At 39.8% G+C, this 144179-nt stretch overlaps 2 protein-coding genes across 3 annotated transcripts in view; both read left to right on the top strand.

The window, feature by feature from the left end:
- Nucleotides 1-18848, top strand: part of SPTLC3 (serine palmitoyltransferase long chain base subunit 3) — a 147879-nt gene extending 129031 nt beyond the window's left edge. Inside the window, exons 10-12 of the mRNA XM_039874475.1 lie at nt 8387-8522; nt 13445-13574; nt 15938-18848. Of these exons, the coding sequence (XP_039730409.1) occupies nt 8387-8522; nt 13445-13574; nt 15938-16051 (380 nt within the window). The 3' untranslated portion in view covers nt 16052-18848. The remainder of the gene's footprint in view (nt 1-8386; nt 8523-13444; nt 13575-15937) is intronic.
- Nucleotides 18849-60871: 42023 nt separating this feature from the next.
- ISM1 (isthmin 1) lies at nt 60872-126925 on the top strand. Of its 2 annotated transcripts, none has more exons than XM_039874474.1 (6): nt 60872-61089; nt 103716-103955; nt 112330-112594; nt 120452-120595; nt 123600-123689; nt 125771-126924. In XM_039874474.1, the coding sequence occupies exons 1-6, from the start codon at nt 60952-60954 to the stop codon at nt 126286-126288; spliced, it is 1395 nt and encodes a 464-aa protein (XP_039730408.1). In that variant the 5' UTR covers nt 60872-60951; the 3' UTR covers nt 126289-126924. The 2 variants fall into 2 exon arrangements, with proteins under 2 accessions (XP_039730408.1, XP_039730407.1); XM_039874473.1 differs by lacking the exon at nt 60872-61089 and adding an exon at nt 61113-61327 and having other exon boundaries at nt 125771-126925.
- The last annotated feature ends 17254 nt before the right edge of the window (nt 126926-144179 follow it).

The raw sequence follows: 144179 nt of genomic DNA, 5'->3' as shown, positions 1-144179 counted from the left end.
TATACACAATGAGCTTTCTCTTCCTAAACCTCTTCAGTACACGGCACTTCCTGCTCATGATGCAGCCATGGCTCCCTATTACTCATCAAAAACTTCCAGCTCTTCGAGTAGCATTTGTAGCTCTCAGTGGTCTGACTTCACTGATCTTTCTCACATTCTAAGCAATTGAGTTACCCATTTCCCTGCTGCCCCTCCCCCACCTCTGAACTTACATGCACAAGATGTTAACATACCACATCTAGCTAGGTCTTTGCTCCAAATTCCCAGAGCATTCCTTTCATGGAGCAATCAACTTTCTACCTTCCTTTATAATTACATGGATTTTTCTAGTCTATACACTCCTTGAAAATAGTAGATACATTCATCTTTTAATTCTCCACTATCACAATTGTCACTAAGTAGCATCCTCACCAATATCCTGGGAAAGAAGTAGAACAGCTATTGTTATCATCCTCATTTAACAGATCAGTAAATTGAGGCTCCAGGATAATGAACAACCTGCTCATCTTCATATTAAAAAAAAAAAAGTCAGGTCGAACCTTACTCACAGGTTTGTTGACTAAAGACAAAATACTCTGAGACTAAATTGCTCTCTGTTGTCTTCAGTTAAAATCAGCCTTATTATCTTTGTAGAATCAAAAAACCACAATATTATTTATGACTTGGAGTGGTGGTTCTTAACTGGGGGTGCACACCACAGTTGCCTATGGAATTTTTCTAAAAGGTTCATGCCAGTTCTTCTGGAATAGACTCTTTACAGAGGAGGTCTTACTGTGTGTATTCTAGGGGGAAAAAAATCCAGAAAATTCTGCTGAGTTCTTCTGCTTAAGAATTACCAATTTACAAGGTTCTCAGAAGACCCCTAGCCTTCCAAATTACCCCATTTAATGTGTAAAATTTCATAATTAGTGACTTGCTAAGATACTGCTCTCTATTTAAATGCAAATTAACATTAAATCTTATTGTTCATTCTGTAAGTATTCATGAAGTACTTGTATGCGAAAAGCCTGCTAACGTCTATGTCTGTCTTAATGGCTCTTCTTCTCAACTGTATATTATCTGATATCTTCCCTGCCTGCTACTAGATCATATCTTTCCTAACAGTCTCAGAATTTTTTCATCTTCTATTCTACCTTGGCAGCTGGCCTGGCTCTTGTACATAGTGAGGGCTTTTCATTTGTGATACGTATGAATCCATGAATCATGGAATTCACACCTCATCGGGAATGAGTTTACCAGCTTCTTTCCTAAAAACAGACTTTGATAGACTCAGAGGCACAACCAGTTTCTGGGTCAGCTGGGTAACACATTAATGACCTTCCAGTCTCAGTTTCCTCACCTGCAAAGGGGGCCCCAAAACACACTTCCTGGATCATAATTGGTGCACAAGAGATGTCCATTCTCACCCCTCCTTGTAGATTAAACCTCTGATGGTGTATTTGAGCAGTGGGTGTGAAGGTGGAGTGAGTGGTGTCTTTCCAGGGTCCTTGAAATCAGGCCATGCAGATAGCCATCCACTCTTGATGTCCGATCTGCCTGCTCCTGCATGCTTTTCACGGGGTTAGGACTGAGTGGCATGGAGAGTCCTTGGAACATGTGTATGTGACTATAAACCATGCCATAACTTTGGAATCCGGACATCAAAAGGGAAAGCTTCAGTGCCTGATAAAAATGTGCATTCCTCTCAGCAAACCACTCCAAACGCTGTTTTCTCCATCCTACTGGGAAGCTTGTCACTGCTAATGTGATTCTTATGATTCTTGCTTCTTGATCTTTACTGAGATCTCTCTGCCCCTGAGTGTGTTGGAAACAAAATGTCCTGTCTGGTATCCAGAGCTTAAAATAACAGACGCTGGGTTCCTGCTGCCACGTTGAAACTTTACTCCAAGGTCTCTCCCCAACACCCCACCCCACCCCCTCCCCATGCCAGGGAAAGAAGCAAGGCTGACTGGGCAGACAAAGAAGGGGAAAGAAGCAGGGAGATTAGGCATTCTTAGAACACTGCAGGCATTCTTTAATATCAATTTGATGTTTCAGTAAAATTGACTTCTTGTGAGACATATTTAATGGAAAGATTCTTCCCATCTCTAAATAAAAGGACCACATTTTCCAAGCAATGCTTCCTAGGAGCATGCTTGAGGTCATCCAGCCTATATTCGGACAGTGGTGATGTGCTAAATAATTAAAGAAAGGAGAGCAGCATGTATTTTTGCATGAACATTTTTAAGTCCGGGAAATAATACAATAAGTCACCCAGCGGCGTCTGGGCATATTCTTGTTTCCTCTGTTCAAAAGTGAGTTGCAAAGTCTGTGGAAAATAGAGAGAGGCACTGGCGTCGGCTCACAAAATCATCAAATTCCCCTTTTTTACTTAGTCTCATAGAAGGAAATGACCTCTCTCTCTCTCTCTCTCTGTTGTTGTTGTTGTTGCTGTTGTTTTACATGCTGATGGTTCAATAGAAAAGACATTTTCCTTCAATAGCTTTTGACAGGTTCCTCTGGGAGTCGTCTCTGTCCACAATTCTTTCTGGTCCTTTGGAGATTGAGTTGTCCCAAATTTATTTTTAGAAAGGCCACAGACGATTGTTTTTATTAGGGGACTGCAAAGCTTTGTAGTGGGATGCTTTGTATTTTATTTGTTTTCCTTCCCTTGCTCCAGCTGTTTTTGTTTTAACAGCATTGGAGAGAAGGTTAAAGTATGTGTGGCCTCCATTAACCTAGCCCATCTCTCAAGTCGGCAGAGCTAGAAACCTGAATGGCTGAAACAGCACATGCAGGTCATCTGCCCAGATGGGTTCATCTCTGATTTCATCCTCCCTCATGAGAGTAGAGTGGTTGACACTGGGTTGATCTCAAGTTGAGTGAACACTTTGGAGCAGATAGCTGTCAGGGAAATAGGTCACCTCCACGATATGTATTATCAAAGCACCCTAGCACTCAGAAACTGCAGGGATGTCATCATGACATATGCTAACCTTTTACTTTCTATGTCCAGTCAGGGAGCATGACTCAGCCAGGACAATCAGGTATCTAACACTGCCATACATGGCCTTGTGGGGTGAACTGGTAATGACAGCTGTTTTGAGGCATCTTAGTCTTCTTGGCTATAACTTGTGAAAACCAAAACTCATTCCTGGTCCCATCCCCAGATATCCTTATTTGCATGGTCTTGGGTGTAGCCTGGGCACAGGATTTTGTCAAGCTCTCTAGAGAAGTCTAAGGTGGCACCCAGGCTGCTGAGAACAGCTGCCTAAAGGAAAAAGGTAACAATCTTTCAAGCACCTGTCTTATACCAGGCATAGTACTAAGCACTTTCCTTGCATTAACCCATTTATTTCTCCAAATTTTCCTGTGATATAAGCTTATTTTTCTCTAATTTTACAGGTAAAACTGAGGTTTTAAGATCTTAGGTTGTCCAGGTAGAGTTTGATGCCCAGTCCATTTAACTCCAAAGCCTATTCTTTTCCACTCAACAGCCTCCCCAGGAGACCCAGAATATAGCAAAATAAACACTTGGATAAACTCTCCAGATCCCTATTTAAGAGATCAGTCATTTATTTATTTATCTGCACAGGGACCTTCCTTGTCTTCTGTGGAATAGATGGAAGAAAGATCAGAAATTATGATGGACTTACTGTGTTGCAAAGACAATGTGGCTGCAATGCCCAGTTTCAATACCACCTGGAATGGCTATCCCTCCTTGAAAGGACAAGTGCTAAAAATTCCTTCTACTTTTACAAAACCCTCTTCAAGCAAGGATCTCAAAGCACAACATAATTAATAAAATCACCCACATCCTGTCTAGATGAGTAGCATTTTATATGTACAAATTCCTCTCTGCCCCCAGGCCCTCTAAGAGTAGGAGAATGTTTCTAATTTTAAGGAGTGAGCAATGGAGTAATTGAAAGGAGCTGTATGTTGGCCAACTCAAAAGACCTCAAAGGCACCATGAGAAAACATGGTGACCACAAAGTGTGTCATAATGGTTTGTAATCCATGCTGTGCTAAATGGTTCAAAGATAAGGAAGACAGGGTGAGAATAAAACATTCAGTTCTTAAGAGTCAGCTACCCCTAGGATTGATATTCTGATCTGTTCAGTCAACTCTCCAAAGGATCTCGAAGCAGTAAAGTGATGACTTTAGCTAATGATTCAGTTACTTGGGTTAATCAAGGCAGAGGGGACAGACGGGGCCAATTAAGTAGCGAGGCAGCCCAATGATAGATGAATCATTAGGGGCAAGTGCAAAGATAATGCCACTGGGAAAAAGCAATTTAAGTCATTCATGCACTTCCAGACCAGGAAATCCTTCTAGTCTTTGACGGAGATCATTTAGGATTCATCAGACCCAGCCTAATGAACTCATCTATTCATTGTGAAACTAACAATCAACAAAAAAAGCTAAACACACAGGAGGATAGGCCATATGGAATACATTTTGGTGGCTGGGATGTATATTTCAATCACCTTCTTTAAAACAAGTCTTATCCCTCCCCTCTTTTCTTTTATTTCCCTGTCCAACTCCCCCTACTCATGTCCTCATCTCCCTAAACACTCAGTTTCAATGTATGTATGAATTTTTTTTTGGAAAATAAAGACAAGTATTCTCCTTCCTAATTTCTAGTTCTGTCTTTCATATAGGCGGCTCTCTGTATACACGCTAGTTTCTAAGGAATGCTTTGGCGTGTTACAAAACAAATTTTCTTTAAGCACCAAGGAGGCTGAATCTATGCAAAAAAAAAAAAAAAATTATACAAAGGGTTCTATATCTCTAAATCCCTTACTTGGGAGTGTTGCAAATCTGCAATTTGAGGAGAGGCTTATCTTTTTTTTTTTTTGAAAAAGAAGAAAATGTGTGTGAAAATAAAAGCACATATAAATTAAAGTAAATCATACTTGCAACTACTTGTTTTTTTTAAAAAACCGAGTCCCAACAAGGGACCTGAAAGTAAAGGTTATCAATAACAGCCATGTTGATAAATTCAATTAATACTATTTTGTCTTCTGATTTATCTGCTCCCTCTCCAATTGCTGTTAGTCTCCTTTTAAGTTCCTCCTCCTCTTCCCAACCATTATATGTTGGATTCTTCAATCCCTGTACTTTTTTTCCCCAATCTACCCATCCTTTCAGCTTCATCATGCCCCACACTCAAACACATCTTGCCTGGTTCTCGACCACTCTGTTCTACAAACCACACGAGTGTTGCACCTGTTCTATTCCCTGTGCCTGGAACACTCTTTTCTGTTGGTTTTTTTTTTTTCCCTGCCAGATTAACATTTGTTTATCATTCAGATCTCAGCTCACTATCATTTATTGACTTCCTCAAACTCCATCCAATTTAATATGGCCTCTCATAACACCAAATTGCGTTCTTTATAACACTCATTAGAGTTGCAATTTTATATCCATTCATGTGATTATGGTTAATATTTGTCTCCTCCACTGAACTATATGCTTTTCCCTCTTTTTATTTCATCTCTTTCTGTTTTTATTGACTGACTTGCCTACGTCTCTTCTTCGTGGGTTACCATAGCTTCTACTGACCAATGGCTTCCTCTGTCTTATAGATTCTGACAGTAGGTTTTTCTCTCTATGACTCACAATATCTAGTCTTACCACTAATTGTTGGTTCCCTCTAAATTTTTCACACTCACACTTTACAGTAAGAGGATCTTATTAGTTTGGTTTAATTCATACTTATTTCTCTTTGGCAAAGTTCCTGTGATAGATCAATTCATGACTCCTCGGTCAACACCCAAATGGACTGTCTTTGAGTCAAGGTGTCCTGCATTTATTAGCTATGGCCAGCATGGTAGGAGTAAGAGGTCAATAAGTACAATAAGCCATATGCTTTTTCTATCCCAACCTGCTTTCTCAGAGCTTGCAGACTTTGGGAGGAATCTTCCTTGAGAACTTGGATTAGGTGAAAGGTAATAACAGAAAAGAAGTAGAGACAATTGGAGCATTCGACATCTTCCTCCTTGATTGGTTCCACTCAACTGAATCTCCATTTTTTGGCATATATTGTTAATACATTTATAATGTCACAGGAGTCAAGCAGTTTGGAGCCTGATGAGCAAAGAAAAAAATCTCAAAAGATATCTGAAATATTTTGAGAGTGATAGAGCCTAGTTTAAAATGTCAGATGTTTGATAAAGAAAGTGCCCTTTGGATGGCTGTCTACATCTGGTTCAGCCTTACTTCTCAGGAATAGCTTTTCAGGTTCCTCACCCCAAGTGAAGGGGATCACTAGTCTCTCTCTGTGGCAGGCTCCAGATTCTGGTCTTTGATTTCTCACCCTATCTTTCACAACATGAGTCTGTCTAAAGCTTGCTAAGTCCTCAACTTTCAATTGCCTCTACTAGAAAAATTAGTATAACAATGATCCTAACAGCTGGCAGAGGTAAATTTTATTGAGAAGGAGAGATGGCCACCATCCATTATCTGGGCAGACATCATCTATTGCTGCTATTGGGAAGAGCACAGTAATATAGGGGTTAACAACACAGAATCTAGAACCCAATTACCTGAGCTCAAATTCTGGCTCTGCTACCTACAAACAGTGTGAACTTGGGTAAATTATTTGGCTCCTTCTCATGTATAAAATGAGATTATAACATCTACATTAACACAGTAGTTATGAGAACTAAAGAAATCATTAAATGTCAAGTTAGTGGTGACAGACATTACATATTTGTAATACAAAATACAAGCTACAATTGTTATTATCGTTTATATTATTATTATCCTTTAGAGTTAACTTCATTCAATTAGTGACCACTTGTATTACTAGGACATGTTTGGTTATAGGTTATAGAGATTCAACTCAAAGTAACTTAAGTAAGAAGAAGAAATGTATTGGTTCACACAATAGGGCTAGTCCAAAGGATGGACTCACTTAGACATGGCTAGACACAAGAGTTCCAATGATGCCATCAGGACTCATGCTGTCTTGTGCCTTTGCTTTCTTCTAGGTCAACATCATGCTCAAGCAGGTTTTCTCCCTATGGTGACAAAGATGTAGCTTGAGAATGACTTCATTCTTACACTTCTTTCTCAGTAGATCTAAAAGACTGATAGACCTAGGTTGTGTTCCATCACTGAACCAATAATCAGGGGGATGGAGTATTCCAATTAGCCAGGTCTTCATCACATGCTATCCTCATAGCAAAGAGGAAAAGCTGGGTGAACTCTGCCTGAACATCATGGTCTCCTAGACGAAGGATGCTTAGGAGGGGGTGCCATTTCCTAACCCATTGTCAAGGCACAATCTGGGGCCATTTCTCCAAAAAGGAACTAGAGAACATGTTTACTGGATTTTTTACTCATTTTCCATCTGGGGAGTTGCAGACAGTGAGGAATGATGCTCAAAATATTGAATAACTGGTAGATCGAGAGCTCTAATCAGTTTGGATACCTGATCAATCAGAATGGAGGTCAGTGCATTCCTACTGAATAGTAACTTTGTATCAAATGCAAACATTGGATTTATTTCAAGGAGACTTAAATACCCAATCTTATTCAACTTTCCTTAGTGAGCAAACACTCTCTAGTTGTGGCTAATTTCCTTACTTCCCTGATTAGAGGTAGAACTGGAAAAGGCAGAGGTATTCAGAACTCTTTGTGCTCTTTAATTCCATTTTTCATCTCGCATATGTAGCATCACCACCAGGACACATGCTGAGGATGGAGGATAAGGTTTTGAGCTGAAGTGCTAATAACCTGGAAATGGACACATGTACCTTGGTTTGACCTTCTATTTGGGGTCAACCCTGTCATTTTTTTCTGCTTAGGGAAAGTAGAGGTCCCTCTCTTCCCTTCCCTCTATTACTCTACCACCATTAAACACCTCACTAAATAGTCCTAGTCTCAGTTGGGCCTATCTTGTCTGGGGATATGCTAGCTACTCTTTCAAATTCAGATTGGATGACATGTTCTTTAATTAGGACTTAGATGAGGAGCAATTTAATGAACCAGCTCAGCTTGCTAAAAAGCTTCTACCAACAACTGACATGTTTTTAAAGCAATTAGTGCAGAGTTCATATACAACAGGCACCTAGTAAATGGTAGTCCATCTCATTCCTTTTTGCTAGACACCTTCCCCTTCCCCCACCTCATTTTGGTCCTGTTGCCTAGCCTGCCTTTAGTTGCTGTCTGTACCTGGCAGTACCATCCCCCTTGGGTCCTGCCTTCCAGACTCAGAGCAGTTCCCAGGCATCAGTACCCACACCTGCTCACCAGGAGATTTTTCCCCATTCTACTGCCACACCCTCCCAGCTAATGATGCGGGCCTGCACAAAGACTTAGAAATGCTTGCCAAATCAATATGACCTTTGCCCACTCTTCCCGGTGGGAATTGACGGATTTCATGCCTGTCTTTTTTCAGGGTTGCAGAGAGTACGGCAACTTGCAAAAAACACAAGATACTTCCGACAGAGACTGAATGAAATGGGATTCATTGTCTATGGCAATGAGGAATCTCCCGTTATTCCTCTGCTTCTTTACATGCCTAGTAAAGTAGCGTGAGTATCCAATGGACTCTCAGAATAACACCTGAGCCCCCAGGTGATCTGACTATGAGGCTCTTGACACTATGAGGCTCTTTCAGCACAGACATTGATCGTGCACTTTGAACAGAGTGCCAAGTTCAGAATTCAGCTTCCCAGAAGCCCCTGCCAGCCCATCAGCCAGGCCTTTTTACAGGTCTTATAAGAAGGTAACCAGGTGCTAAGGCCCACCATTTTCTAGCTTTGTGAATTTAGAGGAGTCACTACTCTAAGCCTCAAATGCAAAGTAAGAATGGTCCTGTGCTTCCTCTTGCCCTAAGATCTTTCTCATAGAGAATTTCTGAAGACTATTTCTCCCAACATTTAAAATCAACATTACTAGGCTCTGTGCTTTCTCCCGTTAAACTCTTGTGGCCGTCCTCAGAAGAAGGCAACTTCACTTTAAGGGTGGAGAAACTGAGGCTGAGAGCAGTTAAACAGCTTGCTCAAACTCATACTTGTCAAGCAGTAGTAAACCAAGAGGCCAACTCAAACTTAGGCTTGCCCCAAAGCTCATGCCCCTAACACCAAATTTTAGTGTCTGTCCTGTGAGCTTATTTGGGATTGTTTACAACTGATCACAACTCTGAAATTGAGCATTTGTAGTAACTGCATAAAGAGGAAAAAGTGACTTTTTTCAGTATGTCATAGACAATTTTGTATATGAGTCATTCTTCAACCTGCTAGAGACTAATTACCTCCATAATTAAAAAGAAGTTAAAGTCTTTTCTAAACATAAAATATTTATTTGTGTTCCTGACCAAGTGCATGGTGGAAAGTAATATTCAACATATATTTATCAGATTCTAAAGATCCTGACTCTCTTTCAACATAAACCCATTGTTGGAACTTTCTGTTTGGCTCTGTAACAGTCTGAGTAGTCTGGCAGAGTATTGGAGGTATAGAAAAGAGGTTCCAGGGCTATTAGTTGAGGACTCATGATGGGTAAAAGCGAGTTATAAGTTCCCACAAGACTGATTCTTCAAAGTACGCTCTTGTGTCATTTCACCACAGCAAAACCTCAAGCAGTTAAAACACACATGTGAGTTGTTTATTGTGCCACAGCTTCACTGCCACTCAGAACTTTGTTCACAAATTTGAGTCAGGAGGTTAATGCCTAGAATGGCCAAGAAGACAATGTAATACGAAAACATCACATTGGATTTTGCTCTGTGCTAATGGCAAAAAGGGATGACAATGGTGGTTCAAAGTAGCAGATAACCCCAAACTCTTTACTATCTGATTTTGGAAGGCACAAAAGAAAGCCTACGTTTATTCAAAGTACTTGGGCAAATAGTGTGTTCTGGAAGAAAGACTCCATACTCAGCTCATGTCAGTCTAATATTTTATCATTGGCTCATATAAAGACACCAAATATCAACTTGTTTTATTTTTATGAGTGAGGTATACAGCACTGGTGGGTAGCAATAGGGGGTGTACTGGATATTTCTGACCTTAATAATGTAAGCTGGAATTAGAATCTCAAAAGATTGGTAAAATGAATCAATCCAATGAGAAGAGTCCATGAAGAGTAAAAACTAAAGCATTTAAATTCAAGAATTCAACTGTACAATAACAGAATGAAAGCAGGAGTTCCTCTGCTCCCTTATGTGCCAGGAGCCCAGCTAATGTGAAAAATAAAAATAGAACTGAGAGGGAACTTCATGTGAAAGTCATGCTTTACAGTGTAGTGAGATGTTTGGAATGAAAAAGAATTTTGACTCTGCCTCTTCCTAGCTGGAGATATTTGACAAGTTACCCAACCTTCTGACACCCCAGTTTTCTTATTTTAAAAATGGTATATAATAGCGATTAATTGACAAGGTCATTATGAAGATTAGACAAGATGAGGTCTACCAACATTCGATATGTTGCCTCCTATATAGGACATATGCAATGTTAGCTGTTATTACTAATAGTATTAATAATGTGTATAAAGGACTATATAGTATTTGTTGTATTATAAGCACTCAATTAGTGGTAGTCATTATTATTGCTACTACTTCTACCTCCATCATGATTATTATTATTTTCAACAAAGTGCAAGACTGAGTCACCGGGGTTGCATGGCTCTCCAAAATAATTATTGCAATCTTTAGTTACATTAGTGAAAATAGAGCTTCCGGGGAAATAATAAGTAAAGATCCTATTATACTCTGCATCAATTATGCGATTTTGGACACTGGAGGATATGTCAAACTAGTGCCTTCCAATTTAAGACTTTTTTAAGGTTCAGCTAACATTGCTGAATGCTGATTATATGATACTTAAGGCTCTTAGACCCAGTGATCATCCATTGAGGGTAGGATGCTTTGCCCTAGCTTACAAATGAGGACCCCACGACCCACAAAAGTTAAACAACTTTCTAAGAGTCACTCAGATTATAGGTAATAGAGCCAGAATTCAAAGCCAGTTCCATTTACCTCCTAAACCAGAGCTCTTTTCAGTGCTCAGCACAGCCTCTCAAGCTTTAGTCCATAGGGGGAAAAATACACATCTCATTAAAGCAACATAGGGTTTAAGTTTAACCCTCTTCTCTTTAATGTCATCTTTGATGAATTCAAAGGCATCAATCACTACAATGGAAAAAAAATGTGATTGTTTGTGTTGTCTAACGAAATTTAGAACAGGTTAGTTACAAAAGGTCAAATCATCTATTGTTGGCAGGAGCTGCCCTGACAACTGGCCTTATTTCTTTCTCTGATATTTCTTCAATGAAAAGTTGATGTGTAAAGAAGCTTTTAAGTCAGGGAGTTAATTATATAAGCCAGAGTATGAGCACTTATTTTACTTTCTCATTTAAAAATTTTTGATTTTATTAGAGAAATGTGATTTCTCCACATTTCCACCTCCCGCAGAATGATAATATAATCTCTAGCCAGTTCAACTTTTGAAAAAGAGTCCTGTTGCAACTCTACCACTGTAATCTTCTATAAAGTTTGGTATAATGTGTTTTCAAACATAAAATATGCATTTAATCGTCAAGAATATATTGTATTTACTATTTGGTACGGGGCTTATGTTTTCTTTTCATGGTCCTCTCATACACTCAGAAGATGATGGGACACAAGATGCAATAATGCTGTATGCAACACAGTGCTAATATTTATTATTATTGTTATTATTATTCATGTAGTTTAGTTTCTTTCAGCCTATGCCAGTTCTAATTTCCTTTGGGTAGTACAAACCCAGAGACTCATTATATAAAATGTTCAGGGCAATTATATGCATTAACTGAAGGAGGCTAGGTTTAGTAGTGTAAGTTTTAAGCTCAAAAGTGCTCCAGGGAGGCCTCAGATTAGCTTAATGAATCAACAGTCATATATTTTCCTCTACATTCTTTGGCAAAACTCACTTCCTCTGGTACAAAGAGAAACACGCAGACAGTGAAAACACTCCTTTGGGAGTCCCAATGACTGGCCTAAGATCATGGGTCAGGTGGTTTGTACTCTAGCCATAAAAGCACTTGCCTTGTTTCTCAGACAATTATGAGCTCTCATCCTGTGTAGTTCCGTGGGCAGCCTTCCATAGGGTGATCAAGAAAGAGAAAGAACAACCTCTATTTTCAAGCTTTCTCGATTAGAAAGCTTTACCTCCTTGTAGCATTCCCAGTACAAATCAAAGGGTGAATCTTGCCTTACTCAAGCCAGGGGGCCGGAAAGGCTGTGGGTTCAGAAGGTCTTGGCGATCTCCATCACTTCATTCGATAACCTGTGTTCTGCATGACGCAACCAAAAGGCAGACAGCTAAAGAGTGAGAGGAATGAATAAACAAGCTGGCTTGCTCTCCACGTCTGGTTCAAGAATTCTTCCCGAGTTATGACTGGAAGTTTTTTGCGGTGCTGTCAGCTTCCGGCCTAAAATAAGAAACCAGCAACCTCTTAATGCTAAGAACAGATCTGAGGCATTTACCTCACTTATGGGCAGAGACACTCAGTAATTAAAGTTTCCTGCAGAGAGCAACAGATCACAAGGAAGAAAGGTTCACTTGGGGGCACATCTTTTCGTCTGACATTGGCTCTTGGCACAAGAAATTTACAGACTTTAAAAGTTTGATATTCTAGAATTGTTACTGAGATTAGCTCTAAAACAAAAAGTGGCTAGAAGCTGTTAAGAAATAAGAATCATAGTTTACAAAGATTTACCCTGCATTAAAGAACTTTGTAGTTATATGACTATATCCCACAGGCTGCATCTACCTGCCAGCCTCCATGTATCTGCACATTTGTTTCCTTTATCCCTCCTGCCCCATTCCCCTTTCAAACAGTCAATGGATTTATTATCCCTGAACATACCTGGGTGTGTTCATTCACATAAAAAAATGAGAAGACCCTTGCTATTCTCTAGCTCTAGTTTGATGGATAATAAAATCTTTGGCTCTGGAGTGAGAATATGGCTTGGGGTTGGCTCTTACAAACTCTCTGGTCCCGGTCCTCAAATTATAGTCACTAAATATAGGCTTCTTAAAATTTCCACACTATATTATTGGTATTAAGTTTTAAAGACATATAGATTTGAATTTGATATATAGTCTTTCTTTATGTAATTGCATTGTGCTAGCTGTTTGGTTTTTATTTGTAGGAACCCTGCAGACAAAAGATTTAACATCAATGCAAACTTGTTAAGCCAGGGCCATGTACATTGCATTTTCTGCTTAAATGTCAAAGATTCAGTACTTGAAATTGTTTAATGAATATGCCAGGCCCCATAATATAAGCACTCATTTATAGGTGCCATCAGGTGACTGACTGCCTCTTTTCCTTGTCCACTGTATTTGACAGAAATTTAATAACTTTAATCATTTTCTACTTATCGTTATAAAAAAAGTCAAGTAGCCATATTCCTTTCTTTGCAGCATAATTTTGTCATCTCTCAGTTAACCTCCTTTTTTGTCTTTAGGGCTTTTGCAAGGCATCTATTAAACAGAAAAATTGGGGTAGTTGTAGTTGGATTTCCAGCTACTCCCCTCGCAGAAGCTCGGGCACGATTCTGTCTTTCAGCAGCACATACCCGGGAGATGTTAGACACAGTGAGTACAGCACAGGCCAGTGGAATCTCCAGTTCTGGTACCTTGGATTTTGAGTGCATTTTTTTTATTGAGATGGCTTGGGTTTCCCCGGGTTTTTCCTGGGAGGTTTATGAAAACAACACCGATAAAACTCACTGCTAGAATGGCTATCATCAATAAATCAAAAAACAGCAAGTGTTGGCAAGGATGTGGTGAAAAGGGAACCCTCATACATTGTTGGTGGGATTGCATATTGATACAGCTGCTATGGAAAACAATACGGAGGTTTCTCAAAAAAATAACAATGGATATACCTTTTGACCCAGCAATTGCACTTCTGGGTATTTATCCAAAGAATATCAAAACAATAATTCATAAAGATCTATGCACTCCAATATTCACAGCAGCACAATTTACAATAGCCAAGATATGGAAGCAACCTGAATGCCCATCAGCAAATGATTGGATAAAGAAATTATGGTGCATATATATAATGGAATATTACTCAGCCACAAAAAAAAAAAAAAAAAAAAATGAAATCCTACCATTTGCAACGACATGGATTGACCTAGAGGTTATTATGCTGAGTGAAATAAGTCAGACAGAGAAAGATAAATACCATATGATTTCACTTATATGTGGAATCTAAGGAACAAAAAGAACAAACTAATCAAAAACAGACTCACAAATATAGTGGACAATTTGATGACAGACAGAGGAGAGGGAGGTTGAGGAGGTGGGAGAATAGGGTGAAGGATTAAAGTACAAATTAGTAGTTGATAGTTGGGCATGAGGATGGAGAGCACAGCACAGGGAATGCAGTTAGCATTAACATGATGACTAAGTGGAGGGCCAGGGGAGGGAGGGAGCAATTGGGGGAATCATTTATGAACAATATAGATGTCTAACCAAAATAATTAATTAATTAATTTGTAAAACCTCACTGCTAAAAAACAAAAGTATGCAACACTGCCCAACAATGTGATCAAGTCAGTAGATACAAAAAAATCAGTTTAGTCAAGACTTGAATCAAGTCAGTGTCTTGATTTCATAGAAAATACTGACTGAATAGCCAAATATTGTTCTATTTACTAGCTCTTACATGCAAAGCTAATTTAATATTTTATTTCATGATCAACTGCCTGCATACTGACATTTTTGATAGCCACTTTTTATAGTCATAAAAAATATGACCAATATAGGCAATATGTTGGCAAAACCAAAAACAAAGACAGATCTATCCTATCAGCCATTTACATAAGGTGTAAATGACTTTAAAACCACATTTCATTGTCCTTTGATTTAATCTTTATGTGAATGAGTATTCTCAGAGAATTAAGCCATCTCAATCAGTTCGAGGTTGATGGAAATTTCTCATAATGTCAATACAATTTATCCAACACTATTGAGTGTCTCCTGTATGCAAAACCCTGGGGTAAAAGTCTAAGAGGGAATATTAATAAATAAGTAACTAATGATAATACCAAGCAGAATAAATTCATCTGGAAAAAGAAATATAGACAACTGCAGGAACATGAAGGTGGAAATGAATATTATATATGAAATTATTTAAGTTCACCAATTATATATGAATGAGTTATTATATATAAAAGTGGGAATGACTGAAAGGGTCATTACGCATTAGTCATTCACTCAAATGTTAACAACTCTCACTTCACCTTTTTCAAAGCTTTAGACTTTAATGTTGTCTTCCTCTTCATTTGACAGGTCAGAAAAAGAGGTCAAAAAATTATGCCCAATACCATAAGATTAGTGATATACTAGAAGTAAAAATTACACTTTGTACATTCTTGATCTCAGTTGTTTCATTTGTAAAATTGGGCATACAGTTACCTGCCTGAATTAAGAGAATTAAAACAGATGAGTTCTTGGTCTCTTGTAGTTTTAAAATCTATTATTCTATAGAACACAGAGATGAGTATTTAAAACTGAGGGAGGGAAGAGGGGTGAGGCAGGGGTGGGGGAGCAGGCATGAGAGAGAGAGGAGGATGCTAATCCTCTCCCACAATGTTTTATTTCGCTCTTAGCCAGGTTGATTTGCTGTGTCATGAAGACATAACCCAAATGTAATCCACAATCTTATCTGTTTCTTCTTCAAGGCTATCTATAAGTCATTAAATTTTAAAATAAAGCTAAAGGGTAAGCATGGGTCAGATGCTTTTATTCTTCTCCTTATACACCAAAAATAAGTTAAACATTTAGATTAGCACTAGCATCTCTCTAGCGCTGGTTTATGATTTGGATCTTTCTCTTTTTCTTTAAAATCAAAGAATCTGGCAAAAGAAGGCTGTGGCTCTCTGTACAGGAGAGCAGAGACACTTAACAAATTCAAAGATAACTGATGGAAGGCAATCTCTTTCCAGGTTTTGGAAGCCTTGGATGAGATGGGCGATCTCCTGCAACTGAAATATTCCCGGCACAGGAAGTCAGCGCGCCCTGAACTCTATGATGAAACGAGTTTTGAACTTGACGATTAAATTTCCTGATCCTGAATGGAACCTAAAGACTTTGCCAGAAAGACCTCTTTTCTTGCCTCAAAAGGAATATAAATGGATTTCTCCCCCTTTCTAAGGATAATTTTGGTTTCTGAATCAGTTTAATTTAATGTCTCCAACTCAGGACTGAAGAGACAAAAATATGATTTTAGATTTTAAGCTCTCCTCTCCCAAGTATCCCCTTACAGATATACATGCATAAACACACACTTCTTAGAATATTTTTAATAGCAAGGAGCCTGTGTTTTAGTTGCTACCATGCAGCCTCTTTGGTTCAGACTCTTTCAGGATTTCCAACCAAATGAAAGGGTTTTGATTTTTAATTCAGGGTTTTGATTTTTATTTCATCTGCAGACATGGGTAAGAGTGGTGGGCAGTAGCCGACCTTCTTGTTGCATGCATGAAAACACCTGCTAGAACCCGGTATCATGAGAAGTTCCAGGCAGGAGTGTAAAGACATGTTGCTTCTACCATTTACCACATTTGGACTTTTTCCAAGGACAAGTGTCACAAGCCATAGTTAGTGTTTCAAGGAAGAGAGCAGAATTGGCCAGCAGCAACTAGAGACATCTTTGAAGGAAACTTTCCTTTTCCTCTTGCTGGTCTCATACAGTTTTACAGCTGAGCTTTTGAGGTTTGGAAAATTTAAGACTTTCGTTTCATAAAGGGGATAGAAAGAAAGCACAAGCCAATTTTTGGCCTAGACTAAAACCATAAAGTTATAACAACTTGAATATTTTCAGTACCCTATGGAACGAATGTTCAGCATGCATAAACTTTATGACTTTAAGAAATGAATTGTCATTTTCCTATTGAATTTTAAATAAATGGTGATTCAATTTCCTCGAGTTGACTCCCAAGACTACACCTGAAAAAATGTATTGATTCAAAAACAACATGGAAAATCAAATTCTACTCAACTTTTTCAAGACTGACACCCCCATATACGCCTATTAACATTAAATAGTACTGTCATCTGCACATGCACTTCATTTTAGTGCAAAGTGGGCTTGCACACTATTGGCAATTAACTATAACTTACTTCAGTTCTGTCTGTCCGTCTCTGTATCTCTCTCCTCCCTTCTCTCTCTCTCCCTTCTCTCCCTCTGTTTCTGTCTCTCTGTCTTTCTCTGTTTTTATATCTCTTCCTTTCTCTCTCTCTCTCTCTTTCTCTCTCTGTCTCTCTCTCTGTCTCTCTCTCTCTCACTTGATGTGAACACAAACTTCCCTGGAATAGTACCCCTTTGCTAACTGGATCTAGTTGGTATGGAAAAAGCCAGAGGAAAACCTTATCTTTAACAAGCTCGCAGATGGTGCCCAGATTTGGAAACTCTAAAGAGCAGTGGTGACCTTTTAGCAAAGCTTCTGTAACAATTTGAATGAGTTACAGAACATTCCACTCCATCAAATGACACTATAAACAAATCACTTCAAGAGAGGTTTGACTTTGTGTGACACAGATGGACCCAAGCTTTCATGCTGTGCATTGAGATAGAAATGCACCCCTAAGCACCCGTATTGGGTGGAGCAATATGCCTTGATACTTAAGGCTTATTAAAAGATAAAGGTGATCTGCATGGAAAGTTTTGATGGGGAAATTATAACCCCCAGTAAGTATAACAGTTTAAGAGTGGATCATGCACATTTTTAAGTACTATAAAGTTCCTCATGAATGTTTTTAAGTACCATTAGCGGAAGAGGAGAGAAAGTGGGTTCTGAAAATGCAGGTGCCCTATCCAATGACCGATTTTGATAAGTAAATTCCAATCATTCTCAATAAACTGGTAGAGCATTAGTTATGCAAAGATAACATATGTTGTGTAAATGTGCAAAGAAAAGGAAGACAAGTAAGTCTTTTCTCTTGAAAATGTGCATTTAAATGAAATTGACCCCAATTAACTGTCCAAAATGCGTGAATGTCTTCAGTCCTGTAAAAAAAAAAAGGAGACAAAGAGGGCAGCGAACATCTGGGACTTCCATAAGGTGCAGCAGGCAATAAGATCCCCTTCCATTCTGAATGTCTGTGATCTTCACACCCACGATTTGAGTTTTAAGGCTCTAGCGGGGGTGTCTTCATGAGCAGAAATGCCTATCATTATTACATTTATGGAGGATCTTGAGTCTAGCTTACAATAGAAAACTAATTACTTAGCCATCTGTCATGGGAAGCGGAGGAAGTTACTCTCCCTTCATCAAGAACCAAGAGTTCTGAGGCAATTTATTACTTTCTCGTGTACCTGATAAAAGACTCATCTCTGTCCAAGAGCCTATGCTGAATATACATTTGTGAGAGCAACTGTAATCCAAGTGGTATGCTTCCTGAGCACATAAGAAGGGACCTAGCTCCCTTTGAGCTGATAAGATAATAATATATATGTCATGTAGAATGAGGTTGATTAAGAAGGTGATTGTTTAATCTTTTCTACCCCTTAAAAAATCTTTAATCTCTGATTATTTATTTATTCCAACAATAACTCTTGCATAGGGTGAAAGTCTTAACAGTTCTTCAAACATGCAATGCTCTTCTGTATTTTTCTTCAGTGGTAACAAATATAAGTGGTTTACTCTGACTTAAAAGCTCTGACGATGAAACTTTAATTCTTGAATATATATATTTTTTGTTTTCAGCAATGATAACAAATGCTTCTTCAACTTATCTGGTGATTTCTTGGCAATTCATCCTGGTCTCAGTGAGAAAAACGTATTTGAAGTCTGTTTTCTCAGAACACCCTATGCAATTGTGCGATGTTTAGAAATTAAAAGGAGTCTATATTTTAAATGTTTCTAAGCAATTATTGTGGGACACTGTCTTACAGTGTTGTAGTGTGTGTATGCATGTGTGTATGTGTTTCACTGAAAAGTTTGAGGTGACTAATTTCATGCTTCCTGTGAAATGTCAGTCTCTTTAATAAACAAATCACCAAAATTGATATTAAAAATAATTGGTGGTTTTGTGTTGATTTAGTTTGGGTTATCCTAAAAAACAACTGAAGTAGAGATTTGCATTTAAGAATTCTATTGAGGAAAATTGGCAATGGTGGCTGGCACTGGCTTGCAATATGTCATGAGAACCAATTGTGCTCATCTCTTCCCAATTCTGTATTCAATGACATCACATTGATAGCTTAAAATTGGCCGTACTGGAAATATTTACACCATGGAAAGTGGCAAACACTACAAATTAAGGATTTGGAGAGCCAGCTGTTACATATTTACCGGCACACTGTTGAGACCACACAATGGTACAATATCTGGGTTGGAGTGAGGGAACAGGATTGGAAAAAGAAGTTGAACTGTGATGTCGCCATAGCAAAGGACTTAGTCAATCCCATGGGGAGCTATGCAGCTGAGACTGTCCTTTAGAGTTATCCCAAAATGAGGCAAAGGAGACTTTATGTTCTCTCTGCCATCAACTAGTCACAGGATGCAAGCTACCAGGGTAGAAGTATGGGGAAGGGTGTTACCATGCCCAAAACTATTTATCTGAAGGCAATTCTTGGGGAGGAACTCAGCTTTGAGCTGACAACAGTCTAACTGCTAAAATATATATATATATATTTCTAATCCATCCTCTTTTAAAAAAGTTTTATTAAGGAAAATTTTAAAAATACAGTAAAATATAGAATAGTATAATGAACTCACATGCACCTATCACCAGCTTCAAATATTATCAATTCATGGCCAGTCTTTTTATCTAATTTCCCCACCCACTTCATTTCCACTCCCACTGGATTACTTTGAAGCAAGCCCAGAAATCATATGATTTCATCAGTAAGTATTTCACTGAACCTCTCTAAAAGGTTGAGATGTCTTAACTTATTCCTTAATTTGTCTCAACCTCATGAAATGATAAGTCTTTAGGATACCAAAGGCATTAGAATGAGTGAAACATTAACCTTTCCTTTTTCTATCTCATACCCTGCATACAAATCTCCTGGATCAAGACTAGAAATTATTTCTAAAGTAAGTATGTGGTATCTTAAAATATAATAAACCAATTAGTTTTGGACACTTATCATTTGTCAGACATTATACTAAGAACTCTAACATACTCTATCTTCTTGAGACTCTCAGAAAGATTAATATCAAAATCATCTTGGAAGATAACAGTGTTGAAGATGTCACAGAATTAGCAAAGCATAAAAAGAACTCCCAGGACTCTGACAGGACATTGCTTTTTTCTGTTAATGCCCTCTTCCTTATCAAATCAAATTTCTACAGAAATTATTTCAGGTAAACTTTATATTAACAGAGGTAATTCAAGCAAGAATAAGAGAAAAAGTGAGACCAGCTTACCAGTTGAGAAAAGGCTGATGCTTGTGACAGTTAGGGTTTAAGGTTGAACTTGTCACTCTCATTCTTGTTGCATCCCTTGGTTCAAATGAGAAGCTTAAATCTGATGGTTGCAAGTCAACTTCTCTGAAAAGTTATCACAGATACAACTCAATAAAATACCCAACATCAGGAAGTCAGAGTAGAAGCAAGACGTGATTTTTATTTTTAATGTGGCATAAAACAGTACTCTCTTTTATTCAGCCTAGATGCTAATTTTTATATCAAAAAAATATTGATTGAAGGAGCTAGTGATTTTGGCCCTCACCCAAGTTTATTCAGGATCTTTCTTAATTAGGTTTGGGTCGGCTGCAATGCCCATGGTCAGAGTTAGGTCTGGCTCCAATCACCACATCATGCTCTCTACTTCATCACTGTCCAAGGAATATAGCAAGGAAATTGCTGCTTCTTTGTTTCTCCAACCCATAAGTATGTTTTCCTTCCAGATTTGAAGCATACATGGAACAAATGTGTAAGGAAGACCAAAAGAAGTGTAATGGCTTCACTAGCCTACAACCTGACCGTGATCCCCAGCATGAATAAGGTTCTCTGTGTGAAAAATGAATGGGTAGCATGTGAGATCATGGAAAAGATCTTGGCATCTTTTGAATGAAAATTTTTCACCAGGCTGATGCACCCAATCAGTCTATGAGTTATTTAAAAGGGAAAAATAATCTCTTTTGCCAACAATACATGATTTCCCAATAATGTATCTATTTTTTAAATAATTACAGTTAAGTCAAGCAACTATTTTCATAGTATCCATATCAATTTTATATACTTTTTGCCAGTCTTTTAAAAAGTCTCTGATTACATAAGACATCAGTAAATCATGTCACATATTATAGACACCTATGACAAAATGGGTTTTCCTTTATATATAAAATAGTGTATTAATATTAAAAAATGTAATTTAGTTCCTCTAAAACATTTTCAACTAAATATTTATGAAGAGTTTTTAACTCAAAAAATTCTTAAATAAAACTTCAAAATATATATGTGTAAGATATTCTATTATTAAGACAACTTAAGAGAAATCGACAAAATGCTAAAGATTTCCTGTATAGTCAATGTTATAGGCACATTGTATAGAAAAATTAAAATATTTTATTAAAGTGGATTTATATCTAATAAGATGAACATTTATATCTAATAAGATGAACACTTATATCTAATAAGATGAGCGTAGTGGTTAGATATTTACATAACTTACAAAGTGATCCCCCTGATAAGTCTAATACCCACTGGCACCATACATAGTTATTACTCACTACGTTCCTTATGCTGTAATTTAAATCCCTGTAACTGTTTTGTAACTGCCAGTTTGTAATACTTAATCCCTTCACCTTAAAAATAGATTTTTACCTAAAAGCATCTTCATGAAATTTTGCTACACCAAAGATAAAGAGAACTAAAATGTTTCCAGCTGGGGGAAAAAAAAAAATCTCACCTACAAAGGTAAAAGTAACATTTTATTTCTGAGTATTATGAATGTGTCCTCCATCAAATTTATTCCAGTTTTCAACTTCCCCGATCTGTGCCAGTACTGAACATTATGTTTTTATAATCTATATTAATCTGATAGAGAAGAAAACAGATTTTCATTAATATCTAATTTGCACTTACTAGTGAAGCATGTTTTTATGTGGACGTTGGCTGTTCTCTTGGTCTTTTGCACATTTTTTGTTTATATCCCCTGCCACATTTTCTATCATGAATGTCTCATTAGCATTACTAGATACTAGAAGACAATTAAGCAATGCTTTTGAATTTAGAGGGAAAATAGTTTTTAATCTAAAATGTTATATCCAAAAAATCCACCTAATCAAGGAAGGATGAAATTTAGACTCTTTTTTTTTTTACATGAAAAATTTAGAAATTTTATTTCCTCAGTACTCTTTCTTTTAAAATAATTACTTGACCAATACTCCAATAAACACATCTAAACAAAAGGAAGACATGGCATCAGAAAAAGAGCAGAATTAATCCAGGAGTACAATGAAAATAAATCCCAGAATGATAATTTATTAGTTAAAGTGATTAAACTTTCATAACAAAAGGTAATGGGCTGTTTTTTTGCCATATAGAACTCAAAATTAGTGTCTGTGGTTGGCAAGCACCCTCCTCCACATGGTGTTTCAAGGACCCAGGCTCTTTTCATGCTCGGAACTCTACCAAACTGTAGAACTTTACCACTTCGTGTGTTTTCAAGGCCACAGATTTCAACCTGTAAGAAAGGAAAAGTGAGCATGGACAAGGCCCACCTCTTATTCCTGTCTGATGGTTGACTTAACTCTGACTCTTTGGACACATTCTAAGGAGGAAGCAGAATTGCTGCAGATGATACTCTGATATCTCAATTCCTAGAGATCTTCCCCCAACATGAACTACTTTTACTCTCATCAGATAGAAGAGATCTTGTTAGCTCTATCATACTCCAGTTATACAGCCCAGAGTCATGATCCCACGGCAGGCTGGTCAGCAAGTCAGACCAGTCTCTTATCCTATCTCTCATTCTCATCACCTTATCTCATGTGGAAGCATTTACCTAGTTCCTCAGAAAAGACATGTGGAAGGTGGCTGTCAGATCTGAATGCTCTCATCTAAGGCACCTTTGAAAAGGCTGAGCTGGGCCAGACTGGTTGTGGGGGTACCACAGGGGTGAGTGTCCATTCATGTGCAATTCTCAAGCAGTGGGAACTCTGTGTTGGCCAACAAGAACTTTGGACATGCTAAGTCTAGCCCATATACTCCTCAGGATATAAAAAAAAAGGTGATAGGTTTCTCACTTCTGTGATCTTCACTCTTTCTCTCAAATTGTCACACCTCACATCGAGGACCCTCCTGGGTTTCATTAATGATAGGGAAACCCGGCCAACTGGAGATTAGTATAGATTTGTTTGAGGTTGGCTCTTTTAAAATTCCACTTTCACAGGGTAATAGTTTGGAGTGAAATGCTGGAAAAAATGAAATTTGGTACACTTTATGGCTTGTTTATCCATCTGCATCTTCCCTGGTGCATGTTTCTAAAGTCTCTCCCCTCCTGGGTTATGACCTTTCAGGGTTTTGCAGCTTGTTCAAAGCTACTCTTCAGTGACTGTTTAGGGACTAGGAGAGCCACTAAAAATAACAGTATACACAGCAATTCATTCCTGCCCCATCATCATATAGTGGCTTCCTTCATTTCACCATTCAGTCTTAAACCGAATATATGTGAGTGATGTGAAAATATAATTTATATATATATATAGTGGATACTCACCTTGCTAAAGTAAGAATTTGAGGCCATGCTTTTAGAAAACTTTTGTTCATCAGAATTCCATAAACATTCATGTTCAGGTTTTTTGGATTTATACTTCCAAAGTTCATGATAAGACAGATGTTCTATTAAAAGGGAAAAGCACCAGAAACAAAAATCTACCAGTGAGCTTCACACTTTAAAACTTGCTTTTCTTTTTATATTATCTTTTTTTTTGCTTCTGAAAAAAATTAAAAGTTTTAATAAAGTAATGCTTAAAATGAAAGACAAGCAAGTTGAACCAAATTTAGTTAACCGAAGAGCTAAGAAATTTTTTAAAAGGTGTCCTGTTTTTATTATTGTGCTCTTGAATTATAAGATATTCCAACAAGTACAAACTGCTTTCAACATTGTTTATTACTTATCAAATTTGAATGTATGGATACACTAAAAATGTACATGCCTTTTAAATTTAAAATTCCTCCTCTGAGAATTTTCACTAGAGAAATACTTAAGGACTTTAATTGCTGTCAACATTATAGTCTTAATAACCAGAAACTCTCTCATTGCAAAGTGGAAATAGTAGAGAAAATATAAGATTATTTTAAATGCAGAGCTGAGCCTGCAATAAAGTTAGAGAAATTCCAGGGATAAAAAAAAATTTAAAAAAAAAAAAAGGGAATGTAAAATCTTAACCTATAAGAACTGACCTGAAACTCTGGTGGCCTGAAGGGTGTTTTCTGGTCTTAGTAACACAGAGGCTTGGATTTTAACACCCATTGGGGAACAAGGATCAAAACTTAGTCTGGTGAGAACAATCTACCCAAAGGTGAGGAGAGGTGACAATGATGTTTTCTGTCTCAATTCTAGATGAAGAAAGACAATTGGTCTACTCTGAAAATGTATAACCATAGAACTGGCCTCATGGGTTTGACATTCACATTCACACTGGAATTCCTATGTCAAGAAATTAACATAAACTGTTTTCTGAGCTGATAATACACACTCCATTCCTGGCAGAAACTATCAGAAAACTCTCTGAAAGGGCATATTCTTACACTCCCATTGAGTTTCCACAGAAGATAAGTTCAAAGTCCAAAATTACAAAATTACAAAATTACAAAACTCATGGGGAAATAATCCACTATGAGCGAGAGCAGTCGAAGTCAATATCAAAAACAATGACCATAGACATCACAAAAAATCATATTTAAGTGATTAAAGACATAAAAAATGAATAGAGAATCTGAGAAAGGGGGGACAAATTTGGAAACTAGAACCTTTAGAAATGTCAGAATGTGATCATTGAAAATAAAATCTTAAACAATGGGTTAAACAGCAGCTTAGACATAGCTTAAGAGGATATTAGTGAACCGTAAGAAAAGTATTCAGAATGCAGCTCAGAGATAAAAAGATAAGAAAAATGTAAAAAAGAGCTTCAGAGCAAATTATGAATATCACATAGTTTAAGCACCAAGGATCAGTGTATTGTTTGTAAAATTTAAATATTGGATATAATAAGATGTTTAATTTTAATGTCTTATTTTTTAAGATTTTTATTTATTTTAAGACAAGTTTAATTAACTTAGGTTATATGATATCATAAAAATGTATCCATTGGTATTCAAAGTATAAATATTTTCCTAAAACTAATTAAATATTTAAAACATATATAAATTTGTTTAAAAATCTAGGACTATAACCAATTTTCTTGGGGTAAGAAATTTTCTGTGTGTGTGTGTGTGTGTGTGTGTGTGTGTGTGTGTGTAGATATAGTAGCTGCATCAAGGAGGTGTTTGGAAGGGCTCCATTAGCTCCTCCATTATGTCCAAGAGTCTTTTCTCAATTAATGATGTGTTCTCAATCTTCTGAAAACTAGCCATCCCCTGCTTTACCTGCCACCTGGAGTACTATCTGCTCTAAGTTCCCCAATACAGAAATTCTAGAAAAGCCACTGAATATCTGTTAACTTGTTTGTTTCTTATCATAATATTTGAGTACAGCATCACTACTTTAATGTTAAAGATTAAATAGACTAAGAGCAAATAATTTGCTCATTGGAATACAGTGGCTTAAATCACCAAGCCACAAGACTCTACACAGTCTGTCCAGCCCCAGGAGCCACACTCTCTCTACTCTCCTAAATTGTCTCCCTATATCAACATATATTGAGTAACAGATGTGTCCAGCTCTGAAGTAGATACTGACAAATGAAGGTAAAACCACTTCTGTCTTTACCTGTAACGTGCTCACTCACAATAACAAGTGTGTATTGAATACCAGCTGAATTCACAGCACTATTTAATAAAAGGAATCATGACATCCTCTGGCTCATTTTAAGCTCCGCATTCTAGTACTTTCTTGTAGCAGATGCTCTGCCTATGTCCTTTCAGCTCTCCCTGGAGGTTAACTGTAGCTCAGTGGACATTTTCCAGCACACCGACAGCTTCGCAAAGCAAGCACCTGCATTCCTTTGCCTAAGTGTTTTCTCTGGACTCAGTAAACTTCAGTTCACACAAAGCAAAAGTTCATTCTCCCAGAGCACCCCTCTTCAGTGAGCAATGAGAGTTGGCAGATGAGCACTTCAACTTCTTTGCCATATGAGAGCATAATTTGAGGGTATGTTCTATACAGAGTTCCAGCTGCCCACAGTGGTTACCAACTCTTTATTGGTTATCTTTTCTTCCCTTTATTTCTTACCTACACTCTCTCTGTGCTTCTGAAATAATCCCCCAAATAAACTACTGACACAAATCCTTTTTACTGGGTCTGCTGTTGGATGAATCCAAGCAAAAAGTCAACTCTTTCCCTTCTACCCACAAACATCTCATCTTAAGACCTATGGTCTTAATGGAGTCACAAGAACTTGCTCAGCCAACTATGACATTGTAATAACTGTCTCCAAAAAAACAAACATTAACCTTTCCATAGGACCACCTTGTCAAAGAAACCACCAGGCATATAGAAAGTGCCCAGTCTAGATCAACTGAATCTTAGTTAACCAACAGACATGAGTAAGAAATAAATGCTTATAGTTATAAGCCATTGAGCTGTCACACCAACAGATGAGACGATCTGTACACTTTAAATAATTGAATGGTAATAACTAAAGTAAAAGAAAAAGAAAACATTGGAAAAGATTTTTTTCCTCAAATATAAAAGATAAAAAATATACAATATACCATGAATTTATGTAAAAAATAATATCACAAAGAAACAATAAATAAAAGACATAAGATAATAACTTTATATAAATAAATACAATAACAAATATTGAATTTGGATAGCAATAAGAAGAAATACAAAATAAATCTTTAGTAAGGCATCATTTTTAATTTTCCACTTATTAAGTATATGAATGATAGAAATCGAGTTTTGGAGAAACTAGTCCACTGCTCTTAAAACAAAGTCCAAGCGTTCCACAATGATCAATAGGCCTCCCCTCCAGCACTATCCCCCAACCCCCTACTCCTCCAGTTCCACTGCCATATTTCTTAAATGTTCTTAGCTTCTTCTTGCCTCAGGCACCTCCCATACATTGTTCCTCCTGCCTGGAACTGCCCCTTTCTCCTCCTCCTCACCCCCACGTCCCAGCTCTTTGCTGCTCCTTTCTCCTAGTTGACACAATTCTATGTACTATGCATTGACAGGCAGAATCATTCACATTATTTAAATTACTTTCTCTCCATTTATTAACTTTTGATTTGAGCACATCTCGTTGATTTCATGTAACTTGAGTGTATACATGGTTCAACTCTGCTTTGTTTCTTTATGACAATGAAATCTCCTTTAAAATTTAAGTGCAGAATGCCATTTTATTGACCACATGCTAAGGGTCTTATGTTACTTTCTCATAGATTATTATCTTATAAAATCATGGCAATAACGTTGCAGAGTAGCTGTAAATAAATTTATTTTTATAGAGGAAAAAAGTGAGACTCACAGGGGAGGTAAGGGCACTTAGGGTTGAGCTAACATGTCAAAGCATGGCAGTTGTTACTCTCATTCTTACAACAAGAAATAGCTGAACAAACTGAAAACCAATTACTTTTCTTGGACCCATCAGAGAAGTCAGGTAGCAGGGCAATGGCATCTCAGAAATCTAGACAGACAGGTGTAGAAGCTGTTGGAGCCACAAAGTAGTTGGAATTTATACATTAATCCTGATGAATTGCTGGAAGCTGAGTGTTGACTAACATGAGACTGAGAATCTTGTGAGGGCCCTAGTTTTAAAGAGTGGGGGCCAAACTTTCATGGAGTTTATCTGCAGAAACCCCACCTAGTTCTCACAATGAAGACCCAAGAAAGATTCTCTCCTGGCTCTAACTAGAGAGGGGAAGAATAATCCTTGTAAAAATATGTCCATAACATTTTCATAACAAAAACCTACTCTCTAGGAAACAAACAAACAAACAAACATTGCCAAAACCTATATCATCTGAGGAAGGAGCATTTCTTCCATGCCAGTTCCCTCTAGCCTTCTTGTTGCATTTAATGGGGTAGGGGAAACATAGTCAACAGGGGACAGGGTTCCAAGGAGATAGATTGAGAATGCTGCAGCCAGGGAAGGAAGCAGAGGCCAGAGAGAAAATAGCTATGCTACCAACAAAACACTTGTGAAGGTCACATCCCAAAAATACAGGCTAACTAACACACTGAGATTTAACTGAAGACTATAAAACATTCCTCATCCTCAACATAATATCACCACACTAATAGGAATCTAGCATAATAACAGTGGGTTACAGCTAAAAGCCAAAATAGACTCTCCCTGAGAAGGAATATTTAGGGAAGCACTAAGTCAAGAAAAAAACAAAGACAACAGAGGAATCCTAAACTTCTTGCAAACCATAATGAAAGTCAAACTCCTAACTGGACAAACATACGACGTCACACTAAAGGCTTATTTACCTTAGTTCCTATTACCCAATAAAACATTCAAAATAAAGAACACAATCTAAAGAAACAACTATTATAACTAGACTCAGATATGACATAGATATTTTTGTTTAGAAATAAAAAAACACTGTAGCATAAATAAAGAATGACTTTAATGGGCTCATCAGTAGACTTGACATAACTGAGTAAAGAATCAGTGAGCTCGAAGATAAGTCAATAGAAACTTCCTAGAGCAGAACATACAAAAACTATAGGACAATTTTGAAAGGTATAACATATGAGTAATTGGACTACCAGAAGAAGAAAAATGATGAAGCAGAAGAAATACTTGAAGTAATAATGGCTGAGAAATTTCCAAAAATAATGATGGAGACTAAAACACCACACATCCAGGAAGCTCATAGAATATTAAAAGAATTTTAAAAATAAAAAGCTTAGGCATATTATATTAAAACTGAAGAAAAATGCAATGAGAAAATATTAAAAGAAGCTGGAGTTGGGGGGTGGGGAAACACCTTACCTATAGAAGAACAAGAAAAAGAATCAAACTGGACTTCTGATTAGAAACCATGCAAGCAAAAGAAGATGAAGTGAAATATTACAACCATTGAAAGAAACAAAAATACCATAAACCTAGAATTCTATGTCCAGTGAAATTATCTTTCAAAAAGTAAAGAAAAATAAAGATAACAAAAACTGAGAGAATTCATTGCCAATAGGCCTGCTCTGTAAAAAAATATTTTAAAAAGGTCTTCAGGCGAAAGGAAAATAGTATAGGTCAGAAACTTGGATCTACATAAAGATCAGAGAAGTGTCAAAGAAGAAATAAGTAGAGGTAAAATAACATATTTTATTTCTATTGTTCTTATATTGGTTTAAATAACTTTTTAAAAGTAATAATAGTAACAATGTATTGCAGTGAGTATAGCATATGAATAAATGGTATAAATGACAGCAATATCACAAGTATGGAAGAGATGAATTAGTAATATTCTGCCAAAGGTATCTGGACTTTATGTGAAGTGTTATGTGTTATTTGAAGGTGTACTTGGATTAGCTTAAATTTTTTTTTAATAAAAAGCAAATTAAATGTGTACATTACACTCTAGAGAAAACACTAAAAAGTTTTTAAGTATATTTGATATGCTGAGAGGAGATAAATGAAATCAATTCTATAAGATGCTCAGTTAAAACCAGAGAATGAAGAAAAAGAGAAGAAAAGAGGCAAAGAACAATACAACAAAAAGAAAACAATTACAAACATGACAGATATTAATCCAAAAATATAAATAACCACTTTATTTTTCATTAGTTTTTATTTTTCAATTACAGGTGATATTTAGTATTATTTTATATTCATTTCAGGTATACAGTATAATGTTTAGACATTTATGTAATTTATAAAGTGCTTCCCTGATAAATCTAGTACCTACCTATTATAATATTATTAATTATATTTCCTATGCTGTATTTTACATCCCCATGAGTATTTTGTAACTACCAATGTGTACATTTTAATTCCTTTACCTTTGTCACCCAGCCCCTTCACCTCTCTCCCATCTGGCAATTATCACTTTGTTCTCTGTATCTATGAGTCTGTTTCTATTTTGTTTGTTCATTTATTTTGTTCTTTAGATTCCACATATAAATGAAATTATATATTATTCTTTTTATTCTGTCTGACTTATTTTTCCTAACATTAATACCCTCTCGATCCATCCACAAATGGTAAGATTTTATTATTTTTTATGGCCAAATGATATTCCATTGTATATATGTACCACCTATTCTTTATCTAATCATCTACTGATGGACAATTAGGTTGATTCCATATCTTGGCTGTTGTAGATAGCACTGCAGTGAACATAGACGTGCATATGTCTTTTCAAATTACTATTTTGGATTTCTTCAGATAAATATCCAGAAGTGGAATTTGTGGGTCATATTTTTAATTTTTTCAGGAAACTCCACATTGTTTTCCACAGTGGATGCACCAATTTGCAATTCCTTTTTTTCCACATCCTCCCCACAATTTTTCGTTTGTTGATTTATTGATGGTAGCCATTCTGACAAGTGTGAAGTGATATCTCATTGTGGTTTTAATTTATGTTTTTCTGATGACTAGTGACTTTGAGCATATTTTCATATATCTATTGGCTATCTGTATGTCCTCTTTGGTGAAATGTCTATTCAGGTACTCTGCCCATTTTTGAATTGGACTGTTTGGGTTTTTTTTGTTTGTTTGATTATTTGTTTGTTTGTTTGGTGTTAAGTTGTATAAGTTCTTTATAAATTTTGGGCATTAACTCCTTATCAGATGTATCATTGTCAAATATTTTCTCCCATTCAGTAGATTGTCTTTTCATTTTGTTGACGATTTCCTTTGCTGTACAAAACCTTTTTAGTTTGGTTTATTTTTTGTTTATTTTTTCTTTTGTTTTTATTGCCTGAGGAGATATGTTCAAAAAATGTATTACTAAGAGCACTGTCAGAGAGTTTACTGCCTATGTTTTCTTCTAGGAGTGTTATGGTTTCTGGTCTTACATTTAAGTCTTTAGTCCATCTGAGTTTATTCTTGTATGAAATATAAGAAGTTTATCTAGTTTCATTTTTTTTGAACACCACCATTTATTGAATAGACTATCTTTACCCCATTGTATATTCTTGCATCCTTTGTCATAGATTAATCGACCATATAAGCCTATGCTTATTTCTGGGCTCTCTATTCTGCTCCATTGATCTATGTGTCTGTTTCTGTGCCAGTATCATGCTATTTTGATTACTATAGCCTTGTAGTTTAGTTTGATTTTGGGTAGCATGATACCCCCAATTTTGTTCTTTTTTCCCAAGATCTCCCTGGCTATTCGGAATCTTTTATGGTTCCATATAAATTTTAGGATTATTTGTTCTAGTTCTGTGAAAAACGTCATTGGTATTTTGATAGGAATTGCATTGAATCTATAGATTGCTTTGGGTAGTATGGATATTTTAACATTGTTAGTTCTTCCTATCCATGAGCCTGGTATATGTTTCTATTTGTTCATATCTCCTTCAATATCTCTCTTCAGTGAGTTATAATTTTTCGAGGACAGGTCTTTTACTTCTTTGGTTAAATTTATTTCTAGGTATTTTTTCAAAACAATTGTAAATGAGATTGTTTTCTTAATTTCTCTTTCTGATAGTTCATTATTGGTATATAAAAATGCAGCCTGAGTATTAATTTTGTATTCTGCTCCTTTATTGAATTCATTCATCAGTTTTAATAGATTTTTGATGGAATCTTTAGGGTTCTCTATTTGTAATATCATGTCATCCGCAAACAATGACATTTTTACTTCTTCTTTTCCAATTTGGATGCCTTTTATTTCTTTTTTTCTTGTCCGATTGCGGTGGCTAGGACTTCCAACACTATGTTGAATAAGAGTGATGAAAATAGAAAGAAATCTTTGTCTTGTTCCTGATCTTAAGGAAATGCTTTTATCTTTTCACCATTGATTATGATGTTAGCTGTGGGTTTGTCATATATGGCCTTTATTATGTTTAGGTATGTTTGCTTTATTCCCATTTAGCTGAAATGTTTTTTTCATAAATCAATGCTGGATTTTGTCAAACACTTTTTCTGCATTTATTGATACGATCATATGATTTTTATCCTTCATTTTGTTTATGTGGTATATCATGTTAATTGATTTATGAATATCAAACAAACCTTGCATCTCAGGAATAAATGGTGTATGAACTTCTTAATATATTGCTGAATTTGGTTTGCTAATATTTTGTTTAGGATTTATGCATCTATATTCATCAGGAATATTGGCCTATAATTTTTTTGTAATGTCTTTGGTTTTGGAGTTAAGGTGTTTCTGGCCTTATAAAATGAGCTTGGGAGCCTTCCCTTCTCTTGAATTTTTTAGAATAGTTTGAGAATAAGTGAATTCTTCTTTAATGTTTGGTGAAATTCACCTCTGGAGCCATCCAATCCAGTACTTTTTTTTTGTTAGAAGTTTTTCATTTACTGATTTGATTTCATTAGTAGTCCGATACGATTTTCTGTTTCTTCCTAATTCAGTTTTAGAAGTTTGTATATTTCTAGGAATGCATCCAGTTCTTCCAGATTATCCCACTTGTTTGTGGTATTTTCTTATAATCCTTTATATTTTTGTGGTGTCAGTTGCCAATCCTCCTTTTTCATTTCTAATTTTATTTATTTGAGTTCTCTCTCTTTTTTCTTGATGACTCTCGTTAAATGTTTGTCAATTTTGTTTATCTTTTCAAAGAACCAGCTCTTGATTTTGTTGTTGTTGCTGATGTTTGTATTTTTTTAGACTCTTGTTTATTTCTGCTCTGATCTTTATTATTTCCTTCCTTCTACTCACTTTGTGCTTTTCTTGTTCTTTTTCTAGAACTTTTAGATGTAAAGTTAGATTGTTTATTTGAGATATTTTTGTTTATTTGTTTGTTTTGAGGTAATCCTGCATCGTTCTGAATTTCCCTCTTAGGACTGCTTTTACTGTATCCTATAGATTTGGGGTCATTTTTTTTTTACTTTCATGCATCCCAAGATCTCTTTTAATTTCTTCCTTGATATCATTGTTAACCCATTTATTATTTAGTAAAGTGTTATTTAGCTTGCATGTGTTCGATTTTTATGTTTTTATTTTTCATGATTGATTTCTAGCATCATACCACTGTAGTCAGAGAAGATTCTTGATATGATTTCAATCTTCTTAAATTTATTGAGACTTGTTTTATAGCCTAACATGATCTATCCTAAAACATATTTTATGTACACTTGAAAAGAATGTATATTCTTCTGCTTTGGGGTGAAATGCTTTAAAAATATCAATTAAATCCATCTGGTCTTGTGTGTCAATTAAGGCTGCTGTTTTCTTATTGATTTTCGGTCTGGAAGATTTATCCATTGGTGCAATGGGGTGTTAAAGTTCCCTGCTATGACTGTATTACTGTCAAGCTCTCCCTTTTGTTGGTAAATATCTGCTTTATATGTTTAGGTGCTCCTATGATGGGTGCATAAATATTTACTAAGGTTATATCCCCTCGTTGGATTGATCCCTTTATCCTTATGTAATGTCTTTGTCTCTTATTTTAAAATTTATTTCTTTTAAAATTTCTTTCTTCTAAGTATTGCTACACCAGCTTTTCTTTTCATTTTTATTTATACAAAATATATTTTTTTTATCCCTTTACTTTCAGCCTGTATGTGTCTTTTGATCTGAAGTGTGTCTCTTGCAGACACCATATATATAGGTCCTGTTTTCTTATACATTTTGCTACCATATGTCTTTTGATTGGAGCACTTAATTCATTTACATTTAAAGTGATTATTGATAGGTACAAAATTATCGCCATTTTATTATTCATATTTATGTTATTTTCTCTCCATTCTTCTTCTTAAAGAAGTCCCTTTAACATTTGTTGTAATACTGGCTTGGTGGTAATGAATTCCTTTAGCTTTTTCCTGTCTGAGAAAAATCTTTATATTTAATTGATGGCCTTGCTGAGCAGAGTAGTCTTGGTTGTAGGTTCTTATTTTTCATCAATTTGACTATTTCAAAATGTCAACCCCTCTGGCCTGCAAAGTTTGTGTTGAGAAATTAGTTGACAGTCTTATGGGAGCTCCCTTGTAAGTAACTAGCTGTCTTTCTTTTGCTGCTTTTAGGATTCTTTCTTTGTCTTTAACTTTTTTTATTTTAATTGTGATGTGTCTTGGTGCGGGCCTGTTTGGGTTCATCTTCTTTTGGTACTCTCTGTGCTTCAACTTCTTCTTCTCTAGGAAATAATTACTTTAAATGCGAATGGCCTAAATACAACAGTTAAGTAGAAGAGCCCAGTTATGCTTCCAAGATGATCTGAGTCCACAATAGAGGCTCTTTCTGCTTAACTTCAGTGTTCTGCTTAACTCAGTTGAGTGTTTATTTTTTAAAAAGGACTCAGTCACTGATGTGTTTGATATATGAATACCTGCTGGTTAAGTTACATCCATCAGAACATTTAAAAAAAAAGGATAAAAATATGAAATTACCCTGGATTTCAAAGTTATTAAAGTGCATATACCATTTAGGAATGCATTAGGCTTCAAGTCAGATAACACTCAATAAATACTCGTTTAAACAAATAGAAGCTTAGATTTCTCACCTAAGAGAAAGGCCAGAGACAGTAGTTGCTAGCATGAGTTCTGCTCTTCTACAGTGCTATCAGGGGGCTAAACTATTTCTGCCTTTTCATTCCACTTCTCTTAGCTTTCATCCTCATATCTGTTGCCTTAGTATCACAAAATGGCCACCATATTTCTGGACTTCATATCATCATCCAAGGTAAGGAAAAGGGAGGTAGTATATGTCTACTTTATCAAGAAAGCAAATGTTTTCCTTGAAATTCCCTCAGAAGACACCAGTTTACATTTCTTCAGCTAAAACTGTATTGGATAACCACTTGTAGCTGTAAGATCGGCTAGGAAAATGAGTATTTTACTTTTTCAGTCTATAAAATTGAGGTACGTGAGAGAAAAGAAGGTACATCAACCCTTTATAGTGGCTACTACTGTATAACCAAATAATAAGAGATATTATAGTTTTCCAGCTATCATTCGTTTTGCTTTTTCTTCTTTTGTGCCTGGAACTTATGATTTCTTCGAAAAGTTTTTTCTGAATATTCTTCATATGAGCCACAAATTCACTTAAAACAAATCTTTCTTCTTCATTTACTTAACATTTTTGCTCTTTGATCCCTAACACAGAACTGGTCTCCAAACTATAACCTGGACCATATTTATGCTTCCAAAGATTATGAATACACTTGAAGTGAAAACGAAAAACTTCAAAGTTGGGTGAACATGTTGTACAAATGACATGTAAATTCCTTCTAGATTGTGCATATATAACAGGATATTGAGTTATTTTATTCTAGGAAGTCATGGTGTACAGCAGCAAGCCAGGATACAGACAGAACGTTCTCAACTGCAAGTGTTTGAAATCTAACTCCAAATAGCTTTTTTAAACAATAAAAGGAGTTTCTTGGTTTTAGCAGTATACTATTCAGTGGGTCAATAATGTCACCAAAGACCCGGTTTTTGTTTTTTGCTTTTTTAAATGTCTTTTCTTCCATCTATGACATCATTTTCATATGATGGCTGCCAACAACTAAAAGGCTACATATTTTCTCATATACATGTAAAATTTTAAAAAAGAGATAAAGAGATCTCTTTCTCTTACCCCAGACATTTAATGTGTAGTCCTTCCCTTTACTCTGACTAACCTGAAGCAGTCACTGTGTCGATAAGAACACAAAAATCTGATTGGCTTTGGCCAACCAAGGCCCATTTCTATAGCTGGAATTGGGATCAATTTCATGCAAAGTACAAAGTGCATAGTTGCATGGTAGGAGATAGAGAATATGTGCAGGTACTAAATAGAAAATCACAATTTCCACTAGAACCAGATCTCCAAATTGCTTCTTTTGTGAGCATGGTCCCTCATGAATCTCAAATCCCTTCTCTGCAACATACGAATAGGAAAACCTGCTCAACCCATTCCTCATGGTCCTTGAATTAAGATCCATAAATTAAGGTCTTTTGTAAACAGTGATGTGCTAAACAATGTAAGGTACACTTATTAAATGCTGCGGGTAAGCTTCTGGATAAATTTCTATTGTACACATTGAGCAGCTACTGTCAGTGACTTGCCCACATTCATTTGATCTTTCCCATTCTTGTTAACACCATCCCACTTCCAACTGCCAACACCTATATCCCTTTGCCTGAAAATTTCCTCAGGACTCTGGAGCCCTCTCCTCCCATGTGGAAGTCATGTCACAAGTGCTAGGTTATTAACATTCTTCTCCCCAGACCAGGAGCAGCCCAACTTGTGACCAACAGAATTAAGGAATAAATTCCTTGCTCCTGAGGTGGAATAATTCTGAAGCAGTTTCTATTCAAATCCCAGAGTGTGGTAACTACAGTCAGAGTAGCCTCCATTTGTCCACTCCAGTGACTGCCTTGCTAATGCACCTTATATTGGATTCCTTTCCTCCCTGTCTCATTTCCTGCAATCACCTCCCAAATAAACTTCTTACACTCATATACTTTTCTGAGTGGGCTTCTGGAGGAATCCAAATGAAGACATACATCAAACTAGTATCATATGAATATCAGAATGCTTATTTGGCATGAAAAGTATATTCCAGACGTTTTATTTTAAAATGTATTTAATGATTCTTTTTAAGTGTTTTCTGTGCGAGTTTTCATTTTCTATGTATAGCATACCTTTGTTTCTAATTAATTCATTATGTTGCTAGGCTAACCGAGGGGTCAAACATGGCCTGCCTCCAGACAAAGATGAAACATGAGCAATGGTACCCAGATGTATTTTTCACAAAGTCATGTCCTGAAGATAGATAATGCTATTAGAACCTAGAATCTACAATTAGTATACTTTTCAGTAAAATACACACCAGACTGGGATGAATTTGCATGTTTGAAGGCAAAAGAAAAGAAATATGTTCAAGATGCATTCACTTAGCTATTATAAAAAAAAAGTTTCATTTTGCACTGAGTGCATTTCTATTGTGACCAAGCTATTAAACTGAGCTGAACAGATCATTTCAGTTAGACACATAAAAAATGATGGCCTGTTGTATTACATGAACATTTTGAAAGAATAGTTTGGTTTTAAACCATTTAGCAGAGCTGCATATGAGTATTATAAATTGAACGTCTAGCTATATTTGTCTTCTTATTTTCAATTAAATTCAAATTTGTTTAAAAACTTAAACCTGCCTCAGGGCCCTTGCACTTGACATATCTCTTTCTCATTATTTGGGTGGTAGAAAGTTCCTCTTCATCTACTATCTAAAACTATCCTGTCCAAGATAACCATATGTAGATGCTGAGTACTTCAGAGGTGCCATGTAGATATAATATACACTGGATTTTGAAGACTTAGTATGAAAAAAAAAAAGAATGTAAAACATCTCAATAATTTTTATATCGACTACATGTTGAAATTTTATTTTGTATATATTGAGCTAAAATGAATGTTATTAAAATTAATTTTGCTTGTTTCTCTTTGCTTTTTTAAATGTGACTACCAGGAAACTTAAAATGACATATGCAGCATATTTGGGCCTTCATAATATTTCTATTGTTCAGTGCTGGCCTACTGTAATGCCTACACCAACCTGAGCACCCTGCTTTATTGTCATCATAGAACTTTATCACTCTTATGTGAGTAAATTCTAAACCATTTACTTATAAACTGAAATTATACAAGAGAATTCTATATTGCTTACTTGCATACTATAAACTCCAAGGATCTTGTTGACCAAACTCATTCTACACCAGTGTCTGATATATAGTAGAGTTGAAAACCTACTTTATGAAATAAATAGATGAAGAAATAAAGAAATGAGTGGACCACATGCTCTGTTTTTCTGAAAGCTCTCCCTGTCAATAGTGACTCAACCTCACTGAGTGTTCACCAGGCTAATGAGCTGGATTAGATCCTCCTGGAGGGAGAAGGGATAATCACACAAAAGAAACATAACTTTCTTCCTGACCATTTTTTAAATTATATTTTGTGATTTTCTTTATGAAGTCACAATCAGAAACGCAAGGCTATTGGATTCATCTGGTAAGAATGACCAACACCTAAGACAGATCTATCTGGGTAGAGGATTTGCTGGTTATTAGGAAGCTAATAGCTCAGTAACTAAGGTGACTGACTGGGATCAAAAAGACTTTAACTGACCTTCTGCTTAGTGAACAATCATTACAACAATCAAGAAACTGGAGGCACTTTATTGGGCTAGAAGTCACCACTAATTGCTGGCCTCTGAGTCCCATAACTGCCATCAAATGGCTACCAGTGATATAATTAAATGTCATAGTTGACAACCCCATTAAAATGAATGGGAAAGTTCGCACTTTACTCACTACCATTATTTTTAGATTTGCCTGTCTGAAGACTCAAAGACTTTGTCCAGACCAAGTCAAAACCTACTTACACTTTGCTCACTGAACTGGCTCTGTCTTGTACAGGAAAGTCATGAGTCTGGGGTTAGGCAATATAATTTTGTGACAAATTGTATATTGTCTCTTTATTATCCTAGTATAGAGATTTCTGTATTCAAAGAGTAGAGATGGTATATGGTTTTCAACCCATATCCAGGGAGCCTAGGGGTTAAATTCTACCCTGGTCAATGATTTACAGAAAGATTTTAAGCAATCTTTTAACCTCTTTCTGTTCCTATTTCTTAGTTTTAGATATGCCCACCGAAAAATACTTTAGTTGCTATAAAAAAAAGTTTGATTTTGTGTACATACTAGCTATGTCTTTCCTAAGACACAAATTACTTCAAAAAATTAATTAAAGACTCATCTTGCATGAATACATAACTAGAAATTCTTTCTGGAATTCTCTACCAGTCTTTAGCAAAAGCTTAGAAAATTTTAGCTTAATTAATTTTTCAATATCGTTCTCCATATATATCACAAAAATTCAGTTATTTGGGAATGTCTGGGTTTTATTTTTTTTTTAATTTTGGTTAGATTCTCATTATTATGTGGACATGACCTAATAAAGAGCAATTCTATTTTTCTACTTTATGCCTAAATGCCTATAAGTTGGCCACACTCTCTGTTCATCTTTTTTTTTTTTTTTTGCTATTAATTCCCACCTCATCTCACAAACCTACAAATTCACTTTCATCCTTATTCTTGTTATTTCCCTCCACTAGAATGTCCTTCTTATTCTCATCTGTTTCTCCAAATTCATCTTACCATTAGATGCCTGTTCATTGTCTTCATCCTCCCTGAAACCCGCCCATAGTAATTGGTTTCTATTTGAATAACAACAACATGAATAGTTTATTTCATTTTCTTTCTGTCATCCTTTCTTTTTCTTTCTTTCTCTTTCTTTCCTTCTTTCTTTTTTCTTCTTTCTTTCTTTTTGCTTCCTTCTTTCCTTTTCCCTCCCTCCCTCTATGCATTCAAAAAATATGTATTGTACTTTGTTATTCTCTAAGACCCAAGCAGTGAGTGAAACAAACCCAGCTCCTTCTCTCATAATGCTCCTCTTGTGGAAGACACAAATGTGAACCTGTTAACCTTAACTCTATAGCTAACTCACAAGCCCCTTGAGGGCAAAGAACACTTTTCATTCTGCAGGACAAAAAAGGTTCTCAGGAATGCCTCTTAAATTGACCAGTGCCCTATAAGTGAATTTGATATTTATGTTCATAATTGACTTGATATATTTGCCTCTAGGACTCTGGTTCTGGATTTTAGTGAACAGTTGCTCACCATCCCCAAGGCAGGGTCCTAAACATTTCTGAGAGATACAAGGGAAGTTAAGAGGTAGAGCCTGTCTTCAATAAGCTGTCAAGACAGTGCCCAAATCTAAGGATATAAGAGTCAAGACATTACTTTCACTTCATTTCAGTAATTCTTCATCTTCCCAGGGTGGCCTGTGCTATAGAATAACTCCTTCATCCAATGATGTTAACTTCACTCTTTGTGCACAGACCAGTATAGAGGCCAGATTCAAAAACTCTTACACTTAGGTAGCTTTATCTTGCAATGATAATACCCAGTTAACAACGTGAATTTATCCTTAAAAGATCCTTTCAAACTGAAGTGTCTCTCTTCAAAGTGATTCCAAATAGATAAAGTAGCAAGTTTCTCCTGGTACCCATAAATGCGAGTTGAGTTCTCAAAACTCAAATATTAGATCACTTTAAAATAAATTCTCAAAGGTGCTGTGGCTATTTCATTGTGGCTCTCTGCATCTGCTTCTTTCATGACCTCCAAAATCAAGCTAAAGTGACAAGCTGAGACATAAACTGTAGAAATTAATAAAGAGTAATTTTGCTGAATGTTATTTGCAACATAATCTGTGTTAAGTAAATAGATTTCCCTTTAACACTGTCAGTTGTTGAGTTTGTTGAGCCATCTGTTTGGAGAGGCATCTGTTCCTTTAAACTGTAGTGTTCCCAGAGCAGAGAACCTATTGAGAATGTCTTCTCTACCGCAAATAGCACTAAATATGATCTTGGAAGTTGGTCAACCCCAAGACTAAATAACCTCAGCATCATGAGAGCCGGCACTAAGTCACTTCTAGTAACGCTTCTCCTCTTTCTCTCTCTGTCTCCCCCGACCCCTTCCTTACTCCCTCCCTCCCTCTCTCTCTCTCTCTGAGGCTAATTTGGACCTCACTTCCCAACCAAGGAAACAGTAGAAGTACAGTGTCTAAGGCTAGCTTTGCTTATTTTACCATAAACTCACTTAATTTAAAGCATCTACATCCAGTTTATAGAAAACAAAACAAAACAAAAATAACAAATCTGAAAACATCAAGAGTGACCAAAGAAGGAAAATGACATTTGAGTTAAATTTCCACCTTCTCTGGATAGTATTATGGAGGGCAGCTCCCTGACCCGCAGTGAAGGGGAGGGGCTAGCAGCGAGTTTCGTTAGCCATAATGATAATTGCACTCACTTTCAAAGAAGCTTTTATCCCCAAGCTTGAAGTGCTCTATAAACATTAATTAATTTAAACTCTGGGTAGCCCAGTGCCACTTTGTATTTTGTAAGGAAGAGTAAACAGAAGTGCACAGCGGTTAAGAAGTTTCACTAGGCTTGTTTAGTACATAACTATTAACGAAACTATTAACATAACTATTAAGGAAATTGAGTCTGAATGATAGTTTATAACGCCAGTCACAAGCCCAGAAAGCTACGAGGGTGAGAGAGAGGGGAGATAACTGCAAAGAAAGGGCAAGTGAGGAAATGGCTACATTTTAACCCCCTCAAAAAACAAACAAACAAACAAACAAACAAACAAAACAAAACAGGTAAACTGCAGCACAGTTGATGAGATGGACTTCAGCATGTAAATAACTGTGGTCCCTAATTTTTTTAGGACAGCACTTCTCAGACTTTAATATGTAGACAAATCACCTGGGCACCTTGCTAAATTACGGACCCTGAGTCATCAGGTAACTAGGAGGCCTGAGGGTCTTCATGGTTAAGCAAGATCTCAATGATGCTGATGGATGCCACTGGCCATGGACCACATTGTGTGATAATTTCCTGTGTAATTTTTTATTGTTAACTGCTTTCTTTATGTAATTCTGTGCTGTTTGACTTTTTCAGTACTCAGGTTATCTTCTTTTTTCTTTTAAAATTGTTCTATGATTTTATGGGTGGGGAAACACAGGTTTTAAGTGTTTGGTTCTATGAGTTCTAACAAAGGTACGCACCTGGGCTATCCAGAACTCTACAAGATAGAGATCATTGTCATCACCCTAGAAAGTTCGCAACCCCCATTTTATGTATCTAGGTTATATAAGATATATGTACAAGGTCAAAATAAAAACAGGATATTGGTTAACTTCTAAAATAAGAGGCATATTATTTCTGTAAGCCTTTTAAGTTAGTAAAATGGCACCCACTCATTTCACTGTGACCTTCTTTGGAATTTGGAGGCAGAGTTGCAAACACATTATGTTGCAAACATCAGGCTGGAATCTAGGTCATCTGCCCTTTGATCCTGGTATAGACTGCCAGTTCTTTGAGTGGGTCTGCCTCAGCTCTTCCTACAAAGTACACAAAACAAATTCCATCTCATGATATTTATTATTCATTATTAGTATTTGTAATGTTTCTCAGCCTTTCCTTAAAGACGAAACACTATATTTTTATTTTTTTAAAGAGGAAACACTGAATAGAGGTAAATTTGTACTGTCTGAGTGAGAGAGAAAACATGGTTAAGATGATAAGAAACAAACCATGGGATCGTGTTTAAAAAATTCTAAACCACAAAGATGAAAAGGAAGACATTTGATCAGTCATTCAGCTTTCTTTTTTTCCTACATGAAGCTAACCATCTGGACATTTGGAAACACTTGGGTAATTAACTCATTTTTTCAGTTTTTCTCATAAACAAATTAATTGAGTGACTTTTACAGAGGGTAGGGTTATCCATAAAGCATGATACTAGGTTTCTCAGGGATGAGGGTTGTATGGGCTCTGGAAAAGTTTATAGTCAAGCAAGGTAAGAGCCTTTAGGAAGGCACAAAAGAGAAGTAGAAAGGCTCAGTAAAGAAAATGTTCATTTGGGAAGACCAGAGGAAAGTTCATGGAGGGGCAGGTGGTAGTGGAGCAGCAGGTCTGCTAGGCTAAAGGAAATGAACAAGTAAAGGCATAAAAGTGAAAAAAAAAATGCATGAGCGTTGGGAAACAAACTCTTATTATTCTAAAAAGCAAAGATAAAGGGCAAAATGAGTATTATTTTTATTTCCATTTCATAGCAAAATATAACTCTGAGCATGACCACACTTCCATCTTTTATTCGGTAATTGTTACTGAGTGCCCACCAGCACTGTGCTAGGTGTTGGGCATGCTCTGATGAAACAAGACAGATATGGCCCCCGAATCATGGATCATACAATTTAGTTGAGGAACCAGACAAAAGACAAGTAAATAAATAATATAATTTACAGAAAAATGAAATAAATAAAGAGTTACAGATCTGTGATTGAAACAAATATAAGAGAAGAGCTCTATTTTATACAGAATGATCAAGGAAGATCTTTCTGAGTAAGTTACATTTCAGCTAAAATCTGAAGGACAAAAGCAGCTACGCTTTGGGGAATGGGGAAGCACAAGGATGATCCATACAACCGAATTTTTGTGCAAAGGCCCTGAAATAGAAAAGAATGAATGTGTTCCAGGAACTGTCAGAACAATGAGCCTGGAGTTTAGGAAGTAAAGGTGGAGAATGGTCCATGATAAGGTGGGGCAAATGGACAAAGACCAGATCTTGTAGAGTCTTATGGGCCATGGCAAGGAATTTGCATTTTATTCTAAACACGATGCATAACTCTGGATAGATTTTAAGATGCGAGCAACATGACTCCATTTGCTGTTTAAAAGATCATTCCTATGGATAAGTATCAGAGATTCACTGTACAATAGAATGCCTATAGTTAATAGTACTGTAGTACAAAATTTAAAATTTGCTAAGAAGGTAAATCTTATAAATGCTTTTATTACAAAAATAATAACAAATAGCAAAGGTAGAAGGAAATTTTTGGAGAGGTTAGATATGTTTATGGCATAAATTGTGGTGATGATTTCATAAATATATACTTATCTTTAAACTCACTAAATTGTATATATTAAATATGTGCAGGTTTTGTATGTCAATCATACCTTAATAATGTAGTTTTTAAAAAAGAATGGGAGAAAATAAAGTTAATGTATTCTGGAAAAAAAGATCATTCCCACTACTATGGGAGAAAGGAATTGGAAAAGAGCAAGAGTGAAAATGAGATGGTCAAGACTGCAAGAAGAGCCTTGATGAGAACTGATGGAAGTCTGGCTGAGGGGCTGGTGCTGGGGATGAGAAGTTGGTGAATTTCAGATGTATTTTCGAGGTAGAGAATCAGTAGGGTTTGCTGACGAACAGGATGTGGAAAGTGAGAGAAAGGAGAAATTTGCGTGATTAGATGGATGATGTTGCTAAAGTGAACGCCATTTTGGATTTTCTATGCCATAGCTTCTTGTATTAGTATGCATCTTTAAATGTTGTCAATCAATTAAAAAGAAAGAATTCCTAACATACTACTTATATGCTACAAAAGTAGCATTTCTTATCATTCAAATTCTAGAAAAGGTCTATCTTACCAGAATATTCATTAAGAAGCAATTGCTAAGCATTAGCTATGTGCTCAATAACTGAATGCTGGGGGTTGGGGAATATAAATAACATCAATTGAATGCCAGTCACTGTTCTATATTTTTATTAATTGAATTAATACTTGCAACAACTCTACAAGTAGCTATTATTATTTTATGAGGAAAATTGGAGCACAGAGAAGGTTGGTAGGTTGATAACATGACAATTTGAACCCTTTCTCTAAAGTTAAGATAAATAAATAAAAATGAAGTAAAATTCTTCAACAATCCCTTGAAGATACATATGCATGTATGTATCTATTTCATGTGCAAACGCTCATCTTAATATTCATAGATCAAACTTTTGTATATTGTTTATATACTAGAAGGGTTTTGCATTTTCAACTGTTTCAATGTACTTGAAATAATGTTCTGTTTTAATAAAATGTACCTTTATTGATTAAAAGAGAATTAAGTTAAATGACATAGAAAAGCAATTATTTGATTCAGTTAAAATGGCCAATATTTGCATTTTTATTAGCAGTGATTTATCATACATTTTTATAGCAATTGATTATTCCTCTCGATGCTAAAACTTGTAGAGATTTAGTTATAAAAAGTTTATACACCTATAAAAACCTCAAGCTCTGTTAAATGGGAAGCAAAGAAAGTAATTTGTACTGTCAGACCATCTTTTTAAACTTCAGATGAGGGCTGGGAGCTTCAGACTAAGAAATGCAAAACCTGCAAGGATAAATTCACCTTTTAAAACACTTTCTGACCCAACTATTTAAATCCATTTTGAAACTACAATAAATGTGCCTCTCAACGGAAAAACAGTGTTTATCCAAGTGCTTGTCACATTGACTCACACAGAAAACAGCTTTGCGAAATCGTTTCGCATAAAACTTTAATAATACCATAAGACTTCTCAGAATCCTCATGAATCTAATAACTCAAATAATATTACTCAAACATCTATACATTTAAAGACAGAATTAATCAGTCTTTTGAGTACTGATTGGTTTTGGATTTCCATAGTTTTATTTTAATTTTGAGATGTCTTAATTCCAAGTCTCAAACAACCTAATTGCTTTCACAACAGAACCCCCTACCTTTGAAGAGAATGAAGTGACAGAGACTCTCTTCAGGAGGTTGAACTGTTGGGCTTGTCTGAACCACTTACTGTCAGTTATTTTACATCCATAGCTCACAGTTTCCTGTGACATTTCCAAGATGGCCTGTTGGAGTTTTCAAGAGCCCATTTTATCCACCTTTGTAATAGAATTCTTCCCCTGGGCACAGAAATATAGCTAGAGCCTCCTTTAATAATTTTAATGGGGTGTGGTGCAAAAAGATATTTATTTTGTGTAGGGCAAATAGTGGGGGAATTGCCTTTTAAATCATGGCTAATATTTTCTTCCCAGTTGAATTAACTCCACTTTGGATTTGGTATGAGGTAGCTGACAATTTAAGGGTTTTAAGACAGAATAGGGCCCAACATATCAGTTTAGAAAGCAACGGGGGGAGGTGCCTTCACCGATCCAGGGCCACCTCCACCAACCCTTTGTGATTAGAAGAAGGAAAAACAGACTGTGGTAAAAATAGAAGGCAGAATGCAGGGGCTTTGTCACCGCACAGGAAGGCACTGGACACCACCTCACCCCACTTACCCTTACAATGAGCTCACAAGTGGACTTGTTAGGCACCTATGCTGTCTCCTGCTTGAAAGGTCCAAAGCATTTCCTGCATTTTCTGAAAAGGTCTGTTATTCAACTCCAGAAACACAAATCAGATTAAATGGCTCCTCTGCCTAAAACCATTTGCTGGCTTCTCATCTTTCTTAGGATAAGATCAAACCTCTTTTGGAGATCTGACCCATGCTTCTCTCTCTAGGAGCTCCCCACCACCATTCACTCCCTTGTTGTAGCCACACAGGTCTCATTTTTATGCCTTAGGCATACCAACCCCTTTCTCATCTCCACAACTGTTTTAAGGGGTGAATCTTTTGCCTGAAACTCTCTTTTAGTATGTCTCTCCTTGAATTCAGGTCTCTGTTAAAGGTCACCTTCTCCTTGGAGACGCCTTCTCTCAAGCTCTCTGCCTGTCATGTAGGGGAAGGGGTGGAAGTGAGAGTGAGAGACAAGGAGACAAGAAAGGGGGTGTTAAGAGGCAAGTTATCACTGTGAGCAATGAGGCCTCAGTCCCTCTAAAGACCCGCTGGGATACTGTAGAACAGGCACTGAAGGATGGAAATCAGGGTATTTGCCCACCAACTCCTGTGTGTGCATTGGTGGAGGACAGTTCCCAGAACATCTATGCCTGCATTCAGGTTGGATGCACTCCTGTGGCCAGAGAACACCCTCAAGCAGAGTCACAGGTGATCAAAGTGAGGAGTCCTTGCCATCTATCAGTGGTTCCAAGGCAATATGAGACATTGGCAGTGTCAGTTACAAACTATTGCATAATCCTGACAGGACTAAATACATGTAGAGCATTCCTGAAGTGTGGCTAGTCTGGGACTTGGGCATCTTTGATTCTAGCCCCAGTTCCTGTTCCAACTCATTGTGCACACTTGGTGGCACCTTCCCACTTCTGGGCCTCAGTTTCTTTGACTGTAAAATGGGGATTTGGATCATAGCTGTGTTTTCAAAGTGTGACATATGAATCACAGGTGTTTCAGAGGCAAGCTTAGGTAATACATGCATGGATATGTCCTAATTTTAAGGATTGTGCATTTATATTAAACAGGTAACTCTGCTGAAACAAATACCTCCTGAATTCTCAGTAGCTGAACACAGTAAGCATTGATTTCTCACTCGTGGACAGTACAGTGCCAGTTGGTGAGGTAGAGAAAGGGCAGAAAGGAGAGGAGGGAGCAAAAGGGAGAGGGGGAGGTGGTTTAAAAATCAAGATTCATTCCTTCTCTCTACAGACTGCCATTCTCAAGGACCCTGGAGTCCTAAACTGTATCCTTTGCATTCAGCCAATAGATAAGGAAAGAGAGAGTTAGTGCAGGAGATTTCAGGAACCAAATCTAGAAATGAGTAAACCAGTATCACTGATTCTGATTATCCTTGATCTAACCATTCTTGGCTTAGAAATGTAATCTTTCTATATATCCAGGAAAATAACAAATGAGGTTTTGAGATGTGATGAATACACACATAGAATGATCACTGCCACAGTATGTGTGCATACATGTACATACAGATATGAGTATAGCTACAGGCACAGATATAGATATAGATACAGATACAGATGTGAAAATTTAACAATACATCAAACTTTTAATTTCATGAATATTATTGCTGAAATATAGATAAGTGGAAATGTTGATCTAAATGAATGGATTGAAATTAAGTCAAAAAAGATTAGGTTAATAATAGTGGAGAAATTATGTAGATGTGGCAAATTGTAAAGATGGGATATGAATGTCTCCCAACTATATAATTTTATATAAAATTTGTTGATTCAAGTTTAGTGTCTGTAAATATAAAGCTGAGTCATAGGAAAACAATTCAGGACATATTTCTGGAAGTTGTAGAAATCGGTTAGCAATAATGCTACATAACAATCATCCTAAAACTCAGTAACTCAAAACAATAATCATTTATTCAGGGCTGCAGAGCAGGTGGGGGTCGACTGACCCGGTTTGAGTCCAGCTGGCCTTGGCTCCAAGCCGCAGATTAGGTCCACATCTGCTCCACATGTCTCTCATCCTCCTTAAAGCAGTAGCTGCCCAGGGCAGAAGCACAACAGGGTGAGAGGAAACACACAATGTCTCTTAAAACCTAGCCTAAAAACAGACAAATCATCGCTTACTCACATGTCATGAGCCAGAGCAAGTTACATGGATAAGCCTAATATCAACAGGGTAGGAAGATATACTCCACTGAAGAACTGGGAAAAATAATGCAATCCAACACAGGTCCCCTCAAAGAAATCCAAGAGATGAAAGAAAGATCCGAGGGAGGAAAAAAATGGGAGGAAATGACACTAAAACTCACTCCCTATTTAGACAATTTTATTTATTACCAAAACTTATTCTACTACCAGTTTCTCTGATCATGCCGTTTCTCACTACAGTTAGTTGAATGATGAACACTCAAAATATAGAAAGACAAATTAGACCAAGTATTGCGTGTCATCTTCCACTGCTGTCATGAGGGGCGCTAGTGAACAACTTCTTCAAGATCTCAGTATGAGCCTAAGGTCTTAAGTGGACAAAAACCTATCTGATGACGGCTTAATGGTTCTGGGCAGCACACAGTAGGATCCTAAGAAGAGATAAGTAACACAGTATAGTTTTTTTCCTTTGTGTGACATCTCTGTTAGAGGAAAACTAAGTTGAAACTGAATTAAAAGTTGAAATTTTCTTTCTGCTTTTTAAAATCCAGGTGTTCCTCTTTTCTTTCCACCCTTACAAATGTCACCATAGTCAATACGGTAGATTACAAAGCCAGCCACAAATCTCTGCTCTTTCCTTTATCCACACTCTCTGCAATGTGCCTTTGCAGCACTTCCCATCAAGTTATGGAGACTATTTGCTCACGCTTTGAATCTGGACCAGTCTTGTGACCATTTAGATAACGGAATACAGCAGAAGTGACACTGTACATGTCTGAGCCTAGGCTCAAGAGCCTTGTAAGCTTCTATCTCCTTTGGACCCTGCCACCATTATGAGAACGAGTCCAAGCTAACCAGCTGGGGAATGAGACATCATGTAGAACAGAGCTGTGTTGTCCTAGCTGAGGTGACCCTGGATAAACCAGTCCGCAGCTCACCTGCCACATGACCACAGATGCATGAGTAAGACCAGCCTAGATTAGCAAAGCCACCCAAAGCAACTCATAGACTTGTGAGAAATAATAAATTTGTATTGTTTTAAGACACTGAGTTTTAGGGGTTTTTGTTATGCAGCAGTAGTTATTGATACAGGTGAAGTATATTCACCCCAGTCTTCCCTATGTCCAATGCACTGATGTTAGGCTTGGCCATGGTGCTTTGGCTAATAGCATATAAGTGGATGTGACATGAGCTGAACCTTTAAATGTGCCTATATGGCTGGCCTAGGCCTCTTGGAGCTTCCGTTCACCACTGTGACGCTCCTCATATTTCCTCCTTTAGCTTCGGTCTTGGAATATAGACATAGGGAACAGACTTGAAACTGACCTGAAACCTGTAGTCCATTCTGGACCAGCCAAGATCAGTCAAACCATAGCTGACCTACAGATTTGTGAGTGTGGATTCAAATGTTTCTTACAGTGGTCACTGAAATTTTGGTGTTTTTGTGAAAGCACTATCATAACAGAAACCTGACTAATATATAGAGTATTCACGTATAAAGTTATTGTACTGTGAGATGCATTATATGTTACTCCATAATCTAGCAACATCCTCGAAAACATAAAACAATTGTTTATTAATTATAACATAATTCAGTTGTACTAGAAAACTTATACCAGATAAAGAATTCTATTATAAATCCATTTTGTAAACTGCAGTTCACACTGACTTTTGAATTCCAATTCTATGTCTTCAATACTGGATTAAATTGAAACTTATATGAAGTCCAAAGAAGAGTATAAGAGTTCTAGTCCCAACTCCCCTATTGATTTATTATCCTTTAACAAATCTAGCATTATCTGAAAAAAAATCTGCCCTTTATCTTATGAGATAACAGGAAAAAAATCTGTAACAGATAAAGAGATAATACTTTTAGAAAAAAATATGCTCTTTAGTTCAGAATAGGATTTCTTGGAACGTATGAGATTATACTAAGGAATTTATAAGAAATGTAGTCAAAACCTATCTTCAAAGACATATCACAAAATATTTTTAATCTTATTTCAGTTTATTGAGGTACAAGTGCTTAAGTCTTACTAGAAGTGTACAGCTCAATTAATTTTTACATTCATATGCACCAGCACCCAGATCAAAATATAGAATACTTCAAGAACTCTGAAGATTTCTTTGTGCCCCATCCCAGTCTATATCCCCAAGGCACTATTCTGATCTCTTATCATCTTAGATTAGTTGTGCCTGTTCATATGAATGGAATGATATAGAATGTATTCTTTTGTATGTATTTTTTTATATTAAACATTATATCTGTGAGAATCATCCATATTGTTACATGCAGTAGCCAGCCATTAGTTCTTGTCCACTGATGATTAGTATTCCAGTGTATGGATATATCAAAATTTGTTTATCCATTCTAAAATTAATATACATTCAGATTGTTTCCAGCTGTGGATTGCTGAAAATAAAGCTGCTATGAATATTCTTATACATGTCTTTTTGTTGACGTAAGTACCGATTTTGTTGGGTATACCACTCTATTTTAATTAAGGAAATTTTGTACAATATAAGTGTCCAAAAATAGAGGTTTGGCTAAGTAAACTGTGATATATTCATACAAAATCATATGCTACAGCCATTAAAAATATTATCGTAGAAGTTTTTTAATCACCATATATAATATGGTTTCTATTATGTCCCTAAATTATGTAAAAATATCTAAATAGATATGTATATTTGTGTGTGTGGTCATCTGTGTGTATCTAAATAGGAAAGAACTATTCTAGAAGGCTAACAGTGATCATCTTCAGATGATAGATGTAAGTAATTTTTCATATTTTCAACAGTGAAAACACACTACTTTTTCTCTTTTTATTTATTTATTTATTTTTATGATGACATTGGTTAACTAAATCCAATAAGTTTCAGCTGTACACTTTAACAGTAAGGTATATATATATTTACACTGTGTGTTCACCTCCTATAGTTAGATTTCTTGCTGTCACAACATATTTGACCCCCTTTATCCCATCTACCTGCCCCCTCCCCACTTCCCCTTCCCTTATGGTAACCACTGGTCTATAGTTCATGTCCATGAGTCTCTGTTTGTTTGTCCTGTTCATTTGTTGCTTTTAGGTTTATATCCCACATATAAGTGATATCATGTGATTTTCAACTTTTTCTGTCTGGCTTACTTTTCTTAGCATGATTATCTCGAGATCCATCTATGTTGTCGCAAATGGCAGCATTTCATCTCTTCTTATGGCTGAGTAATATCCCATTGTATATTTGTGCCACAGCTTCATTAACCAATCGTCTCTTGTAGGACACTTCAGTTGCTTCCGTGACCTGGCCACTGTGAATAATGCTGCTATAAATATTGATGTGAAAATATCTTTCAGATATGGGTTTTCAAGTCTTTGGGGTAAATACCCAGTAGACGGATTGCTGGATCATATGGTAGATCAATTCTTAATTTTTTGAGGAACCTCCATACTGTTCTCCATAGTAGCTGTACCAATTTGCAGTCCCACCAGCAGTGTATGAGGGTTCCTTTTTCTCCGCATCCTCTCCAACATTTGTTTTTACTTGTCCTATTGATTATAGCTATTCTAACAGGTATGAGATGGTATCTCATTGTGGTTTTGATTTGTATTTCCCTAATAGCTAGCGATATTGAGCATCTTCTCATATATTTGTTGGCCATTAAAACATACTACTTTTACAATCACAAAAATCCTTAATAAAAAAGATCAAAAGCTACAACAGAAATCTTCTATTGATTAGTAAACTCTTATATTATAAGCCACATTTTTACAATCTACTTATATTTTATTTATTATATCTACTTAATATAAATGATATATAAAATCTTATCCCTCACCATACCATGAGTCGAGATTGTTATGATTAGGCCAAACAGATTTCCTTCTGTGTGGCTCTGCCTGGGCTCTTTCATGATCCCAGTTCCTGCGTAGTATTATTGCTTAGTTGTACAATATCCAGGAAAAGAGTGAAGAAGGAACAAGGAGAAAGGCAACATCTGAGTGTTTAATTGAGATAACTGAAGTCCTAGAGGAATCTCATTAAATAAAGTTGTTACAAATAAAGTACCTAGAAAATATTAGCAGGTTACTGTAGATTATGTTGCAGAAATGAACCCTTTTAGAATGACGTATTGGTCTACTATATTTTGAAATATATCCTATTTTCTATTTACTGTTCACTTTATAATAAATGTTTTCAAGTGCTATATCCTAAGAATGTAACTATTGTTTTATTTTGTATAATCTTCATAACCTCAATTAAGTCTATATACTCATATAATTTGACACAAATGGTCATTTGAAAACCCTCAACCAAAGTCACAATCAGCTTGGGAAAAAAATCTGAGAAACAGAAAATCCTGCGTCACCAAACTTTTTCTTTTAGAGTTTCTCTTCTCCAGGAGTCAGTAAACTACGGCCTCCAGACCACCTCCTGCACTGTCTCCTTTTGTACGGTCTCTGAGCTAAGAATGGTTTTTACATCTAAAACACTTATATAGCTATAAAAGTACATATATGATATCCTTAATTTTTCTTCTTGTCAAAGCTGAAAATGTTTGCTGTCTTGCCCTTTATAGAAAAAACTTGGTCCCTGTTCTAGTCCATCAGTGATGTTATACAGTTTTGTTCAGATACTGGTGAAAATGAGTGATGTTTTAGCAGAGGTAATTCAATGTGGGGCGGGGGGGGCGGGGAACATGTGCATTCAACATACTCATTTTACTTTCCTCCTAAACATATAGGAATTCCATATTTCCCATCCATTCTTACAGTTGGCTGGAGCCATGTCACTGAGTTCTGGCCAATGGCATATGGTCTAGCCTTAAAGCTTCCTGAGCAAGTATCCATATACTCTCCTCTCTACCTTTGTCTGCTAGATGAAGGTTCTAGAAAATGCATGGCAAATAGATAGAAGGATCCTGGACTCTTTAATCAAAGGAAGACTGCCCTTTGAATACCAAGGTACTCAAAATGTTGTGGCATCAGCAAGAAATAAATTTTTATTGTGTTAAGCCACTAAGCTTTGGGGGATTATTTGTTATGGCAGCCAATGTTACTTTCCCTGAATAATGTATATACACAAAATTTTTGATATTGTTATGCCTCAAATTACCATCACATGTTGTTTATTCATATATACACCAAAAAAAAAAGTGTGAGAACAGTTTATTCTTAAATCTTTGTGAGTTACCAAAATATCCTTTTAAAGTATTATTTGGCATTCATATCCCCAACAAATGAAATCTTTATTCCAAAACACTATTTTTTGTTTGTCACTTATGGATAAAACCAAACTACAATTTCAGAAGTAAGTTAGACACCAGGTAAATAAAGGAAAACTTCAACCTTTGTAAAATAAAATAACAACCAACTCAAATTTGAGGTCCAAAGATGTGTAAATAACTCCTTCATGCTTATTCTTTTACAAGGTTATTTCTCATCTAACTTTCATCATCCTGTTTAGAGTTTATCATTGAGACTCTTCAGATTTCAGTTTAGACACATCTGGCTCACAAATGAGGCACTCCACCCCCCAATCATTGTGAGATCCTGCCACAAGCATTAGTGATGAGATCTTGTGTTTATGAGTAAAGATGTGAGAACCAGTCAGTCGCTAAACTATTTTGAGTGGAGACATCTCTGATGTGGCATCTTAAAGTTGTTAGTTTGATCTTTCTCTGCTGAGGAACTGCTGTCATTAAATTCACTTCTGAATGATGCAAATTTACCAGTTTTAGCTTTCTTTCCAATATAACCTCACCTGGAACTATTGAAAAAATTATTTCAACTACTCTTTAGTTGTGAAAAAAAGAGCTAACATTTCTAACCTGTTGGGGTTTTTTTTAATTTGACTGAGATCTTTTAAACTTCCAAAGGTATATTTAGATTTCTTGTATTTAAAAAAGTGCACCATAAAGCTGTTTTTTATTATTTTTAAATCACTGAAGATTATTGTGATTAATAACAAATTTATTTCTCCATTGTCTTACAAGTCTAGCTTGCTAACAAAAAGACAAAAAATGAATTTAAGGTTAAACTAATAAGAATGAATTGATAATGACGTTGGGTGAGAGCAAACAAAAAGTGACTGATTCATAGAGGAAAGTCACCCACTATTATAGTCACAGTCCATTGACCTAAAGGTGCTGAACAAGGTTCACAAACAGCTTACAACAAAGTGGAGTGGATTCTTGGGAATGAGATAAACTCATGTTTTCCCTTTCCACATATGGAAACTATAACACACCAACATATTCTCAATCAAGACCTCTTCTCATTTAATCTCATAAGAATGGCTCAAGAGTTCTGCATCTTAAAAGAGAGTCCTCAAAAACTGGGCAAAATGGCATCGTGAATCCTATGATGTGATGCACTGAGAACACATTATCCAGTAGTATCCGCCCAAAGTGCACAATCCGAAGTTAATCTTGGAGAAGCAATCACACAAGTATAAACCGAAGGCTATTCTGCAAAATCAACTGGTCGAGACTTTTAAAAAATGTTAATGACACAAAAGACTAACAGAAAAAGTTGGGGAGGAAATGGGGACTGTTTAGGACAGACATAAAGAGACACGACAATGACAAATAAATGTAATAAATAAGGTGGTCAAAAGGTATACACTTTCAGTTATAAAATAAATAAGTCATGGAGACATAATGGTGACTATAGTTAGTAAAACCGTACTGTATACTTGAAAGTTCTTAAGGGAGTAAATCCTAAAAGTTCTCATCACAAGAAAAAAAAATGAAGGAAAAACTGGTGTTCATTTGTACAGTCTACCACAAAAATATATGGATTTTCATTTAATTATACTTGTAACTTTTCTATAGGTCTGAAATTTTTCAAACCGAAAATTTGGAGAGAGGGATAGAAGATAGCATAAGAAGCCAGATATGAAAAAGGATATACTATAAAATTCAAATTATATTAATTTTTCTAAAGTCAAATCAAATGTATGATAATAGAAGTTAGAATGTTGATAACATTTGGGTAGTTGGCTTCTGTGGTGCTAGTAATATACTATTTCTTGATCTGGGTAGTGAAAATTCATCGAGCTATAAACTTAGGACAGGTACTCTTTCCTATATGTATTTATACTTTAATTTCTAAAACTTTACTTTTAAAAATAGAAAGAGCTTTGGTCTTGGAGCTGGAAAACCTGATGCTTCCACCAAGTCCCTCTGTGATATTGGAAATGTGTCTATTTAATTTTCTGGCCCTCAGTTTCCACATCTGTAAAAGGAAGCTGGATGAACTCTATGGGCCCTTCCAGTATATAGACTCTGAAATTCAATTCAGGGGGCATAGATTGTACTCTTCCTGCCTAGCAGTTATTTGTCAGAGTTTGAAAAAAAAAAAAAACTTACATGATATATAACATATAACCTTGTAATTTATGAAGTACTTTTCTCCTCCAACAATCACATATCCCTGAGGTTTTATTTTGCTTTCCAGAATTTGCCCAGAAAAAGTATAGCAAAGCCAAAGCAATAGAGAAATCTCTTTGCAACAGATGAGATCTACAAGGGCCAGCTATTTGCAGAAGAGGTCAGGGGACTATCAGGACATCATATTGTAATATCCCGCTAGACATGCAGTAAAGCGGTGGTCCCCAATCTTTTTGGCACCAGGAACCAGTGCTCTTATGAGAATCTAATGCCTGATGATCCGAGGTGGAGCTGAGGTGATGACTCTAGTGCTGGGGAGCAGCTGCAAATAGAGATGAAGCTTCACTTGCTCACCTGCCACTCATCTCCTGCTGTGTGGCCCAGTTCCTAACAGGTCACCAAGTCTGTGGCCTGGGGATTGGAGACCCTTGCAGTAAAGGACCCTGCTACATACAGAAGAACCATCATGAACCCTTTCAAAAAGCCATCACTCTCGAATGCAGTTTCTTGACCTCCTCGGTCTCTTAGGTTTTTGTACATTTAGGGGCTTTCAGAGCAAAGTGGAGAGCTACAAGCAACCCCGCTATCTTCACAAGTCTTGTGTATGTGTTGGAGCTGCAATTTTCGGCAGTTTTCTAAAAGGTGTATCTACTGAACAAATATTTATGGGGCATCTACTATGTGAATTTTGAAGTGAACGTGACAGGCAAGCTCCCTGTCCTCATGGACACAATATGGAGTCCTTCATCTGTTAGAGAGAACTGGAACTACTCACATGTCCTGCTGTGGGAGTAATATTGAACTTCACACCAGCCCTAGAAAAGGCATTCTTAGCTCCAAGTTACAGATGAGGAAACTCAGACTCAGAGAGGTAAAACTACTTGCTCAAGAGGTTACATGACTAGTAGCTAGAATCCATCCAACCCCATTTTGCTATAATTCCTTATTCATGGCACCAGAGGTGGTGTCTTGTGTCAGTTTCAGAACAGGGATTGACAAACTAAGTCATGTGGTCCGGCTGCCTGTTTGTATACAAAAAGTTCTATTAAAGCACAGCCACACCCATTCGTTCACATATTTTCTTTGACTGCTTTTCCACTGTAACGGCAGAATTTAATAGTTGTGGCAGTGACTTCATAGCCCACAAAGACAGAAAGATTTGCTATCAGACCCTCTAAAGAAAAGATTTGCCACCCTTCCCAGAACATTACTCCCTATATTAGTGAGGATAATATAAGCTCCTGTAACAAACCCCAGAATTTTGGTGGTTTAACACATTTTAAAAGGGTTATTTCTCAATCACACGATAACCCAGCCAAGGTTTTCTGGGCAGAGGTAGGGTGGGGTAAAGGCTCTGCTTCAGGGATCCAGGATGATCATTGCTCAGAGTTCACCCTGGGCAGAATCATCCAGCCAGCAGACAAGAGAAAAAAGAGACATCATGCACAAGAGATCCATATGGGCTAGATATGAAAGTGGCACACTTTACCTCCACCTACATTCTATTGGCCATAACTCAGTCAAATGGCTGTACCGAAATGCATAGGACATTGGGAAATGTAGTTTACTGTTATGTCCAGGAAGAAGAGGAAACAGGCTTTGGTGAGCACATAACAGGCTTCACCACAATCCCTAAATGCTAATCATTCTTATACCTCCCAAAAAATCTCTAGTTTTGACTTCTTGAATCTATTTTAAAGCTCACATACAGTATCCATGCGTTTAATTTTTTATAATGTGTTTAAATTTGTTTTAATTGAAATGAGATAAATTTACCCTTACCTTTTTGAGATGAGTAATATTAGCTACTGCAGCAAACATCCTACAATTACAGTGGCTTTGAACAACAAAGTTGTATTTCTCACTGAGCAAGGTTAAATGAAGATATTCCTGGTCCAATAATCTCTTCTGAGTAAGCAACTCAGAGGATAGGGCTCCTTCCACCCCAGAGTCCTTTGCCATGTGGAAAGAGTGTGTACATACACTATAACTCAGGATGTTTTGTGGCCAGAAGTAGAAGTAACAGAGCAATTCACAGTCTCACCTAGACCTAGGTGTTGGTGGAAAAGGTTTCTCTAGCTGTGAACCCAGGAAGAAAACTAAATACTGGAGGGATGGAGGGTGGAGGATGGCTGTGGGGTGGGAATTATGCTCTAGAATATTCTACCACAAAGATGATCCAGGTCTTGTGGGAAGACAGACATGCAAATAGGCATTTTACTAGGCCATAGTTAGATCGACAATAAGATATGAGGAAGGTGCTGTGAGAACTCTGAAGAAGGAGATAGGATTTTTAAAACCTTCCTCAGCTATTGGTAAGAATTCATAAATGTGCCTGAAACTTAATTTGTTTAGGCTGCCAATCTTATAATTCTTATTTCACAAAAATTGTAAGCCCATGTTCCCTAATTCCTCAAATGCGGAGCACTGCTGGCAGCCTTGTTTGACAGCTTAGAGAGCTAGGACATTTGTCCATGTGTGCTTACTAAAACATAAGCTCACCTGGAATTTGGATCTCACAGCGTGAAAGGATTTTAATAGGATTCATTCATACATTTGTTCAACATTTTATAAAGACTTCTGTCCCCAAAATTCAATTTACAATTTTTACAACATCTTACAAAGACTTTGATCTTCAACTCTCCCTTTACAAATTTACAAGAATTTACACTCACTGCAAGCGTTTCTTTCCAGAGTTTTTTAAAAGTCATTTTTCCTTAGGATTCAAAAATGTTAATTTTAGATGAGAGGAGAGGCAGTTGAGGCTCACATGTGGGGACTGTGTGTGATGAAACTGCAGGACACGGCAGCGCCCGGATTCTAATTTAGAACAGCCTGCCTCAGGCAATAGGAAAGTCATTTGTCCCTGTGCGCCCACATCACAATCTGGCACAACTGGGGGTTAGAGCCAGCCTCAAACTCTGTCTGGCTACAGGATTCTAGTTTGCCATCGTAATTTATATATTCCATCCATGTGCTGACTCTCCCGCCCTCTCACCCCCTTTCGAAGTGATTCTAATTAGAAAACACACAGGAGGATCCTTGTGGGATCTGAAAGCTGCTGGGATCCCTTCTTTGATCTCCCATCTGAACCCGGGCTGTCTATTGTTTCAAATTCTCCTCCAGAGCTCCAGTTGACAATTATTGGCATTTTAGAGCCTGGAGATTGCAATAAGATGCCTGCCAGTACCAGCCGCCTAAAAATCCAGAGGAAGCAAGCACTCCCTCCAAGCATCTCCCTCCGCCAAAACAAACAAGCAAAAAAGAAAAGAAAAAAGAAAAAAACCACACATACATACATATACATGCATACATACATACACAAATACTGAAAAGGAAAAGATAGCACGTGTTTTATAAACAGCTGCCAATTTATTAAGATGCTAGGGCTGGTTAGAATTTTAAAGATGCTCAAGGCATCTTTAAAGCGGCAACTACCCCGGACACAAATAAACCTAACCAGCACCCCATAACTTAACCACCGCTGTTTAAATTCCACAAAATGTGCCACAGTGACCTGTGGAATTTTCGGAGTGATTAAAGGTTTCTTGTCTTAATTTGGGGAAGACTTGGCTAAGGTACCTTGCGTAAAGCTGTGAAATCAGAAGGTAGGTGTTTTAAGAATCTTTCCTCAGTTTGTAGGACAGAGAGGAGGAAGGAAGAAACTGGACAAGGGGGAGAGGGGAGTGCCGGCGAGAAAGACTTGTTTATTTATTTAATATCAGTCACCAAGGGAGCATTGGGAGGGCTCATCCCAGGGCACTGGATTGCCTTGGAAATTTACGAAATGAATGTGTGCGAACGCCTGGACTGAAGGCTCCGCACGCGGCGAGGGAAGGGCTGGGCGGGCACAGGGGAGGAGGGAATGAGAAAACGGAGTGGGAGGCGGGGGGAGGGCAGTATAAAAGTCCCCAGTCATGCGGCGTGCCCGCCACTCCTAGCTACTTCGGGAAGGCGGGAGCCACAGCAACACCCCGAGGGAGGGAAACGCGCATGGTGCCACTTCAGTGATCTGAGCCCACAATCGCCTCAGTTCGCTCCTGCATCGGAGGCAAGGACCGTGCGGCCTCTGCTCCACCCGAGCCCTTCTACTCGCCAGCTGCCCTCTGCAAGGCATGAGCGGCGCGCGGGAGCCCGAGGCTGCAGCGCGGACATGAGGCGGTGGCCCAGGAGCGGCGGCTGTGCGACGGCAGCCCCCAGGTCCCCTCTGGGAGCAGCGCCTCCGGGATGAGCCCCCCGACCCGCGACTGCCAGAGCTGAGATTTACCCCCAGTTCCCCACCTGCGTTCTGCGCGCCTGAGCCGCGGGTACCCAGCCTGAACAGCTTCCCGCCGCTACACCTGCGCGCTGGACCAGACCCACGTCCAGCGAATCGGATTCGTCTCCTTTCCCAGGCTCTACGGGGCGACACGCGTGCGTGAGCAGCGGTGCTTAGGAGGCGGGAATCCTCACAGTCCAGGAGCAACTGTCAAGACCTTTCTGGAACTACACTTTATCATCCCTCTCTTACACACGCACGCCAGCTTCAGGCGGGGGCGCACAGTCGCAGACAGACAGCTGGCTTGTCCCGCGCCCCCTCCGTTCTCCATCACAATTCCAACTCCACTTTGTCAATAAAAGTTTCTAAATTCGCCCAGGCACCCCCACCCACCCACAGCCCCGAGCTTCGGTGGACATAAGGGCTCTGCCCTCGCGGGCCAGTGATCTCGGCAGCAGTGGCGCACACCTGGCACAACCCGGCAGGCGGACGCGGACCCCGGAGGGGCGCCCGGGTCACCTACAAACAGTGACAACCCCCGTGTACCCGGGGACCCCATCTGGAGCCGGCTCACCCTAGCACTCCGCAGCGGGGCGGCTCGGCCCGCGGCCCGAAGGAGCGCAGGGAGGAGGGGAGGTGGCTCGTCGGGTGAGTGGCTCAGGGCGGGGGAGCCAAGCGTGGAGGTAACTCCGGGCCGCCACTGAAGCCCTCCTCCTCCTTCTCCTCCTCCTTCTCTTCCTCCTCCTCCTCCTCCCCGCGCTCCTCTGGCGGCCGCTCCTGCTCCAGCTGCGGCGCCGCGGCCACATCTGGGGCGCCCATGTGCGCTCGGGGGCTCGGCTGCGCCCGCCCCGCCGCCGCCCCCGCTGCCCCCTGCTCGCAGGGTGGTCTCCGGCCCGTCCCCACCGCCGCCGCCACCAGGGAGTGCCGGGGTTTGCTCCGCAGGCTTGGACGCCCCCGGCCCCGCCGTGGCTCCGCCGTGGTGCGGCGGTGGCGGCGGCGGCGGCGGCGGCGGTGGCGGCTCCTGCTCCCCCGGACCGGCGCGCCCCGTCGCGACCAGCGCCAGCCCAGTGGGCCCCGGGAGCGGGGCCCTGGCGGGGGCCGAAGCGGGAGCCGCGCTGCCGGGATCCCAGGCTCCGACTCCTCCTCCCCCGGCGCCACCGCCGCCGCCGCCGCCGCCGCCGCCCGCCGCGCCGGGTCCTAAAGCCGCGCGCCTCAAGAGGATGGTGCGCCTGGCTGCCGAGCTGCTGCTGCTGCTGGGGCTGCTGCTGCTCACGCTGCACATCACCGTGCTGCGCGGCTCCGGAGCCGCCGACGGGCGGGAGGCGGCCGCGGGCAACGCCAGCCGGACCCAGCTGCAGGTGAGTGCGTCGCCGGAGAGGGGCGCGCGTGGCAGCGGGCAACCGGGTGGCGGGTTGCTGAACTCGCGCCTGATGCATGCGAGGAGGCGCTCCCTCTCCGCCCGCCCCACCGAAGAGCAACTGTTTTGGCAGCAGTTTTGCCGGGGTAACACGTCTTAGGCAGAGGCGGAGCGGGCACGTGCAGGGAGGCTGGACCTGGCTGCAAGATCCCGTGGACGCGCTCCTCCAGGTCTCACAGGTCAGGTACTCGGGGGCGCGAGGCGTGGGATGCGCGGAGGAAGTGTAAAGCATGTCTGTATTTGCTTTGGGGTGCTGCCAGGCTTTGGTTGCTCTTTAGAGACCGAGTAATGTACTCTGCCCCTTCAAAAGCAATACTAAAGGTCACGAAATAATTTCTCGAGGAGAATGACCAGACATCCTCTCTTCCCACACGGGGTCCCGGTGCCTCCGGTGTCTCTCCAAGGCCTCAACGGAGGCTCCCACTTGGCCAAGGGGAGGGCGCGGAGTCAAGGCACCTGCCGTGCTTTGGGCTGGGTTTTCCTGGGGCTTTTAAATTAAGAGCAAAGACTTTTCTTCCCAGTGCCCTGGTCGGGTTGAAGGTTGCCTTGGGAATAGGGTTCTAATGATCGATTTCAATTCCAAGCTCGGGGGTAGGAGGGGTCACGACTGGGGAGGAGGGGAGGAGTGGTGGGCGTCATACCAAAGGTGAGTTCCGTTTCCGAATAAATGGTTGCCCAGGTAGGGAATTCCTGCAGCTGCCTTGGAAAACGCTTTTCCTTGAGTCTAGGGGTGTGACAACTGACAGCTTGGGGCGTGGGTAAAAATCCGCAGGGATTTCCTCAGAAAGCAGCGGGAATTTTTTGGCTTCTAAAATTTCCTCCTCAAACCAGCCCCTCTAAAATCCTTTGCTTTGCAATGTCGAGATAAGTATTATTTATTGTTCATAAAGGGCTTCACAGTCATTGTCTCTGCACATTCATTTTTTACATCTTTATGTACTTTGTTGAGGAAAAACTTTACTGTTAAAGAGAGAATTCGCTTCAACACTTCCAGTGCTTACTATGAGCTACTGTTTAAAGTGCTTTACAAAATTTAACTGATTTAATGAGGTACTATATTATTGGTATATCCCTTTTACAGATGCAAAAAACAAATGAGGTACAGAAAGGTTAAGAAATTTGCCAAAGTTCACACATTTCAAATTCTTGATTAATTATACCAAGTTTTCTCTCAGCCAGGCTGTTATAGACTAAAGCAAGGTGACCCTTGAACACAAATGCAAAACCAGGGATGGAAAAATGTATACACGCCTGAGCCTAAAGTTCTTTTAAATTTCGCACATTTCTGCATATGTTATAACTTTGTCGGGTCCTCTCTCGTCTTCTGTGGGCAGTTACAGTGACAAACTGACAGAATTCCTTCGGGATGAATTGAAGACACCGCCATTCTATAAACTGTGTTACAACCACCAGTCTAACGCGTAGGAATAATTCTTAATATCTTCAAGATTTCTGGAAGTCATAGTTTTATACATGATGCTTTCTTTCCTCATGGACTCATTTTTTAAAAAGTTGTAAAAATGATGTTCTATGGAAAAGTAAATTTGGCAGATTTATTTATGAGGTGTTTGCTATCATTAGAATAACCTGGAGCTGGCCTTTTCTGCCTGAACAGTAAGGTAATGAGAGAAGCAGCTGGTGGAAGTGGCAACTGCAAAGAGGAAGTGGATTATATTCTCAAAAGGGCCTTTGGTTGAAGAACTGCCCCAAGAGAACAGAAGAAATGGGGGATTTAGAAAGAGTAACGCTCCTAGAAGTAACTTGGGTCTCAAGTAGCTTCTGATCCATCAGCTTCAGTTTATCTTACAATAGCATTCAGTTATTCTGTCCACTCAATGCACTTATTCAAACAGAATGATGAGTTTAACAGTTTAGTTCATAATTTTACTCTCTTTTGTAATTTGTTATTATAAAAGTTTTATAGTCTTCCTGACTAAAGTTATTTCATTGGCCCTCTGACTCCCCAACGGTATTATGATTCAAATGGAGAATGTATGTTCCACCAAGTGAGTTCTGCAAAAGACATTTATTAGCCTGTAGTTTTCAGGCCCCAGAAAGTGAATTTGCTAGTAGCAGGTGTATTTGAATACAAAACTATGGATGTTCTATTCTTTCTGTTTACTGGACATTTTTAACCCATCTTAAACTCCATTTAAATATATTGGCCCTATGATATCTTAAGCTGTTAAAGTCATTCTTTGCAACTAGAAAATTAATCAATCCTAATAGTATTTTGTTGTTGTTGTTGTTGTTGTTGTTATGTCTGCTTAAAACATTCTCAAATACAAGGTTGGAGTCAGAAATGCACAATGGTAGGTTTATTTACCCAAACTGTAGTATATTTGGGATCATTTAAAAAGAGATACACTCTTATTTAAGATCTGGTGATTTTGACATATTTAGGACACCCAATAAAATAGTAATAAGAATAACAATTATAGCTAAGAGTCGTAAAATTCCTTTTATTTGTCAGACACTGTTCTTAGCACTTTAGATATATTACCTTTGTAAATCCTCACAAAATTCCTATATGAATTAGGCACTATCCTTATCCCTGTTTCAGATGAAAAAAACAAACTAATATTGTACAGCTAGAACTACTTAATTTGTTTTTGTTATTTTATAGTGTAAAAATCTTTTAAAGAGTATTTGTATTCTACGTGCTCCTTAAAGTCATCATGCTGGCTACAAGAGAAAGCCTTTTAACAATTTATGTTTTCAAACACATCTTGACAGTCTTATTGTGTCAAATATGAACATATATGTACAGATACACACACAGTGATACATTATCTATATTCACATACACACAAGCACATATACATATTTATGTACATTACCTAACATAATTTTGGGGGTAATTTCAACATTCTAGAGGATACATTTTCAACTCTGTAAGTGACTGTCCCTGTATTGTAGGTACGCTGTTATGAGGTGGCAGTAAGATGCTTTGTGCACACTATCTCTATTGGTTATGTGGCTCATAAAAATAATAGTGTTAGTCTTTGTACTGTTATCAATATTTTAAAATATCTAATAAATTGTACAATTGTCTGCAACAGCTGCATAAAAATGCACAAAAACATCAACTTTTTTCACTTTTGAATGAAATTTTATCTCATTGAAATAAGTCTGACTCATGTTGATCAGATATTTAGATTAGTTCTTTCATGTCTTTAATTTATAGTAGTAAGAAAACAATTATGTGTAATAAAAGCAGTCTGGAAGATGGAACATCCCAAAATATAAAATCCATAGATAATAATAGTAATACTAATAGTACCTTTTACTTGAAATTCAAATAAATGCCTCTCTACTAAAACTGTCAGATTTAGAACCATGAATTTCTATAGATTTTAAATAGTAAAGCTAGAACTCACTACGACAGTGAGATTTAAGCAAGTATAATAACACATCAAATTGGTTATTTCTACAATAATATTAAAAGAAACCAAACTCTGAAATGTAACAAAATGTCTTTGTTCTCTATCTCCTAACTACCTTTATGAGCACTTTCACCCTTTTATCCCTTTACTTGCCTTCAATAAAACAGCTTAGCTTCTAATACTCACTGTCTCTCTGGGTTCAAGAGTTCATCTGAGCCATTTATAGCAGTAATGGCAAAAGAAACATTTATTTGTACTTAATACAAGCAAGGTTCCTTACAGTGACCATGTGGGATAGATAGTAATTATATACCCATTTCACAGATGAGGAAATTGAGGCCTGGAAAAATTTGAGTAACTTGCCCTGAGGTCACACTGTGGTGGGGCAGGACCAGGGTTCAGACCCAGGCAGGCTGACTATGGAGCCCAAATTATTGTTCCAGTCCATCAACAAGGCTCTTCCAGCTCTGACTCAAGTCAACTGCCATTGTGTTTCTTGTTTTGTGACTTGCCAGCCCATTTTTCAAGCAGGCTGTTTGCTCCTGTCCCTGTAATTCTTTATAAATTATGGACAACTGTCCCACTTAGTTATTGCTGCATAACAAACCATCCCAAAACTTAGTGACTTAAAACAACCACCATTATATTTGCTCATGAGTTTGCATGTCAGCAGCTTCTCTGGACTCATCTGGGTGGTTCTTCTGCTGATCTTACCTAGGTTTATTCATGTGCCTACAGCCTTCTATTGGCTTGACATTAACTAGATGGTCCAAGGTGGCCTCACTCATATGTCTGATGGTTGGTGCTGGCTGTCACATTGGCTCTCTTTCCACATAGGCAATAATCCTCAAAGAGGATTTAGCTTGCATGTCTTTACATAGTGGACTCAGAGCACCAAGAGAGTCAAAGCTGAAGTTGCAAGGCCTGTTGACAAACTTGTACAATGTCACTTCAGCCACATTCAATTGACCAAACAAATCACTGGGTCAGCTCAGATTCTAGGGGACAGGAAATAGACTCCTCTTAATGGGAGCACCAGCAAAGTAACATTGTAAAGAAGCAGGTATACAAGGGTGGGAGGAATTATTGCCATCTTTGCAAAATATCTACCATAGTGACCTTCTGTCTCATATACTTTGTTTGGATCAGTCTTGTACTCATCTTTTAACATTGTTTATGCTGCCCTTGGCCATCCAGAAACTCTCCCTGTTTCAAATGTAATCAACTCTGAATCCTTTCCCTTATGACTTCTTGTTTTCTTGCCTTATTTAAGAAAGTTTTCCTCAAATAAAGATTGTCAAAATCTTTAAATATATTTTGTTCTAACAGTTTTAGTTTTATTTACTTATTTTTATTTTAGACTACATTCTACTTTGAAGTTATTTGTGGGTTTAAGGTTTAAGATAAAAACACAACTTTAGTGTTTATCCAAGTGAATAGTATTGATGTCCATTTGTTAAATACTCCATTCTACATTCATTGATGCAAAATAACACTTTTATCATATACTAAATTCACATATACATAAGTCTGTTTCTTGACCCTCATTTGTCTATTCATGAACAAATATCACACTAGCTTCATTTAATGTAGCTTCATAGAATATTTTAATCATTTAAAATTTCATTAAAAAAACTTCCTTAGAAATTTTTATAAAATGTCTTCTTTCAAATAGACTTCAGAATTATTTTAAGAATTCATTGTGGTCTAATGGGAATTGCTTTATATATTTTTTTGGTTTAGAATTTTTTAATGCTCCCATTCAAGACACTGTATAGGTATCTATTAACTTCTTGAATAAAGTTTTATAGTTCTCATCATCTTTTTTTACATTTCTTTTTACAAGCTATTTTTCAGATTTGATTACTTTTGTGAATAGCATTTTATATTCTGTTATATTCTCCAATTTGTTCATTACAGAATCTAGAAAATGTATACTTAGCAATACACACTTAAGTTTTCTTGGTGGATACATGAGAGGTAACAGTACCCACTTCAGTAGTGGTACCATTATGGTTTTATGGCAGGAGTTGGAAATCTTTTAATTTTTTTCATTATAGCGCTTTAAATAATAAGAATGATCTGTTTCTTATGAGGTTATTGGAATTCACTTATAAAGCCTTCTGGGCTGGTACATCTTTAGTTGAGATTTCTGATTAACACTCCACATTATTCTAGGGTCAATAGTCTATTCAGATAATATAACTTTAGTCAATTTTGATAATTTATGTTTTCCCAGAAAATCTTACATTTTAACTGAAATTCAGGTTTATTAGATCAGTACAAAGTTTGTATATAGCGCAGGCATACTTTGCAAATATTTCACAACTGTATATTTTTATGATGTACAAAGTCTTATATCTCTTTATAAGACCTATCAAATAGGTCTTAATAAAATAATGGTTAATTGTATTACAGAAATCTTGATTTACCAAGTCTTGATTTATTTATTGTCTGCTTATCTGCTGATTCTTCAAACAACTTAATTGCATTCTTACCCTAATTTTGTAGATTTATCTGTTTCTCCTTATTATCCCATTGATTTTTGTATCACTTGTTTAAAATCCATGGTGTTAGGACATAAAATATCCTTTTTAGTGGTTAATTTTTATCAAAGTGAAATTTCTTATTTATCCATTTACTGACTTTTGTCTTGAACACTTTTCTTGTTTGATATTAGTATTGCAACTCCTGCTTTCTTTTATTCTTTTTGCATTTGTTGGGTGTCTTTTTCCAACCTTTATTTTCAAACTTTCTCTACCTTACTTGATTTAAATACCTCTCATTATTAACCAATAGCTAATTTTCTTTTTCCATGAAATACATCCATGAATTTAACCCATTTATATTTATTGTGATTACTGATAGATTTGAAAATATTTTTTCCATTTGATTTGGTGTTCTCAAATTTCCAATTTTTATATTTTCTCTTGCTCCCTAAGTTATCTAAATGGTTTTTGGCAAGAGAGTTAGCCTATGTCTAAATTTTCTCACCCATAAAATATGCATATGATAACTACGGATGCTATATTCTTTCTAACTAAATTTGTCTCTCAAATATTAATCACATTATCTGAATATTTACTGCCAGATTATTTCTTCTTCATTCTGTTTCTTTTTTTCTTCATTCATTCATTCTTTCAATCTTTCCTTTTCATTATAGCTTAGGAATAATTTCTTAGCAGATTTATTATGCTCCCAATAATTATTTAGACTTCACTGTCAGATTTACTTATTTCCTTATCTGATGTGGCTGCTTCTTGAATCTCGTATTTTCATCTTTTGTTTTGCTGTAATACAAAATGTTTTTCTACAAGGTTTTATCAAAGCGTAAACTCTCTGAGATCCTAAAATTTTAAATATATCTTTATTTTTTTCTCATACTTAAAGCTAATTTGGTAGTTAGCTGTGTTCGATCTTATTTCCTCTCAGAATTTTAAAGCAGTAATCCAATTTTGTTATACCATCTCATATTTCAGTGAAAAGTCTGAGGCTACTTATTTGTAGGTGTGGGAGTTTTTCAGATTTTTCTCTTTATAATGTTCAGATATTTCATCTGGCTGTGTTTAGATTTAAGGATTTGGTTGTTAGTACTATTCAGCATTAGTAACCTTTTTAATCTGAAGCCTCAAATTTGTCTTTCACTTGAGAAATTTCTTTAGTAATTTTTTCGCGTATTTCTGGAACTGCTATTAGAGTTTACAACTAATATTGGAATTTCAAGATCTATTTTCCATGTCTCTTAATTTTTTCTCTCATTTTTATCTCCTTATTGTTTAATTTTAATGTGTTTTATGTCAAGGCTCAATCTTCCAGCTATTGCAACCCTGAGTTAGTTTCCTGTTCTCACCTTTTTCTCCCAGCTTCTATAGGCTCTTCTCTTCCCTTCCCTTCCATTCCCTTCGCTTCCCTTCTCTTCTCTCCTCTTCCCTTTCCTTCCCTTTCTCCTCCTCCTTTTCTTGTCATCATCCTCTCCCTGTTCCTCCTTCTTCTCTCTCTCTTTTTCTCTTTTCCTTGCTTTTTTTAAAGTTTCATTAGTAGTGAATAATTTACATATAATAAAATGAATGTGTCTCAAAGGTTATAGAACATCCCCATCATCCCAGAAAGTCTCTAGTGCACCTCTGTAGGCAGTTCACTTCTCCCAGAAAGAACCACTGTCTGACTCCTATCACCATAGATTAAGTTTGCTTGTTCTTCATATAGATGGAAACATACTGTATGCATGTTTTGGTGTGTCTGGCTTCATTTTCTCAATGTAATGTTTTTGAAAATCGTTTATATTGTTATATATATAAGTAGACTTCTCATTTTTATTGCTGAGTAGTATTCCACTGTATGAAGATACCACAATTTGTTTACCCATTTCTCTATGGATGGACATTTGGACATTTGGGTTGTTTCTGTTACTTTGCGTATTATGAATAAGACCATGTCAACATTCTTGTACAAGCCTTTCTAATCACATGTGTTTTCATTTCTGGTGAGTAAATACCGAATAGTGAAGCTGACACAGCCTCTATTCTTGATATTATGGGAATTCTTCTAGAGAAATTCACTTTTTTTGAAGATCTTTTTTTTTACTTTCTCAACTCTGTAGTGTTTCATTTTCAATTGGTTACCGTTTGTTTCATACCCATCAGAAATCATTTCTTCTTCTGTAGGTAACCCCCCCTCAGCTTTCTATTTCTGTTGTGGATTTATTTTTATATTTTGTCTGCCTCTTCAGGAGAATTTGGAGACGTAAAAATAAGTAAACAAAAAAGCTTGGTCCGCCATCTTGAACTGAAACACTACAATTTTATTTCTTAATTGTATTTTCCTGTATACAAACCAGAAGAAGGTTCTATTATTTGTGCAGCCCCTTCACTCATTTTCCTACAGTCATGTTCTAACAGGCATTGATCTTTGAGGCTAGTGGACAGCCTCAGGGGTCATGAGAACTATACATTCAGTAAAGAAGATTCCATTTTGGTTTTAAAGCCCCCAGAGGAAGGAATCCCATGACCATTTTGTCATACAAGTGTTTTTTTTTGACAACCTTCAATGTCAGAACATTCTTTCTGTGATATGTCCTTTAAATCTTTTATGCTACATCTTGATTTCATGTTCTCTTTTTCTTTCCAGTATTTATGAGTAAGTGAATGCCCCATTTTCAAGAAACACCTCATGCAGGACTTGAAGATTATTATTTTATAGTTCCTCTGTCTTTTCCAGATTCAGTTATCTCAGTTTCTTTAACTTGTCTTCATTGGTATTATTTTATAATGTTATAGTGGTTTCTGAGGTTCTCTTGTTTCTCTCTCATTTTCTGAGAATATTTCTTCTGCAATCTTTGGCTCGGAACTTTATGATTTATAAAGAAAAGGATGGTGATGAAGCCCCTTTATTCAGTGACATCTCAGAGTGTCCCTCTGTCTGTACTCTGCGCCAAAACAGAAGATTAATTAGGGGATGGGATGAGGGCATCAGTTTAATGCCCAGGATCATGTGCAGTGAGTTTAAGAAACAACAAGAGAGTGTGTTATTGGGGAAAAAAAAAAAACTCATTTTGCATTTTATTTAAACCTTGTCTGAAATCCCCTTCCATAAGTACTTCACAAGAAGCCATGAATATAAAAAATATAAAGCTTAACTTATTTTTTTCTTTGACATATCAGTCCACAGGTTAGATAGAGTGCCATTGCTAATAATGTCAACATGTGCCCAGCATTCCTCTTGGGACTCACCACCTGCCACAGTCACTGGCTTGATAACATAACCTTATGGCTCTTTCCCTTCTCTGCCTTCTTTCTCCTTCCCCTACCAGTTTATCTCCGAGATTTACTACTTGCTTTTTGTCTCAGAGTTTGCTCCTGGGAAACTCAAGCTAAATGAAGCATTACTCAGTGTTAGTTATGGGCATAGTGACACGTTCTCTAGGTAGCGATGGCATAGGAAAGGTACAGCACAGTTTCCATAAGGCACCTGCTGCTTCTTGTTATTAACAAAGCTGAAGTCTGTTAGCCTCAGAAAGAGACGTGTGTGGGCAGCAATGGAATCAGGCCACACCATGCTCTCCCAGAGCAGCTGGGAAGAAGAGAACTCCAAAATTTTATGAATGAGAAAGGTCAGGCCTAGGTAAAGGCTACAAACGGCTGGTGTCTAGAGAGATACCTGGTTGTTTTTCTCCTGAGAGCCTGATCCCGTGCTCGTTTGTTGTGTTAGGTGGGAGGATGAACAGCAATGGGAAGGCATCAAAAGTGTGTGGAATTGTCATCTAATGCCTGAAAAAAGGCAGAGCTAAAGTGCCTTGATAAATATAGCTTCACACACATCAACTCCCCAAGCACAGACCAGCCAGCTTGTGTCACTGGAAAGTTGTTTCTGTAAACTGAGTAGAAGTAAAAACAGTAGGTTAACTACCCCTTCTTCCTGTTAGCCTGATCTATGCACATTTTAGTAAACTGAGTCATCTTGCATAGAGCACTCTCTGTGACTGATGTACCTCTGTAAGGGAACAAAACACCCATTCCCCCCGAAAAGGACCGTGCTGCAGGGGCACAGTGTGAGGCACCCCAATCCCCAGATGTTCAGCAGAAGTGACCTGGAAAAAGGAAGGTAGACTGTGAATGCAATAGATCACTTCCTGCTGGACACTACATCTCCATTTTTAAAAATAACAAGGCATGGCTGGAATCTATATGAAGGAGGCAGAAACCTGGAAATGACATAATAGGCCACCCAGATGTTAACTTACTCCCACAGGCATCCAGATAAAATATTCATGCCAATACCAATGAAACAAATAAAAAACATGCTTTGGCTCCCAGCCTCCTCTTAGAGATAGAAATGGAGAGAGAATGAGAGTGAAAGTGGAAGTTATATTATTATTTTTTTAAATATAGCTTTATTGAGGTTTAATTGGCATACTTTTAACTGGAATTATATATTTAAAGTGAAAAATTTGATGAGTGTGACACCTGTGAAATCATCACCATCAACACATTGAATAAATGTACTATCTCCAAAAATTTCTTTACGCTCCTTTGTGATTCTGCCCTCATTCTCCAGGAATCTCCAGGCCACCACGGATCTGCCTTTTGTCACTATAGATTATTTTTTGCATTTACTAGGCTTTAAATAAGTAAATCATACAGAATGTACAGTACAGTGAGCTTCTTTGCTCCATAATGATTCTGAGATTCATTTGTGTTGTTCTGTGCATAAAGAGTTTGACTCTTTTTATTGCCAATTAGTATTCCATATATGCATATAAGATATGCTTATCTTTTCACCCACTGAAGCAGATTAGGTTGTGTCCAACTTGGGCTTATTAAAATAAAGATGCTATGAACATTTAGGAAAGTTTTTGCATAAACATATGCTTTCATTTCTCTTGTGTAAATACTTAGGAGCAAAATGACTAGGTCACATGGTAGATGTATGTTCAGCCTATTAGGAAATTGAGCAATATTTTTAAGGCAGCAGTCCCCAACCTTTCTGGCACCAAAAAGGTAGAAAGTTAAGTGCTGGGCAGAAATCATGTTGGTAGAAAGTGTGGTAGTAGAAAGTTAAGTGCTGGGCAGAAATCAGATTAGAAAAGTGTCTCAGCAGAAGACTCGGCTTCCTCCATTAGCTTCCTTTGTCTTCCTGTCCCCATGCCCTGCCCAACTGGAAATTAAGAAAACCAGATACAGGTTTTGTATCTCCCGCCTGGGGACTCATTTTTGTGAGTTGGAAATATGGTATTGTTTATGAGCCCAAAATGAATTGGAAGCCATATTAATTGCTGGGAGCCTTCAAATTCCAGGAAGTAGAAAGGACAAAAATAGAAAAGGGAGATCTTAGGTATTTCTAATCTTTAGCCCGGGAATGGGGCTGAGGAAATATTGACATGAGCCAACTCCTTGCCACAGTGGCGATTAGGAGAATGCAGACTATTAGACCTACACAAGAGTCTCACTGGAGGCAAGGGCTGTCCTTCCCTTACACATAAAGTAGCCCATCTATTGCCCAGATGTTCACCAGGTGCAGTCATGGCCCAGAAAGACAGGTGAGAAGCTCAGGAAGACTTCTTCATCCTTGTTCCCAGAGTGTGATCCGTGGAGCAGCAGAAGCAGCATCTCCTGGGAATGCTTTAGAAAATGAGAATCTCAGGCTCTGCCCAGAACTACTGAGGCAGAGCCCTAGGTTAGTCATACATACGATACAGTAGCACTGGTCAAGATGCCTGCTTTCTTGCAAGTTGCAAGTCCCAGAAAGCACTCAATACAGGTCAGGTATTATTTAGCTGTTGCTCAGTTATGCTGCATGACAAACTACCCTGAAACTCAGTGGCCTGTTACAATAAGCATATATTCTCCCTCTCATAGTTCTCTGGGTCTGCTGGGGTTCCGTAGATCTAACAAGGCTAGGCTCCAAGCTGTGAGTTGGCCCTGAGTTTCTTCCTTGTATCTCTCATACTTCTGCAACTGGCAGGCTACTTGCTATGCATTTCTCTCATGGCAACAACAAAAAAAAGCACAGAAAGGCAGAGAGGAGCCCAAATGGACATCACACTTCAGCCTTTGTTTGGGTCACACCGTTAGCATCCTATCAGCCAAAACTAGTTACAAGGCCCAACAGAGGAGCCAGAGGCAGAGGCTATGGATTTGTGCCATTTCTTCTTCTGTTTCATACTACATGTGTACTCTTAAGCAAAAGTCTCAGCGTCTCTCTTCTTCTGTGTCCTGTTCAGTAAAATGGAATAATCATACCTACATTGCTGGGAGGTTATAATGTAGTGAAGACTGTCCTTGGGGCATAGGAATGTTTTAATTCATGGGTGTTGGTATTACAGAGCTGTGTGACCTTGGGCAAGTCGCTTCAACTCTCTGCATTTCATTTTTCATATCTAATAATAGATTTCCTAGTGGGATAATTCTACTAATTTTTAAAGTTTATCTTCAGATTAGATGATGATGATAATGATGATACAAAAGCTAACACTGAGCTTTTATTCTGTGCCAGAAACTGCTGTAAGGACTTTATATGTATTTACACTTTTCTCATCATAGCCCAATGGGGATTATCACTATTTTGCAGCTGAAGAAACTGAGGCAGAATAATGTCAGGAAATCTGATGGTTCTGAGTACCTTACATGGAGGGAAACATATCACAGAACTGATACTGTTTCCATGTAGCTGGCTCCATGTGGCTGACACACATTCTGCCTCATGCCAATTTGTGATGCTCCTAAAATGGTTATTCTTGGCTTCTTCTCCCATGTGGGAGGAGGAAAAGAAAGAGCAGGGGCAGCTCGAGAGAAGACGCAGGGGAAGCAGCTGGCTTCCGGGTTGAGCAGAGTCCCCATCTCTACACGGCCATGTCCCAGGAAACAAGTGCCTGATGGATGTGCCAAACATTTCCTGTGGGACCCAACCATCACCCAGGGTTGTGTTGTGGAACTGCTCAGCCTGGCTCTGGGCCAGAGTCGGGCTGAGAGGAGGGGTGGGGCCCAAAGGACCACACCTCTGAAAAATTAGAGCTGGAAAAGGCCATAAATTGCTCCACCGGCACAAGATTCCACCCACCAAAGGTTGTTTCTGAGTCAAGATATGCATGTCCATCTCTTTCCATCTTCCCTCTAAATGGTCTCCTTCGTGCAGTTTCACTGCTTAAAAATCGTGAGCTCCATGGTAGGGATGGAACGATGCCTGCAAATATGTTATTCATCACTCACAGATCTTTAACAATTCAAGCCTGCAACCACTTTCACTGATGAAGGGGCACCCTTTCCTACCTTCCTCTCTCAGATGTAACAAGAGTAACAGGACATGCCTGGGGACAGGAGTTCCACTAACTCTGTGAGCTGTATATTCTGCTTTTTAATTATTGCTGCTGGCCAGAAGAATTTCTTCCTTGTGACTAATCATATTTTTCCTTTTCTCTATGTGTCTCAAAGTCAGTTTCCTCAAGGTCTTCCAAGGAACAAGTGCTCAGAGCTTTTAAATTGTTTTCGATAGTTGAAGTAGGTTCATATTTCCTTTTATAGTTATGGCATTATATTGCTAATATTTAATCAGCTTATGGACCACTCTGGTTCCAGATCTTCTTCTGTTATTTTTCCCAAGTTCCTGACTACCCTGTACCTCCAATGAATTTTATCCTTTGTTTTATTTTGTCTGTGATAAGCCATATCTCAGAATTCAGGTGTATTCTATAGTGCCCTCTCTCTTCTCCCTTTGCACCTCAAATGTTGAGTTGGGACCAGTCTCACTTTAAATATCTGAATAATTTATTAATTTGGTAATTTTCACAGGACTGAGCACTGACTGGGCAGATAGCTAAAAGAGAAAGGAAAAAATAACTTTAATTAATGTACCATCGCTAAAAATATGAAATCACTATATTATCCCATCAGAATAGCAAAATGAAAAAAAAAGAAAAAAGAAAACTGAAAACACCAAGTATTGGCAAGAATGTGGAGCACATATAGAGAATGTGACCTGATATGAACACTTTGAAAGACTGTTTTCCCAAAGTGAAACAGAATATATACGTATCTTCTGACCCAGCAATCCCACCCTGGGTATATACTCATCTATGCACTCAAAGAGCTGAAAAAGAATGTTCATAGCAGCACTATTCAAAGTAGCTCCAAACTGGAAATGGCAGAAATGCCCATCAACAGGAGAATGGATAATAATGCAGTAAGTGTACACACTGGGAATGAACAAACGGCAACTATGGGCAAGAGGTACAACTTCACACACGTAATGTTGAGTGAAAGAAGCCAGGCACAAATGAGTATATGCTAGATGATTCTCCTTATGTAGAGCTCGTAACCAGGAAAAACGAATCTATGCAATTGGAAAAGAGGACACTGGTTACCCTTGTGAAGGAAGTGGCTAGAAGGGGGTACCTGTTTCCTGACCTGAGTGTTGGTTATAGGGTGTGTTCAGTTTGTGAAATTTCACTGAGTTGTATAGTTATATATGTGCATTGTCTGTATGTATATCATACTTCAGTTAAAAATATAGTAAAGAATGCAGCAGGCAAGGTAGGTAGTGCAGAAGAGAGGGCCATTTTTCACTGGTAAAGGCAACCCGCAGCCCTGGAGCCCACTCTTGGTATTATTCCCTGATGTGCACTACCCCACATACTAGTCTCCAAATTTTAATGAATGTGGACTAGTTTCGATTATGGGGACCATCCTCTGTCTCCAAAGCCCAGGGCTATTGTTATGACATCAAAGACCAACTGCTGGCTGAGATACAGTCCATATGAAAAGAGTGACCAGCAAATTTACTGCTTGACTTCATTCCCTTTAAATGGAAGTGGCCCCATGGTCCTCTTTCAAAGCTCAATTGTGGACATATATCTTCTTTATAGGACATTGTGTACAATAAAGAGAAGCAATAACTTAAAATTAAAAAAAAAAAGAATACCTTTGAGAGCACTGTGACATTCCATCACTGTCCGAACACTCCTAAAAGTCTAGCCATTGGCCTGAGAGCATTCTATTCAGCAGGAAAACTTTTTTAGACTAATTGTTATATTTTTATGCTCCAACCCTTCCCCTAAGCTCTGCAAGATCTTGGGAAAATCATTAATGAGAGGCAAGCTACTTCAAACCAGAGCACCACCTCAGTGAAATCAGGAAAAATGGTGAAATTCATATCCCAAGACTCTTTAACTTCTTTGGGTTTGCCCTTCATAGAGTAAACATGAATTAAGGAGTGAGGCCAAACCAAGCTCCTGGATCAAGTAATACACAGTCCCTCGATACCCACAAGGACAGCATTCTTTCATGTGTCCCTAATGTGGAGATCTTAGGAACTTCCTGACATTTACAGATAGTAGAACTGAGTGAGAAAAGGATGGAGTTATTTTGATGACTACCAGAAAATGAAGAACATTATGACTTTTCTAGGAGGGAAAACAGTTCTACATCATACAAGTAAAGTTTCTTATAACATAAAGGATGTTGTCTTTGGCTGAACTTGGAGTCTGACCCACTTAGTGGCGAAAGAGGCATCTGCTGTCAAAATTACCAGCCCGCTCAAAATCGAACTATCTAGAATGATCTTTTCAATATGCAATCAATTATTATAGCAGTGAATTAGCCCTCAGGGGTTAAAACATTTTAAAGAATAGCCAAGTCACCCTGGCTTGCAGCTTCTACTTCTGTTTAATCTAGGCTCTTAGGAAGGTTCCTGTGGCAGATGGCTTTTCTGTTCCAAGTTCTCTCCAGTGACCTCATTGCCCTGAAGTGCAGTCTAGTGTGGTTCCCATGCCCCATAGTGGTTCTTTCACTGCTTTTTCTCCAAGGTTTGGCCTAATGCTAAGCTTGGGATAGCCCAAAAAAGAACATCAATGTCCTTGGACTTATATTTGCTCATAAAGGAGGGAAGAGGGGAGGCAAGAAGGGAAACGGGCCCGACCAGACCCAGCAAACTCAATTACAGAATGATATGTCCCCAAATAAGGGAAGAATTATGCATCATGGGGCCAAGATTATGATTCCCACCTTTCTAACATGAATGAAGGATGAGGATATGAATAGAGAGGAAAACAAAGACGGAATCACAGTTTCAAAGATTTACCCTCTAATTAAGGAGACTGCATCTTTTCTCTGGGCCTCTGAATGGTTGCTGCAAGACTGCTCAAACCATTAACTCAATTTACTTTACTTTGAGGCTCCTGCATGTGTCTATTGTTCATATGGGTTGGAATTCGTCATGCCACTTAGGGTGTGGTGTAAATTGAAGCGCTGTGGGAACCTGCCAATGAGATTGAGCTTCCCCAGATGGCAGGAGCTCTGTAGGCTACAGACTCCTTTTAGAAAAAAAACAAAAAACAAAAAACAAAAAACTCTTCACCCGCAAAACTCCAAGTGTTCACCCTGGAGCGACATAAGAGGGACATCTGTGGGCTCCCCCTTGAGATCTAAGGAAAGGTGGAAGCTGACAGGAGAATTGCTATGGTCATGGCCCTGGAATCTTCTGTGTCTTGATATGTACAATCTAAGTGGAGTGCCTGTTGTGTCACCAGGATACTTGAGAGCATGACATGTGTTTGTGCATGCAGAGTTCACTGCTGTGGCTGTTGGCATGGTCACTGCCCTGCTCACTGGGTTGAACCAAGGCTTCCGCTAAGCCCGATGCCACCCCCACAACCATGATCAGGTACTATGCTTAGAAGATAAGTGGCAGACACCTACGAAATCCTAGCATTTCATTGTTGGCAAGAAACCTGAAAAACTGAGTCCCACCTTCTTACTTTGTACATGAGAAATCCAAAACCCAGAAAAATGAAAGGACTTGCCCAAGAGCATATGACTCATCCCAGGTTGGTTGACTCCCAGACTAATTCTCTTTCACAAAGCCACATTCCCCTTTACCCCTTTTTGAACGTCTCTAAGAATTTTCATAGTCTTGCTTTGCTGAAGAGAATTGCAGCAAAGGGACTTGTAAAATGCCCAGACCCTGTGACATAACAGTTGCTGTTAGGTTGTTATGGGACTGGAAAGAAAATTAAGTGAACATGAATTGTATCTCTTTTAAGTCAGAGACAATCAGGGTGCAGTCAGATAAATGAAATAATGTATATATAAGTTTAGAGCATGGCCTGACCAATTAGTAAGCATTCCACAATTTCATTCATTCATTCAGCACTTACATATTGTGTGCCTATTATGTGCACATGCTGTGCTAAACACCAGACATTCAACAGAGGACAAGCTTATGTCCTAGAATGGGAGATTGACAATAATTACTTCACAAATAAAGTAATCGTTATAGATTTGATAGGTGCTTAGCAGCATGTAAACAGGAGCAAAGATAAGGAATACCTGGGGTACCTACTAAGAGAGGGTGACCAAGGAAGGACCAGGTGGAAAAGTGACACTTTGGTCCCAAGCTGGAGAATCAGAAAGGTCTAGCTCTGCAAAGAACTAGGGAAAAAGCAGGTCAGGCAGAGGGAATTACAAGCACCAAGGCTTCCAGGTGGGAGTGTAGCTATAGTGGTGGGAACATGAGAATTACCATTTGATGAATGGCTCCTGTTCCTTCAATGAAATATGCAGTCAGGACAAATAAGGAGATTTGGAGAGAAAATATATTAAATAGTCATCTTGGATACTGGAGGAGAGATTTTGAGAAAGGGTAGTCAATTTTGGAATAGAAATGAGTACTCATTTGAGGTTTGAGAACATGAATCTAAAATGGAGCAAGTTTTTCACATTGGGCTATTTTATTTTTCCCATCACCCATCTGCTTGGCTACCAACCTAGAGAAGGTGGATCATTGGGTTCAACCAAAACAGAGGTTTTGCCAATGAAATAGGTCAGAAAGAGAGAAAGGGAAAAGAAGTGTTGAGGGGAGTTGCAAAGCAATGGTTATAATAAGAGAATGTGCTGAATATGAGGAAAGTATAAGTAAGAAAGAGCTCAACCTTGATGAGAAAACGGTAGTGGACTGGAGCTCTCAGTGAGTTTGAAAAACAAGGAAAATGAGCTAACAGGACAGAAAGTATCTCTGTGTAGGAGATTTGCTGACAAAAGGCAGAGGGTTGCTGAGGTGCACTGGAGGAAAAGTTCAATGGTGGTGAGGAGGTCAAGGAACTGGAAAGGCCATCTACATCAATGCTGAAGTCAGCAAATAGGGTAACAGAGGAAGGAGACTGGTGAATAAGACTGAATTAGAAGCCTAAATTTTTAATGAATGAGAGAGATTGACCAGGTAACAGGTGGCACGTGCATCATCCTGAAAGAAGCAAGGATTCTTTGTTTGTTTGTTTTATTTGTTTAAATCGTTTTTGCTTTTGTTTTTCAGGAAGAAGGGAAGAAATGGTCAGGGAGCAGCTATGGGGACCAGGAAGATCTAGGAGGAGGTCGAAGGGATATTCAGGGAAGAGGTTGAAAATGAGAGGAGATTGCTTATCATGGAGTAAAAGTCCTAGAAGGTCCAGTAGAAAAATGTTTTGGGAGACTGGCGGGGAACAGGTTGAGTTCATTTCAGTAAAGAGACCTTCAAAGCAGTGCCAGGTGGAGAGCCTATGGTCATGGAAGATTTCTCAATGGCAGCTAGAGAAACTGTGATCAAAATGGTCTTAAGCTTCTCTTAAATGAAGGTGATGCCCTTTGCCCAATGGCATGGTGGCCTCCGGGCTCTTGTTTCTATGATTATTTATGTTGGTGTAAAGGCATCAAATGAGGGGTAGGGGTTATTTCAGCCTCACAAAGTGGGCTCTTGGCCATCCGCTCCCTTAGTGTTCATGTGAAGTGGTGGAAGCTGGTAGTTATACAGATCTCATACAATTTTATCTACCTCTTTTTGTCAAATATTCATACAGTGCTTATTATGGGCCAAGTACTTTTATTAACATCTGACTAACATTAATTTATTTAACTGTCATAACAATACTGTGGCATCAGCACTATTATTATCCCCATTTTATGCAATAAGGTTAAGTAGCTTTCACCCAAGTTACAGTTAGTAGAGGTAGAGGCAGGATTTGAATCTCCGCTGTCTGATTCCCATACTTTCAATCACTGACTGCAGTGGCTTGGGGCAGAAGAAGTCCCTTTTCTGTTGCCAGAAAGCTCTTGTGTTGAGAGTCAGAAGACATGAATTTGAGTCTCCACTCTGCCGCTAAGTGGCCGTGACCTTGAGCACAGCATTTAACTTCTATCATCCTTAGCTTTCCAAATGGTAGGTTCCATGCAGTCATTTAGGGACTAAGGCTGATGGATGCTCTGATATCTGCTTAACAGAAAGGGCATACCCCTCACTCCGTTTACATCAATCATAACTTGGTGCAAGGTTGCTGGAAAATGCATTCCCTGGCTAGGGGGCCGCCTCCACCTTGGAGCAGGGCCACATTTTTGCTGGATAGCTTGCCCTCTCTGCCTTATTACTCAGTGTGACTTATGCTTTCTGTGTGTTCCCACACTTGAGCCTATACTCTCAGCTCTTTGTCTTCTTCCTGCCTCGCTTCTAGGAATCTCTCATTACATGGCCATTAACTGACTATCAATTGCCATGCAGCCCATCACTCCTCAGAATACAAGAAATGAGTTAAAATGTAGTCCTTCCCCACTGCCAAAACCCAAGGATGAAATCAAGCTTGCCCAGATTTTTGAGCCATATTCATCACCTCTAAGCATCTATTTACACTATAAATATTTATCAGATGCTAATCAGCAAAACATAGTTTGGGTAGGAGTTGTTATAACCCAACTGATAGGGAATACAGAACTTGGGAGTTCATAGTATTTCTGCACTTAGAGTAGCAGGTACAGTTTCCCCGAAATAATTAGATGTTTGAAAGGGAGATAATTTTCTCAATAAAGATATGTTTGCTTTAGAGGAATGGAACTAAGCCTCAATGCTCCTAGTTTTTGCAGAAAGGAGCATTCATCTTTACCACACCTGGAATGGAGGAGATGCCAATACACCCACAGGTGAGAGAGAGAGAGAGAGAGAGAGAGAGAGCACGAAAGCCAGCCCATTAGCAGTTTAGAAAGGGGACATTTATGGACAAACCCAAACAGTGTACTTTGTTATCTTCTCCTTCATTCACAGGCGAGGTAAACAGAGAGAAAATGCCTCAATCTTAGAATAAAGGCAGAGATCTACTTGTACTTTCAAAGACTGGATGAAAAGTCTCCATGAGCAGGAGATTGGATTCAGAACAATTAATTTCTGACAGGTTTGCAAGTGGCAGTTTCTCACCACTAAGATGACCATGAGTCTCACCAATGTGTCAAGCTCAAGTACAGAGGCTCTGTTTCCCACCACTGTGGAAGATGTTGTATGAAAAACAAACTCAGACTTAGCTAATAAAAACAGTGTGGTTACTTATTTGGACATTACACATCCTTAAGTCCTACAAGTTATATGGTAAAGCAGTTCTGTAATTTGTTTTTCTCACAGCAAGATCGGTGAAAAGAGTTTAATTACAAGTAATCAATCATATTTCATATAAAAAACATATCTAAAAGGTTTCACATGGAGATTTATTCCACAGTTCACAGCTATGATATTAGGTTTGCTAGATGCTACCATAATCCAAGCATAAATAAAGAGAGAATGCAGTTTCTTAAAAATCCCTTGGCCAGGGTTTTGTTAACTATGATTCTCATATTTTGGTGCCGTAGGATGATTCGTTTTATATTGAGAGACTATTTCCCCCTTCCCAGGCTCCTAAAAACAAACTTCCAATGCAAAATCAAAGGAGGGTAAGATGTGTGCAAAGGAAAGATGTGTCTCACCCGTGTGTCAGATTCAGAAGCATCTGCATTGCCTGGTGTGTATGGCATTAATTTCTTGCCGATTTTTCTATTGGATTGCCCCCCTGAGTTGCTTGAAACTGAAAATCGAGTCATGTTTTATTAATCAGCTCTCAGAACAGGGAAAGAAAGAGGTGGCAGAGATGTTTCTTTTTATGAAACGTTTCTAACATCAACAAAGCCTAGAAAAAAAAATGTGTATACAACATTGGACCATGAATCTGGGATTTTAATCTCAAAGAGCATTTGTTTCCCACCATCTCCATGTCAGGTAAGTATCTCCCTCCCTGTATGAGTTATCTCTTCCTCTAAAATTTAGTGGCTTAAAAAAACATTTATTACCTCAGAATTTCTGTGGGTCAGGAATTCGGGTGCAGCTTAGCTGGGCACCTCTGGTCCAGGGTCTCTCACAGACTACAATCGAGTTTATGAGACAGGACTGCTGTCATCTCAAGATGTGGCTTTCAGGTTCATTCACTTGGTTATTGACAAGGTTCAGTTTCTCACAGGCTGTTAGCCGGAGGCGCCCAAAGCTCCTTCCAGGTGGATCTCCCCACAGGGCAGCTCAAACATGGCAGCTGGCTCTACCAGAGCAAATGGGAGGAAAGTCAGAAAGAGAGTGTTAGACGAAATCCATAGTCTTTTGTAACCTCATCTCAGTGACATCCCATCACTTTTGTGATAACCTATTTGTTAGGAGCAAGTAACTTGCTCCATCCCACACTCAAAGGAAAGGGATAGCACAAAAGTGTGAATTCCAGGAGATGGGACCACTGAGGGCTTTTCAGAAGCTGCCTTCCATATCCTCTTTCACACGTGCATAGGTGCCTGAGACCGTTCCTGTTTGTCCCAATGGTGACAGTTCTCTTTTACTGTCTGGTGTGGTGATCTGGGACCTTACTTTCTCAGATCTCCTAAATTTCAATTTTAATTTTTCTTATGTCCATTTAAAATGTAATACTCAGTTATCTTCTTAGAAATTGTTGCCCTCCTCCACTTAAGAATTTCCAGTGGTTACCCTATTCCTTGCCTCAAAATAGGTATTGAGGAACTACATATCTGGAATTAATCAACTTTTGCTTTATAAGCTATATTTGCAGCCAAATAGGACTCTTACTAGTCCTTGTGCCCCCGCCCCCCATGCTATTTTTCCTCTCTGCTCAGGTCATTCCCTTGGCTAATACTACCTTCCTCCATCCTTCCAGCTGCCAAAGTTCTGGACAAGCCACAAAAGCTTTATTGTGAACTGCCAAGGTGGACATGGACCATATCTGAACCCGCATAATGTTACATCCATTAAGTGATGATTATATTCATCCTCATCTGTAATTATCTGGGAGAAGGACATATCCCTACTGCCCACTCTGCCTGCCAAAGCAGAGTAAGGGTCTTGAGAGCAGGAGTGGTAGCTTGCTTCTTTTTATACCCCATGGCATATGGTGTAGCCCTTGCATATACATAGCACACATTCAATAAAGTCTGGTACATCAGTGAGTGTTGTGCTTTCAAAATGCCCTCACCACATTTGGGGAGACAGAACAGATATTGTTATTTTCATTTTATAGATGAGGAAACTAAGACCCAGAAAGTTCACCTACTTACTGACAGCAGACAATGGCAAAGTCCCAACTAAATTCTCAAGTTCCAAGGTGTCATCCAATCTCCCAATGCCTCTAAGAAAGAAGTGACTAGTATGGGCTTCTGCATTCATATCTGTTTTTTTTTTCTTTTTCTTAATGTGAAACCACCTAACTTGACCTGATATTTAATGAAATGATTCAGTCACTCACCAACTCCTGCATGTAATAAGGGTCCTCCTCATGGATTTATTTTTTTATTGTTATTTTTTTTACTATTCCAGGACAAAGAAGGATGTAAGAAGGAGAATTTTAAAAAATAAATGAATAAAAGACCATCAGGGGCAGGAGAAGGGCCCAGGTCTGCAATTTCTTATTATTCTGCGAATTAAACTTTTTGTCCACCCAAAAAAAGCAGCATCAGGAAACATGTTTTTAAATGTCACTTTGAGTGTCCCTTGGTGTCCCCTGATTCATTTCTGACCATGTGATGAAATTATCATGCAGTTTGTGGCCTCCACTGGTCAAGAGGGTTCTAGTGACCCAAAACACCTTTGCCTCGCTGGATGCCTTACCTGGAACCACAGGCATTTTTGTCAGGAAAGTGGGGGTGTGTGTGTGTGTGTGTGTGTGTGTGTGTCTAGTAGCAACTTAAAAGGGAGACTTAGGCAAGGGGATAATTATTTCTCAAAACCCACTGTCCAGACCTCTGTTGGCAATATTCTGAATTCAAAATGACTTTCAGCCAAGTCATGCTTGCACCTGGGAACTGTGAAAAGTAATGAAAGCTTCATAAGGGAGATGAAACTTGACCACGACAGGAAGTGACTTACAGCCCCAAGGCTCAGATGTATTGACATAAGGTAGTGAAGTAGGAAAAAATTATGGTTTTCAAAAAGAAGTCGGATCCCGATTTCTCTTTTATCTCAGTATGATGTGTGTGTCTTAGAATAAAATCCTCTAACCACAGTGCAAAGGTGACATTCATGCAACAAACGTGGTCTAAATCCTTTGCTTTTGTGGGTCTGATATAGAGGAAAAGTCAGAATCTCCTCTGTGATGTGCGTCAGTAATGTGGTTTTCAAATACTATGTGAACTTGATTTTCCAAGTTTCAGGTGGGCTATATAGGTGATGGTAGCAGCCAGAAGTGCTGAAGGAATTAGCTAGAGCCACTGGGTTACTTGGAGATGAGGCTATGGCTATTAGATTCATAATAATGTTTCTTTGTGCACAGTTTGTCAAAAAATCTTTATTCTCTAGCATTTCTTCACTTAATTCTCCTTTAAGAACCTTTCTTATTGCTTCACTGGAATTAGGAGTCTGAGGATCAGCAACAGATGATTATCCAGAAAGCTGAGCGTGAACTGCATAGCCAGTATGCGAACTAACTTGGAGGGGTCATGATCAACTGCAAATGTGATAAAATTTTGACAAGTCAATAGACTGTTCATCTTAGCAGTAAGATGGCTATACTCCATAGGAAGGTATTTTTAATGTAACAATTTGCCTGACAGGCTGCTTCAGGGTCAATCTTAGGAGAATTTCAGGTTTAGCAAAAGCACACTTCATCATTTCCAAGGAAGTAGCTTCATAATAAATGAGACTATTGAACTTCACCCCTTGAGCCAGGTCCCATAATACTAATTTCTACCAGTGTTCTTTGCATGTTCCCCAGGTGAACTACACTGATTTTGTTTCCCCTTTCAATCCACTTCTTTCCCCTTCCTTTGCCCCATCCCAGTGTTGCAGTAACAACTTCAGATATACTGAAGGGGTGTCACATGATGACTTTTGATGCCACTCACTTGATCCCATCAGATATGTCCCTGTTTTATATTGCCAGCTCTTTGAGGGGGTGAGGCAGATAGTGGAATAAATATATTTTTATCTACAAAGCATAGCACTGACTTTGGATTTAATGTGAAGATGCAAATGGAAGGTAGGATAAAAGTATACGATGTAAGGAAGAGTTGATAAACAGGAAAATGGTAGAAAAGGCTATTATTTCTTAAGCTGCTCATATAGGAGAAAAAAGCTGTTTATAATTGGGTGAGATTGGCTAAACATAATGGGCCAAATTCTGGCCCCAAGTACGTGTGGTCAGCCCATGAGCCCTGGAAAGAATCTGGCTTTGCCTTTATCCAAATATTAGTCATTGCTGGGTGGATTTTTTTAAGATGATATTCGAAAAGATAAATAAAATAAAGACACAAAGACCTGGAAGAAAAGCCAAGTTTCGCAGGGAAGAGGGCTCCTAATGCTCTTCTGCTCTCCCCTCCATCGAGAGATAAAGAAACAGGTGTGAGTAAGGGCCAGTGGTGAGCCTGCCCATTTCACAGATGGGCCAGGACTTGGGAGTTGGTGCAGCCAGTCCAGGTCCAGTGCCTCCTGCCTCCCCATCTCTGGTTCTACCCAGCAGACCACTGCCGCCAGACGTGAAACAAGAGCAGGGCCAACTCGAACTTCTCCGTGCCCTGAGCGGACGGACGCAGCGGGACCACACGGAGTCCATTCTTCTCCAGCAAAGCAGTGATGTGTTCCAGGCAAAAACCCAATCTGGGATGTTTTGGCCCAAAGGAAACATTTACAACCAAATTATACACCTCAGAAAATAAATGAGCTTTCATTTTGGAAGGAAACCCTGCCAGGCTCTTTATTATTTGCACCACAATCATAAAGTTGGTTTTAATCTCTGTAGTGGAATGCCGCTGGGTTGGCCAACTGGCAGGCTCTGGTGGTTTGAGTGGGGACCACTTCACCCTTAAGAACGCACAATGGGAAACAGGGGGAAGTACTTCTCCTGCAACATTTTTCTCAGGATCCATCATTTTGGGGTTTTGGGTTTTGTTTTTTTCTTCTGGCGCATTCATTGCAACTTCAAAGCAGACTCATTTCTTCTTTCTCTTTTCTTTTCTCATTTTTGAAAATTCCTGGGGCCTTCCAGAAAAAGACTTAATGTAATGTTTCCTTTCTAAATTGGTGAAAATCCAGGAGTAGTTCCAAGAAAGTCTATAAGAGATTTCTATTGATCACTTGAAAGGGAATTGGATATAAAAGCTCAAAGAGAACAGAGGGAATGGGCTTATCAAGCAAGTTCTCTTTTTCTACCATAACAAAGGAATCAGATGATTTAAACCTACTGGGAGTCTGCCTTGAAAGGACCTTGTAGATATGGCAGCCAGAAGGCTTATGGTTTCTGGGATGGCCTGGGTTTCCAATATTTTGTACCATGATCATCAGATTAGGTGCAGGGTAATGTGTCCTGATTTAGATTTTGGAATAAGGAGGCCATCCTATCGCCTTTTGAGAATGTGGCTAGTACTTTCAGTTAGGAAACTCTCTCGGGCAGGTGTAGAGTAGATTAAGTTTACAGAGAATTTTGTACTTGTAGTGAAGACATTACGATGAGGTCCCTGTGGGCACATGAAGTTTTAGAAAGCAGAGCAGGAGCTGCTAAGATGAGCCATGGGCAAGACTTTTGTGCTCTTCAATGGGTCCATCATGGCAACAGGTGAGAATTCTAAGTGGTTCCTAAACTTGCCGCACATTGGAATCCCCTAGGGGTCTTTGAAAGTGTGGTGCCGAGATCCTACCCCAGACACAGGGTATCAGGAGGAGCAACAAAGTATGAGAACCCCTGCCGGAAGCTATAAACTCCAGAGTGCAAGGACTGTCTCCTCACAATTGTATTCCTAGCACTTAGATTGGAGTAATTGGCTCTCAGTCATTATATGTTGAATGAGTAAATGAATAAAGGCCCTCAAGCTCATCTGCCTACACACCATAAAAAACGAATCCTAGCTAATTAGATGATTACAGCTCTTAAATATTTGGGGTGGTATACAGTAGAGTGTGGCTTAAGTTCTAGGTTTCTCTGCCCCTATCTATTTTACTCTCTGCTTCTCACTACTTAAAATATCCTGAGAATGATTTTATAACCTCTTCATAGACCATTTTTAATATTTATGACCTGGCAATCTCATAACTGAGGACCATTAGCTGCTTTGTATTTTCTATAAGTCAGGAACTTGTACCTGAGCTACTCTGCCCCTTGGGTTTCCCTGTCCCTCCCTGTGATAGAGTGGGCCCCCTTTATACCCAGTTTCGGTTTCTGCAGTTTCAGTTACCCACAGTCGACCACAGTCTGAAAATATCAAATGGAAAATCCCAGAAATAAACCATTCATATGTTTTAAATCGCATGCTGTTTGGACAAAATCTCGCTCCGTCCCACCCGGGTTGTGAATCATCCCTTTGTTCAGCATATCCAAACTCCACATACAGTGTAATAAGATATTTTGAGAGAGAGACCACATTCCCATAACTTTTATTATAGTATATTGCTATAATTGTTCTATTTTATTATTGATTGTTATAATCTCTTACTGTGCCTAATTTATAAATTAAACTTTATCATAGGCATTTATGTATAGAAAAAGGCATGGCATATATAGGGTTTGGCACTATCTGCAATTTCAGGTATCCCCTGGGGGTCTTGGAATGGACCCCCCAGATAAGAAGGACTACTGTACTTTAATTATTTAGACACGGATCAACTCAGTTCTTTGCTGGCAATGGAGTGGGGCATCCTTCCCCTCTCAGTTTAATGCACAGCAACTTGTTTTCTTGTTCTGACGTTTGATTTTTCCACTTTCCACTCTTTGCTTCCATCCCACCTCACCCCCTCTTCTACAGACACTAAATTCTGGCAGTGGATAAGTCGGCTTTGATTGTAAAAATGTTTATGGAGACTGTCAGTTCTTAACCTTAAAACTGAACCATGCTGTTTGTATTTTTCCAAGTGATGGAGAGTGCGAAGGACTAATGAAAATGGAGCGTGAAGAGATCAAACATGCATAGTGGAATCTTTGTTCAAGACCTGGAACGGGAGAGATTTCCTTGGGGGATAGGAATTCTGGGGAATGGGATCTTCTCTTCATCAGGCTCGAGGCCTGAGGTCATGATCTGACATGAGGGAAAAGGGGACTCCAGAAAAGCGAGGGAACCAGCAGTGACATGCAGGAGGGAGGGATCCTAAGATGCTCTCTTTCTGTTAAAAAGCAAAAAGCATATATCTTTTGGTCAGGGAGGGAGCAAATCCACTTGTAATAAACTCTGACCTTCTTGAGCCTACTTTCAAAAGTCAGGATTTTGAAAGAAGCCATTCATAAGTTTGTATAACATGGTATGTTGGAGGACTCTCTGCATACTTTGTGCCTTTTCTGTAGAAAACTGGGGATAGTGAACGTGTGGAGCTCTTAGCGACTGAATACCCAGGGCTTTGGTTAAAATTGGTTGGACTCTATCTAAAAACCAATCTTGGCTGGGGGTGAATGGGAGAGTCCAAGAGAGGCAAACAAATGGTACTTGCACAGAATGAGGTATAAATTTGCTGGAGGAGAGTGAAGCTCCAGTTGCTACATGAGCCTTTCCAGTCGGGGCTTGTGTGGCTTGTTTGAAGAGAGCATTTTCTTGGCAACAGATGACCCAGTCTACAGAACCCTCAGACACATGGTGTGAATATATTCATCAGGCTCCTGTTTTCCAGAAGATCTCCCTGGAAGATTAAGGAGCAAGTGTGCAGAGGAGTTGCTGAACGAATGCTATTTGGGGTGTGTTTCCTTGAGACTAGGGCATATTTGACACTTGGTTTAGTTGATGACTGCTGTGTATATGCTGGGAACAAAGTGGTTTTGCTTCTTCGATTTCATACATGAGTCATTGTTTTAATCTCCTAGAAACTGCAAGTTAGACTTAAGACAATTTGAGATTTATCTTTGCTGATGGGTTTTCTGTGTGTGTGTGGCAGGGAGCTTTTGGGGCACCAGGGAGCTTTCAGGTTTAGAGGAGCCATCTTCAAACCATGGGAATAATCACTTAGCATTTGGCACCAGGCTCTGAAATCTTGTTTATTCATCTTTCCATCCATCCACCCATCTGTCTGTCCATCCATCCATCCAGCCAGCCATCCAACCATCCACCCATCCATCCATCCAGAGGGTATTTAGCAAGGTCCAGATTTTATAGTGAAATTACAACTATAAAGGGAAAAGCTAAATTTCTGTGACTCAGTCATGGAAAACTATGGGGAGCAACAGAGCAGTGCTACCAAAGCAGCAAGTTCAATGGGATGAGCACCAGGCTGGGGGTCAGGAACCCTGTATTCCGGGCCCAGGTCAGATACCCTCTCATGTGCCACAAGTCTCCCCAGTGATCCTCTGGATCATGTTCTATAAATATAGGAGGTTGAATCCCAAGACTACCTTGTTCCCTGCTCCTGTCTCACAGGTCTGATGTGACTATTTTCATGACCAGCTGTATTTTTTTAGGGGATCGTGGAGATGAAAATGGCTTTTAAACTCAACAGACTAAAGCACTGACCACCCCTTCCCTCCCGAAGGTGCCTATTTGAAGAGGCAGCCAATGAGCAATCTGGGTCCCCTCTCTACATCTTGGCCACTCTCTTTACACTAGGGTGATCGGAAAGTATATTAACATTCTCTGTGGCTTCAGCCAATGTAGCTGCCGTCTCTGTGTCCACTGGTCCAGCGTTAATGCCTTCGACCCCTGCCAGTCAGCCAGATTTCACAGGCTTATTAAGCTGAACCCTTTATGAGCTGGGTAACTTCAGTGACATTTTCAACTTCAGTTTTCTCATCTGTACAATGGGCACAATGATAATTGTACCCATCAGGGAGGAAACTTGGGGAGGCATTGCTTGAGATAATGCATGAAGAGTGTTTGGACAAGACTAGCACAGAGATGCACCTTAGAAAGGTGGTGGAGGTGGAGGTGTGATCATGACTAGGGAAGGTGGGAGCTGGGCCTGATGAGGAAAACATTCAAGAGAAAAGAACATCCATCCTCTCACCCCGCATCCCCTGTTAACCACTATTCTCTGTTTTTACAAGTTTGTATGTGTGTTTTTAATTCCACATATAAGTGCTATCATACGGTACTTATATTTCTGTCTGACTTACCTTACTTAGCATAATGTGCTAAAGGTCCATCTATGTTGTCACAAATAGCAGGATATCCTGCTTTCTCAAGGCTGAATAATATTCCATTGCATGTATGTACTACATTTTCTTTAGCCTTTCAGGATAAATGCAGTTTGAAGGATGAGAGGGAGTTTTGAAAACACAGGAAAAGAGATATGTATGCTCGATAATTAATAGGAAGAGAATGGCTTGTCATCCCAGATGCTAAGAAAAAGGACCACCCACTGCCCATCCCCTCTGGCAGCTGTCTGGTCCTCTCCTGAAGGGGGTGGGGGGAAGCGGGTTGGGTTTTAAGTTCTGGGAAAAAGAGAGAGAAAGAGATAAAGATAACAATATACAAGTGAGTACTAGGAAAAGCTAAGAGAAGAGAATAACAAAGGATAGAAAAGAAATGTTTTTACCACAGAGATGCTCCCCATTTCACAGGTAAGAAAACTACTCCACAGAGAAATAACATGACCAAGACAGAGCCCCCTTTTTTCAAATGCTATATTTCCCTGCACGCTTTGTTGTTCACAAAATAGTGGTAACAGAGAAGCTTGGCATCTTTAAGAAATATCTGTGACCCTGCCAATTGCCACTTCTCTCTAATTCTCTTTCCATTTTCCTTTCTTTTTGTGTTTTTGACAGTTATTTAAGTTGTAAGTAACATACATACAAAAGGGAGCATAAATCACACATGAATTTTTACAAAGTGAGTACACCCATGAACTTCCAGATCAAGAACTAGAGCATAGCTCCCCTTCAAGGGCTCCCTTCTACCCACTAGCACCCCAAAGGGCACCACTATCCTGACTTCTAATAGAAGAATGGGTTAGTTTTGCCTCCTTTTGAACTTTATATAAAAAGAATCATAAGTTTTATGTTCATCTGTATCTGACTTCCTTTGTTCAACATTATGTTTGAAATTCGCCAGTTGTTTCATTTGGCGAATATTTTATGCATACATTTTACTTCTGCATTCCACTGTGGATAGCCATTTGGAATCCTGTCACTTTCAGAGCTCACCCCAAATGTTTAGCAGGTATGAGGAAGAATGTGATGACCCTAAATGCTAATATCCAATATAATACGTGTTTGGAGCCTGGCTCTTTGTGACTTCTTCTTTCTCTGTTCTCTGTCTCATCTGGCCCACTGAATAGCTCCATAATGTTCTCATGAAGTGCTCTCATGAAGTGTGCCATTTTATTCTTGCTTCCTTCATGAATTAGTCACCATCCATTTTATTTCATCCTCATCATATCAGTTGTTTTTGTCGATCAGACTTACCTGTCCCTGTGAAGTCGTCAGCGTGCACAAGTCAAGAAGCACTGGGTTAGTAGAAGTTTTCTTAAGAAAATGAGGCCAGGACTCTCCACCAAAGAAAATGGGGGAGCATAGTTGAGGATTCAATCAATGGTGCACTTCAGGCCGGTGTTCTTGAGCCAATTCCCTTGGAACTGTTACCCCCGGATGGGTTACAGTCAGTGGAGGATAAGGATTTCAAAGTGGCTGCAGACCCTCTTATTCTAAACAGCACCTCCAGGGGAGAAATGAGGACAGCTTGGCATAGTGGAAGGAACAGGGTGGTGATGCCTACTTCCAGCTAGGGGCTTCTCCACTCAATTTCCTTGTCCCTGGAACGCGGCACTCATGTCCACCTCAAACAGATTTTCCGAAGATTATATTTAACGTCCAGAGCCTGGCGCAGGTGATAGTGTGTCCTGTTTGCTCAGTATCTTCTAGTCACTTCTCTAGATCAAGTCTTTGTTTGCCCTTCTCCATCCTAATTTATGCCTCAGGTACATGATCTGTGTGTATTACATCCACAGGCTCCCTGGCTCTCGGGCTTCTAATTGGATTAGGCCAATGGCAAATGTGGCAGGAAATGAGAGAATGAGGAGGGAGGTTGCAGTATGTAGGGAGCCCCCTATCTCACCCCCACCACACACATACCGCACTCCCGCTTTGGGCAACAGTAACTTCTCCCTTTCCTTGCCTCATCAGGCCTGGGGGTATAAGATCTCCCAGGCTTTATTGGCCCTGACTACTGTGACATCTTTGGTGGTTTCCAGCCTCTTTGCCCAGACATCTGTGAACTGTTCCTTTATTAAACTCTCCTTAGTCACTCACTACCTCAGTACTATCTATTTCCTGCCCAGATTCAGACTGATCCACCCTACTACTGTGATGTTTATACCTGGGAGCAGTAAACACGTAGACTCATTCTCTGTTGCATGGCCCCATTTGTGACCACCCTCTGACAGAAAGCCTCTGAGAAGCTCACTCTTTTCTTTTCTTGACTCTCAGCTAACTGAGTGAGCCCTAGTGGGAGAATTATCTTTGTTGAGAACCAAACTGGGGGGGATGCTTTGTTTCTCTAGGGTCAGAGTAGGAAATTTTGTAGGGGCAGAGAGGTAATAAAATAGTTGAAAGTAGGGTGGGTACCCTCTGACACCTGACATTTGGCCTTCTGCCCTCCTGTTGGGACCCCTCATAAGAGGAGACACCCAAGAGGAGACACCCAAGAGAAGTCTTGCTCACAAACCATGCTTCTCAATACTTGTCTCAGCATATTAGTGCATTGGCCCAGTTTTGGATCGGAGTCTTTTAAAGAAAGTGAAAGAACATAATATGGTGACATTAAAGATTCAATACATGGTGAGGTGTGAAATCATAATTAGTAGTCTAGATGATTTTTTGTCCTTACATTGAAAATTTCCACTGCTAAAGAATTTCCCACTTTCTACCTTGTATTTTATAGATGTGTAAGCATTTCCTAACTTCCCTGCTGGAGTCTAAAAGTTTGTTACACAGCAAAAGTAACTGCTATTGAAAGGCATGTTAAAAACATGAGTGTCATACAAATATAAAATGAATATATATCAAAGATTTATTTAACTGATTAAGGAGTGAACTAGGAAGATGCTAATAACAGTTTAAAGCATTTAAAGGAACAGATATTTATAAAATTAGTTGGGAAAATGACGAGAAAGTAAATTTGTAAGTTAGAAACAAAACTGGTTAATGTCCTATAGGGCAATAAGACAGTAAATTTTGAGTTACCGTTTCTTTTTTTTCTAGTTTTATTGAGATATAATTGACATATAACATCAATAAGTTTAAGCTGTACAAGATAATGATTCCTGCATATATTGGGAAATGATTACCACAATAAGTTTAGTTAATATTCATCACCCTACATAGTTACATTTTTTTTCTTTTTAATAAGAATCTTTAATGATTTATTATTTCTACTGGACAAAAAACATTTGTATTTCTACAGGATGAAAATCTACAAGTGTTCATGTAACTTTTAGTCTGGGCCCTAATCAATAGTAAATAATAGGTGAAACAAAGGTACAGTCTCCTAGAGAATTAAATAATCAGGGACAGGCCTGTCATACTGTGTCCCAGTATGAACTGGTAAACTTACAGTCATCCTTTTGCTTTATTTTCAAGTTTTGGAGAATCTGTCTTAACAAGCTATGTGCTATTGAACAGTCTGGGCCCAGCAGAGCACCTGAAACAAAGCAGACATCCAGTCAGTGTTTGTTGAGTGAATTCATGGATAGAGCAAACACCCCAACCATTTATACAAAAAAAAAAAAAAAGTTAGCCAAGCTAAATCAGGGGCCCACAGTTGCATCAGCTGCCAGCTTTCCAAGCAGGGATCAAACAGTTTCCTGGAGAGAACAGAACAGCAGTCTAAATAAGAACAATCTGTATAGGCAGGTGGGAAAGAGCACCAGTCGTGGTGGCTACAGCTTTCTCTTCACCTCAGGCCCTAGTTGGTCTATGATAGCTCTATAATTGTTTTATGGTGTCAGTAGGGGTTCCCTAATAAATGGACATTACTAGTTTCTGGCAGCCCAGAGAGCGGTACAGGTGCATCATGAAAGTGTAAGGGAGAACTGTTAAGTCTCAGCTCGGAATCTTTGAAAAACTGTCAGTGGAGCTTGTTAACAAAGCAACACATGTAAATGACGGAAGTAGTAGGCAGGAGGGTGTTTTCCAACAGATTCTACCTAACGTGGAGTTAGCAGGTGGAAGGATAGGAGAAAAGAGTGTTCTCATCACTGAAGATAGTAGTTATATTTTATGCATTTAGGACCATAATCTCTCCATCCTCAATTTGATGTTTTCAGCATTTAGGATAAGTTTTTTTATTATTGTTGTTGTTGGAAAATAATTTCTCCAGGACAAGTGTCTCTTGAGGATTCCATTCCTAGTATGTCAAAACTGGATGGATTGAGAGGTTTTCTGCAGTTTCCATCCTTCCTCACCATGCCCACTTTACAGAAGAAATAACTGAAGTCCTGTATCAGTTACTTTTGCTGTGTAACAAACTATTGTGAATTTGTTAGCTTAAAACCACAAATGTTTATTATTCCTCATGATTCCATGGGTCAGCTAGGTGGATTTTCTAGTATGGTTTGGCTCAGCTGGAGCCGGATGGTCTAAGATGGTCTAGGATGGTCTCCTTTTGAGTGACTGGTCATTGGCTGGCTGGTTGGCCTGGGATAGATTGTCTTTGTTCCACATGTCTCTCATCACCCAGTAGGCTAGCCAAGGCCTCTTCACACAGTAGTCTCAGGATTCCAAAGAGCAACAAAAATAGGCTAGCCTCGATGTACAAGCACTTGTCTCTACTTACTGTTGTCTATTGGCCAAAGTAAGTCACGTGGCCAAGCGCAAAGACAGTGTGGGAAACAACTACCCAAAGTGTGGATATTTAGAGACAGAGAATTTATGGACATTTTTGCAAACCAATCTACCACAGGTGCAAAGGTGCAATCACTTGCCTAAACTTACAAAAGTAGGTAGGGGTGATGTTGAGATGTAGACTCAGGCCTCATACCTCCTGTCCCAGAACCCTTCCACAATACCATTAGCCTTTTTCCAGGATTCCAAGGTTAAGGTTTAGTTCCCTTTAAAACCCATTTTAGAGGTACTTGGAGCAGAGAAATTTGTGGTAGGTTTCAATGAGGGGTTGGAGGTCTTGACTTTGGGTGTTGAGAGAAATCCATCTTCTTAATTAAAATGATAAGCTGAGCAAGGTTTCCCAGGGCCACGCCACCCCCAGCCATCCTCTAACTCTGCCATCTCATGCTCTTTGGTGTGCCTTCCAGATTCTGCCTTTCAATAGCAGAACACAAGACTTGAGCAAGGCCTTGAGTGTCCACCCCCATTCTGTGTGGGGAGACATAGAATTACTGCAGGAGTTGTTCACTTCCTGGGTCTCCTTGTCCTGTTCAATATACTCCCCCTCTGGTCAAAGGAGGACTTAGCTGGACCATTTAGGCATGCTAATAATTTGGTGTCTCTCCAAACTGGTTCCAAGAAAATGGGACTTGGATAGTTACCACTTTGTTTTCTTTGCTAGAAATGGTGAAAGCACAACTTGAAAAATCCTCAATAATCCATACTCCTTAAATATTTGCTCAAAGTTTGGCTTAGATGGAGGCTGAGCTCTACATGCTAAGCTAAGGGGCAAGGACCAAAGTTCCCTGGTGACTACCTTTGGCCTGTTCTTTATAGCCCTGAGCGAATTAGCTTTGCCTTCAAATTCAAATACTCCCTCATCAGACAGAGCCTCCCCTTAGCTCACTCTTGAGGAGGGTTTGTCTCATACGCCGAGATTTATCAAAATGTCCCTTCTAGGCAAGCCCATCATTCCTCCTGAGAAGGGTTCTGGGAAATACAATTTCTTCATCCTCTTACATTTGCAAAGATGTTTTAGATGATGAGTGAAGTTTTCTTTGGCCAGTTCGGCTTTCCACCCTTGTATTCTGCTCTTTACATGTTTTCTTAGACTTGAAAGAATAGCTCATATTTCTTTTCTGTTCATTCTTTAGCCTCACAGGACATAAAGGAAATGGGTCCTGGAGAGTTCCCACTCTGTTTTCTTTGCCAGCAGTGGAGAAAGCACAACTTGAAAAATCACCAGTAATCCTCACATTTTCAAGATCAAAGCAGTTTACAGAAGTGTCCGAGGCAAGCCAGTGGGATGTTGACTTCCATTTTGTTGGCTGGCCCCAAGAGCCTTCAATTAAGAAAGCAGCACAGGGCTGGGTGGCCCACACTAGTGGCCCCTTCCCCTGTGGAGCTAGCTCTGTGCCCAAATGCAAGTTGACCATTCTTCATTTCTTCTAAAGTGTCGCCTGAGATCATAAGCAGGGTCATTCCCAAGCCCTAAAATAAACATTCTTATGATACATTCTGCCACTATAATGAAAGATTCCTCAGCTATTAGTCAGGCTTTCAACAGAAGGCACTATTCCCAACCAAGACGCAACAGTCCTGCATTCTTGAAACATGATGTGCCTGTGTCGCCAGCTCCCAGAGTTGTCTTCAGGGCCCTGCACCAAAGATTAAAGCCATTTCTGACCATTTCCCCTTTGCCAGGAATTTGCATTTTTATACTTTCTACGAAATAGAGCCATTGAAATTCCCTCCATTCCTGCTGCCTGAAGGGGAGTGATTCCATCACACAGGTGTGGAGAGCGAGCAGGAGGGGGCCAACTTGGCCATCTGTATATTCAACAGTGCACGGTTCTCCCCATGGCCTCCTGACTTCTCTCCAGAATGAGCCTCAACCACCCCCTACTGCCACTCCTCCGATGATGGTCCTGAGCCCTAAGAACGAGTGCGCCCCCTGAGAAAGCAGATTTTATGGTCTGAAATTCATTTTGTTTACTCTTCTGATTTTCTCTTCCTAGGGGCGCTAGCTCCCCAATCATGTGTAAAGATAATCAGTGTGCCCTTTTATTCTTTTATCTCCCCAAACAGGGAAACATTTGCTCTTCCCTTTGGCATTCTTGAACTTATTTTTAGACATGTGGAAGTGTTCCAGACAAAAATCGATGCCCGGCACAGATAAAACCCTGTGTGTTTATCGTGGGTAGAAGAAAACGAAGTGTTTTAATGTGGAAGGAGCACAGCCATATGCCTGGGTGCAGTATGGCTTCCTTTAATCTGGAAAAAGGAAACAAGCATTGTCGATAATAATATGCAGATGTCCAGCCCCAAATGAGGACATATTGCTAATTAGCTATATTGTTAGTATGTTTTAAGGAGAGAGGCTGCAGTGACGTTAATTATAATCTCTGTTGTTTGTTGTTCAAAGTCTATGAGACCAAAAGCATTGCTAATAATATCTTCTTTAATATCTTCAATAGAAGATTCCTGGATTTCTTTTTCTTTAGGATCCCACATAAAAAGCCACATGAGGGGTAATGAAGCCTATAGCCTGAGCCTAATTAAAATAAAATCTAACTAGGCCTGTGGCCATCATTATCATCAACTAGTACTTATTGGGTGCCTCCTGAGTTTGCGGAATTGGAGGGTGTGGGGTTCGAGATGGTAGATATGGCTCGTTCTTTCCCCTCCAGAAATCTGCCATCCCGTCTGCCTCCAAGAAGTCTGCCTGGTTGTGTTAATGTGGGAATACTTACCACAGCCTTTATTTAAAAGAAAGAGAAAAAAAAGAAAAAAAGAAAAACAAAGCACTAAAACTGTCCTAGCCAGTCAGTTTGTTACTAGTTTTACCTCTTCTGGAGGGTCCGGAAGTAGATAGATCAGGCCTGTTTTCCACACACCAGCCTTTGGCTGATGTTCGCAGAATAAAGCAGGTGGCTGTTTTTGCAGACTAGGACAATGATGCGTAGCACACTTTTTTCCCAGGTTGGACCCATCACCCATTTCTATACCTTGATTGCCCCCCCTCAAACTGATCACCCTAATTTTTCCTGTGGCGTAGTTCTCTGAAGATTCCCTCTGTCTCCTTCTGTCTCTGCCCAGTGACCAGCTGAAAACTCTGGCCATTGTGATCACTTTAACTTCAATGTGTTGGTGCTAATCCACCTTGGTCACAAGGACAGTCAAAATAAGCAGCTCCAGCCATGCAGTTGCTGAAGGCAGTGGTTGGGCATTTTTGGTCTTGGGCCAGTAGTGTTCTGAGGAGAAAGGACTCAAACAACAAAGCATCTGGGCTTGTCATCTTCGAAACTGTACCCAGTCTACAGATGAGAGATTTTCTCTTTCAGTTCACCTTGGCAGACCTTTCCTGGAGGCATTCAGGGCCAGCTGTTGAGAGTGAGGGAGGAGGGAAGAGATCCAAGCCCATTTAGCTTCAGCAAGCCTCCAAATGACTCAGAGAATGCCACCAGGGAAGTGGTGGCCTAGCGATAAAGTCATAACACACTGTGATAGAAAGCTTTCAGACCAATGGCTGGCGGATCAAGATGTCAGAATGTTGTACCTGGTATTTTCATTATTTAACTCAGTGATCTCTTACTGAGTGGCCTGGATCCTAACATCCAACTCCCTTCCAGTCCTGATATCCTTTGGGTCTCTGTACCAGGCTCTGTCAGGTCGCAGGGAGTCTGCACCTGCTGTATCCTTTGCCGGGACTGCTTTGCTCACTAGCCCACCTCCTCCTCTGCTCTGTTCTCGTCAATTGCTTCACTTTTACTCACCTTTTCAATCTCAGCTCAAACATTACTTCCTCAGAAAACCTTTTCTTTCTTTTTAAACCAATATTCAGGTAAGGAGTGTTGTAAGTCCTACCATGAATGGGGACAATAGTTTTTCTGTCTTTTCCCTTTGGTTAGTGTCATCATAGACTCATGGGTTTTCATAGATTTAATATATGGTGGTCAACTACAAGCTTTTTGTTTTGATGCTCCAATTGTCTAATCTGTGCGCAGTGAGGTCCTTTTAAGCTGGCTCCTGTGTTCTTTCTAGAGGACACTGTTAATCACTAAAAGCTTTCTTGTTTCTGGCACAGCAAAGTATTTCAAACCCACCTATACTTTCTTGCCCAAGCCGTGGAAGTAGCCATTTGTCCTAGGAGCTCTGGTTCCTTTTAGTAAGGGCAAACTCCTTGAAATTTAATGATAGTATTTTAGGACAAATTAAAGGAAATACTACATTGCGCAGTGAGTAATAGATTTGAGTAATGTAATGTATAGATGGTGAAATGATAAGATTTTGTAAATGTATGGAAAAGGGTGTTGATGGTAGAGTTGGAATAAGATATTAGGAAAGTTAACAGCAGAGCTGAGCATCTGTAGCCTGACTTCCATTGTGAAGTTCACCATGATAATTCATTAAATGCTCCGTTGGTACGTCATTACCTGGGGATTGTGTCCCATTGCAAAAGAACAGAGGACTCAACTTTGCCTCACTTAGCTAAACAGGGCTTCTCCCTTTTTTATGGTTAGTCACAATTAGAATTAGTCACAATAGGGAACTAATACTGGTGCTGCACCATTGTCAAAGTTAACATTAATGTTGATTATAGAGGTAAAAGAAGTTCAGAGGTCACCGTTCCAGGACTGGTGTGATGGTTCTGCAATGCAATCAGGGACCTAGGCACCTTCGTCTTTCCATTATATCACCTTTAGCATATAGCCTTCATGTCTCCCTGCTACTTCATTCCACTTCAAGCACTTGTACCCACATTTCAAGCAGGAGAAAGTGGAAGAGAGAAAGGCAAAGGCAAACTGACTGTGCTTCCTATTCAGCAGTCCCATCCAGCCCCTTCCACTTATACCTCATTGGGCAGGACTGTGTAACATGATCACCTCTAGCTGCAGTGGATGCTGCGAAATGTAGTTTTAGCCAGGTACATTTTCACCTGAAGCAAACACTGAGTAAGAAAAAGGGGAATAGATTGCAGTGTTTGCCACAATACTGTCATCTAAGGCAAAATACTAAGCTGCATGAGCATGGAGCCTATTTTATTATTTGTTATTATCATTAACATTTTATTATTATTTGATTTCTATTTTAGGTAAGAATAAGAATAAGCTGTAAAATAGCAGAGGGACAGGAACCATGCACAAAGATGGGGAGTATCAGCAGTAGCTGGATAATTTGGCCACTGTATATCACTTGCCTCAGCAGTTCAACAATGCATGTGTATAAACCATATAATAGCTTTAGTTCTTCTATTTCTCTTTTTATTGGCAGTTGCAGCTCTCAAATGAGTTGCAGAGAGAACATTGCTACTGAAGCTGTAGCACTGTAACAGATTAGAACTCAACTCAATGACATATTGTGGGTAAAGAAATATACCCCCAAACTGAGCACGCCCCCTCATGTCACTTGAACTTAGGCAGAATGAATCCTGCAGCACTTTGGAAAGAATGGTGACATTGCTTCAATTCTTGGACTTACCTAAGCTATTGTCTTCAAGGAAGGATGTTTGCTTTCCTGAATAAAACACAAACTATTTAAATCTTTACTTTGAGATCCACCCTTCCTGAGAATCTTCACTCTGCTAGAATTATTTAAGTGGGACACTCAGTGAGTGAGCTTGGTGAGACGTGAGTGATGTTCATCAAGCAAGACTTCCAGTGGGGGCCTCTGCAAGAAAGATGTGCAGTGTGTCCCAAAGAAAGAAGAAAAGGATTTTGCCTGCATTGTTAGCAAATGCTATAACCAATGCCATCTCCCATACTGGATTTAAAATCTAGATTACCAAAATAATGGCTATCCAAAAATCTTGTTATCGATTGAATAAAGATGAGTTTCATTTTATTTGAGCCATTATAAGATGGCTCTATCCTGGGCTCCCAGTTCCTGAAGAGTTTGGGGACATTCCACTGCAGGGAGCCAAGGTTTCCAGATAAATATATTTTGGTAGAGATGCAAGAGTAATTCAGATATTCAGAGGTCGTAATTAGTATTTCTCTATTACATCCCATCCTCCAAATCCTTTACAAACACTGAACTTGTGGAGGACAAAGAAGGGGGAGAATTGGAGAAAGATGGAGAAATGCCACAATTGCGTGCCTAACTGAAGCCAAAACATACTTTAGCTTCAGTCTATTCCCGGCAGAGGCACTTGAGGCCTGACTTGTCCAGATGATTGCCCTAATTCTTTACTCCTCGTTTTGTGTGTGGATTCAACCCAATCTGCGTTATCCTGACAGTCCTGCTGGGAGGGTGCAGGACTCTCCATGTAACTGCTGTTTTACACGAGGGATCACTGAGCCTCAGAGACAAGGGGTTTTCTTGGTCCGTGGCCAAGCCAGGATCTCTCTGTGGTGGTGTATCTTCTACCAGGAAAAATTCCAGAGTCAGATCAAGAAACCAATCAAATGCAGTTCTTGCTTTTCAGCCATCTAAGCAAAATGCCAAATAATACATTCAACAATACATTTCTTATCTCTTCTTCTAAAATATGTTTTAGTAGGATAAAGAGTACTTAATCACAGGGAAAAAGAAAGAGAGCTCTGTTTTTAACCCAATGAAGCGGTATGTCCCAGATGTTACAATGCAGTTAGGGCTGGATTTGCAGGGAATCCCTCAAGCAATTGGCAAACAATTCCTAGTACTTTTCTGAGACGTGTATTTCCAAATCCTATGCAAAAAGATTTCCACGAGAATCCAAATGTCCTCACTAACACTGTTGTGGAAGTTTTAGGGTTGGGCATCCAGGGAGAAATATGTTGAAGAAGATACAGCATTCTCTCTCTCTCTCTCTCTCTCTCTCTGTCTCTCTCTCAGAACTGTACTCAATCTTAGCATACTACATTTGGCCTCTGTTATATTAACCAATGCCTGAAAATGCCAGGACAACTCCCTCTTCGAGGATGTGCCAAGAGACAAAAAACATGGCAGAGGCAGTTGGAAAGGTGAACAAAGACACTGCCCCCAGCCACATCTCTGAGCCCAAAGGGAGGGCAAGCATGCACATGAGGAGCATCCAACTTCTCCCTCTGCAACTGCATGTTTCGAAAAGGAGACAACAGACATACTGTCTATGTCAGCCCTCTTCTTGGCCTCTTGGAACATTCACGAAGCTGGTTTCTGCACCAGCAAGTTTATTCCTCAGCCCCACTTCTGTTTAGAGAGATGTAGAAAAATCTACTCCCTAAGGTTAACTCTCTAAGAGTTATCTGTTTCATGTGTTTCATCCCCAGGCCATTCTTGACCTTGGGGACTCAGAGTCAGGAGTGTTTTGATACCAGATGTAACCCTTTGGCTGGGTCAGAGGCACTGTGGTGGGGGCAGGGAGTGCGTGTGGAGACAGTGTGCTGGAATATATGCTCCAAAACCCCAAAACATGCCCAAGAATAACAAGAACATTAACCACTGACCCAATCTCTGGTGAAATTCTATCTCCACATCTCCTTCCACCAGTAAACATGAAAATGCCGTCCCCGAAGGGATGAAGGAAGCCTCCGAGGCGAGGTCCGGAGAGAATGCGGGGAGAAGGGCTAGTTTGGGAAAGAAGTCTAGCAACTTCTACCCTCTTCAATCACTGGAAAAATTTTCCCCAAGTGACAACTAAATAGAGACATTTTCACGAGCTGAGAAAAACAACAGACTTGCACTTTTCAGAATAAAGACATTAAACTTTAGAATGCCTTTTTATCACTTTTTCCCTGGCTTTCCCCATCTCTTCATCTTCATTTCAGGCTGTTCGTCCCTCTTTCACTTTATGCCAGCATCACTGGCCACCTTTTCGTCCCTCAAATGAGCCAAGTTCATCACCACCTCAGGACTACCTTACTTGTTATTCCCTCTGCTGGAATGTTCTCCCCTAGATCTTTGCAGAGTGCCTTCTTCTCTAGTTCAGATCTCATGTCAGATGTCACCTTAGAGAAGTTTTCCCTAGTTACTTAGCTAATGTGTCCCTGGCTACTATCATTTTCTTCTTTCTTTTCTTCTTAAGAGTTGCCACTCTCTGATCTGCTTTTATTTATTTATCCATGTATTTATTGTTTATTCCCCTTAACTAGATATACACTCCAAGGGAATTAGGCCTCATGCCTTTCTTGTTTATAGTTGTATCTCCTGTGCCTAGCATGTGGTTGGCATTTGTTGATTGGGCAGATGGATGGGTGGATGGATGCATGGATGGATGGATGGATGGATATAATCAATGATTTGGCTCAAGTACTTTATACAGTTTAATCGGATCTTTTGTTCCATTACCCCCACCAAAGAAATGAACTCCGGACTCTAGGGTTATAACTAAAGCCGGAGTGGTTAATCAATTGAAGCTGTGAGAAGAAAACCATAATTCAATTCTAGTTTTGACTAAGCACTTATCCTTCTTCAAAACGGCACTTTTGTATTGATGTGTTCGATGTTTAGTAAATAGCCCATAACTCATTTACCCTCAGACAATTCCCAAGTAGCAGGCTGGAAGAAGATTCCTGATGATCTAGTATGTTGAAAATGGAAAAATTAAACCACAGGGAATGAAAATGAATTGGGAATACCATCCTGGCTTAATTCCAGTCATTGCAATTATCTTTACTACTCAATTTAATGAACTGTTAAAGGTGGCATTTTTGAATCATGCAACTCCTATTTATTTGTTCATTGACTTGTTTGTTTTAGAATAACCTCAATGTGGGAAGTGACTCTACATCAGAAACCAGCTTTCCTTTCTCCAAAGAAGCACCAGGGGAGCTTCTGGACCACCAGGCTGCACACCAACCCCTCCCCAGACAGCGAGTCCAGCAAGAGGCTAGGCGATCTTCATTGCAAAGAGATGGCCCCAGATCCTTTCTTCTTGATCTACCAAATTTTCCAGATCTTTCCAAAGCTGATATCAATGGGCAGAATCCAAATATCCAGGTAAGGCTGAGCAGCTGAAAGGTGGAAGAAAATGGAAGTCTGTCTTTTCATTTCCTGATTTGATTTCAAAGCAACTGCTGCCTTACCTCGATTTTCTTTTTAACCCCTCAACAAATCCTGCTTATGATCATGTTATTGCTATAAGGACAGTGTTGTATTTCGTTTATGTAATACCCTTCATAGTGAGATATACTATTATTTTACGTACCACTAAAAAAAAGAAAGCATTGCTAATTAAAGTATAACCCACTAATGATTATAAAGCCTACATGATATGAGATGACATCAGAGACATTGAAATGTAAAAAACAAAACAAAACAGAATAATATGCCCTAAAATTGATGAAATGTGATAGCTGTAGGAAAGGGCCAATCTAACACATGCATAGACTAGGCAAATCATAGTATGATTTCAAAGGTACTAGAGAAGGCATTCTTTCTCAAATGCCTCTCTAGCTTGCCTTGGACACCAGAAATTCCTTCAGGAGGTGACCTCACTTCAGTTGCTCTAAAGCGTAAATGACTCATTAAAAATTTTGATAAGAGGAAAGGAGTGAGAACAGAAGTTCCTAAGGGAGAAATGAATACCTACCACTAAGATAGCATGGGATGAAGCTGAGGGAAATAAAAGGTTATGGAAAGAGGTACCTGGGATTGAACATGATAATACTCATCTACACTGAAATAGCACAGTGTACAAAGCAGATGTTGATCCTATTTGACTCTCCCAAAATCCTCCTGAAAGAGATAAAATGCATGTCATTTTTCCAATATTATCAATAATGCAACCAGTACTCAGGAAGTTGCTATTTGGTTTGTCCAAGGCCACATGGCTAGTAAACAGTAGTTGGGGGTTCAAATCCAGACTCTCGGGCTCCCAAGAATACTCACCCACCAATCTGTGTTTCAGAAACAAACTCCTAATTTTGGATTTTGATTGGATCTCCCTCCATTTCTTCCTACAGATGGTCCCATGACAGCTGAGAGAGGCTCCTTCTTTTAAGCAACCTAGTCGCTATGCAGCTCCTGTTCTTTTGTTTGATTGCTTACTTTTAAGCTTTGTTCTCAATTCTTTTCATTTGGGGAGGGACAGCTTTTCCTTATTCTTCCTTTCCACATCAAATTACAATTAGTTTATATGGCAGAAACTTCCAAAACCTGACCCCAGAGCAAGTGATCCTTAATTAAGTTAACGGTCTCTCTCTAGAGACTGACACTCTCTGCATGGCACCATGTTAGATCAAGTTTCCTTGGCCAGAGCTGCTTCTCTTATAAAACCAGTGCCATGGTGGCTATGAATGTCACTGGGAATGCACCTCAATTAGAATACATTGACCAGCCCCTACTTCATACGAAATGCTGTGTTAGGTTTGTGAAATTTAAAAATGGAAGGCCTTTTCCCACCAGAAATGACATAGGTGTGAGAATTCCAGCTACCACAAAAGACGGGCCAGAAGGATTATGGAGACAGGGGCAGGAAAAATGCTGTGTTCCATGGTGGGTAGATTGAATAGATGGGACAGTGTAGGTCAGGGCCGTCACTGTTCATGGTACGGAGGTGAAAAATGTTTTGGAGGTGAAAAATGTTTTGGAGGTCACTCTTGGACAACCCATGTGCAAAATCACTACATGCCCCAATTAATATTTCTGATGAGTCTTGTATTGTTCTAATTGATTAATTGGAAAAACAGGTCTTTTGCTTCTCTGCCCTCTCTCCAGGAACTGGCCACATGGTTCTCTGATAAAGAACAAAGGATCCACTTGAGGGAGGTTAAAAAAAAATGCACAGACATCTCCTTAGGATTGCTCAACATCACTCCTCATTATGCCTTCATTTACAAGAAATGATTTTTTTCCTTGTTTATAGATTTTTATGGTTCCAAGACCAGAACGCCCTTACCCCAAAGATGCTGAGGCCATGCCTGAAACAACTTTACACTTGTTATGGTTCATGTTTTTTTTCCAAAGATGGGAAGTATCACCGTGGGGCTTAATGCTCAGGACTGAGTTATTAGTGTAATAGATTTAAGAGCTACGAATGTAAAGTTATGAGAATATGTTTGGATGAAGGGATATGGAAGGCTTTAGGGAGAGTTTCTTCTCATTGAAGTGTTACTAAGTGCATAAGGCTTCACCTAAGATCCAAATGTTGAGCAGAATCCTTCAGGATCCCCTCTCTCTCCCCCAGATAAATTTATCCATCAGGAAATCCCTATACTCCACCCAGACCCTACCTGGGCCCCTTAAAAATGTCAGAGAAGAACAGTGGTGCAAAGGTAGTTGAGATTCACAGAGCTGGGAAACCCAGATTTACTTTTCCTAAAAGAAAAAAAGGCAACAGCGAAGTGCTAAGTCCACGTGACAGAGCTGTGCATGAGCTCAAGAGAGCAGCCAAGGTTGGAATTCATTTTTCATCATAATAAGCTCTGTTGGTTAGCCAGATGGGGCATAAAGAATGCTTCAGAACAGTGCCACCTGACTTCTTGAGGGGCGAGGGGGCTGTTGGAGCTTATGGATGTGGAGAACTAGAGTAAGATGATAGAGCAGAGAATTAAATGGAGGGTGAGTTTTGAGAAGGCCACACATGGTTCTCTCCGGCAATGCCTCTTGGACTTTTATCAAATGCAACTTCCCTATGTGCTGCCACAAAGGTGTGGCTGCAGAGGTAGTACAAGTGGAAATTATTTGCCCTCCTCCCCTCTGATACCCCAAGCCATCTGTTCATATAGACTTGTAACAGGTGAGAATAACAATCGATGCTTTGTTTTCACTCTCTCTTATCCCTGCCCCAGCATAAGAAGAAGGATTTCACCTCCAGGTGCTGCATCTGAAAGAAATGCTTTGGAGCACAGGGTTGGAAGAAGGACAGGGCCTCTCCTGTGAAGTCTCCATACTTTTCTTGAGTTATCCTTTGAACAGCAAATATCACTATACCCCCCAAGAACATAGGTCTCCCAATAACTCTGAATATCAGAGTGATTGGCTGAATGGATTAAAAACTAATGAAACTCCTACCCAGATACCACTAAAGTCAAAAACTCCAAAAGATTGGCTGACACCATCTTTTTGCCCACTACCCAGTTGGGTCATTCCCTTTCTGTTTTGCACAATCCCTGTATCTGTTAACTTTCTGTAGGCAGTACAGAGGGGTGGGATGGCCCATGTTTTATTGACCTGATAACTTGTCAGCCCGAAAGAAAAGAAAATTGGGCTCTGTTTTTGTCTTTTTCTTTCTAGAAAACCACAAAAGGTTAATGCTGGTCACTCAGAGAGATGTTCAAAGAAAGAATGAAGCAGCTGCTGCCCCCAGGAGCCCCAGCTTTAGATCTCCACATAGTGTGTATAAGTACACGTACACACAAGCGCGTGTTCACACACACAGTGCTGGCTGCTGCAGCCCCACGCACCACTGCACTTGAGTAAACCAGTTCCCTGGTGGTCCTTTAAAAGATGAGGTGCTTCCTAAAACAGGGTGATGGTTTCCGTGTTGGCAGCCCTCGCCCCTTCCTGCCAGCACTTCTCTTTTGTTGAAATCCACTGATTTGACACGGGCCAATTCAGCCAAGCAGACAGCCCTGCTGGTCACCGCAGCCCCCTGAAAGCATTTTCTCTCCCTGGGGAGCAGAGTGAAGACAGGTGAAGGGCGCATCAGTGGGCTGGCTTCCGCTGCCAGGGCCCTGGGGCCTCATCCCCCACCCCTGGCAACCTGCCCCACACCCCACCTAGTTATTTTTGACTGGAGCCTGGGAGCTGAGCAGGAATTCGATACTCCTCTCTCTGAACACCCCCAATCTCTCCAGTGTCTAGAAGCATTTCCCACGCCCCAGGGCTGGGGTCCACTGTCCCTCCTGCCAAATAGCCCACACCTTTCCAAAGTGACAGTGCTGAGCCTGGGCAAAGGGCCACATCCCTCTTGAGCCTCTTGACTTTTAGGAAAGGAAATCCTTTAAAAAGCCCTGCTTTTTAGAGCGTTTTTAAACCCCTCTAAGCCAGGTGGCCTCTGTCTCCAGTGGTTCAGGCTCTCCATTTTAAGACAGGCTTCGGGCTATGTAAGTGAGTGGTGGGGGAAAACAGCAATGCAAAACAGAAAGAAATAGCCTCAAACTCCTGAACCCAATCTCCATATTAAATTTAAAACAATGCTAGAAGTTGAGTTTTGTTTTAAAATAAATAAATAAATAATTCAGAAAAGAAAGTAGATCCCCCAGGACAATTTAGACTTGAACTTTCATATCCTTGGCTGGGTTTTTGGTCTGCAGCTGATGGTCAGATAGCAAAGACAAAAATCTCTAAAATAAACTCATTATTAGGCTTACTGCATCAATTCATTACCACAGTAGCTATTCACAACCAAATATTTCTCTTTTCTGGATCAAGCAGAGATTAGTATTCATTTCAACTAGCGTACTTATTTCTTTTCTTCCATTGAGAGAGATGTAAAAATAGTCATCTAAAGGCCTTTTTTTTCTTGCACAGACATATTTACATGACTATAGGCCTCTTGAGTGCCACATAATACAATCAGGTGAGTTGGCCAGTGCTATAAATGTACATGCTTCTACTTCTTTTTCTCTGAAATACTTTTGGAATGGTAGATCTGAGTAACAAGCAAGAAATTTCTGTGCCCACACACCCATGGAAACAAGTCTGTATTATTCAGATTCTCTGTATTATTCAGACCTCTGTGGCTTTGTGCCGGTTACTCAACCTCTCTATGCCTCAGTTTCCTTGCCTATAGAATGAGAATGATAATACCACCTGTGAGTGCCTGTGTAGTACAAAACAACATAAGAGTAGGGTTGCTACGAGGATTAAATGAGATTGTCCGTGGGAAGCACTTATCACAGGGCTAGGTATTGGTAAATTTTCCCAAATGGATAGAAAATGTGATGAAGACGAGAGAGGAAATGTGTATAAAAATCACTGGGAATCAGAAGACCTAGTTTTCAGTCTAGCTCTACACCTTTCGTGCTGTTCACCTTGGAAACTTGAATTCTCCACGCCAGTCTCTGTGCCTGAAATATAGGTCTAAGTTGTGTAGAATGAGCAATAATGTTGGGCAAGCACGCTGCAAGTGTCAAAGCATTAGCCATAGTTAGCTGTGGTTGCCAGAGTTATTTTTAGAGCATCACTGGGTCTGAGAGGAGGGGATTATATATCTTCCTCATCCATTTTGTGTTCTTTCTGTGACTATTGTCAAGGAAAGAGGGTTTGTAATCTATTAAGGTTACATAGGATCTTCAATTCCTGATTTTGGACAGACTTCCCCAAATTGGCACCGACCTTGAACTGTTTCTTGGAGCCGATGAGGTTCTGCCATAGGTTGACGTGAGTGTTTTGAAAGAGTTTTCTTTCTTTTGCTGCCTTGATTCTTGGTGTGGAAAAGTCCAGAAGAAACAAATGTACTAAGACACTTCCATTGTGTGCATTAAGGAAAAGAAAGATGGTAATATCTAGAGTCTTCATCAGCTTGGAAATCTCCTGAGCTCACTCCCACACCTTCAGCTCATCACACTGATTATTGTTCAAGACATCTTTATAAAAGGACTCTTTGATGCTAAGAAACATGTAAATAGAATGAGAGCAACAGGAAACATTAAACCAATCCCTGCCATTGGAGAAGTCATTGATCATGTTCATTAAGTCTTTTTAATTGTATGCCTATAAAATTTCAGGTTCAAGATTAGATTTCTTCTTTTGATATCAGTATGAGGTTTCCACATTAACTATAGGGGTAGGTAGATCCTCAGGTTTGTGTGTCTTTTGTTTTTTGTTTTTAATTCAGTTGAGGCAGTGGCTAGAAATTAAAGGGGAAAAAGAAACCTCTAAATTGTTGAGATTTAGTCATCGATATCGTTTTTGGAGTAAATTTGTATTTTGCTACTCATTGCCTGGCCAGGCAACAAATCTATTTTGTTTGGATCTGAACAGCAGTTTAGAAGAGAAAAAAATTGTATTGACGGTAATAGCTTAAAACATTAAATTGTTTTTATTCCCAGCGTGGAGAAATTGCAGGGCATGTTTTGTTTAGGCAATCCCTTTGACTCCAGTCTGAATACAAATGGAATACCAAAACTGTTGGGCATATTCCCCCTTATCTCCTACCCAGAGACTGATTTCATTACCATAATTGCAGGCTTGCCTGGCTCTTGGCAGCTTCTCCCCTCCAAGACCCTTAACAGCCTTGCAGACAATTGTTGCGGCTCAGTTGTTCTTTCCGCAGGCAGACGGGGACGGGACCAAGGAGAAAGATTATTGTTTCCAAAGGTTCAGTATTGCCCTGTCACTGCCTGGCTTAGTTCTGCATAGTCCAGCTGTGCACTCCTTCTGCACTTGTCCTTCCAGGGTTACATGTGGGTCCCAGCCACTGTCACTCCAGCAACCACCCATTCTAGCAAACAGCAATAATGTAAGACATATGATGTGTTCCTTTTCTTCTTTTCTCTTTTTTTCTTTTTGGGGGATTACTAAAAGTTCCATAACTACTTATAAATATTCAAGGAGTGCTTACAAGACTGGGGTAATGGTGGTAGCATGGAATAAAGCCAGTGGTGCCCTTCTAGGCACCCCACACCAGAGGAAAGATGCACTTGACTGTTGCAGCCCGAGTATACTCTGGGATTGAAGGCCACACTCCTGACCTTGTGTTTGGACCACACAGGGCCACAGCTCAGGCCCACCATCAGCTGGGCAACTTCTTTTGACTGTCAAAGTGAGTAGAATTCAAACCTCTCCATTTCTAACACAAAAGGAAGGGGCTGTTTGTCCCAGGTTGGGCACACCCTGGTGCAATTTGGCAGAGCATCCCAGCAACTCTCTCAGATGTCGGGTTGGGGCAAAACTAGAAATGCATCTGCCCAGTACATCTTGCGCTGATTACGTGAAGCACATGTTTCTGATTCATGTGTACATAACTCATCCAGGGAGTGTTGCAAGAGCTATGTGATGGCCAAAGGAACCCAATGAGTCTTTTATTATATTTTTTAAACAAGCTCCTCTACGTTGATTGTCGTTCGGAGCCAAGAAGCTACATTCTTCCAGCCCTATGACTTCCAAACTAGACTCACTAAATCCGAGAGCAAGTTCTGACCTTGGCTCTGAGACTATCTGTTTTGACCCTGAGGGTTGGTTGAGAAATATACGTGCTGGAACTAGACTACAGGGTGAGTGAAAATCATAGCCGAGAAGGCCTGTACCTTAAGGACCTTGTGCTCACATCTCTACACATCCCATGACATCCAGCCTCACTGGCATCTGTGGCCTCTTTGCTCCCTCGGTGCATGAGGAGACAACACCTCTGTCACTTACTTTGTGAGAGGCAGTGTGGCAAAGTTGGTAAGAGCATGGGCTCTGGAACTAGACTACCCACATCTGTCACTTACTAGTTGTGTGACCTTAGGCAAGATGTTAACTTCTCTGTGGTGTGCCAGTTTTATCCATCTGTAAAAAGCTATCTGTTCCTGTCTAACAACCACCCCAAAACTTAGTAGCTCAAAGCAACGTCCGTTGCTCATGGTCCTGTGGGTCAGGAATTTGAATAGGGCTCAGCTGTACTCCACTTAGTATCAGCTGGGGTGACCCAACTGGGCTGGAGGATCCAAGATGGCTCCATTCCCATGACTGGGGCTGTGGAGTTGGCCAAGGGCTGAGAAGCCTTGGCTCTCCTCTCCATGGCCTCCCTCTTCACATGGTCTCTCTATGAAAAGTAGTCTAGGCTGGGCTTCCTTACGTAATGGTAGGAACATTCCAAGAAACAAAAAAGGAAGCTGCAAGACCTCATGAGGCTTGTCACATTGTTACTCCAAATTGTGTCACAAGGCCAGCCCAGGTAGAAAGGGAGAGGAAATTAACTCCACCGCTTGATGGGAGGTGCAGCACACACATACAAGGATGGGAGGAATTACTGGGACCGTCTTTGCCGATAATCAACCACAGGGGCCGATCAACCAATCTTATAAGGTTGTTATGAGGATTAAATAAGTTAATATATGTAGAACATTTAGCACATGGTACAGACTTAGTACTCAGTAAATATTCAGTTTCATTATAAATATTCTTCTATCACTTCAGGAACATATATAGTACATGTTTACTCCTTGAATTAAAGACCTCCCTCCCTGCAATGTAGTCATTAGCAAATCGGTGACCCTACTGACGAATTGTCTCTTCCCACTCCAAGGCCCATATATATCAGTTCTCTCTAGTCGTGGGGTTCTTTTGGGCCATTCCTGGATGTTTTCTGTTCTGTATAGGCTGTCCTTCATGAGGGACACATCCATCAATTGCCTCTGCTCTCTCAGACTTTCTTCCAAGGGTCACCCAGCTTGGAGGCTATCGACTCCTCATTGACCCTGGCCTATTCTGAATTCTTCAGGTCACCATAGAGGTGGTGGACGGTCCTGACTCTGAAGCAGATAAAGATCAGCATCCGGAGAATAAGCCCAGCTTGTCAGTCCCATCCCCTGACTGGTGGGCCTGGTGGCAGAGGTCCTTGTCCTTGGCGAGGGCCAACAGCGGGGACCAGGACTACAAGTACGACAGTACCTCAGATGACAGCAACTTCCTCAACCCCCCCAGGGGGTGGGACCGTCCGGCCCCAGGCCACCGGACTTTTGAAACCAAAGAGCAGCCAGAATATGGTGAGTTTACCACCCAGTAATATAAAATTGGTGGGGAGAAAATGAGGATGATAAGGACATGGAGCCAAACAAAACCCAGTTTACAGTATGTGGCTTTTGGTCTTCTATGAGGCGTACCTCATAAAGACTTGGTTCCACAGAAGCCCAAAGAAGGCACCAGCAGCCACATTTTTCTGGAAAGACTATAATTTGAAAATCATACCAATTATCCTAAGAGAGATTTTTTTTTTTTTTTTACTTAAGGGTCTTTGAGGTTCAGACTTCCCCCCCTGCCAAAAATTTATTTTTATTTCTAAAAATGAAGAAATCACCAAATCAACCTTGTACATTTTACTGTAAAAATTCATACTGAAAATAAATTTAGTGAAAAAGATGTGTCCAGCTGCTTCCTTTGACCAGACCACTGTATTATGTTTGACATTGGCAGTGACACAGCCCTTGGGAATCCATTTAAACATGTGCTTCACGGGTTGTCCAAGTAAGGACCCAAATTTCAAGACCCCAAGTTGGGACCTCTAGTTTCTCATGTTTTTAGAATAGGATAGGTGAGGTAACAAACAATTTTCAAATATAGTAATTTAAATAATAGAAGTTCATTTTTCACTTGAGTTGAGATAGGAGACGGTGGTAGGGGGAACTCAGTTCCCCTCAGTTCATTCAGGGACCCAGGCTCCTTCCACCTTGGCACTCCACCAACTGTTAGGGCCTGAGAGTCATCCACTGGGTGCTCTGTGTCCAGCTGGCAGCCAAAGAAAGAGACACAGCCTAGAAAAGGCACACATGCTCTAAACTCCCTCAGCCTTGAGATGATATACATCACAGCTGCTCAAATTCCATCAGCAGGACCTGACTATAGGCCCCACATAGATGCAAGGGAGGTTGAGAAATGTATTCCATGTGTTCAATAGTAAGAAGAAGCAGCTTTTGTGAGGAATCAGGTAACATGCCTTGTGTTATAGAATATTCAATGCCTTATAAATGCATCCATCATTGTTATGTTCTTGTGGCCGCATCATCAGCAGACTTAGGGATAAATACTATATGATGAGGATGACTTGTCTTGCACAATTTACACTCTCACCTTTACACCTGTTTTTCAGCAGAAAGACCAGTTGTATATTGGAAAGTTCTTTCTGCCCACTATAGATGATTCTAACCAACTTCTAAAACAGCAAGAAAATTGTTTTCCAGCCACATCGTTCAGTTGTCCAAAAGACATTTATTAAGAGCATATCTTGTGTTCAGCACTATGCTAGATGCTGGGAATCCAAAAGTGAGTAAGAGACAGTCTTTCCCTAAAGAGGGCCTTACCTGTCCATAGACAAGGGGAGAAAAATTAACTGATAGAGCAAAATAGTGCCATGATAAAATACACATCAAATACTGGGAGAGCAAAAGGAGAGCTCTCATACTTCTTCTAGCCAGGAGGCTTGTGGAATCTCTCCCTCTCCCAGAAGATGTCTAATTTATCTATTGTCCAAGAGGAAGGACTGGGAATAGTAGCCAACATATATATAGGACTTACCTTGCACCAATACGTCTTAATGGCTTCTAACATATATTAGCTCATTTAATCAGCTCTCTGTGGCAGGTACCCCATTTTACAGATGAGTAACCTGAAGCCTAGAGAAGTTAAGCAACTTAATCTCAAGGATTCATCTCATTCAATCTGGGTCCAGAGTCTGTCCTCTTAATCACTATGTTATTCTGCTTCTCTGGGGGAAAATAGCACATCCTTTAGGACAATAGAGTGGATCTAGAAATGGCCACTTAGATTGAAAGATAAGAGTGGGAGGAAAAGTCCAGTGCTATTGAACAGAGACACACACGGGATCGCTGGGAGCCAGCCTGACATTGCACAGCTTTGTGGCTTAACCTATTTGCCCACACAGAACATTGTTTCTATGAATGGGGCTTAGATTAATGGCACCAGAATCCCTTGGTTGCAAGTTAAAAAATGTCAGTCCTAGCCTCAACCCTGTCCCTCTATCTCATAGTCTTCAAACTGTGGTCCCCACACTAGCTGCCTGAGCATCACCTGGAACCATGATAGAAATGCAAGTTTTCAATCTCCTGACACCCAGGCCTACTGAATCAAACATTCTGGGATGGGTCCCCCAAATCTATGTTTGAACAAACTTTCCAGGGCTCTCTAGTGCATTGAGCACCACTATTCTAGATGAATGCTTTGCGGTTGGTTGCTCATTATACTCACCTGTGGAATTTTTTTAAAATCCAAATGCCCAGATTTTTCTCCAGACCAATAAGTTGGGATCTCTAGAGGCAAGGGCCATGCAACGGTGTTTTTTAAAGCTCCATGGGTGACTCTAGAGTACAGTTCAGATTGAAGGCCACCGCTGTCTTTCTACTGAATCAGAATGTCCAGCAGTGAGATCTGGAGTCTGTCTTTGTTTCTTTTTTCAGCCAAGGTCATCAGGTGATCGTCATACTCACTGAAGTTTAAAGATCAATGCTAGAAACTACTCTTTCATCTAAGGCTTTTACAGGATACTCTCTGCCAAATTCACAAACATTAGAAACGTTCTTCCCTTTCAATCTTGAGGATAGATTTGCTTCCAGTGGAGCAGTTACTGTGGCTTCCTCAGCCACCCTTACCCCCACTTTCTATAGAGTACCTTGCATCTGAATCTTACAGCACCCATGGACCATGAAGAAACTCCCATCTTTTATGATTTTGCAGTCTCTTTTAGTAGCTTCCTCATCATTAGAGTAGATGTCAGGATTGCTACTTTATAAAGAAAAATACATCCTCTATAGTGGTCCCCAAACTTTTTGGTGCTCTTATGAGAATCTAATGCCTGATGATCTGAGGTGGAGCTGAGGCGGTGATGCTAGAACTGGGGAGCAGCTGCGAATACAGATGAAGCTTCGCTTACTGGCCCGCTGCTCCCCTCCTGCTGTGCGGCCTGGTTCCTAACAGGGCACAAAATAGTACTGGTTCACGGCCCAGGGGTTTGGGACCCCTGCTCTATAATACCTCTAAAGTAGTGCTTCTCAAATTTTAATGTGCATACAAATAACCCGGGGGGCTTGTTCAAATGCAGTTTCCAATGCAGTAGATGTAGGAACAGAGCGGCGTCTCAGATCAAGCTGACTCTGCTGGCCCTTGGACCACACTTTCAGTGTATATTATAGCTGCTTAAAATATTTGCAAAATGAATGAAGAATTTTTGCTTCTCAGACCGAGTCACAAGGAACATGTGATTTTCAGAATTCCATACAGCATTAGATGACCTGTGTCTTCTTTTATTTTAATCAACAAGAAACTATGAAGCAATTTCTAAGTATTTATTCCTATGTTAGATGCTGTGAAGGATACAGGGGAGAACAAATGGCCCAGAAAGTGAGATATTTATGCAATGGCAAAGCACTGCAAGTTGCTCTACCTAACTAAGTTCATGCTGCCTTGTCTGAGACAGGCTAAAATTGCCACAGGAACTAGTCTTTGTGGAGGATGTTGATCTCAGATTTTCAAAGGTAGAATTTTTAAAAAGAATTTAAATGTTTGTGGCCAAAGAAAATTTCAAAGAATCCTAGGTGAAATAAATAGAATAGAATGGCATTTTTAGAATCAATTATAAAATATACAACAGAAGTTAGTTACACCTTGTGATCATGGAAACATGAGTCAACTCTACTTTGGACTGTATATGTTTGAGATACTGCGCTTTAAATACCATCTGTGTTGATACTCAAGGTATCACTCAGGGCAAAGGAAGAGTTCAAATAAGTCATTTTCTGTCAAGTAGTAACATACCATTCCCAAAGTTGTTCAGAACAGCCTGCCTAATTAAATCAAATGGGCACTGCTTATTGTAGCCTAGGTTGGGACTCAGTTCTCTAACCAGTCATGGTCCTATTTTAATAGAAGATTGCCCAGTGATTTTTTTTTCAAGAGTTTTTCTTGGTAATGTTAAATTATAGTCAAATAAGTGGGTATGAAAGAAAAGAGGCCAACCTGGTCCAGAATCAAAGCTACAGGAATATCAGAGTATAGAACAGGATATGACAGGAGCAGACAAACCTCGTATCTAATCCCAGCTCTGCCAACTTTGAGCTGTGTGACCTTAGGCAAGTTCCATAACCTATCTGAGCCTCAGTTTCCTTATTCATAAAAGGTGGCTGTTTCCACCTATCTTGCAGGATTATTATAGGAGTTATATCAGTGTGTTAGACAGAGCAGCTGTTTAAAGAAAGCCTCCAGTAATTGGTAGCCACTGTCACCTAGGATTAGCAGTGGAGGCTTGCCAAGTCACTTCAGTTGCCCAAACATTATAAGTGACCCACAGAACTCTAGTGCCCTGAAACAATATAATGACTACTTTAAATTTTCAAATGACATCCTCGAAACCCAGCTCTCAGCCCACTGTACTGTGCATTGTTTTCTTCCCTCACTGAGCAATTTGATGTCACAGTAGAGGCTGTCAAAACACCATATAAATGTTCACAGAGACTGTTTTTCACTGTCATTGTTGTCATCTTTGCAGTTACTGCTTCTCATATTCATTTTTTGCTCTGAGTGATGTTCCCTGGTAAGTGAGCAAATGAAAACAAGCTGATTTTATTATAGCATAAAGGAATACTGCCCTCCAAGCTTTGTTCCACTGTCAAATTCCCTCTGTGTCCTTTGAACACATTAAACAAATAGAAATCTCCAAGAGGAGGCTCTTTGCTGGAACATTCATCTGGGACATTGTGCTATGAAGGCTTCAAGGTGGTGAGCTGACATAGACACTTTCCCTAAAAAGTGGCTTTATTTCATTGCTAGCCCAATAGAAATGACTAACCACCTGGCTACATAACTGTTCTGTGCCTAACTTTTGGAGACCCATATAAAAAAAAAAAATGCTTGGAAAATAAATGACTTTGTGAGCACCTAAAATAAAGACATGAAGAACCCACTTATTGGGTAAGAAATCCTTTATGGTTCCAGTCTACTAACCATCGAGATAGCTTAGAAAACATTTTATGGCATATTTGTAATAGTTAACTTTTGTTGCTTAAGAAACCACCCCCAAAATTTAGTGACTTAAAAGAACAAACATGTTTTCTCTCAAACGTTTGCAGATTGTCTGCTCTGGGCTGGCTTGGCTGGAGCTGGATTGTCTAGGATGGCTTTACTTACAATGATGGGCTCCCAGCTAGACAGCTGGGGCCTCTCTCTACCAGGTCCCTCACCTTCCAGGACACTGGCCCCAGGCTCTTCACATGATGGAAGAATTCTCTACAGCAAGAAACCAAACCTCTAATGCATGAGCAATTTTCTAGCCTCTGTTTGCATCACATTTGCTATTTTCTCATTGGCCAAAGCAAGTCAGATGTTCCAGGCTAGGATCTGCATAAGAGGAAAGTAACCAAAGGGGTGGATATGGGGAGAGGAATTATGGAAGTTTTTTTTTTTACATACTCTGACACAGTATTAACATCCAATAATTTCAATCCAAGAAACCAAAACAAGAAATTACCTCACTCAACGATTCATTCCGATATAAGCCTCGTGGTGTGTTTAATGCTAAATCTCAAACGATACTACCCAAAATTAGCTCTCTATATTACTGCGACAGGGAGGAAAGGTTTGAAGAGATTTCTAGATAGTTGTGGGCCTGTTGCTTCTGCTGAGTCAAGCAGGTCTCCTCTTGGTGTCATTAGATTGTGTCTTATGCCAGTACCCACCACACAGGTGATATGAACTCTGCCTGTGTGATTTAATAAGCTTTGTTTGACTAACCCACTACCCCCTTTTTATGAGTCTAAAGACATTATAATCTTTACTTGTAACTTGTTGCTGTCATTCCCTTTAACAAATCTGGCCCAGTGGTGCATGTAGGATGTGGTGCATGTAGGATGTGTTCATGTGTGCATATAACCCACTGCACCTGGATGCTCCTGCTGACAAGAGTGTGAGCGTGTGATTGTTCCAGGTGCCTCTCTACTGTTCTCGGGGAGATTACCAAGAGACACCAGACTGCAAGGGTCTCGGAGAGAGCAGCAGCCCCTATCTACCTCAGTGGTTTCTCCCTCTGGAAGCAAAACATGTCTCTTCGGTTCTGCTATGTTGGTGCCTAGTAAGAGATGGGAGAGATGAGGAAGGCTAAGGCTGGGGAAGCAAGCCCAGCTCTCTCACATGGAGCAGTAGTTTCAAACATCTGATTAGCCACGTGATTGGAAAACCATCTCTTAGAAGAAAATCAAAGTTCAGAAAAATTCTTTTTGGGGAGGAGGTAGAAATGGATGGGGCCCATGAGGGAAGGCTGGGTGTGAGCAAATGCTCCGCTTTGGAGTAGGGAAGAAGACACAACCATGAATCCTCCCTGTCCCCCAACTTCAACTCTGCTGAATGAGCTGAGGAAACTCAGGGGCCCCGTGTTTGCCTGAGGAGTGTTCAGAGTGAACGCCATGTAAACAACTGCCTGGGAGGCTGGCACCAGGCCTCAGTTCAGGTAGAAACATGTGTGAACTACATTCTTGCCAGGCCTACGTAGTAACAATCACCACAACCGGTCATGAACGGAGAGAACCCTTTCCCTGCAAGGCACATTGCCTGTAGCTCTGAGCTTGGCACCAACAGAGGCCCCAGATCTGTAGGAACATTTGGATAAGCCAGGAGAGATGCTGCAGAAAGAATCATGCTTTCGAGATTAAGGGCTTAACACTAGAGCCCAAGTTTTCCTTTCTGTCACCATTATGACTTTACACAGGCACTCAATCACTCCAGGACTTAGTTTCTTACTTTTAAAGAGAGGAATTTAGTGTTGACGATATACCAACCTCTCTCACCCCTCTCATGGCTCTGGGCCCCCAAACCAGTCTGCTTCTCCTTTTACCACACCATTTACCAACTTCTAATATACTGTACAATTTACTCATTTCTGACTCTTCTTGCTACAGTATTAGTTCCATCAGGGCAGTGAATCTTTGAAAGTTGTATTTAATGATATATCCTATATACATAGAATTGGGCCTGGCATCTTATAGGGGCTCAAAGGAGTATTTATTGGATGGACGTTGAGCAATGACTTTAAAGGACCATCTCTATCTTCATCGCCACGTATAGGTTATCCACAGCTGCAAAATGAGCCATCTCAAAATTTTGTGGCTTAAAAATAATAGTAGTTTATTATTTCTCATGATCCTGTGGCTCAGGAGTTCCGGCAGGGCCCCACTGGGCAGTTCCTCTACTCCTGAGGAAATCAGCTGCATTCAGCTGTCCACTGGGAAGGGCTGAAAGGTTCGTGAAAACTTCACTCACGTGTCCAATGTCTTGGTGGTCCTTCAAGTGGCTCCTCTCTTCTGTGATGTCCCATAATTCACAGGTTTAGCCTCAGCTTCTTTCACGGTGACTGGATTCCCCAGAGCAAAAGTCAAAGCTGCCAGGCCTCAAAGCCAGTACAGATTCTAGGAAAGGGGAAATAGTGTCATAGTATTTCTGTTTCTCTCTCTCTCGCTCGTTCTCTCTCTCGCTCTCGCTCTCTTCTCTCTGTAACTGTATGCAAAGGGAAGGAAAGAATTAATAGTCATCATCTTTGAAAACTATCTACCATATTTTATACCATGATGCCATGTTCTGCAAATGTATGCGTTCACAATAAGCACTTACTAGGCAACTTCCAGGCCATGTGCTGACCACCTCAGTGCCCAAAACCTCAGACGGAGTCCCTGCCTTCATGAAGCTAATCCCTAAAATGAACCCTAGAGCTGTAAGCCTTTTGACTCCAGCTGGCATCTGGTTCTCTCCAATAGTGAGAATGATGGAAACGAACAATTAGCAGGCTGCTTGACAGGGCAGATTTGGGGACTCTGGGTGCGGCTGTGACCATCTCCCTGACTCCCTTCTAGATTCCACAGATGGTGAGGGCGACTGGAGTCTCTGGTCTGTCTGCAGCGTCACCTGTGGGAATGGCAACCAGAAGCGGACCAGGTCTTGTGGCTATGCATGTACCGCAACGGAATCTAGGACGTGTGACCGTCCAAACTGCCCAGGTGGGTTTATGTGGGGGTGTGGCTCCAAGTTCAAAGGAAGCTTTAAATTTGTATTTAAAAGCTTATAGAAATTGACTTCTTAAAAGACATCTCCCTAATCAGAATTCAGACCAGACTGGGACAAGAGGCGAGTAACAAACTTACTGGATGAAAAGTTGGATTTCCTGAGTCTCACGCAAATTGCGGTAGCTGTGACCTAGAAGACAATGCTGTAGTGTACTTACTTAATTTAAAGAGAGGACTCCGGTTAACTTGGGTCTTTGAAGTGAGGTTTGTTGTTCCTTGAAGAGACACATAAAGACAGCCATTCATGTTCTGATAGGGAGCCAGGATGAGAGGCTGTCATTTATAGAAAAACCACACAGTTAGCCCTATCCTGAAGCCTGAGAGCTGCTGAAGGCTTCCAAGGTAGCAAATTGGGCAACTTGGCAGTTTATTATCACTTTAAACTGCACTGTCAGTGTTTTAAACACCAAACACATGACAATCTTCTTGTTTGCCAATTAGTTGGGGGTGAGAAATAATTGTGACTGTCTGTAGTAGTGGTTGTCACACCATGGCCTGTTTTTTGCATGGCCCACACATTTTTAAAGGGTTGCAAAGAAGAAAGAGAAGAAAGGAAGTAGACAAGAAGAAGGAGGAGGAGGAAGGATATGCAGCCAAGACCATATGTGACCCACAAAGCCTAAAATATTTACGCTCTGACTCTTAACCAAAAAAGTTTACCAACTCTTGGTCTGTAGTTTTACATTTACTGTGTGTTCCCCATTGCCAGGTAGAATGCCGGCCTAAAATAATACCTTAGGCTCTTCCAAGAAATCACATATTCTAAATGACTTTGTCTCAAAGGAATTCAGAAACAGAAAATTTAATCTCTGGACCCGGGACTGTCTTTTTCTATCCCTAGAAACTCTGTTCTCGAACCGTAAGGCTGAGATTTGGAACGAAAAAGAAGTAGAAGAGCAAATGGGGTTCAGAGGAGAGAAAGGAAGGATCAGATTGGGCATGTATAAGTTGGCAAAGGGATATGTGTAGAAAATAGGGCTGAAATGTAGAAAGTGGCAGTTCTCACTCCCTGTCGGCCATGCAGATGGAGTTTAAAAAGTGGAGCAAACATCTAGATACTTTTCCTAAGTGGATTTCCTGAATGACGCCGAGTTGGAAGTCTGATAGGATGGGATTTGCATGAGTACAAATAAGCCAATAAATAATAATAATATGAGAAGGAAGAAGAAAAGGAGTACAGGAAGAAAATGAAGAAGGAAAAGGAGGAGAATCTGAAGAAGATGATGGAGATAAGAAGATAAAGCAAAAGAAAATGAAGAGAAATATGAAGAAGATGAAGAAGAAAAATGAAAAAAATTATGAAGAATGGGGTTTTTTGAGTATCTCTATATCAAGCAAATTTCTAAGGTCTTTATATGTATTTTTCATTTAATCCTCGCAATAGCCTCATGAAATAGGCATTTATTATTGTACTCTTTTAACAACTGTGGAAACCGAAGCACAGGGGTTAACTCGGCTAGAGTCACACAGACAGTAAGTGATCAGTTTGAAATTCTAATCCAGGCAGCCAATTCCAGAGTCTATGCTCTTAACCATTAACTGTTCCACCTCCAGAAGGAGGAAGGGTTTGGGGTTCAGCCACACATGGATATAGACAGTATTTAATGTCAGGGCTTAGGAGCTTGCCTCTTGTTATTTCTTCCAGAGCTGGTATCCAGACCCAAGATGGTAGATTTAGCTGTCATTAGGGAAAGGTTCTTCTCTGCCACCATTTTGAATATTGCCTTCTTGTTTTCTCTTTACCACTGAGAGCAGTATGGCCAGCAGCCCTCCTCATGCATTTTCTTCTCATCTGATCTTGTACTCCTTCCATCCTTTCTGCCTCTCAGTTTCTGGCTCTTCCAGCTTTTTGGGGCTCCCTTGGAAACATGAGGTATTTTTTACAGGATTTTTTCCCTATTTGGTGTGTTGATTCTCAGCCTCATTAGAAAGAATCCTAGGGCAGGTGGTCTCCCTGGCCTAGCAGTGATTCTGCTGTAAAAGTTTGTACCTTAGGTCAACCATATAAATAAGTTCAAGGAGCCTCACCTAAGATCAGAGAGAGCCCCTTAAAGGAAATCAAGTCATACCTAGCAAGTAGCCAAGGCTCTCCAACAACTAGTCTACATTCCACAATCCCTGCCTCTTCTGACTGCCTCAGCTTGCATAGGATTCCTGTTTGTAAAGGAAGCCTGGGTGGGGTGGTAGTTTGGGGAGGGGAGGGGAGGGGAGCCAGGAAGTTTGAGGCAAGCTGGGTTCAGTCCCTCAGAGCAAGTAATGACAAGCCCAGCTAACTCTTATTAAAGCATCATCAGCAATGCTGAAAGTTCCAGAATATATGTGATACCTGGTATTTAGTGGTGGACTGCTGCATCCTCAAAATGAGCTAGACAAATATTCAAGGAAAAAAATATCAGCCAACACTTACCACTTAATACTCTAAGTACTTTATACATAGCCCGTTTAATTTTTTCAACTCTGTGAGGTGGGTCATTTATTTCTCCCCATTTTATAGATGTGAAAACTGAGGTACACAAATGTTAAGTGGCTTGCCCAATGTCACATGCCTGGTAATGATTTAACCCAGTCACTCAATCCTTAACCACTGCCTCTAGTTTAGTTTGTTTCTCTGACATTGCCAGACAGAAAGGCATCTTGACATGTGTCCCCCACTGCCCAAAACCCCACTCCTGGGCCTTGTGAATCAGTTCCTTAGGATTCATTCAGGCACATTTGGATCTGATTTCATGCTGCAAATGGTATCTGGGGTTTTAATATATTTTACATTCAACTACCTGCTTTTTACTGTTTCCTCTGTTGGCAAGTTTCTACCCATGAGTAGTAATAAACGCAAAAAAAGGCTTTGTTCAGGTGTGTTTGTTTTGTTTTTTTTTTAATTGGTGGTCAAGGGGACTTTTTCCACATAACTAGGGAAAAATAAGCTCCTGTATGTGTTTAGGAATTGAAGACACCTTCAGAACAGCCGCCACCGAAGTGAGTCTGCTTGCGGGAAGCGAGGAGTTTAATGCCACCAAACTGTTTGAAGTTGGTAAGAAGGTTCATTTTCTTTATTATCTAAATATTGATTTAGTGTTTTGAAGATTCCTTTTGCCCACAAGATCATCCTTGGATCCCTTTAAATGTTTCGTTTTCCCCTTATGGGGTCAATTCTCCCAGCATATTTCTTGTACAAGGTCAAGTTCCTTAACCCAGTACTGCCTCCATTTTTTGATCTGTAAAATGGTATGAGGTACTAGTGCCTACCTTACAAAGTTATTGTAGAATTAGATGAGTTCAGATTTGTAAAGCACTTATAACATATCCATCACACTGAACATTTATATGTTTGATAGATAAAAATAAGTCAATAGATGTCCTATAGGTACATGAATTATGATGACCTTCCACTCTGGATGGAAAATGCAAAGCCATTTACTGGGCCTGATTTACTGGGCCTGAATTTTGTCTCTGAAGACCCTGCCCTCTGAAGGAGACCCCCACTGGCTTTGCAGAGACACACTTCCCAGAAAGGAGCCTCTACTCTCTCAGCTACGACACAGTCAGGGGCTTGCAGGGGTGGAATCATAGAACTCAGAGCCAAAAGGAGCCTCAAATGTCCCTGCCCACTGGCAACACCCTGGACCCTCTTCTATATAATCTCTGCATTCCCTCTTATTTAATCCTCATTGCAATTTCTGAAACAGGCATTATTGTCATCCCTAATTTAGAAATGAGAAAACTGATGCACAGTGAGAAAGATATCTGGCTCAGAATTACAAAGCTACAAAAGAGTTCAGTTGGGATCCTATCCCAGGTGGTCTAGCACAAGAACCCACATTTTTCATCTAGGCCAGACCTTTCTGATTTCCTGAGAGATGTCCCATCTCTCTCTTCCTCATTTCACTGAAGAGAACGCCTCCAAGCTGCTCCCCTCCCCGGCCACTTGATTTCCACTCATGACACCACCAGCTTCCAGGCACCTGGGCCAGAGCATGAGTCATCTTTGACATCTTCCTCCCTTTACTCAAAGCCCACCAAGGCTTGGAAGCCCTATCTCACCTGCTGTTCCCTCTCAGAGAATCTCACCTGGACTTTTAGCATTTATATCAGCACTGAATGTATCTTCTTACTGTACAGCTCAGTTGATAGCTCACTGTCACTCAAAAACCTTCAGTGGTTCCCTACTGCCCTCTGAACAAGCTTAACCTGCACTGAAGGCCTCTATGATCTGACACAACAACCTTACTTCAACATAACGTCTGTTCCCGTGAAACTAAATGTATTTCCTGCCGACAGACGACCCCAGCAGATTTTTTCTGCTCAACCTTGGTTTGCACAAATGGTCACTGTTTGCCTGTTCACTCTGCCAGTTGTTCCCCTGGGACAATGCAGGACCAGCATAAACATATTTTTTTTGGATTTTCACATGAAACCAGGAATCTGCATGAATAAGTGGAATCACCTAGTTCTTAAATGTTAGCAACTAATTCAGAATTCTGGCTCAAAGTCTACAGGTCAGTGTCCTCTGGCGTAAATATTAAGTTCCCTAAAAGCAGGGGCCACCAGCCCCTTCTCCCTCTAAAGCATTTTATCATATGGACTTTCATACAGTGATTGTTACTGTTTGGAGCCTAAGGATAAGAGGTTAGGCCACTAGCTCTAGTTTAAACCAGTGAGTGGCAGAAATAAAACAGTCCTACAAATATTTTTTGAGGTATTTTCTACCCCCATTACCATGCATTTAAAGAGAAGATTTAAAATGGCCCTCTGAATTATTGTTAATTTTGTAATGGGTGATAATTAGGTTATAGTTGACCCCTTATTCCCTATATTCTTCTTTTTTTTTTTTCGTAGATGCCTACTAAAACTTAAACTTAGGAATAATAATATCATATAGTTTCAAAAAAATTAAAAAATGAAGCAAATATAATGATGGTTAAATCTAGGTAATGGCACACAGGTAGTCAAGTTCAAAGTTCCCAAATTCAAGGGAGGTGAGTATGGTTTCCCATGGTCTGATGAGCCAAGGGGTGGCAGGGGATTGACTCTGGGAGAAGAGGGATAGGCTGCAATGTCAGCCCACTGCCAGTTTCGCATGTGGTGAGAGGGTTTCTCTGTGGCCTTTTTCAGACACGGACAGCTGTGAGCGATGGATGAGCTGCAAAAGTGAGTTCTTAAAGAAGTACATGCACAAAGTGATCAATGACTTGCCCAGCTGCCCCTGCTCCTACCCGACAGAAGTGGCCTATAGCACAGCGGACATATTCGACCGCATCAAGCGCAAGGACTTCCGCTGGAAGGACGCTAGTGGGCCCAAAGAGAAGCTGGAGATCTACAAGCCCACAGCCCGGTACTGCATTCGCTCCATGCTGTCCTTGGAGAGCACAACGCTGGCTGCCCAGCACTGTTGCTATGGCGACAACATGCAGCTCATCACTAGGGGCAAAGGGGCAGGGACACCTAACCTCATCAGCACGGAGTTCTCAGCGGAGCTCCACTACAAGGTGGATGTCCTGCCCTGGATTATCTGCAAGGGAGACTGGAGCAGGTATAACGAGGCCCGGCCTCCCAACAATGGACAGAAGTGCACGGAGAGTCCCTCCGATGAAGACTACATTAAGCAGTTCCAAGAGGCCAGGGAGTATTAAAGAGATGCCACCTCTGGTATTTGTGACACAAATGCACTGTACTGATCTGCCACCTGGAGCAGAGTCCCTCTTATCCACATACATGGGTATTTGTATATACCACACCACTATTGTTCATAAATTACACTAGGGATGTGCGCCAGGCCCGGTGACCGCCGTCTGAAGCCACCCTTGCCATCTACAATGCCCACAGACCTCCTTGGACCTCCTCCTACGGGTGATGTGGGCAGGAGGATGAGGACAAAGAAGCCAGAAGAACCTGGAAGCCATAGTGGGTGGGTTTCAATTTACACCCAGATCCAGTGTTTCCTAGAGAAGCAAAAGGGGAAAGAGACTGAAGTTGTAAACATAAGTTTTTATATGTAACTTATTTAATATGAATGTGACTTAAGCTTAAACTTTTCTCTGGAGTTGTCATCGTGAACTGTTTAATCACTTCTGTGAGAGTTCAGACAGGGCTTAGGGAGGTGGAAGAAAAAGGGAATTTGTAATGATTTCTTTAAAAATGAATAACTTAATGGAAATATATCAAAATCGAGAAAATTCTCACCTTAAACCAAATATTATTTAGTTATGAGGCACCTTGCTAAAGTCTCAGTGTCCAAATGCCTTTACCTAAGACTGGGTAGGGAGTGGGCGGGTGGGGGTGGGGGTGGAGGCATTTGGATATTTTAGGGACAAATCTGAGGCTTGGTTTTAAATGAGCTTTAAAATAAAAAGCCAATATTAGTATAATGTTTGATGCTACTAAAAGGCTTCAAAATGGCAGAATTTCTGCTCTTGTCTTAGTAAGTCCAGAAGGCTTACAGAAGTCAGGAAGATCTTACAAAGAAGCAGGGAGTGGCACTTTTCCAAAGGGAAAAAAAAAAAAAGCAAGATGGATAGAAAAAAATAACATGGACCTCATTTCATCTATTTTATTTTAATACCATCTTAACAATCTTTTTCTCCACCAATATATTAACAATAAATAAATATAAAAAGAAGAGGGGGACTCAAGTCTAGGAAATCCTAATTTTTTATGTTTTAAGAAAGGAAAAAAAACATTATTTTTGTAAAGTATTTATTGAGTCATTGAATATTGTGCATCAAGCAGTTGTAATATGACCTGGTTCTATAGTGTGGAACTTAGGACAAATAAAGAGTTGGTTCTTATGTAATCTTTACTTGCAAAACTCCAGGAAAAGAGAATATATAATAAAATCATAATAAAATGTGTTACCTACAGTAAATGTGTTATATGCAAATATTTATGACACAAATCCCATAAACAGCCCTGGTGAAGCAGGGCTTTGAAGCAGGGAGAGGAAGGTTCACACCAGGTGGGAATAAATGGCTCATTGATTGATGTGATGGTGGGTGGTGTAAGTCATAACATCTTTGGCACCAAGAATGTCAATCCAGCTACCAGAAGGCCAAAGCTTATTGCCACACATGCAACTTTTTGCCTACCCAGCACTATGAAAAAGCTAAGAAAACCAAGCTAGAGTAAAGGCTTAAGACAGCACAGATGAGCAGGGCTGCTTTCCAACAAAATTCTGCGATTATGGTAATAAGTAGAACTATTCATCATCCTTTCCCAGATGACAAAAGTAAATAAATCACATTGGTCCCATCTTTCATTTCCTAGCCCAATGCTCTTTCTACTACATCAATTTCTTGGTGTCCTCATATTCTTGGTATCTTTAATATTCGAAATGACCCACCTTTAGGCTCGCCTATAAACTCTTGTACATATGTAAAAGCTTTTATCAGTCATTTACACTTAAGAATGAATTATCCATGTATTGCCTACTCTCAGGGTATTTAAGATCTATTTCTAATTATGAAATAAGAAGCTTTATTCGTATCTGAAGGAATTTTAGGCAACTGAAATGGAGGAGAGAAAATCAACAGGGAAGCAGATTTGGTTTCTAATAACAGAAAAACTACTTTTGCAAAGAGCTTATTGCAGCAAAATGCATTACCTTTGAGGCAGTGAGTCCCTTGTCAGGACAGGTATCCAAGCAGACGCTGGAGATGAAGCACATGAGAGGCTCAATAATTGAATGCTGAGGACAGATAAAAAATGTACAGCAATAATACCCTCTGATATGGGTAAGTGCAAAGTATGATAAGAAAAAAGAGGCAGGAATCAGGAAAGTAGCTGCAGGGTCTAATGGAGGAGTGGTATTTTATAAAGCAGTGAAGACAGAGGTGGAAGTGGATACATTTGGAGCAAGAAAGCAGTATGGACAAAGGCAAGCAACAAGGAAAGAGCTCTGTGTTTTCTGAAGACTGAGATGTTTACAGTGATAAGCAGAGGAACAAGAGTGGCAAGTTATGGAGCCATATCTCAGGAGGTTTTGTTAAAATTTTAGCATAGAACATTAAAGGGAACAGCTCTTTCCTACTACAGTGAGAGTGACTGCGATGAGCAATGAAAAGGCTATTTGCCTTTTCATATCAGGCCTTGCTGATCTAATGAACTAAAAGTTGGAAGGTAAAATGAAATGCGAGCAGAGGAAGGCTCCTGGGCACTTTGCCTACTGAGACCATCCCTTGTATTCTGTCCTTCATGAGGACAGTGTCACAACTTTGGAATTTGCTAAACTATAATCTTCCTCAATCAAGATGAGCTAGCTAGTTTTTAGTCCCAAAGCTCTAGGAGGCCAATGAGTGATCCTTAGAAATCCACACCCCTCTTCTCAGGTTATCTAATAAGACAAGAAGACCTAACTAACTCAATACAAGGCCACAAGCCAGCCCCAGGGTAACTCCAGATAATTAATTTCCCTCACAGAAAGTGGATCATGTGTTCAAGGCCAACTTTGCCTGCAGCAGAGTAGGATCTCTGTGCCCTCACCTGCAGCACCTGTAAATATGACCCCTCAGCAGCTGCTTTCATCAAATGTTTTGCTCCTTTGCCTCTGCCTGAAAAGAGAGCCTTTTTCTAGTAATCCACTGGGCCGCTTGGGTGCCACCTGTGAGCAAGCCCATAGTGGAAAAGAGATGCCCATGGCCCTCTAGCGGCTGCACATGAGAAGAGCGAGGGAGAGGTCTGGGAAGTGCAGAGCTTTCTCTTCAGCCCAATTCAAGTGTCCGCCATGATTATAGTCTCCCAACAGTTTCTGTCTTTAGAGCTCTGTGGCCAAGAGGGTAGAATTCTCCATCCTAAGGCCAGGGATCAAAGAATAGTTGCTATAGCAGTCACTCTTCACTCTAGGCTTCTAAGCTAATTGTTTTACTGTGGGAGGCAGGAATATTAAATCCATTTTAAAGATGAGGAAAAAGAAGCTCAACAAGGTTAGCAAACTTGCCCAAGGTCTTAATACTCCATAAATGCAGAGCTGGTTGAAGTCAGTTCTGTCTAATCACCAAGCTCACATTCTTAAACTTAACCCCTTGCTCTACTCTCTTCTTAACTCTTCCCAACACTCACAAGATCAGTTTTTGTTTGTTTTGCTCCAACTCACCCTGCCTTTGCTCGAATTGTTCAAATCTGCCAAATGTCCCCGCACCAATCTTTATGGTGTCTCACACTGGAGACGGAACCTGGCCTCGTTTCTATATATTCTGCTCCATTCTCTCATTTCATAAGAGAATTTTTGATCCTGTAGCTGAGTCCTAGCTCAGGTTAGGTTAAGTAGAAGAGCTCAACATTTCTAGCAAAGCGCCAGGATGAGAACAGAGACTGGTCTGTTTTCCCCCACTGCACATAAACTCCATGCTGTTGCCTGTTGGGCAGGCCTCAGGGGCTGGTGCTGTGTCTCACGCTTTCCTACACCCCCAGCTGCTAGCACTGCACCTGGCAGACGTCATCAGGCAATGTACAGAGGGCTTAAGAGTTTGAGAGTTGAATCAGACTCAGACTACCTAGATTCCAGCCCTTGCTCCCTCACTAGCTTGCTGGGTACCACTGGATAAGTTAACCAGCCTCTACACATTTCAGTTTCCTCATATAATTGTGAATATGAACTAAAATAAGAGACATAAAGTTCCCAGCACAGGGCCTGTTGTGTACCATCTGCAATGAAGACTGGGCACTAATATTTAGTAACTAGACAAAAATGTATTGAACACATACTAGTTGCCAGGCATTGTTCCAGATGCCAAAGATACAGCAATGTACAAATCCAGGTCTTCTCATTGGAGGGTAAATAGCTGATAAATAGATACATACATCATCTGAGATAATAAGTGATGAAATAAAAACTGAATTATTTGATCACATGTGTATGTAGCCTTATTTAAAGTAATGTTAGTTGCTGCGATAGACAATTCTCAAAATCATAGCAGCTTAACACAAGAAAAAAATCTAAAGAGTATGTTTCTGGCCAAGTGGCTCTCCTCTAAGTGATGATCCAGGGACCCAGGCTCCTTCCTTATTGTGGCTTGGCCATCTTCAAGGTGTGACTCTCTAGGATACCCTCAGGGTCATCTTTATTCCAGCTGGTTCAGAGAGTAAAGAGCAGGTAGAATATGCATAAAGGTTTGTATAGGTCAGGCAGGGAAGTACTGTATATCACTTCCACTCAACCCACAGATTCGTTACATGCCACACTCTTCTGAAAGAGAGACTGGGGAAGGAGTCCATCTGGGGACTTAGTAAGCAGATATGGGCTGAGCACCCAGCCAGTCTCTGCCACACAGGTAGACCAACAACTACCTGGTTATACAAGGCAGGAATGAAAGCTAGTGGAATGGGCTCTGGATGGACCCAAAGTAGGAGACCAAAGGGAGAGATCCTTCTCATCCCACTTGTTATTATAATACTAAACTGGACCTCAGTTTACTATCTAAAAATTGGATAAGACCACCTGTCCTACCTATTCATTGGCAGACACTTTCGATGTCCTTCATATCCTTTGGAACTTGCCATATCTTGCATACCAGCCCAATTCTCATTTGGAGGCATCTGCAAGTCTTTGCCTACTAGCTTTCTCTAGCCAGTGGGGCCCACTCAGCTTGCACAGGAGCAGACTGAAGTGCCGGGAGTTAAGAGTGTCCCTCAGGAACTCTTCACAGTTGACTGACAAGAATTTGGTAGATGAATAACCTAGTTCCTTCACCCCTCAAGCGGGAGGAGGGGTGTGGAGAGGGGGACGGGGGGCAATTCTGAGGCATACTTAATACCATTCCCAGAGTTTCCAGTGGGACCGAGCTCCAGTCGTCCATGATGGTCAATATACCATGTACTAGTTTCCTTCTCAACCCTGTCTTTCATCTCCATTTCTCTACTCCTACTCACTGGAATCGTCTCCCAAAGGAGCTACTTGCTCAGGTTATTCTCTCCAGATCTGCATCTGGGGGGTCCCAAACCAAGACATCACTTCATGCTTTAATACTTACTAAGTGCTATTCAGATATAAGCTTATTATTATTGTCAGCATGCTCATGTAATGAAGAGGTTTTGTGTTGGTGATAACTCTACCAAAAGAGACACTTTAATCTCATTCTGACCAGAAATAGGAGCTCTACTAAATTTCAATGCCATTAAGTTTTTACAAAAAATACATAAATAAACCCCTAGTTGTTATGATTAGATTCAGATAGAAATCATCTCTGCCAAATACCTCTAAAAACTTCTGAACACCTTTTCTTAATTTTTGAATTCTTCTCTTTGCTGACAACAGACCAGTCCTTCTCCATAGACCACAATGAGTAGCACTGCTCTAATCAACTGAGCCACAGTGAGTGAGCAACATCCCCATGAGCAGTGATGCTGGCCTGACATACAAAGAGTCATGAAATAGCTTCACAGGAAGTATGTGTGGCAAGGAGAGGGGATGGGCTTCTCTCTTTGTTATCATTTACAGTTTCCAATGGAAAAATGTGTGGGTCATCACCATTATGTCTGCACGATTTCAGACTAATTAAAGGCTTGCTTTGGTAATTATTGGATGAGTATATACAGAAACATACGTCTGTGTGTACAGATCCTGAATACAGTAGTGTAAATTAAGGCGGAAAGCTTATAGCCAGTTGCTTTTCTGAGGTTTAGTTATTGTTTTACCTTATTGGATTAGAAGAAGAAGGACGTTTTCTGGGATCAGAAGGTGAGATTTTTCAGAAACAAATTTATGGGACTATCAAATCTTTGTCGAACCCCACTAGAAGTACAAAGCTTAGATACAGATTTTTTTCTATATCTCCATGTAAAGATTTGGAAAACCAACATATAAAGACCAGTGCCTTGCCTGTAATGGCAAAAATAACATCATCCTTAACCATTTTAACAGCAGGGGAATTGGTGGGGGACTGGTTGAGACACAGCTGCAATAGCAAAGCTGGGTAAAAATTTTATGACTTTGCTAATTTTCGATCTGTTCTGGGAGTAATAAATGTGCCCTTATAGATATTCATCATTGCCCTCAAAATGAAAAAAAAAATCTTTTAAATGACACAGAAAAGCCTTTCATTCTTGGAACATATAATTCATGGATGATTTTCAAAATGTTATGTTTGAATTGGGAAAGAAACATTTCTTGAATTAATCAGCCAATTGCTTCAAGGATATGACTCAAAGGATATAAAAATTTCAAGCCTGACTTTTAAAAAAGAAAAAGAAATTTTTTTCTATGCAGTTAAGTTTATTTTTTCACAAAGGTCATGGCAAAATATTTTATTGGCCATGAAAGGGAACAGTCTAAATGAAGCATACATTTAATTCCTTAGTGAAAGGGAATGGTAGCAGATTTTAACAAGCAACACTTTAAAATTTTACACCACTAGACATGCAGTTTAGCTTTGTCTATCTGTACCATCCTTTATTCCTCACCCCTCGCCTTTTTTTGGACCTTTGCAGAGCTCAGCAAATAGAGAAGGGGAAAGGCCAAAAAAAAAAAGGCAAAGATAAAAAGCCAGGATGAAATCTTCTCTGTGGTCTCTAATGTAATTCACTGCCCCTGTTGTCACTAACATAACTAAAGTGAGGTCCTTATACAGGGGAAGACTGGAGAGACTCACATCACTGATGCACCTGTCCCCAAGGAGTCTTTAAATTCCCCGTCAGGGATTGCCAGGTGCTGCCCAGCCAAGACCAGGAATTGATTTCCAAAGAGCTCATGCCTCAGAGCCACGTGACCAGGATTCTGTCAGTCAAAAGAGAGTAAAGTGCTCTGTACTCATGGCTATGGAAGGCAGAACTTCCTGTTAAGAATGTTTTAGGGACCTCACCCAGGGACTCTATTGAATGGAGGCCAAGGCCGCCTGCTCTATGTCTCACGAAAAGCCTACCACTGAGCCACTGTTAAGTGCTCCCTTCTGTTATTACAAGATATTATAAAGAGGAAAAAAAAATGGGGATCCAATTCTAGAAGATAAAGGCTGGTTTACAACACTCACCAGCAGCAAATGTACAAAACTGAAGCTTGAGATGACAGTGAAGACTCACTTTCTGTTCCCTCTCCTCTGATATTTCTACACTAGACCATTCTAACTGTCTTCCCAACTGTTCTTCTCCCATCACCTTTGTCACTCAATTGGCCATCTTGTAGCCAGTTACTAATTTTGGGGCCAATCTTTTAAAAAATATTCTTTGAACATTTTATTGACATATAATATACATTCAGAAAATTGCACATGTGTCATAAGTGTGCAGCTCAATGAATTTTCACAAAGCGGAAACACTCACATAACCAACGCCTATGATCAAGGTCAAGAAATAGAACGTAGTTCACAAGGGAGCTCTCTGGGGTGACAAAAATGTTCTACAGCTTGATTATGCTGGTAGCTACATAACTGTGCACATTTGTCAAAACTCATTGAATTGTGCACTTTAAAAATTGAATTGCATTATATATATTTTACCTCAATACAAAATAAGTAAAATATTACCAGCAATCCTCTGCCCTCTTAGAGTCATTACTCACTTCCCACAAAAAGTATCACAGCTTCTATACCAGATTAGTTTTGCCTAATTTTAAACTTCAACTATATGAATTCATACAGCATATGCTCCTTGAGGTCTGCCATCTTTTGCTCAATATCATATTGCGAGAGTCTTCCATACTGCTGCTTGGAAGATACAGGTCATTCATTCTGATCATTGTCCAGTATTTAACAGTTCTACCATGGGTAAATATTTAGGTGGTTGTCAGTTTGGAGATTTTATAAACAGTGCTGCTGTGGGCAATCCAGGGTATGTCTTTTGGTGCCCATATGTACACATCTCTATTGGGAGTAGAATTAATTGGTCATAGAGCATGCATGCTTTAGTGGATGCTGCCCAAGAGCCTTCCAAAATGGTTACATTGGTTGACGCTCTAACCAGGGGTGTTCGAAGGTCTGATTCATTCTACTCCATACATTAAGTCTTCCCTAACCATTCTGTTCTTTGATTTCTTCATCCTTTACATTTAAGTCACCTCGTATGTACTGAGTACTTACTGTGTCTTTCAGCATTCATCGTGCTGGGTACTGGAGACACAAAAAGGAATGGACTGGAACGCTGTCATAAATGAATGGTTCATGGGGCTGACTAACTCGGATGGTTATAATACAATATGATAGGTACCATGGGGCCAGGGTGGGATGAATTATGGCATTTGTAATTAACAAATCAGAGTTGCCATATTTTACTTAGGAAAACAAGTCTGATAATACCAAGTAACGGCAAAATGGTAAGAAAACAGAAACATTTATTGCCACTGCATATGGTGATGTAAATTGGAGAATAATTTGACTATACCTAGTAAAGTTGAAACTGTCAGGTAGCAGAATTCACGATTTCACTCCCGAGGGCCTTTTTTGTATTATCAAAAATTAAAAACAACTTAAATTGTCCACCAACAGAGGAATGGCCAAATAAACCATGTTGCATTAATAAGATAGAATGCCATTCAGCTGTTAAAATAAATGATCTAGAGCTATGAATATTGTTACAGATGTGTCATAAAAATGTAATATGGAAAAAAGCAAATTGCAAATGAATATGTAAAGTATTATACAATTTCAATAACTTAAAAACTCACAAAATAATAATATATTATGGCTGGACACAGACAAAAGTAGTAAAAGTACTAAATTATGCATGGGAAGGCTAACAACCAATTTAAAGATAACGATTACCTCTGTGGATGGATGACAGCGAGCGATGGGTGAAAAGTGGAAAAATTTTAGAGGTCATATTTTATCTCTTTTTCTCAAAAAGAAACCTAAAAATATGTATATGGCAAAATGTTAATACTGGTTAAATCTGAGTATTGGGTGATGTACAATTGTTACATTGTTTTCTGTATATATGATATATTTTAAACCAAGTACTAAAAATAAGCAAAACTAAAAAGAAAAAATAAATGATGTAGTGAGGTTGGATGACATACTACAAGGTCATTATTCTAACAACCCTTGGCACATATGAGTCCACACACAGAGGAGGGTGTGCAGGCGGCACGGGTTGATGGTGGTTGGGACATCTGAAGTCATTTGCTCGCAGGTAGTAAAGCCCCTCCTACTAGCTGCTTCGGTTCCTCGGTTCCTCAGCGAGAAGCAGGCACTGTCTCTCCCCGACTTCTGACTTCTCCCTTCCACTCACATGTGCACGGTCTGGGATAAACAGAGTACTGGACCTAGAACCTCATCCCAAACCCAGCATATTCTGGATAAGAGGGCACAGCTTGCTGACTCGCAGTTTCCACTCACTTCTGCAGTCCTGCAGTCCTGCCCTGGGGGCTGTGGGAGGAGCTAGGAGGCAGCATAAAGTGCCAGCTCTGGTCTGCTGGCTCTCACTTCAGGCTGAAACACGTGTTTCGTAATCATCTTCATGCTAGACATGGGATTGGGAAATTATCTCAATCAACTTTTTTTTAAAATGGCACAGGTGAGGAGCCTAAAGCTCATGAAAGAGTTACCCATCATCACACAAGTAGATCCATATATAAACCTGGATATGTCTGGCTCCAAATCCAAATTTCTTCTTTTACCATTGGTGCTTCAAATGTGGAGATGATATCCCTACTTAATTCTGTTCCCTCTGCCCCACCTTGCCTACACCAAAACGGCCTCTGTGTAGGGTATGAAGGAGTGAGTTTTGATTCTCATCTGAGCACTTTCCAAATTCCAACAGGGCCCTCTGAAACCAAACAGGGCTTTTCCCTGAACTTTGCAGTCCTTCTCGTAGCCCATCCCACTGCCATCGCTGGTAACTCAACGTTCCAGTCTGCCCACGAATTTGTCCCACGCTCTGCTCTCCTGAAAAACTGAATTGCTGAAGATCAAACAGGGTAAGAACAACTAGACGATGAGCCACTTCTGGCTTCTGCTGGGTGAACCAGATGTGAGTCCAGCATGCCAGGTGTTTCTGCTTCTAGTCAGAAACTACAAGTTGTAGAAGACAGAGCTCAGGCATACCAGGGCGGCTGATCCACATCAGGTCTGAGTCTCCCAGGGGCCAAGGACTGATGAATGAACCTTGATTAATTATAACAGGGAACAGTCACTAGGAGAGTGGGAAATGAGAGCTAGACAAGCCACAGATTAGAGAAAAGAGAGAACTAAAAAGAAAGGTGAAATAGCAGCTTGAAAAAAATCTCACATTCTATTTCATTTACTTGTAAAAAAAAAAAAGAGTTGTTTTTCAGAGTTCTAAGGTTGCTATGATGCCTAAAAATATAAAGGGATTAAGTCTGGGCTATAGGAAAAAGATTATTGCAAGTTAACCTCATCTACAACACACACACACACACACACACACACACACACACACAAATCCCAGACGTTACAGAGGCCCATGGAGGATAATGGTGTCCTGTCATCCATGGATTTGTGGCCCCAGCAGGGCACCCAGCATATGGTGTGGGTGTAGTCCGATTAAATAAAGGAAGGAGACTCTGATCAGCACAGGCCCCACAGAGACCGTGCAGGGCTCTTCCAGTGAGCAAGAAGGTGCCAGCGGTGCTGATGGAAGAAAGCACAGGTAGTCCTGAAAACTTTGAAGAACAGGGGGCTAGAGAATTTGCCCAACCTGCATTGAGGAGATGACCCTGAACCCCAAACTCAGAGGCTGGGGGGTGGGCAGCAGGTCGAGCTTTAGGGAAAGGGGTCCCAGATTCCCCTTCCTGTGGCAAGTGACCAACAACTTGGACCACTGGCCCCGCTAACCATGCCCTGCAGTGAGAGCACCCAGTTCCACACTCAGCACTGCCGAGGAGGTCATGAGCTCTATAAAACCACAGGATGCTATCTTTTTTCTGGAACTAAATCCATGGAAAGGATGGTAGAGTATGCCTTAAGCAAAAATACTTCCCAAATTCCCAAGAAAGTTCAGACTTCATGGGCAGAGTTCTATGTGGTATACTAGCTTCCATTTGAGGAGGCATTTTAACCTTAAAAGCATTGGCATCATCCTGTGTCTGCAAACCCAAAGGCAGAACTTAGAGACAGACAGTACCAGTTGGGGCTCAAGGCCGAAAAAAAAGAACTTAACTCTGGTTAATTTAAAGATAAAGGAAACATATTGGACAGATATTAGGTAGCTTTAGAAAGGTTCAAATGAATAAAACCATATCACATATTATTTAAGAGAGAAGCCATATCAATTCAGATTAGGTTTAGCTAAATTAAGTTAGAGTAAAACAGAGTAACCATGGCTTAGATAAAATAGAGATTTATTGCTCTCTCATACAAAATAACTCTGGAGATAGATAGTTTCAGGGTATGGGATCCAAATTTCTTCAATCTCAGTGCTCTAAATTTCTTTTCAGTTTCCACTTCATGGTATGAGATGACTGCCAAAGCTCCAGCCATCACATTCATATTCCAGTCAGCAAAAAAAAAAAAAAGAACAAGGAGTGAAAAAAGACTTCCCAGAAGATGCAGACACCATTTGTCTTTGCATCCCATTGACTAGAACTTAGTCATACAGACATCCTAGTTGCAAGAACTGATGAGGAATAGTAACTTTATCTGGGGCAACCATGTTCTCCAGCTAACAAATAAGGATTCTGTGACAAATAAGGAAGATCCTGAAGAGAAACTTAGCAGTTTCTTTCACAGGCACCTAAACCATATGAATCCTGACTGTGACAATCTTCGTCAAAATTGTCATGTCGAGTAAGGGCAGACCAGCAGGGAGCCCAGCTGCAGCACACTGCCTTGAACAGAGTCTTCCTCTCTGGGCAAGTGATGATTACTGCTTGGATCCAAGGAGGGAACTGCTCAGTTGCAGGAAGTTCCAGAACCCTGGCCCCACAGCATCTAAAATCCTCAGTAGTGTTGTAATATAAACATGAACCTTGGTCTCTTGGCTCAGACTTGTTGCCTTGAAGCCTCAGCTTGAACACAAGGACCTGGTGTATTTCAGTCACCATTCGATCCCCATCACCTTGCTCAGGGCCTGGCACACAGTTGGCTCTCAAAGAAATGCTTGTGAAACTGATGAATAAACCGCTACATTCAACTGCCTCCCACATAAATATGTAACTATTTTTCATGTGTATATAAATATTTTAAAATATTATTGAATTCATAAATTTATAACTTCTTTCCATGAGTGTTTTCTTAGTGAATTTCTAAGTGTGTGTGTGTTATAAGGGTGAGGTGGGCAAGCAGCAGTCAGATTCTTGAGCTAGAATCTTTAATCTTCCTTGGTTTGATTCCTTAACTGGCCACATGCTAGCTGTGTGACCTTGAGCAAGATACTTAACTTCTCCGTACCTTAGTTTCCTCATTTGTAAAATATGATTAGCAAATGGTACTGCTGCTCATAGGGTTGTCATGAAGATGTAATGTTAAAACTTATATTATATAAATGGTGTGTGTGAGAGAGAGGGTGGGTGTATCACCTAGAACAGTGATTGGCACAGAAGGTTAAGTAAAATAAAATATTAAAATTCTCCTTTTATGAAATCTCATTCTTTTAATGTCATAAAGAGACTCTCCTCCTGAATTAAACTGGAAAGCTGTGACCCAGCCTAGATGATTTTTAATTTGGCAGCGCTTTAGGTTCCAGCATTTCTTAAAATTGTCCCACTCCCAAGAGCAAGTCAGTTCCTCATCATCAAAGAGAGTCTGCTGTACATGTCCTGGATCTAGATTAAACGGTCCCGGTTGCTCTAAGAGAAGAGATATCCTCCCACATACATATCCCTCAGACCCTGATGTCTTACCTGATGAACCCAATGCAGAAACTGACTATATTTCTCTCTCAAAACCTTCCACCTGCCAACTAGCTCACTTCGTAGCATCCCAGCCGCTGACCATGTTGCAAGCAGAGACTAATTCCCTTTGATGCCCACGACCAGACGAGGTCCATATGAGGCTCTCGAACAAAAAGCTTTCGCTTTGTTTCTAAACAACTTAAGAAGAATTAAAGGGGGAAGAAGAGCTCTATCTTCTCAGGCTCCTTTTCTTGCTCAAACAGAAAGAAAAACCCAAGACCCAGAAAGAGACCCAATGAGACAGAGAGGAGACAGACTTTGGGAAGGAGACAGCACAGTACATGAAAATGGCCGCAAAGCTTAGATTACTTTCTAAAGAATGGGGGGTGGTGGAATACGTGATCTTTATCTAATCAGACAGTCTACTCAGGAAGTCCCTGAGATCAAAGCAAGGGGCTTTTTATTTAGCCCTGTGTCAACTTAAAAACAGTCCTGGCAAAGCCACAGATCTGGACAAGCTCACACCTCTCCCCACCCCCAAAGCCCTGACCTATCTCTTCGCATCTGAACCCTCTTAACATTCCATTTGGAATAAAACCCTAGGATGAAAAGAGGCCCTGGGATTACTGTAGAAAGAGACAACATTTGACAAAGCAAGGCAGAAAACACTTGGCAAAGCTGCAGTCTTTCCTGGCTTCCCAGAGCAACGAGGTGTGCACTCTGGGGTAGGACACTGCCATTTTCACTTCTCTGCATAGGTTCCCCACCATCTGTCATTTCCCAGGAACAAAGCTGTCCCCAGGGGAAAGGTACACAGCTAACTGTCACAAGCATTTCACCCCACCTGCCAGGCACTGTGTCTGGACAACTCAGAGGAAACTCAGGCAGTAAGAGGGAGCAATCGGAATGCAACGTCACATGGGATAGTGGCCGAGAGAGTAAAGTTACAGTCCTTGGCCCAAAGAATGCGATAGTAGGCAGAGACAGGGTAGGCTGTGTGCGAGGAAAGCAGGAGGCACACAAAGGCTGACCTGTTGAAAAGACAGGCGCTGAGGAGACTGGGGACTGGTTCAAAGGAAGGAGGTCACTTCTTAGCAATGCAATGGCTCAAGGGAAACAAGGCAGGAAACTAGAAATCTCACTACAAAGGAAGAAAGAGCTGGTCTTCCAGGATACAAGACTACAGAACCACCCCGCCCCCACAACCTCCAATGTGTTACCATAGAGAAAGTTCAGCAGGTTTCTCTCCAGGTACTGCTAATATCCTTCTATGCTTTTCTTCTAAAAACATAGCCGGCTCCTTCAACACGGTGCTATTCCTAAGGAGCTAAGATTTCTTGGTCATTTGCTCTGTTAGGCATTTAAACCATATATTATCTGAGAGAGAGAAAATACAGCGTAGATGATAGAGGCTCTCTGTTCATCCCTCTGGCGACCAAATCAAAGTTATGACAGAAACAAGGAGCAACAGCAAGGAAAATCGCCTGGGATCTAGATGAACAAGCCGTACAACTAGGGAGAAATCTAAGAAATTACCCTGCAATGGCAGAAGGTGGATGGGGTGAGGACATGGGGCTGCCCGGTCCCAAGCGGCTGAGTGAGATGGAGGCTGCGGCAGCAGCAGCCGGCAGAAGCCTCTTAAAGGGCCGGGGCCACGTCAGCAAGTGGATTTTCGAGATGACAGACCTGCTCCCTCTGAGCACCAGTGGTGGTTCGGCTGCACAGGGGGCACCAGGGACTTACCAGGCAACACTGAGTTTTCACAGTGAGAGGCAAAGTGTGATTTGCTCAGCACAGGAGTGCTGGTGGTATCCATCGTTCCCTGTTGAGTCCTCCCCACTCCCAGTGCACGGACACAGCGCCACCATAGCTGAAATATCATCAAACTGGATAACAGAGGTTGCTCCACCCAGAAGATTCCCTGAAACTCTGCCTCCCCCAACTCACAGCCCCACCCAAGCCACATCCAGGTATATCCTCAGCGAGTCAGGTGCTCCTTGCTGAGCAGCACCTAGACTCATACTGGAGGCAACTGGCCATGGTTTCTGGAGTGGCCTTTTGAGGCAACTATAAGCACAGCTTCTGTGGATTGTGTGCTGAATCTTAACAGGTGGCCCTGGAGGGGCATAGGCCAGGGCTAAACTTGGCCTGCAGCTGAACCTCTCTCAGGACTGTGCCACTGGACACCTACTACACAAAGCCAAGCTAATAAGACCAGGAGACTTAGGAGCTTTGATTAATACATAGAAACAGACACAGAAAATCTGTCAAAACGAGAAGACAAAGAAGCAGAAACCATATGAGAGAACAGAACAGAGATCCAGGAATAATGGAGTCAAGCAATCTAACAGATGCAGAGTTCAAAACACTAGTTACAAAGATGATCAATGAACTTAGGGGAAGTGTAGGTGAATTCAGTGAGAACTTTAACAAAGAGACAAAAAACATCAAACTTTAAATGGAAATTGTAACAGGAAACCAGTCAAAAATGAAGGGCACATTATCTGAGATGAGCAATATATTAAATGGAATAAACAAAGTAAATAAAGAAGAGGATCAAATGACCTAGATAGAGGATGGGAAAACCAAGGATACTCAATCAAAATGGCAAGGGAAAAAAAGCCAAGACTAATTACAATTTAAGGAGCCTATGGGACATTATTAAATAATAACAAAAAATATTTGTGTCACAGGGGTACCGGAAGGAAAAAGATGTTGAAGAGCTATTGAAGAAATAATGATGAAAAACTTCTCTAACCTTTTATGAAGGAAATAGACATAAAACCCCAAAGGAGCTGAGAGAGTCCCCAAAACCAGGAACCCAAAGAGGCCCACGTCAAGACACATCATAATTAAAATGCCAAAGGTTAAATACAAAGAGAGAATCTTAAAAGAGGCAAGAGAAAAGTAGTTAGTTACCTATAAGGGAGCACCCATAAGACTGGCAGCTGATTTCTCAAAAGAAACTACGTAGGACAGAAGGGCTTAACACAAAATATTCAACGTGATAAAAACCCAGGATCTACAATCAAGAATACTTTATCCAGCAAAACCATCATTTAGAGTAGAAGGACAGATAAAGATCTTCCCAGACATAATAAGCTAAAGGAACTTATTATCATCACCAAGCCAGTATTACAGGAAATGTTGGAGGGACTTCTTTAAGAAGAAAAAACATGTATCAAAAACAGGAATAAAGAATGGTAATAACTACATTTCTATCAACAAGTACCTCAAATGGAATTAAGTGTTCCAACCAAAAGATAGAGTGGCTGAATGGATAAGAAAACAAGACTCCTACATATGCTGCCTACAAGAGACTTACTTTAGATTAAAAGACACACACAGACTAAAAGGAAGGGAATGGAAAAAGATAATGCCTTGATGGACCTAGAGGGTATTGCGCTGAATGAAATGGATTGGATAGAGAAAGACAAATATCACATGATTTCATGTACATGTGGAATCTAAAGAACAAAATCAACAACAACAAAAGCAGAAATAAACTCATAGATATAGAGAATATTTAGAGGGATACTGGATGGGAGGGGGTGGGGTACAAAAAAAGGCAAAAGCATTAAGAGATACAAATGGACAATTGCAGAACAGACATGGAGATGTAGAGTGTAGCATGGGGAAGATGGTTAATAATGTTGCAATAAATATGTAAGGGAGAAGAGGGATTCTAGATTTAGTGAAGTGATCACTTTGCGAGTTATGTGGATCTCTGATCACTATGCTGTATAACTGAAACTGGTATATTATTGTATGCCAAGTATAATTGGAAAAAAAACACCTCATTGAATTGTACAATGTAAATACAAGCAACTAATTGTCTATATTATTTCAATAAAGATGGGGAAAAAAACTACACTCTAAAAAAAACATATATTATCTTAATTAATCTTTATAAGTATACCTTATAATTATAACCCCCATTTGATGAACTGGGTTCATCAATTCGAATCTGATTTTTCTTGTAAATACCGTGGACTGCTCCTGGAGTTGATTATATACATTTTTTTAAGGAAGAGTATTTAATATTCGCCTTGAAAGAAAATCTTGTTCTTCAACTCCAGCAGTTTGAAATGGAGGCTTCCTTATGGGAAAATAGACAAACCTGTTTTCTGTCCTCTCCTCCAAACAAAATGCTATATTTTTTAATAGCCAAATCAATGAGAAATGCATTATTTCTTGTGAGTCTTTCTGGGTGTCTATGTAGTCAGTTCATCGCTTTTAGATTTGTTTTCCTTTTTAAAAAATGTTACCTGCCTTCCTACTAATAAGGACAAAAACTTACACTAGGAGGAATCATAATTATAAGCCAAGAAACATTTGAGGTAATTGTTGATGTTCTGTAGGAAAACACTAACTTTCGGCTACCTTCTCTGGGACTTGGCTGTGAAATCATCTTTGCTAACATTCAATAATGCTTGTGTGGCCCTTTACAAAGAGTGTCCCTGTGGAATCTCTGACTTTCACAACCCCAACTCATAGGCAAGAAAATGGAAGATGAGAGTGATTAAGTAACTTGCTTAAAAATACTGAAAAATACACAGGACATTGTAGGCATCAATAGTCTTGTTATCTGTAAGACATAACTAAATGTGAGATATGTTATTAAAATACAACTTCTAACTTCAGGACTTATGAAGCCTTAAAATGATGGATGGGATACAAAGGTGTGAAAGAGGGTCTTACCCACATTTTTCAGCAGGAAGGTAGATTTAGACTCACATCCCATGTCTCTCTGAAAACTAGTTGGTTTTTACCATGATTGGATGAGAGCCTTTTGGAAGAAACTAAACTAAT

The sequence above is a fragment of the Pteropus medius genome, unplaced genomic scaffold, assembly GCF_902729225.1.
Source record: "Pteropus medius unplaced genomic scaffold, Ma_sr-lr_union100, whole genome shotgun sequence".
Lineage (NCBI taxonomy): Eukaryota > Metazoa > Chordata > Mammalia > Chiroptera > Pteropodidae > Pteropus > Pteropus medius.
The sequence above is the reverse complement of the archived record's forward strand: the minus strand, read 5'-3'. Positions and strand labels throughout refer to the sequence as shown.

What these genes read in the sequence shown, in the direction of transcription:
- ISM1 (XM_039874473.1), top strand. Translation starts at nt 61,166, where the DNA reads ATGCGAGGAGGCGCTCCCTCTCCGCCCGCCCCACCGAAGAGCAACTGT. An exon ending in GGCAGAATCCAAATATCCAG is followed by an intron (nt 103,956 to 112,329) that starts GTAAGGCTGAGC and finishes TGAATTCTTCAG; the next exon opens with GTCACCATAGAGGTGGTGGA. An exon ending in CAAAGAGCAGCCAGAATATG is followed by an intron (nt 112,595 to 120,451) that starts GTGAGTTTACCA and finishes ACTCCCTTCTAG; the next exon opens with ATTCCACAGATGGTGAGGGC.